At 40.9% G+C, this 144,179-nt stretch overlaps 3 protein-coding genes across 4 annotated transcripts in view; 1 reads left to right on the top strand and 2 right to left on the bottom strand.

The window, feature by feature from the left end:
• Window positions 1–430, top strand: part of LOC130283136 (olfactory receptor 5V1-like) — an 816-nt gene extending 386 nt beyond the window's left edge. The window contains exon 1 of the mRNA XM_056532327.1: window positions 1–430. This exon is cut by the window's left edge and continues 386 nt beyond it. Within this exon, the coding sequence (XP_056388302.1) occupies window positions 1–430 (430 nt within the window).
• A 41,485-nt stretch (window positions 431–41,915) lies between these two features.
• Window positions 41,916–133,190, bottom strand: LOC130282361 (proline-rich protein 2-like). Of its 2 annotated transcripts, none has more exons than XM_056530533.1 (7): window positions 133,148–133,190; window positions 54,280–54,501; window positions 50,984–51,205; window positions 46,987–47,076; window positions 44,192–44,451; window positions 43,395–43,533; window positions 41,916–42,006 (listed from the first exon to the last, which is right to left on the bottom strand). In XM_056530533.1, exons 2-7 carry the CDS (start codon window positions 54,341–54,343, stop codon window positions 41,999–42,001), a joined length of 783 nt encoding a protein of 260 aa, XP_056386508.1. In that variant the 5' UTR covers window positions 54,344–54,501; window positions 133,148–133,190; the 3' UTR covers window positions 41,916–41,998. The 2 variants fall into 2 exon arrangements, with proteins under 2 accessions (XP_056386508.1, XP_056386509.1); XM_056530534.1 differs by lacking the exon at window positions 133,148–133,190 and adding an exon at window positions 129,575–129,652.
• LOC130283135 (olfactory receptor 6C1-like) lies at window positions 125,939–128,043 on the bottom strand. The gene is made up of 3 exons (XM_056532326.1): window positions 127,929–128,043; window positions 126,959–127,033; window positions 125,939–126,765 (listed from the first exon to the last, which is right to left on the bottom strand). Exons 1-3 carry the CDS (start codon window positions 128,041–128,043, stop codon window positions 125,939–125,941), a joined length of 1,017 nt encoding a protein of 338 aa, XP_056388301.1.
• Window positions 133,191–144,179: the final 10,989 nt, after the last annotated feature.

Raw genomic sequence — 144,179 nt, 5'->3', positions numbered from 1 at the left:
TAATAGACTTAATCATTTCTTTTGTGACCTTACGGCTCTACTAAAAATGTCATGCTCTGCAACACACAATATAGAAACAATTACATATGTGGAAGGAGTATTTTTAGGCTTTGGTCCTTTTGTACTCACCTTGACCTCTTATGTTTTTATTATTAATACCATCTTAAAAATTAAATCTTCAGAAGGCAGATCAAAGGCCTTCTCTACCTGCTCTTCTCATCTCATGATTGTGATAATATTTTATGGTACGACATTAAGCATGTACATGCGACCTACGTCTACGTTTTCATTGGAGGTCAACAAGATGATCACTCTCATTTATGTAATGATTGTTCCTTTGACTAATCCTGTTATCTATAGTCTTAGGAATAGGGAACTCAATGAAGTTCTTAAATGGTATTTCAACAGATTTATATCCAGGGATATATGATAATATAAGCATTGTTGGCTTCATTTAACCATGGGGCCTTTGGCTTCCACTTACCCCATCTATTTAACAAGCTTTGAGAATGTATTCCCAAATTTATACCAATTTTGCCTGACTTCAGCCCTGGCAACAAGTAAGGCATATTTTGTGATTTTACTAGTCATTATGGTGTATAGGAGAACCTATTATAGGTCCACTCTACTGGCCAAAAGCTGTGGTCACAGCTGTCTTCTGCTTCTCCAGTTTGTTTCGGACAAGTGCAGTTGGCAGAACTTGACAGAACTGGAACTAAAACCTAAGAAAGCCAGAAGTGGATCCATACAAAAGGAGAAGTATAAGTCCTTCATTTACATTTTCTATTTCTTTTGAATTCACTTCTGGCTTTGGCTCAAAAACTACAGTGACATATTAAAAAAAAAATGCCAAGTGGACACTCAGTCTCAAGCATTTGTATTGACTTAATATACCAGTGATACTCACCCACCTTGAACAAATCCTGCATATAGAACTGAACATGTTACATGTTATAGATAGCAAACTAATTAGGGTCAGAGATTCATTTTAGATTACAATTGAAAAGTTCAAACCTGCAGAAATGTATTTCTGAAAAGTTCTGGAACATGTAACACAGTATATTGTAACAAACATAAGTTGTTTTATAGAAGTTTTTTTTTCTTTTTCCAAAACTGAGTTATTCCTCAGCAGGTGTGGTTAGTCAATGTAATGGGAGGTGGTGCCTCATGTTTAGGTAGTTCCAATAGCAATGCCCAAATATTAAAAATGAACATAATACTTACCCAGTTTGCTATAAGATGACCTTTATTTTTTACCTCAATACATACATGTATACAGGAATGAAACTGGAAGCACAAAGATTCAGCCTACAGCTGTTTCATGTTGTTCTGAGGATTTGTCAAGCATAATGTATAATTGTGTAATGTTCGGAACATCACCTGAAGTTATGAGTAATAAATTGGGTATGGTTATAATCGTACAGACCTATAGAAAAAAAGATAAAGTGTCATTTTTACCGAAAAGTGCACTAAATAGAAACAGAAGCCCAAAAGCCCTCAAATGTAGCAAAATGGTGTATTTTTGCCCTACAAGTATTTTTTTTCCCCACCATATATTTTGTGGTAAAATAAGTGATGTCATTACAAAGTACAATTGGTGGTGCAAAAAACAATCCTCACATGTGTCGCTGCCTCCCTAAGGGGAACTCCGGTGGGATTATTATTATTATTTATTTTTTTTTTTTTTCAAATCAACTGGTGCAAGAAAGTTACACAGATTTGTAAATTACTTCTATTTAAAAATCTTAACCCTTCCAGTACTTATCAGCTTCTGTATACTACAGATATACTACAGAGAAATTTGTGAAGTTCTTTCCAGCATGACAAAAGTGCTCTATGCGGACACCTCTGTCCATGTCAGGAACTGTCCAGAGCAGGAGAGGCTTTCTATGGGGATTTTCTTCTAATCTGGACAGTTCCTGACACGGACAGAGGTGTAAGCAGAGAGCGCTGTTTTATACAGCAGCTGATAAGTACTGGAAGGATTAAGATTTTTTAATAGAAATAATTTACAAATCTGTTTAACTTTCTGGCACCAGTTGATTTGAAAACATTTGTTTTCTACTTGTTCCTACTGGAGTTCCCCTTTAATGATAATTTTGTGTATACATATTCAAGTGTGTATTTGTAGTGTAAATCATGTCAAAATGTGCAATGAATAAAATGTCAACTTTCAGAAGATGCTATGTTGGATGCCTTTTCATAGTTTGAAGGGAATCTCCACTTTTGTAGATCATCAAATATAGATACCACAAGCTATTAACAAAAATACCTACTATTCAAAAGAGACGGTTCAGTATATTCACTGTCTACAGTTCTATATTGCTGCTAAATAAAAATGTTTTGGGAACTGTCCAGAGCAGCATATGTTTGCTACGGGGATTTTCTCCTACTCTGGATAGTTCTTAAAATGGACAGAGGTGTCAGCAGAGAGCACTGTGGTCATGATGTCAGCAAAGAGCTCTCTGTTCCAAAAAGAAAATAATTTCCTCTGTAGTATTCAGCAGCTAAGTACTGGAAAGATTAAATTTTTTAATAGAAGTAATTTACAAATCTGTTTAAAGGGGTACTCCGGTGAAAACCTCTTTTCTTTTAAATCAACTGGCTCCGGAAAGTTAAACAGATTTTTACATTACTTCTATTAAAAAATCTTAATCCTTCCTGTACTTATTAACTGCTGAATACTACAGAGGAAATGATTTTCTTGTTGGAATGCTCTCTGATGAAATTACGAGCACAGTGCTCTCTGCTGACGTTATTATAATAATAAAAATAAGTCTTTATTTATTTTGGTTCTTAGTGGGATTTGAACCCAAGACCCCAGCACTGCAAGGCAGCAGTGCTAGCCACCATGCTGCACTTTGCATACATTTGCTATGCACGGTTGCTATGCACGGTTGCTATGCACGGTTGCTAAAATGGACAAAGATCTCAGCAGAGAGCACTGTGCTCATGATGTCATCAGTGTTCCAAAAAGAAAGGAATTTCCTCTGTACCATTCAGCAGCTAATAAGTACTGGAAGGATTAAGATTTTTTTATAGAAGTATTTTACAAATATGTTTAACTTTCTGGCACCAGTTGATTTAAAATAAAAAAGGTTTCACCGGAGTACCCCTTTAACTTTCTGGCACCAGTTGATTAAAAAAAAAAGTTTTCAACTGGTAGCACCCATTTAAGCCGGTACATGTCCGGGATCGTCTGAAGTTTTCTAGAGAGCATTTGGATGATCCAGAAGAGTATTGGGAGAATGTCATATGGTCAGACGAAAACAAAGTATAACTTTTTTGTAAAAACTCAACTCGTCGTGTTTGGAGAACAAAGAATGCTGAGTTGCATTCAAAGAACACCATACCTACTGTGAAGCATGGAGGTGGAAACATTATGATTTGGGGCTGTTTTTCAGCAAACGGATGAGGATCCGTGTAAAGGAAAGAATAAATGGGGCCACGTATCATGAGATTTTGAGTGAAAACCTCCTTCAATCAGCAAGGGCATTTGTGAGGACTGATGCTGCCAGAATCCATAGGGTTAATGATTTCTAGCCCTGTTGTTATTTTGGTTGCTGGGACGACGCCTCTGTGCTTCTGGGTGTGGTTTAGGCATATATAAGGAGGCCTTTTCAGTGATTCTCTGCTTAAGATAGTTCTTAGTATCTTACCTAGCTATCGCTGTGTTCATTCTGTTTATTCTGGTTTTGTGACTTATGGCTTGGCTTTTGACTTCCCTTTGTTACTCTGTTACTGTACTACGTATATTTGTGTGTGCGTGTTTAGGTTTGTTTTCTGTTAGTGGTGTGCCTCCAGCCTTTCCCGACCTCTTGTCAGTTTTGTAGTTTGCTGTTTTGACTTTTGACTGTCCCCTTATTTAGGAAGGGACTGTCACCGTGGTTATGGACCTGTCGATTAGGGCAGGTACATATGTAGGCAGGGATAGGGGAACAGGCGAGATTAGTGTGCACTCCTTCCCTGCCCATACATGACAGCATTGAAGATGAAACCTGACAATGATCCCAAACACACCGCCCGGGCAATGAAGGAGTGGCTTCGTAAGAAGATTTTCAAGGTCCTGGAGTGGCCTAGCCAGTCTCCAGATCTCAACCCCATAGAAAACCTTCGGAGGGAGTTGAAAGTCCGTGTTGCCCAGCGAAAGCCCCAAAACATCACTGCTGTAGAGGAGATCTGCATGGAGGAATGAGCCAAAATACCAGCAACAGTGTGTGAAAACCTTGTGAAGACTTACAGAAATATATATATATATATATATATGGCAAAAAGGATGGAGGAGCACCGTGTTGCAGGATTCTAGATCCACGTGGGTGCCAGGCTTCGGGAACAGACCAATTCCCGCAAAATATAAAAGAAAGGTAGAAGCAGCACTCCGGCTTGTAGGTGAAACAATCACAAAGTTTTATTCATACATCTGTGTTCACCTACAAGCCGGAGTGCCGCTTCTACCTTTCTTTTATATATATATATATATATATATATATATATATATATATATATGTATGTGTATGTGTGTGTGTGTATATATATATATATATATATATATATATATATATATATATATACTGCTCAAAAAAATAAAGGGAACACTAAGATAACACATTCTAGATCTGAATGAATGAACTAATCGTATGAAATACTTCTTTACATAGTTGAATGTGCTGACAACAAAATCACACAAAAATTGTCAATGGAAATCAAATTTATCAACCCATGGAGGTCTGATAATGGAGTCACACTCAAAATCAAAATGGAAAACCACACTACAGGCTGATCCAACTTTGATATAATGTCCTCAAAACAAGTCAAAATGAGGCTCAGTAGTGTGTGTTCTCCACGTGACCGTATGACCTCCCTACAATGCCTGGGCATGCTCCTGATGAGGTGGCTCCTGGACAGTCTGTGATGCAACGTGGCATGGGTGCATGGAGGGAGACATGATGTCCCAGATGTGCTCGATTGGATTCAGGTCTGGGGAACGGACAGGCCAGTCCATAGCATCAATGCCTTCCTCTTGCAGGAACTGCTGACACACTCAAGTCACATGAGGTCTAGCATTGTCTTGCATTAGGAGGAACCCAGGGCCAACCGCACCAGCATATGGTTTCACAAGGGGTCTGAGGATCTCGTCTCGGTATCTAATGGCAGTCAGGCTACCTCTGGCAAACACATGGAGGGCTGTGCGGCATCCCAAAGAAATGCCACCCCACACCATTACTGACCCACCGCCAAACCGGTCATGCTGAAGGATGTTGCAGGCCACATAACGTTCTCCGCGGCATCTCCAGACGCGATCATGTCTGTCACATGTGCTCAGTGTGAATTTGCTTTCATCTGTGAAGAGCACAGGGCGCCAGTGGGAATTTGACAATCTTGGTGTTCTCTGGCAAATGCCAAATGTCCTGCACGCAGTGGCGGATCCAGGGGGGGGGGGGCAACGGGGCAATTGCCCCCCCCCCCCCGAGATTGCAGTATGCAGCACCCGCCCCACCACCTTGCATGGTGGAGCCGAAGCTGTAAGCTCCAGCTCCACCATTCACTAAACTTTCACACGCTGTGATTACAGCGTGTGAGCTGCGGGGACGCGATCCACTAGAGGCCGGCGCGATGACGTCACATCATCGCGCCGGCGCCCGGAGATCCTGTCCCCGCAGCCCGCATACTGTAAGTAATGAAGAGTATGCTCAGGGCCCAGGGGATTTTGGGAACTATATTGTACAGGAGGAGGGGGAGGGGGATTTAAAAACTTGGAAAAAGGGAATATTTAATGTGAGGGGCTACAGGGCAAAGCACAGGCGGCATTATATGGGAAGAGCACAGGGCAGGGGGCCCCCCTGTGCTGTGCCCCTCACATATAATGCCCCCTGTGCTGTGCCCCACACATATAATGCCCCCTGTGCTGTGCCCCTCACATATAATGCCCCCTGTGCTGTGTCCCACACATATAAATTATATGTGAGGGGCACAGCACAGGGGGCATTATATGTGAGGGGCACTGCACAGGAGGCATTATTTCATAAAATGCCCCCTGTGCTGTGCCCCTCACATATAATGCCCCCTGTGCTGTGCCCCACGCATATAAATTATATGTGTGGGGCACAGCACAGGGGGCATTATATGTGAGGGGCACAGCACAGGGTCCATTATATGTGAGGGGCACAGCACAGGAGGCATTATTTCATATAATGCCCCCTGTGCTGTGCTCCACACATATAATGCCACCTGTGCTGTGCCCCACACATATAATGCCCCGTGCTTTGCCCCACACATATAATGCCCCCTGTGCTGTGCCCATCACATATAATGCCCCATAATGTACCCCTCATATATAATGCCCCCATCATGCACCCCTCATATATAATGCCCCCATCATGCGCCCTTCACATATAATGCCCCCGTCATGCGCCCCTCACATATAATGCCCCCTGTGCTGTGCCCCTCACAAATAATGCTCCTGTCATGTGCCCCAAACATAAAATGCCCCCTGTGCTGTCCCCCTCACATATAATGCCCCCTGAGGGGACAGGATGGGGGCATTATATGTGAGGGGCACAGCACAGGGGGCATTATATGTGAGGGGCACAACACAGGGGGCATTATATGTGAGGGGCGCATAATGGGGGCATTATATGTGAGGGGCAAAAAACGGGGGCATTATATGTGAAGGGCACAGCACCGGGCAATATATGTGAGGGGCGCATGATGGGGGCATTATATATGAGGGGCAAAGAACAGGGGCATTAAATGTGAAGGGCACAGCCCGGGGCATTATATGTGAGGGGCGCATGATGGGGGCATTATATGTGAGGGGCAAAGAACGGGGGCATTATATGTGAAGGGCACAGCACAGGGGGCAATATATGTTAGGGGCACAGGACAGAGGGCATTATTATTATGTGAGGGGAACAGGATGGGTCATAATTATTATATGTAGGGGCACAAGATGGGGCATTATTACTATATGTGAAGGCACAGAGTGTTCTGCATTTCAGAAGTATTGTGTATATGATGAGGAATTTCTGGGGTGGTACGTTTTTTATGGGCCACAAAACATTTGGGTATTTTATTCAGAGGGTGCACTGCACAGCAAGTTTCTTTCACAGAGTGCAGTGTGTGGTAGTTTTAAATTTAGAGAACACAGTGTGTGGTAGTATTATATTCAGAGGGTACGGTGTGTGATAGTATTATTTACAGAGGGTACGGTGTGTGGCGGTATTATATTCAGAGGGTACAGTGTGTTGTATATTTAGGGGGTACAGTGTGTCAGAATTATATTCAGAGGGTGTGTGGCGGTACTGTATTAGAAGAATACAGTATTTGGCAGTATTATAATAATTATTGTTTTCATATAGAGGATCAAAATCCGCTGACATAGTGAGGAGACGTCTGGACATCAAGTTCTGCTGAGAGAAGATTTAGCTGAAACAATTCCTGGCGGTATGTACATCTGAATTAGATAAGGAAAGACTATAGAGAAGACGTCACCTATAGTCACTGATATCATTCTGTATCCTCCTGTGTGTGTCCCATCAGAGCTGGAGTTACTTGTAAGTTCTGCAGTAATTGATGGGTGAAACAACAACTCCCAGCATCCCCTCACCACTGCTTAGGTCATACTGGCAGCTGTAGTTTTAAATGGTAAAAACTTCTTTAGCACTTTCCCATTCTGCGGCAATTGGTATATTTGATAATTATTCTGACATGTGAACACGGCCTAAGAGTCTTAAACAAGGTTAGGACTGTATGATACATTTAATAATATTGTAAGTTCCGTGAGCAACATCTTGTTTTCTGTCCGCCAACACAAAATACTCTAATAGCGTCCCTCCCGAGACTCGACTCTGGATCCGCCCCTCCCTGCACGGTGTTGGGCTGTAAGGACAACTCCCACCTGTGGACATCGGGTCCTCATACCACTCTATCGGAGTTTGTTTCTGACTGTTTGAGTGGACACATGCACATTTGTGGCCTGCTTGAGGTCATTTTGCAGGGCTCGGGCAGTGATCCTCCTTGCACAAAGGTGGAGGTCCTGCTGCTTGGTTGTTGCCCTCCTACAGCCTCCTCCACATCTCCTGATGTACTGGCCTGTCCTGTCTCTGGGTAGCACCCCCTTGCTCTGAAGTCTACGCTGACAGACACAGCAAACCTTCTTGCCACAGCTCGCATTGATGTGCCATCCTGGATGAGCTGAACTACCTGAGCCACTTGTGTGGATTTTAGACTCCGTCTCGTGCTACCACTATAGTGAAAGCACCATCAGCATTTAAAAGTAACCAAAACATCAGCCAGGAAGCATAGGGACTGAGATGTGGTCTGTGGTCATCACCTGCAGAATCACTCCTTTATTGGGGGTGTCTTGCTAATTGCCTATAATTTCTACCTGTTGTCTGTTCCATTTGCACAACAGCATGTGAAATTGATTGTCAATCAGTGGAATCTTTTGTCCTCATATCAAAGGAGGAAGCTTTTGTCCTCATATCCTGTCCTCATATCTCATCCTCATATCCTGTCCTCATATCCCGTCCCTAAATCCTGTCCCCATATCCCCTCCTCATATCCCGACCCCAAATCCCATCCTCATATTCTGACCTCATATCTCGTCATTTATTCTTACATTTTTTATCTACTAGAAGCATGTACTGAAATATGTTATTGTTTTGTAATATATTCTCTACAGTATATATTGGGTTGTCTTTAGTTGTAGTTTGGGGTGTTTGTGTGTGTAGGGGTGGGGTTGCCATGGGATTGCCACAACAATGCAAAATTTATTTCATTATTACACATGTAGTTATTTCACAACTGTTATGGATGTGGACAAGTATGGGATATCTCACAGATATGGGTAGAGTTAATATGGACTTCGTTCGTTCTTGGGACGTGGTATAATATCATATTATATAGGATAATTCAGAGAATACATGGGAGGTATTTTAGTGATCTTATTAACATGTATTGTAATTTTGTGATAAATCTATCTATATATATATATATATATATATATATATATATATAAATATATATATATTTATATATATATATATATATATATATATATATATATATATATATATATATATATATATAAAACTCAATGTGTGTATGTGTATGTTCCAGCATCATGTCCTAGCATGAAACTTGGCACACATGTTACTTATATGTCAAAAACAAACATAGGATAGGTTATTTAACCCTTACTCACCCCCATTTGGCAGGTGCAGGGTTTTTGTTTAAAGTCCCATACAAGTCTATGGGAAATGAATGTTACTGTATAACTTCCAAACGGCTGGAGATATTTTGATAATACTTGGTCACATATTACTTATATGTCCACTTAAAATATAGGATAGTTAGTTTAACCCTTAACTACCCCCATTTGTGAGGGTCAGGGTTTTTGTTTAACCCCTTAACAACGCAGGACGTAAATGTACTTCCTGGTGAGCTGGTACTTAACACACCAGGACGTACATTTAAGTCCTCTGCATAATCGCGAGCATCGGAGCGATACTCGGGCCATGCGCGGCAGCTCCCGGCTCCTGATAGCAGCCAGGGACCCGCCCATATTGGCGGACACCCACGATCACGCGGATGTCCGCCATTAACCCCTCAGATGCCGTGATCAATTTAGATTACGGCATCTGCAGCATTGCAGTACTTTAAATGGAGGATCGGATCGCCCGCAGCGCTGCCTGCGGCGATCCGATCATCCTGCATGGTGGCCGGAGGTCCCCTCACCTTGCTCCGGCTGTCTCCCAGGGTCTTCTACTCTGGTCTGTGATCGAGCAGACCAGAGCAAAAGATGACCGATAATGCTGATCAGTGCTGTGTCCTATACATAACACTGAACAGTATTAGCAATCGAATGATTGCTATAAATAGTCCCCTATGGGGACTATTAAAGTGTAAAAATAAAAGTAAAAAATAAAAGTAAAAAAGAGGGAAAAACACCCTCCCCCAATAAAAACGTAAATTGTCCCATTTTCCCTATTTCACCCCCAAAAAGTGTAAAAGAAAATATTTTATATACATATTTGGTATCGTCGCGTGCATAAATATCCCAACTATTAAAGTAAAATGTTAATGATACCGTACGGTGAACGGCGTGAACGTAAAAAAAAAAAAGTCCAAAATAGCTGCTTTTTTTTTATAACATATTATTACAAAAAAAATGTATAAAAAAAAGTATTAAAAGTTTGATATAAGCAAATATGGTATCAGTAAAAAGTATGAGCCCTCATACCGCCGGTTATACGGAAAAATGAAAAAGTTATAGGTCTTCAAAATAGGGGGATTTTAAACATACTAATTTGGTTAAACAGATTGCGATTTTTTATAAGCGCAACAGTAATAGAAAAGTATATTATCATGGGTATCATTTTAATAGTATTGACCCAAAGAATAAACAACATGTGTCATTTTTACAGTAAATTGTACGGCGTGAAAACGAAACCTTCCAAAATTTGCGGTTTTCTTTTTAATTTCCCCACACTAATAGTATTTTTTTGGTTGTGCCATACATTTTATGATAAAGTGAGTGATGGCATTACAACGGACAACTGGTCGCGCAAAAAACAAGCCCTCATACTAGTCTGTGGATGAAAATATAAAAGAGTTATGATTTTTTGAAGGCGATGAGGAAAAAACGAAAATGTAAAAATAAAATTGTCTCAGTCCTTGGGCTGAGTCCTTAAGGGGTTAAAGTCCCATGATAATCAATGAGAAATGTATGTTCCCACATAACTTCAAAACGGCTGGAGATATTTCAATACCTGATACACATATTACAGTTTGGGATATGAGGAGAGGATAGGAGGTCGGGATAGGAGGTCGAGATAGGAGAAAGGGATATGAGGACGGGATAGGAGGACAGGATAGGAGGTCGGGATAGGAGGTCGAGATAAGAGGTCGAGAGGAGGTTGAGATAGGAGGTCGAGATAAGAGGACGGGATATGAGGAAGGGATAGGAGGTCGGGGTAGTAGGTCGGGGTAGGAGGTCGAGATAGGAGATGGAGATAGGAGGACGGCATATGAGGAAGGGATAGGAGGTCGAGATAGGAGGACGGGATATGAGGACGGGATAGGAGGTCGGAATAGGAGGTCGGGATAGGAGGTCGAGATAGGAGGACGGGATAGGAGGACAGGATAGGAGGAAAGGATAATAGGAAGGGATAGGAGGACGGGATAGAAGGAAGGGATAGGACGTCGGTATAGGAGGTCGGGATAGGAGGTCGGGATAGGAGGACGGGATAGGAGGACGGGATAGGAGGTCGGGATAGGAGGTCGGGATAGGAGATGGGATAGGAGGATGGGATAGGAGGACAGGATAGGAGGATGGGATAGGAGGATAGAATAGGAGGATGGGATAGGAGGATGGGATAGGAGGACAGGATAGGAGGTCAGGATAGGAGGACAGGATAGGAGGATGGGATAGGTGGTCGGGATAGAAGGACGGGATAGGAGGCCGGGATAGGAGGTCGGGATAGGAGGTCGGGATATGACAACAATATATGAGGATGGGATATGAAGTCAAAAGCTTCCTCCTTTGTTTATTTTCCTCCCCAACAAGGATTAGGAAGGAAAAACCGGGCAATGCCGGGTACTCAGCTAGTTATATATATATTTTTGCAGTGGTGTCATCTGATTTATATGTACCACAATTTGATTAAGCTAATGATTTATGTTATAATATTTAATTTATTTATAAAATATATTTTTATTATGTATCATGTATTCTTCCATTAGATATAGACATATAATACATTTTCATGTAATATGATTATAGAAATTATGGGGTTTAAGTGTGTATTAGGTGAAGGGGCGTTAGTATTCCCATTTCAACAAGTAATTTGGCTTTAATTCATCATGCACAGTGTATTAAATTGGGTTTTGTATGTAATGTCATATTCTTTATAGGTCCTTGGGTTATTTGCAATGTAACATTCTTATATATGGAGACAATGTCACCTTTCTTTTATATTGGGATCCATGCATATTATTGTGTACGAGCTCCCTCTAGTGTTTATTTTTATTTTTGCAGTTTAGTTTTTCATGGAATGAATTCTCCACGTGTGCATGCTCTGGTTTTCCGGTGCTGTCGGGGATTTTGGACGGCTGTCAGTAGGGCGGATACATGTCAATTGATGTGAAGTCTTTCTGCCCATATTGCCTTCCGGAAGTCCGGTGGTGTGGGGTACGCAGCATGTGCTGCCATTATGGAGGAGTCATATTCAAGGCAGCAACATGAACTTGTCCTTTTTTTTCTAATAAAGATCATTATATTGTCATTGTTGTAGTGTCAATGTTTTGTAGGGTAGGTATTATATTTTGATAGCATTTTGGTATAGCTGGATTGTAGGTTGATATATTTTCTATACTTGTTTATTTATTTTCATTTTATTTTTCAATATAATTATGGGGAGCCGTGTTGCCTGAACTTTCTGCACAGCATTTAGAGATATGCTTTACACCAGCCCGATATACATGGAAAACATTAGACTGGAGCTGACCCATTGACTTTCATAGGAAAGTGTGCAGGGAGGGGGGAGGATGAGCTCTGACCATCACCTATTAAAATGACCAGGACCCATTTTATGTACATACTGGTGATAAGGATGACCATTATGATTTTTATTACTGATCAATATATATATATATATATATATATATATATATATATATATATATATATTAAACATATATATATATATATATATATATATATATATATATATATGCTATCATGCGGCAGAAAAACATTATTTTCCTTATGAGACATATCAGCTTGCTATTTGCTTGTAACTAAGATGAAGAACTTGGGACGAGGCCAAACGATGCAAGATAAAGAAGAAGTTGGAAGTTAGAGACAAAACATCTGAAGAAACATAGACTGTGCAGAAGGATGGATACATCCAGAATTTTCTGGTAGAATAGGGAAATGACAAAATAAGTGACCTATGGTTAAGAAACAAACGAATGCTTAAAAAGCTAATTTATACAGACACAATACTCAAATAACCAATCAAAATATAACATGAGGATTTTGATGTGATAACTAACCTCCCCTTTTTTGTTAACGGTAAAAACCAAGGTAATTCTGTATAATAAACAGAACTCCTTGGGACAGCTCCTTAGCCAGTATGCTGAGAAGGAGACATATACCAACATTTTGTCTGGTGTTTATTTATTGTGTGTACACTCAGCAGTACCAGAAGCCAACCTTAATACTGGTATCACATTTTACTGTAATCCTGTCTGAGATAATAAACTGAAGAGTTATCTTTACAGATCTGGAAGTGTCAGCTTCTTATTAAGTTTTGTAACCAGAATGGAAACCAGAATGGAAACTAAACGATTTTAGGATTATTTTTCCTGTTGGGGATGGAGGGCATACCTGTACGCCCTTGTCCCGCTTCCCTTCTATGACGCACAATCAAGAGCTGAGTGTGGGTAATAGCAGGTTGGCACCCGTCAAATAGCCGCTAGGAACAGTGTTGTTTGAGTCACCCCGCTACAAAGACCAAAATTGCATATATTTGGTCAATTTGTATACCCTTAAAAATGTATCAAAAAGTCCAATAAAAAAAATGGTACAATTAAAAACTTCAGATCATGGAACAAAAAATTAGCTCTCATACAGCCCTATATGGAAAAATAAAATAGTTATAGGGGTCAAAAGAGGACAATTTTAAACATTTTAATTTTTGTACTAAAATTTTTAATTAAGTTATAATACAATCAAATTAAAACAAAATCAAACCTATATAAGTTGGGTATCATTTTAATCGTATGCACATACAGAATAAATATAAGGTGGCATTTTTACTGAAAAATGCACTGCATAGAATAGGTAGCCCCCAAAAGTTACAATTTGGTGGATATTTTTCAATTTTGCTTCACAATTTTTTTTCTTCTGGTTGCGCTGTAGATTTGGTGGTGAAATGATTGATGGTAAAGCAAAATTGAAAGTGTTATGATTTTTAGATGCTATATGGAGGAAAAAAAAGACAGACAAAAGTGCGCAGCAATGTGCGGTTATTCTGGTAGAATGGAGGAGCAATGTGGGGTATTCACAGTCTGCTCAGCTGGAAGTGCTGCACTGAGAGTGCAACACCTTTAGTAGCCTCTCGCCCGTTATCAGGGTGGTTAGCCGGGGTGCAGCCAGGAGCTCTCCCGTCCGGAGTAGGTCTCAGGTCGGTCAGGTAGAATGCACAAAGATTCACAACTGTGGGTATGAAAAAGGCTCCAATCGGCGCTTCTCCCGGGATTTCCAAAAATATCAGTGTAGCAAGGAACACTCGGATAATCGAGTGATGAAAGGACAATAAAATTTATTCACATAGTGCTTTTTTATGTGAATACATTTTATTGTCCTTTCATCACTCGATTATCCGATTGTTCCTTGCTACACTGATATTCCTGGAAATCCCGGGAGAAGCGCCGATTGGAGCCTTTTTCATACCCACAGTTGTGGATCTTTGTGCATGATTTTTAGATGGGGAGATTTCTGGCTCTCACAGACCTGTAACTTTACAGGTAACTTTAACCTATAACTTTAAGAGTCTCCTCTGTCCTCCACTTGTTACCTGTATTAATGGCACCAGTTTGAACTTGTTATCAGTATAAAAGACACCTGTCCACAATCTCAAACTGTCACACTCCAAACTCCACTATGGCCAAGACCAAAAAGCTGTCGAAGGACACCAGAAACAAAATTGTAGACCCACACCAGGCTGGGAAGACTGAATCTGCAATAGGCAAGCAGCTTGGTGTGAAATCAACTGTGGGAGCAATTATTAGAAAATGGAAGACATACAAGACAACTGATAATCTCCCTTGATCTGGGGCTCCATGCAAGATCTCATCTGGTGGTGTCAAAATGATCACAACGGTGAGCAAAAATCCCAGAACCACTTGGGGTGGGACCTAGTTAATGACCTGCAGAGAGCTGGGACCAAAGTAACAAAGGCTACCATCAGTAACACACTACGCCATAAGGGACTCAAATCATGCAGTGCCAGACGTGTCCCCCTGCTTAAGCCAGTGCATGTCTGGTCCCATCTTAAGTTTGCTAGAAAGCATTTAGATGATCCAGAATAGTATTGGGAGAATGCCATATGGCCACATGAAACCAAAGTAGAACTTTTTGGTAAAAACTTAACTTGTCATGTTTGGAGGGAAAAAGAATTCTGAGTTGCATCCAAATAACACCATACCTACTGTGAAGCATGGGGTTGGAAACATCATGCTTTGGGGCTGCTTTTCAGCAAAGAGACCAGGGCGACTGATCCGTGTAAAGAAAATAATTAATGGGGCTATGTATCGTGAGATTTTGAGTGAAAACCTCCTTCCATCAGCAAGGGCATTGAAGATGAAACGTGGCTGGGTCTTTCAGCATGACAGTGATCCCAAGCACACTGCCCGGGCAATAAAGGAGTGGCTTCATAAGAAGCATTTCAAGGTCCTGGAGTGGCCTAATGACAGCCCCAAAACATCACTGCTCCAGAGGAGATCTGCATTGAGGAATGGGCCAAAATACCAGCAACAGTGTGCGAAAACCTTTTGAAGACTTACACAAAACGTTTGACCCCTGTCACTGAAAATGGTATATAACAAAGTATTGAAATGAACTTTTGTTATGGACCAAATACTTATTTTCCACCATAATTTGCAAAAAAAATAATTTCTAAATCAGACAATGGGATTTTATGGATTTTTTTTTTTCATTATGTCTCTCATAGTTGAGGTATACCTATGATGAAAATTACAGGCCTCTCTCATCTTTGTAAGTGGGAGAACTTGCCCAATTAAATTAAATACTTTTTGCTTTACTGTATACTGTAGATAGTAAAATAGTAAATTTTAAAACAAATTGCTTAAATAGGCATTGTCAGATGCAAAAACATTTTATATGTTGTACATCTTGTCAAAACATTAACTTTTCTCAAATATTTCATCAGAAAATTGTATTTCCTTTTTGTAGAAATTATGGCTTATAAAATCATGGCTTTGTCCAAGCTGAAGCACAGGCATAGACAAAGTCCAGTAAGTGAAGGTGGGCTAGCACTCCTCTGTGCTCTCTCCTGTCTGATAGTACTCCTCTGTGCTCTCTCCTGTCTTATAGTACTCCTCTGTGCACTCCCCTGTCTGATAGTATTCATCTGTGCTCTCTCCTGTCTGATAGGCCTCCTCTGTGCTCCTTCTTGTCTGATAGCACTCCTTTGTGCTCTTTCCTGTCTGAAAAGACTCCTCTGTGCTCTCCTCTTTCTAATAGTACTCCCATGTGCTCTCTCCTGCCTGATAGGACTCCTCTGTGCTCTCTCCTGTATGATAGTACTCCTTTGTGCTCTCTCCGGTCTGATAGCACTCCTCTGTGTTATCTCAAGTCTGATAGTACTCCTCTGTGCTCTTTTCTGATTGATAGGATTCATCTGTGCTCTCTCCTGTCTGATAGCACTCCTCTGTGCTCTCTACTGTCCAATAGTACTCCTCTGTGCTCTCCCTTGTCTGATTGTACTTCTCTGTGCTCTCTCTTTTCTGAAAGTACTCCTCTGTGTTCTCTCCTTTCTAATAGGACTCATCTGTGCTCTCTCCTGTCTGATAGGACTCATCTGTGCTCTCTCCTGTATGATAGCACTTCTCTGTGTTCTCTCCTGTCTGATAGTGCTCCTCTGTGCTCTCCCCTGTCTAGTAGCACTCCTCTGTGCTCTATCCTGTCTGATAGTACTAATTTGTGCTCTCCTTCCTGTCTGATAGTACTCATCTGTGCTCTCTCCTGTCTGATAGGACTCCTCTGTGCTCTCTCCTGTCTGATAGCACTCCTCTGTGCTCTTTCCTGTCTGAAAAGACTCCTCTGTGCTCTCCCCTTTCTAATAGTAATCCCATGTGCTCTCTCCTGTCTGATAGGACTCCTTTGTGCTCTCTCCTGTCTGATAGCACTCCTCTGTGTTCTCTCAAGTCTGATAGTACTCCTATGTGCTCTATTCTGATTGATAGGACTCATCTGTGCTCTCTCCTTTCTGATAGTACTCTTCTGTGCTCTCTTCTGTCTGATAGGACTCCTCTGTGCTCTCTCCTGTCTGATAGCACTCTCTGTGCTCTTTCCTGTCTGAAAAGACTCCTCTGTTCGCTCCTCTTTCTAATAGTGCTCCCATGAGCTCTCTCCTGTCTGATAGGACTCCTCTGTGCTCTCTTCTGATTGATAGGACTCCTCTGTACTCTCTCCTGTCTGATTGCACTCCCCTGTGCTCTCCCCTGTCTAGTAGCACTCCTCTGTGCTCTCTCCTGTCTGATTGTACTTCTCTGTGCTCTCTCCTTTCTGAAAGTACTCCTCTGTGTTTTCTCCTTTCTTATAGGACTCCTCTGTGCTCTCTCCTGTCTTATAGGACTCATCTGTGCTCTCTCCTGTCTGATAGCACTTCTCTTTGTTCTCTCCTGTCTGATAGTACTCCTCTGTGCTCTCTTTCCTGTCTGATAGTACTCCCCTGTGCTCTCTCCTGTCCTATCACCCTTACATACTGGACTTTGGCCATGCCTGTGTTTCAGCTAGAACAAAGCCATTGTTAAAAAAAAAAAAAAAGGAAATAACATTTTCTTATGTAGTAGATCAGAAAGGTTAATGTTTTGCCAATATGTACAAGATATTGAAATTTGTTGTACATCTTGGCAAAATATGTATATTTTGCCATATAGGTATTTAAGGGATTTTTAAGAATTATTCCCAGGCATGTTCTTCATAGAAAAATACCATATTATTACCTTATTGCTGCCATTCTCACAGAGCTCCCTATCCACTTGCACAACACTTTCCAGATTGGGGTCCGTGAGTATAGTTGCCCATTCGGTGTGTCTGAGTGGCATCTCTATGGAATTTGGGGCATGGGAGTTGGAGAGTCAGGGCATCTCTATGGCCACTGATCACCAGAGCAGGCAACTGCATGTGCTAAACCTGATACTGAAAGTGCTGGGTAGTGGCACTAGGGGTTCAGTGAGGAGTCAGGTGTTAAATTCCTGTCTCTTAAGGGGTAAACTCCCTTTCTGCCTTTTAAAGGGCTAATGCAAACCCAAAACCATGAACAATGACAGTAAGTTGCAACTGTCAAGCTTTTACTACCCAGCTCCCCTCCTGCTCCTGCCCTTATAGCCAGCATCAGGTGCAACCACATGGGTCGCACCTAGCTGAGACCAGCCATGATATTATTTCATACAAAGTTAGATCAAAAGAATTCTGAGCAGAACAGAGGAAAAAGAAAGAGGAGGAGAAAGAAGAGGATAATAATAAATAATAGTAACAATAATAATAACAACACTAATAATAACACTAATAATAATAATCTTTAGCCTATTACTTTCTTAAGAGCTTTCTTTACATCCTTATTTCTAAGGCTATAGATAATAGGATTAAGCATTGGTATTACAGCAACATTTACCAGCGATATAACTTTACCATCACTTAGGAAATTCTTTGTTGGTGGTCTTAAATATAAAGAAAACAGAACCAAATATAATATAGTAACTATAGTAAGGTGGGAAGAGCATGTAGAAAAGGCTTTGAACCTTCCTTTTGAAGAACGAATGTTAATAATGTTTCTAACAATGAAAAAATAAGAAATCAAAGTTAGGAGAAAGCAAGGTATCCCCAACAAGACGGCTGCTGTAAATATAACTAGCTGGACTCTTGTGATGTCAGAACATGACAGCTGCAGCAGGGGCATCACATCGCAGTAGAAGTGATCAATTTCACAGGAGGAACAAAATTTTTGTACAGATAACAGGATAGTAATGGGCACAGTGAATAAATAAATAACTATCCAAGAAAAAAGAGATAATGCAACACATACATTATTATTCATGAGGAGCAAGTAGTGTAGGGGTCTACAAATAGCCACAAAGCGGTCATAAGCCATAACTGTCAACAGGAGATACTCAGTGCTTTGGAAGCTAAGTACAAAATGACATTGTGTTAGGCATTTAGAGGACGATATTCCTCTCCCAGTCATTATCATTGCCAGGAGTTTTGGTAAAGTCACTGAAGTATAGCATATATCCAAGAAAGAGAGGTTACTTAGAAAGAAATACATTGGAGTGTGCAAGTTTATATCCCTATAAATCAGAATCATTATCAGCATGTTTCCAGACTGACAGGAAAGATAAAGTACTAGAACGGAAATGCCCACAATGACATGAACCTCAGCGTCATGTGACAAGCCAAGCAATATAAATCTTCCCATGGTCTTGTTGCAGGTCTCCATTGAAGTAAAAATATTATCTAAATATTTAGAAAGAAGATAACCTTAGAGAATATATAATTACCAAAAGAAAAAGAAAAAAAAAACAGGCAAACGAATATGATATTGGACTTAACCTGATCAGTTTACCTGTGTCTTCAGAACCCTTGTAATGGATCTTGTGGGCAGTCCAAATTTTAAAGGGGATGGCTAAGAAAACTCAAGGTCCAAGCACTGAGACACCCTATGATCAGCATATCATCCACGGAATAATTTCAAGAAAAAGAAGAGGAGAAATGTCCAAAGTAAATTTTCCCTTTAAATGATTATTGAACTGTAACCATAATTATGAAGGGTTAAAAGGCTTATTGCATACCAATTTATACAGGTCTTCCTCAATCACAAATCTATATGAAGTAAATTCTTAAAGGGGTACTCCGCTGCTAGGCATCTTATCCACTTTCCAAAGGATAGGGGAGAACATGTCTAATAATGGGGATCCCACGTGGGGGTGCTGATAGTGATGGCGGGTTCTAGTTGGTTATCTGATGGCCTCACTGTCAGGGCTCTGATCAGAACCCCTACAATGAAATAGAGAGTTGCTGATTGATTAAAATTACAGTCAGAGGTCTGCTGCAATACCTTTGTGCAAGGTCTACCATGACTGTATTATCAGATCCCCAATCTGACAGTACACTGTAATACTATAGTATTGCAGTGTTCCGTGTAAGCAATAGAAAGATTGCTCATACAAGTCTCCTAGGGAGAGTAAAAAAAAAAAAAATTCAAACATACAAAAAATCCAACCCTTATCAAAATTAAAACAATTCTCTTTCCCATTTTTCAAATAAAACATCTAAAGTCTAAAAGTGTCAGAAATATCATTTCACATCAATTTTTTTTTTATTTCACACCACAAACATAAGTAAGGTCATTACAAAGTCAATCTAGTTCTGCAAAAAACAATCCTCATATGGCTCCGTAGATGGAAAATAAATTAATAAAATAAAAATAACAAAAATGAAAATGGTTTGTGTTATTTTCCGCAATTCCATTTACAACAAATGAGAAAATTAAATATAAGATACAGTACCTGGAAATTAACTGTAAGCCTGTAAAACACATTTTTCAGCTTGTATTAGTCTCCTTGTGTGAATTATCCAAATGTTATATGTTGACTATACTACATGTGTATGTATAAAACCCACAGTCCCACAGTTCCTGCATTAAGTAGCATGCTAAATAATAGCATATATAACCCATCTGCTCTGACTGGGTTTATGAATTGTACTGTATTAGTAGTTTGGTATATTGGGCACCTTATTAATATGTTAAGCTCAGATTGAACATAGAGAATAGGTCAGTGTAGTTGGGTTTTGTCTGTATAAAAATATTAAAATCACCTACATGCAAACAAGATTACATTAAAAAAATAAAATAACTATGCAAATGGCATCAGAATGGACTAGTCAAACCAAAACATTCCCATCCATATCATCCCAGTATTTTGTTTATCTAGATATGCCTTATTGTGGTAGTGGGTGTTTATATAAGCAAGACCATTCATAATGAATGTGTTATCCTCTGGGGAAAAAAAACTCTGTGCACTGTATATAATTAAAAAAGTAATATTTTTTACCTGGTAAAATTGGACCCTTGCGAGTCAAAGTGCTTAGTTTAATTGGCTGCAATTATTTTCAATTGAAAATTGGGTATTAATGTGTTTTTTTTGCGATTGTATATTTCAAATACCTACAAAAAGATCCTCCATGTTTTTATTTGTGTATGAATACATATATCTTTATTGCAATTGAAAAATAATTGACATAGACAAGATAAAAAACACACAAATTGGATGCAATATGGGCACTAGAGATGAACAAACTTTAAAAAGTTTGCCAGTTTTGCCAAACTTTTTCAAAATTGTCAGTTTGATTTGGCTCGGTTGGACACAAACTGGCAATTAAATAAGCCCCATCATATTTCTAACACCGCATAACAGCTGTGAAAGCCTCTATAGCACTGTATTCAAGTAGTTTCAAGTGTTTTTAAGGCTAAGGTATGGCAACTTGTGGTTACCCATGGGAACTAACAGCTTCTTGAATGGGCTGGGGGATTTTTAAAAGCTTATTCATGCTATCGGAAGCAGCAGTATTGCAAATATGGCACTATATATTCACAATTACGAATTTATTTATTTATTTTTTTGTTCACAGTACACATCACAGTGATCACTGATCATCCCTCCCTGCTCTTCGCATATGCGCATATTCGCAAATATTGAGCCCTCCCTTCTTTAATGGTATAGGGAACTAATGGGCTAGGACTAGTGCATTAACTGTGATTTTTGCCCCTTGAAATTAATAGGCCCTTTGAGGTCTATGGGATCTCACGGTATGTAAAACTGTAAGATAAGCAGGAGGGTCTTGGCAGTACAGTGGATGGGAGACCATGCAGTGGTTTGGGTCAACAGTGTTGTGGTTTAACTTTTTTTCTCGTGATTGACAAATGTAGGTCAATTGGTAATTAAGAAAGCCTTTGAACCATGGGAACTAGGTTAATGGGGTACCAAATATGGGTATTGGGGTTAATTGAAACTGGATGTAATGTGTAAGGCTGGGTATGAATAAATGAATGGGAGGTTAAGGAACCATGTGCCACCTACACCACCAAGTATTGATGTGATGCAAAGACCTCCACCTCGGCTCAGCACAAGCCATCAGTTCTCTGTCTAAGTGCTCTCTGATGACACCTGTCTCGGGAAACGGGGCATTTCCAGAGACAGGTGTCATCAGAGAGGACTTAGACAGAAAAGAACAACCTTAACTTCAGAAGCTCATAAGTACTGAAAGGATTAAGATTTTTTAATGGAAGTAGTTTACAAATCTGTTTCACTTTCTGGAGCCAGTTTATATATATAAAAAAAGTTTTTGCCTGGAATACCCCTTTAAGCATTAATAACTCTGGGATGCTTTTACTTTTCATTCTGATTCCGAGATTGTTTTTTCATGACATATTCTAGTTTAACATAGTGGTAAATTTTTGTTGATACTTGCATCATTTCTTGGTGAAAAATTCCAAAATTTGATGAAAAAAATAGAAAATTTTGCATTTGTCTAACTTTGAAGCTCTCTGCTTGTAAGGAAAACTGACATTCCAAATAAATTATATATTGATTCACATATACAATATGTCTACTTTATGTTGGCATCATAAAGTTGACATGTTTTTACTTTTGGAAGAAATCAGAGGTCTTCAAAGTTCAGCAGCAATTTTCCAATGTTTCACAAAATTTTCAAAATCGGAATTTTTCAGGGACCAGTTCAGTTTTTAAGTGGATTTGAAGGGCCTTCATATTAGAAATACCCCAAAAATGACCCTATTATAAAAACTGGAGCCCTCAAAGTATCCAAAATTACATTCAGTACGTATGTTAACCCTTTAGGCGTTTCACAGGAATAGCAGCAAAGTGAAGGAGAAAATTCAAAATCTTCATTTTTTACACTCGCATGTTCTTGTAAACCCAGTGTTTGAAATTTTAGAAGGGATAATAGGAGAAAAAGCACCACAAAATACAACATTTGTAACCCAATTTCTCTCGAGTAATGAAATACCTCATATGTGTATGTCAAGTTTTCGGCGGACGCAGTAGAGGGCTCAGAAGGGAAGGAGCAACAATGGGGTTTTGGAGAGTGAATTTTGCTGAAATGGTTTTTGGGGGCATGTCGCATTTAGGAAGCCCCTATGGTGCCAGAACAGAAGAAGATCCCACATGGAATACCATTTTGGAACCTACACCCCTCAAGGCACATAACAAGGGGTCCAGTGAGCCTTAACTCCCCACAGGTGTTTGACGACTTTTCGTTAAAGTCGGATGTGTAAATAAAAATAAATTTAAAAAAAATTCCCAAATTTACCATTTTTACAAAGGGTAATGGGAAAAAATGCCCCCCCAAAAATTTGTAACCCCATCTCTTATGAGTATGGAAATACCCCATGTTAGGACGTAAAATGCTCTGTGGGCAAACTACAATGCTCAGAAGAGAAGGAGTCACATTTGGCTTTTGGAAAGCAAATTTTGCTGAAATGTTTTTTTGGGGGGCATGTCGCATTTAGGAAGTCCCTATGGTGCCAGAACAGCAAAAAAAAAAAACATAGCATACTATTTTGGAAACTGCATCCCTTAAGGAACGCAACAAGGGGTACAGTGAGCCTTAACACCTCACAGGTGTTTGACGACTTTTTGTTAAAGTCTGATGTGTAATTGAAAATTTTTTTTTCACTAAAATGCAGTTTTTCCCCCAAAATTTTACATTTTTACAAGGGGTAATAGGAGAACATGACCCCCAAAATTTGTAACCCAATTTCTTCTGAGTATGGAAATACCCAATGTGTGGACATCAAGTGCTCTGCTGGCACACTACAATGCTCTGAAGAGAAGGAGCACCATTGAGCATTTGGAGGGGCAATGTGCGTTTACAAAGCCCCCCGTGGTGCCAGAACAGTGGATCCCACAACATGTTACCCCATTTTGGAAACTACACCCCTCACAGAATTTAATAAGGGGTGCAGTGAGTATTTACATCCCACTGGCATTTGACAGATCTTTGGAACAGTGGGATGTGCAAATGAAAAATTACATTTTTCCCCCGTCTTTCTCTTCCTGGGCCCAAGAACTGTCTAAAATACATAGGATGGAGGAGCTTATCGCTGACTCCAAAAACCAAGTGACAAAAGACCATCAAATCTGGGGCCCTTGGACTACATTTTTGTCTTCCAATGACTATAGGACCTCTTACATGACACCCTAGCCGCATCCTCAATTCTCTTGCGCCTTTCTCGAGTGTGTTGCCCTGCCCAGCATAGCCAGCACAGCTGCCCTGCAGGGGCCCTGCCCGCGTCTGTCGCCTCCTGAGGTATGTACTCCCTCTGACCTGCCCTGTCTCCCTCTACCTACCCCTCCCGTCCACCCCCTACTACTCACGCTCTCCTTATCTCTGTACCTTTCTCTCTTCTCTCTCCATCTCTCTTTTTCTCACATCCTCTGTTTCTCATGGGAACTATCAACCTATCCCCACATTTGTTAGTCACCAATTACTTCCTCAGGCTATAATTGGTAGTTTTGACTCCTCAATGTATGGCCTAGTATCCACGCAATGCTGATAGTGTTAACCCAAACTTGTTATACTCGGATATTGATATGTGTTATTCTGTCCCCTCATGCGGAGCTCTGCTAACACCAACTACCAATGCGTCAGCTGTTTATTGGTGACCTATGATACCTATATATGGTAGTCTCTCTTTTCCTTTGAATTTGATTTACATAAGTCCTGTATTTCACCATGCATATTCTTGTTACTTGATCCAATGGACTTGCTGGATAGGATACTGTTAATCCCAATTCTGTATGACTTTTAAAATTTAATAAACCTTACTGTTTAAAAAAAAAGAAAAATTACATTTTTCATTTTCACGGACCACTGTTCCAAAAATCTGTCAGACAACTGTGGGGCGTAAATGCTCACTGCACCCCCTATTACATTACAGGTGTGTAGTTTCCAAAATGGGGTCACATGTGGGGGGGGTCCATTATTTCGGCACTATGGGGGCTTTGTAAACACACATGGCCTTCAATTCTGGACAAATTTTCTCTCCAAAATCCCAATGGCACTCCTTCTCTTCTGAGCATTGTATTGCACCAGCAGAGCACTTTACATCCACATATGGGGTATGTATATACTCAGAAGAAATGGGGTTACAAATTTATTTTATTTTTTTCAATTTTCCCTTGTGAAAATGAAAAATTTAGGGTAACACCAGCATTTTTGGGGACATTTTTTAATTTTTTTTACATTTTCCCATCCAACTTTAATGAATATTCGTCAAACATGTGGGGTGTTAATGCTCACTATACCCCTTGTTACATTCCGTGAGGGGTGTAGTTTCCAAAATGGGGTCACATGTGGGTATTTATTATTTTGCGTTTATGTCAGAACTGCTGTAAAATCATCAATTTAGGCCTCAAATGTACATAGTGCGCTCTCACTCCTGAGCCATGTTGTGAACCCACAGAGCATTTTATGCCCACATATGGGGTATTTCTGTTCTCAGGAGAAATTGCGTTGCAAATTTTGGGGGTCTTTTTATTCCTTTTACCGCTTGTGAAAATAAAAAGTACATTGCAACACCAGCATGTTAGTGTAAAATTAAATTTTTTTTCACACTAACAGGCTGGTGTAGCCCCCAACTTTTCCTTTTCATAAGGGGTAAAAGGAGAAAAAAAAAACAACAATATTTGTAGTGCAATTTCTCCCGAGTACGGAAATACCCCATATGTGGCCCTAAATTGTTTCCTTAAAATACGACAGGGCTCCAAAGTGAGAGAGCACCATGTGCATTTGAGGACTACATTAGGGATTGCATAGTGGTGGACATAGGGGTATTGTACACCAGTGATTCTAAAACAGGGTGCCTCAAGCTGTTGCTAAACTCCCAGCATGCCTGGACAGTCAGTGGCTGTCCGGAAATGCTGGGAGTTGTTGTTTTGCAACAGCTGGAGGCTCCGTTTTGGAAACACTGCCATACAATACGTTTTTCATTTTTATTGGGGAGGAGCTTCAGTTAGTTTCTGTTACCTAACTCAGTATTTTCCAACCAGTGTGCCTCCAGCTGTTGTAAAACTACAACTCCCAGGATGTACTGATCGCCGAAGGGCATTCTGGCAGATTCAGCTGGAGGTACGCAACTACAGCTCCCAGCATGCCGAGACAGCTGTTTGCTGTTTGGGCATGCTGGGATTTGCAGTTTTGCAACATCTGGAGGGCTACAGTTTAGAGACCACTGCACGGTGATCTCAAAATTGTTGCAAAACTACAAATTCCAGCATGCCCAAACAGCTGTCTGGGCATGCTGGGAGTTGTAGTTTTGCCACATCTGGAGGGCTACAGTTTAGAGACCACTGTATAGTGGTCTCAGAATGTAACCCTCCAGATGTTGCTAGGCAACTCACCGGCTTCCATAAGATCCAAGGAGCCGCATCGCCATCCTCTTCTGCCGCCGATCACCGCCACCTTATGCCGAAGTGGATTTCGGCGCAGGTCCCTGTCGGTTTCCCTGTTCTGCCCCGGCCTATTGTGGGTGGGCAGAACGGGGAAACCGAAAGTTAACCCCCCACCCCCGATATGCTATTGGTCATCGCTTCAGGATGCCACCTCACTCCTATTTCTTCAGAGGGATCGTGGGTGTCCTGGACAACTGCGATCCCCTTATATTCCGGGTCACCGGGTCACCATAGACCCGGAATCGGCGCAAATCGCCGGTGTGAATTCATCGCCGACAAGGGGGGGTCTCATGACCGGAATTCCCGTGGGCGCATGGATACGCCCTGGGTCCTTAACGATCAAAAACCCAGGGCATATCCATACGCCCATGGTCTTTAAGGGGTTAAAACATTATTTGTCTAGAACAGCAGCAGGTGTGTACATTAGGCTGATCTTTCACAGTAACTAGGCCCTTAAAGGGGTACTCCACCCCTATACATCTTATCCCCTATACAAAGGATAGGGGATGAGATGTCTAACCCTGCAGCACCCACCTGTATCTGCTTCAGGCAGCGCTGGAGGTTCGTGCTCCTGACCACGATAACGGAAGATCGTGATGTCATGACTCCGCCCCCGTGTGATATTACACCCGCCCCCTCAATGCAAGTCTATGGGAGGGGGCGTGACAGCTGTCACGCTCCTATGACCTTGTAGAAGGCTTGAATAGTAAAGTAGCAATTTTTGCAGATGATACCAAACTCTGTAAAGCGGTAAACACAATAGAGAACAGGGCACTGTTACAAATGGATTTGGATAGGTTGGAGGCTTGGGCTGGAGAGTGGCAGATGAGGTTCAACACTGATAAATGTAAGGTAATGCACATGGGGTGGAAAAATCCGGGCTGGGATTATGTATTAAATGGGAGCACACTTGGGACGACTGATGTGGAAAAGGACTTGGGAGTTTTAGTTAACAGTAAATTTAGCTGTAGTGACCAGTGTCGGGCAGCTGCTGCCAAGGCAAATTGAATCATGGGATGAATCAATAGGGGCATAGATGCCCACGACAAGAAAATAATTCTACCACTGTACAAATCACTAGTCAGACTACTTTAGAATACTTTGTACAGTACTGGGCACCAGTGTACAAGAAAGATATAGTGGAGCTGGAGAGGGTTCAAAGATGGGCAACCAGGTGGGAGGACTACAGTACCCAGAAAGATTATCAGAATTAGGGTTATTTAGTTAAGAAAAAAGAAGGCTTAGGGGAGACCGAAAACTATGCATAAATATATCAGGGGATATATAGGGATCTCTCCCATGATCTATTTATACCCAGGACTGTATCTATAACAAGGGGGCATCCTCTACGTCTAGAGGAAAGAAGGTTTGTACACCAGCACAGACGGGGGGGGGGGGGGGGTTCTTTACTGTAAGAGCAGTGAGATTGTGGAATTCTCTCGGAGGAGGTGGTCATAGTGAACTCTGTAAAAGAATTTAAAAGGGGTCTGGATGCATTTTTGGAGAGTAAGAACATTGCTGGTTATGTATACTAGATTTATAGGGACAGAACGTTGATCCAGGGATTTATTCTGACTGCCAAATTCGAAGTCGGGAAGGAATTTTTACCTCTAGTATGAGTTTTTTTTGCCTTCCTGTGGATCAACTCAGTAGGGACTCATTTGGGTTATAAGTTAAACTTGATGGACTCTGGTCTTTTTTCAACCTTATGAACTATGTTACTATGTTACATCACAGAGGTGGATGGCTGCTGATAGGTGGCATGCTGCATGTGATTCAGGGTCATCCCGCCTTCCTGTGTTCCCTCCTTCCCAGCGTTCCTTGTCCCATGTCCTGACATGTGGAGCCGCCATCTTAGATGCCCTGGAGCCTGGACCGCAATAGGTGGAGTTTAATGAACCAATTTGGGTGATCGAACCGCGAGAATATTCAGATTCATTGGAAAGCAAAATTTTTCTTGAAATTCGTAATGAATTAAGATTCATCAGATTCTATTCGCTTATCCCTAGAAGATATGCTAAAAAGGCTAGAAATAAACATGCTCTTTTGAGGGTCAATCAGTCGCAATTTTTTCAAGATTAATCACCCTCCACCTTAACAAAAAGAAGAGTTCTGAAACCATTGACAGATTCGTTGCAAGCAAAAAAACATTATACAGATGGCTCTTCTCATTCAAATCCCAGATAGAACTCCAATGTAGTTGCCTTGTCAGAAAGCGAGAACAATTCCCCCATTTTCACTTAATAAAGAGGGTCTAAGAGTGTTGCTATGCAGTAGTCACTTCTTTACTTTAGGCTCGCAATATGCCTGTCACTGCGCATGCAAGAAAGCATGCAGCTAGCCATCCTTTCCCGCTTTTCTGAGGGCCCGGCTTGTTCCGCCACCATCCCATACTGCCATGTTGGTCATGGTCCTCCTTATCTTCAGTGTTGCCTTGCGAAGGGTCTTTGTCCCCAATTTCTTCCACAGAGTCCATCGCCAAATTCTCCTCCTCCTCAGGTCCATTTTCTCTACCTCCTCATCCAAATCCTCCTCATCAAGGAGAACATCCATGCTGCTGCCAGCCAGATGGGAACTCTCCTACATCCCTCCTTCCCAATCATCACCTTTAGCATTTTTTTTATAAAAGGAGTATTAGCAGAATAACATTACTAATTCTGCTATTCTCCTTACAAACCTGTTAGCCTCCTTAAAAGGCCAGAGAACGCAACAGGTGTCCTTGATTAGCTTCCAATCCTTCAGCTGAAGGTCACACTGCCTGGGAAAATCATAATTTATGTGAATAAGAAGTCTGTCACCACTTTGCGTTGCTGGACCAACATATGTAATGTGGAGTTCCAGTGCGTTTTTCCTATATACAACCTACACAGGGAGTAGCTTCTTCATCACTTGATCTTATTAGAGCAGCAGCCCGATGTCTGTTATGTTTCACAGGTATTCTTCCCCAACCTTGGCTATGCTCTTCTTCACTGACACTGACACTATTGTCCTGCTCTGAACACATCAGCTCCTCCTCAACTTGTCCCCACACCATGTCCAACACAACATTATCCTCAACATCAAACTCCTCTTCGTTCACACTATTCCTCTCTGCATAATCTTCTTGGGCTCCTTCCTCCCCCTCAGCATAACCAACATTCCTACCACCACCAGTCCTGCTAGTGCTACGCTTGGCCACTGACTCCACATCCATCACCTCGGTACCACGCTCCAAAGCTTGACTCTTCTCACACAACTTGTGGCTATTGCTATTCAGAAGAAGAGACGGGGGGGGGGGAGGTGTAAAGAAAGATAGAAAGAAACACAGCATCTAGGTTGAACATTTCCACCATGCCATGTGACTGTAGATGATAGGAATCACTGACAGGTGGCTCACTGTCATATTGTCAGACTCCTCAGAATTCTGATGACTCATTCAGTCCAGAAAATCTGTATCATCCTGTGAAACCACATAACCTCTGTCAGGCAGTGAAATCTTGGGACGGCTGACACGACTGCTTTTTTCCACCACCAAGCACCTGGCTGCTATTGCTGTTACCTGTACTGGTGCTGGTACTGGCACCTATATTACTTACTGGCAGAAGACATGGCACGGGTCTTCTGTCTCCTACCCTGTCCAACACTTCCTTTATCAAACATGATTGTAGAGGTTAGTTTTCTTACAAATGTGTGTGACTTGAAGGATTTTTTGGGGGGCTTTTTTGATATAAAACAACTAAGAAGATGTAACGTGTTTCAGTAAACCACAATTAAACGGAAAAACTGTACTAACAGAAGGGTCAGTGTTTTTATCAGGTTGATGCGTCCACTACTATGTGGTTGAAGGCGCTGTGCTGCATTTAGGGTGCTTTGTGTATGTATTGTTAGACTTGATGGTCATCCATTGACACTGTCTGCTAAATTCCAAAAGAGCAAATCCAAAAATGGACATGTAGGTATTAATGTCTGTCCCAAAAAAAATGTATGTAGCACTTTCGGGAACAGGCATCCCTTGGTACAATGGGTTCATGTTTCTTAGACTTCCAGATGTATTAAGGAGTTATTTTGCCAGCAAAAATAAACATTTCCTTTATAGAAACTGCTGTAAATCTATAATATAATACCAATAAAATACCTTCACATTCCTCACCCATTAATTTATTACATTTTCACCCACACACAAATCTATCTATCTATCTATCTATCTATATATATATATATATATATATGTGAAAGTAGAGGAAGTTTCCGGCTCTATCCCTGGTCTGGATCCCAAGCAAGGAGAGGGTGTGGACCTCACCCAGAATAATGGAAATAAAGAAAGCGAACTCCAGCTCAGCTCAGGTAAGTGCGGCTTTATTCACATCAACGAGGCAACAGGTACAGGGAATTATATATATATATAAAAGCCAAAAAAGTATTGCAGCACTACTCAGCCTCAATGTGTGGGTGCCAGCGTCCAAAAAACTTCTTGACCAAAAGTCCTAAGTTTAAATTGACAACACAACTATATACAAAGCCAACAGACAAAAATACACTGCTACACTTCAATAGCCACCACCCTAGGAGTATGATAAAATCATTGCCCTACAGCCAAATGCTGAGGGCAAGAAGGGTGGTGGATAATGAAGATGCTCTAAAACAATCTCTTGAAACCATGACAAATAATTTCCTGGTGAGAGGATACCCAAGGAGGGTGGTGGATCAGCATAGACAGACGGTGGAGACTCTAGATAGAGAATCTACATTCTTGAAAAAACCAAGAATTGAGAACAAATGTATTCCCTTTACCTCTACCTATCATGACATGAGTGGACAGATTGCAAAAATATTGAAGAAACATTGGTTTATATTGAGAAACAGCTTCAAGGAGATTGATGAATTTTCAGTTGGTCCACTCATGTCCTATAGGAGAGGTCAGAACATCAAGGACAAATTGGTTAAAACAGAAGTCATACCGGAGAAAAAAACAGGGCAGACATTTTTGACTCCTAGGAGGATGGGATCATACCCTTGCCTGTCCTGTATAAATTGTAATCAGATGATGAAAGGATCTACATTTATACATCCAGTAACCCAACAAGTACATACATGTAGGTATTTCCTCACGTGTGACTCTACATGGGTCATATATATTCTTATGTGCCCATGCAAGAAGTTATACGTGGGACAGACCACATGGAGCTTAAAAGTTAGAATTAACAATCACAGGTATAGCATAAGGAAAGGTAAAGTTGATTTACCAGTTTCTAAACATTTTATTGAGTGTAAACATTCCGAGAAGGACTTGAAATTTATGGCGATTGACTTTGTACCAGCACCAACAAGAGGGGCTGATAGACTGGCATTATTGAAAAGGAGAGAAATGTGGTGGATTCATAAGTTGGATTCACTAAGACCAAAGGGCTTAAATGTAGATTTTAACATTATTTAAAATATGGCAGAGAGTGCATAACCAGAGGTGCCACATAGAGTTTTGACTCTGAATCCTAAGGCGGTTACACACAGTTTTGGATAGGGTACTATGTATAATGTGAATATTATTTTTACAATTTTTTCTGTTTGTCTATTCTTATAGATTTAATTCAAGATGAAACATCAAGGAGAAGACATTACCTGCTCTGTGTAGATCATCTGTATGGCGTTATTCTAGAGATCAATAAACTTCAAGAGTTATGTTTAGAATATGTGCCTTTCTTGAATATAATACGGTATTATAGAATTTGAATTGGTTCAGTGTGCATGCATGTCGGTTCCCCTCTCCAACAGTTTGATGTGCAATTGAGAGAGAGTCCCCCTATACAGTTGGTGGGTGACTCTGTCTCAATACACATTTATTTTCTTTATTTCTTTATTTTTTCCAAATCTCTTTCCTTTTTTATTTCCTTTTTTTATACTTTGTCTTTTTATTATTTCTTTTTTATTTATATACCATCAATGGACAACCCAGACCACATTGAGTGTGACTGATGCTGCTATGATAGCAGAGAAGCTCCAATCAAGATGTAGGTGGGTAGACGGAGACATGTTGGGACCCTACAATCCCAATGTCACTGTCCCCTGGTGACAGACATCCCTTTGGAGATCAGAGATGACTCTGAGGGATGAAAGTCCTACATAAGAGGAGCGGTTCTGAGATGTAAATGTAAGGTGTGTCTGGGTATAAAATTGTCCTAAAAAAGAAGGGATCCTTATAAATAAGGAGTGATATTTATTTTTAAACTATTTTTTCATTTTTTTTATTTATTTATCTTGCTTTATGTATTTTTTTTATTATAAAAATTTAATTTTTAAATTTTTATTTATTTTTTTATTTATTTTTTTATTTTTATTTTTTTGTATTTTTTTTATTTATTAATTTTTTTATATATATATTCTTTATTTTCTTTATCCAATACCCTTGTTGGTTAACGAACTGACCTTCATGCACTATTTATATAGATTCGGTTAATAATAAGTATACATCACAAGCCTTTATGGAATAACTGGTATTCAGGTCTGGCATATATCTTTATAATATCCGCCGCGCCTGTTTTCTGCTTTACACCAGGGCTGATCAGCACAGGTGGTAACCAGGACAACGGGTGACGGTTTCAGTGCAGTAGTATGCGGAAGTGATCACATGACCCAGGGTTAGTCACGTGACTTGTTCGCGCGACAGCTCTAGACTGGGACCGCTTCCTGCACAGGCGCAGTGGTGTTTTTACCCACGCCACTGGACGCCATTAAACAAGTACAGAGCGGGTAAGAGTCAAACTCCCCTTTTCATTATATTATATATGTATAATTATATCATACAGCTGCTATGTATCAACATAATGTTAGTGGAGCATTCAATTTCGAGCGCTGCTATGTTTTAAAACACTTATATGCACTAATATGCACTAATTTGCACTTTAATATATGAAATATGCACTGAAGATCTATGATATATACACAATGGAAGATGTATGTACACACTGTTTATAAAATTTTAATGTTTTTATGTAATGAGCACTTAATTGAAATTTGTATGATGTTTAATGCACATGGGTATTTAAACCCCCTACTGATGTGTGACACTAAGCTTGAAAATGGCTCCATAGGAGCAGAAACGTTGCTTGTACTGATGTGACAGGAATAAATCAACACTCTTTTCACCGTTCTTTGGAGTGCTGCGTTATTGTTGGATCTTATATATATATATATATATATATATATATATATATATATTACTGAATTTACCTATCTTGAAACAAACCCTGGCTAATGTGTTATAAGAATTTCATAAAGCTGCAAAAACCATACGACTTTCACATTTTGCACATGGCTGCCTGATAATGACCATTTAACCTACATGATCATATATCTTCCCCTTGAAATGGCCACTTCACAAAAAGATAGCCACAGCGTTATGGTGATCTGACAACATAGCCATTTAACCCCAAAACAAGCACACATCCTTTCTAAGCATGTCCATTACTTTCCAGCAGTTAAGTACTAAAATCACCTTATGGTGGGTAACCCCTTTAAAAGAAGACAAGTTCAGGCCAATGCAATCCAGACAAACATGGTACTGAACTTTTGGATGTTTCAGAACAACAATCTTGGCAATTACAGCACAAAAGCAAAAGGCACAAAAGCTTAGCAGTTACTTTCACACTACAGCATTAACCAATTGGGCTCAAGGGGATGCAGTCCATGGGTCTCTGATGAGGAGACCCTCTCTTGAGCCTTGTTTCCTTTCTTTTTTTTTTTTTTTCCGACTCTTTGCATCTGTAAATTTTAATTACCTGGATGCTGCTGACCTTGCACAGGAGGGGGCCTTCTCGCTCCAGAACCATGTCATACACAAATAAAATCAGGTAACTTTAAGAGCAACAGCAAGGGCTTCTGGTATGAGATATGCCACACGCAGGCACATCTTCTTTGTTGTGGCGCACCTTTAAAAGGGGTATTCCTGCCCTAAGACATCTGTCTGATCACAGGAGTCCCACCGCTGGGGACCCCCACAATCTTGCATGCAGCACTCACCTGTGGGAGTTGCACGCAGCACTGCAGCCTCAGAGTCTGCCGGGTCACGACTACGGGGCAGGAGTATCGGGATGTCATGACTCCGCCCCCATGTGACATCACAATACTCCAGGCCCGTAGTCGTGACCTGGCAGACTCGGTGGCTGCAGCACTGCGTGCAGCTCCTGCAGGTGGGTGCTGCATACAAGATTGCGGGGGTCCTTTGCGTACGGGATAAGATGTCTAAGGGCCAGAGTAACCCTTTAAAGGAGTTCTGTAGTGAAAAATAACTTATCCCCTTTTCAAAGGATAGGGTATAAGTAATAGATTGCTGGGTGTCTGAGCACTGGGATCCCCTGCAATCTCCTGAATGGGGCCCCAGGAGTTTGCTGGAAAGGGGCGAGCCCTGGCTAATGGGCATGCGCTTGAGAAGGGCGGGTGATGGGCGGTTTATATGCGGCGTACAGAAGACGAAGGCGGGAAACTTTACCTCACGGCTGTAATCGGTGCAAGCTCTGTGAGGTGGCACTACACACTCACTGTATCGGATCCTATAGGAAATGCATAGCCATCTATGCTGACGTCATATGTCTGAACGGTCCAAGTGCTTGTGCCGGCACCTGCATTATATGGAATTGCTGCACAGTGTGAATGAGCCCGTATGTTCTTCAGTCATAAAGGCATTGCTGAGAGACCAGCGCCCAGGAGAGCTCAACTTTTACATTTGAATTGTAGATACTGTGAAAGGCCAGGCAAAAGTACACTTTGGCTGGTTTTGTACACAAATACTTTTTTAAGCATACTGTAGCGCATTTTTCTCCCCTCATATGTATACCACATACGTACATCTAAGTGGTGTACTATTTTGTTCCTGTTAAAGTCTCAAGGGCCTATATACTGTGAAAGGACGGGCAAAAGTACACACCGGCAGGTGTTGTCCACAAATACTTTTTTAAGCATACTGTAACGCATTTTCCTCCCCTCATAAGTGCATACCACATACGTACATCTAAGTGGTGTACTATTTTGTTCCCGTAAAGCCTTAAGGGCCTAGATACTGTGAAAGGCCAGGCAAAAGTACACATCGTCTGGTGTTGTACACAAATACTTTTTTAAGCAAAGTGGAGCATATTGTACTCCCTTCACATACGCACTAAGTATGTCATGCAAAGAAGTGCCAGCACGTGCACAGGGGAGTGGCAGAGGCCTAAATTCATCAGGCAGAGGTCGCAGCAGACTAGAAGCGAGGGGCAGCAGGAGTCGCAGCGAGAAACTGTATCAGCTAGCGGTTGTGTCTCGACCAGCAATCCATCTGCCATCATGGATTGGTTAACACGGTCATCCACTTCATCACAAGTGACATCTGACACCCCCAGTCAAAACAACCCTCAGTTGCCATGGCCCAGGAGCAATCCCTGTCTTCCCATTGCCTCTGTCCTATGCTGTTCCCTCTCCCACAGAAATATCTTATGCTGTGGGTTCAACTACACTATTTAGTGAGTACAATCTAGAGGACAGTCAGAAGCTACTGCTAAGCCACTATTTGTTCTCCTCATGCTACCACAAACTCCAGGCTGTGTCATTCAACCATTATGTGGTCTCCTCATGCTGCTGCCAACTCCAGGCTGTGTCATTCAGCCACTGTATGATCTCCTCATACTGCTGCCACCTCCACGCTATGTCATTCAGCCACTATATGGTCTCCTCATGCTTCCGCTACCTCCAGGCTTTCTCATTCAGCCACTAAATGCTGCTGCCAACTTTAGGCTGTGTCATTCAGCCACTATAAGTTCTCCTTATGCTGCCGCCACCTCCACGCTGTGTCATTCAGCCACTATATGGTCTCCTCATGCTATTGCCACCTGCAGGATATGGCAGGATATGACATTTAGCCACTATATGTTCTCATCATGCTGCCGCAAACTCCAGGCTGTGTCATTCAGCCACTATATGCTGCCGCCAACTTTAGGCTGTGTCATTCAGCCACTTTATGGTCACCTCATGCTTTTGCCACCTGCAGGATATGACATTTAGCCACTATATGCTCTCATCATGCTGCCACAAACTCCAGACTGTGTCATTCAGCCACTATATGCTGCCGCCAACTCTAGGCTGTGTCATTCAGCCACTATGTGGTCTCCTCTTGCTGCCACCAACTCCAGACTGTGTCACTCAGCCACGTTATGCTGCCGCCAACTCCAGGCTGTATCATTCAGCCACTATGTGGTCTCCCCATGCTGCTGCCAATTCCAGGTTGAGTCATTCAGCCACTATATGGTCTCCTCATACTGATGCCACCTCCAGACTCATTCATTGTGCCACTCTGCAAGTCATCTAATAGCGACAGTCATTCTAATAGCGACACCTCTGATCTGCACATCATACTGAATAACAGTATTATTTCACTAACCCAGCACACACCCTATGTGTTTTGCAGCAAAGTGTTCTACACCCCTATTGAGGCTTTCTGTAGGCCAGAAATAGCCATTTTTAATAGCGATTCACCACAAATTAAATCACTCCTCTCTACTAATAATCAACTTAAATCTTTTGCACAAATAAAAAAGGATTTTGATATCATGGATAAGTCGAAGTCTTGGTATATGAAGCAGTAAGGGGTATGAGTAATCACCAATTTCTTGCTATAACTTTTATTTCATTTTATTGATTTTATTGCATTCAATAGGGAACAGAAGAGTTTGACTGGCACAATATATAAATTGTTAGTACAAGGATTCACTTTACCCTTTATAGATAAGGTAAAAAAGAAATGGAACTAAGAAATAGGTAGTTTAAATGAAGACTCCTGGCAATGTATATTTAAGAATGTGGAACACTGTACCTCCAAGCTGAAAGTTATTATAATATGCTCTCCGCAGACTATTATCCTGGGGAAAATGAACACGGGGGAAAAATATAATATTTTGATACTTAAAGGGGTACAACGGTGGAATATTTTTTTTTAAATCAACTGTTGCCAGATTTGTAAATTACTTCTATTAAAAAATCTTTACCCTTCCAGTACTCTTTAGCAGCTGTATGCTACAGAGGAAATTATTTTCTTTTTGAATTTCTTTTTGTCTTGTCCACAGTGCTCTCTGCTTACACCTGATACCAGTATCAGGAATTGCCCAGAGCAGCATAGGTTTGCTATGGGGATTTTATCCTGCTCTGGGCAGTGTGGACAAGACAAAAAAAGAAATTCAAAAAGAAAAAAATTTCCTCTGTAGCATTCAGCTGCTAAAAAGTATTGAAAGGGTAAAGATTTTTTAATAGAAGTAATTTACAAATCTGTTTAACTTTCTGAAGCCAGTTGACATAAAAAAAAATTTTTTGTTTTCCACCCGAGTACCCCTTTTTTCTCAAGATTAATGATATTAAGGAATCGGTATAACCTGGTGCTCCAGATGTTGCGGTTTAGATTAATATGGCTAATAAAATCAAGTCATATGAAAAATGGAGAAGAAAAAAGATAAAGATTTCAATAAATCCTGGGCATTATGGGTTAATAAATAATTAATAAGTTCTTTGGATGTGGGCAAGAAAAGACCTCGGTTATGTGTTTTTTTTTTTCCCTTATTGATGGGCAATAGGGGTTTGGAAGGGTGGGCTGATTTTGTTATATGTATGAATTGCTGAGGATATTGTTATTATTGTGTTGGAAAAAAGACAAAAATAAAAAGCAAAAAAAAAGTAAAAAATGCTAAAAGAAGAGTTAATAAAAGTTAATGAACCCCGTCCCTAATAAAAGTTTGAATCACCCTCTTTTCCCATTTTTTAAATAAAATAATGCAATGAAAAATAAACATAATCACTTGTGGCCGTGTGTGTAAATGTCCGAACAATTAAAATATAAGGTCAGTTAAACCGCATGGTCGATGGCGTACACGTAAGAAAAATACAAAAGTCCAAAATTAGGCATTTTTGGTCACTTCATATACCATAAAAAAGCCCTATCAAAATAAAAAATGGAACCAATAAGAACTGCAGATTAGGGCGCAAAAAAGTGAGCCCTCCTATAGCCCTGTATGTGAAAAAATTTAAAAATTATTGGGGTCAGAAGATGACAACATACTAATTTTGGTGCATGTAGTTATAACTTTTTTAATGCAGTAAAATAAAATAAAAGCAATATAAATTGGTTATATATTACATGGACATGCAGAATAAAGATAAGGTGTCATTTTTACTAAATAGTGCCCTGCGTAGAAATGGAGGCCCCCAAAAGTTACAAAATGGCGTGTGTATTTTTTTTTTTCAATTTCACCCCACACATATATATTTTTTTGTTTTGCTCTAGATCTTGTTATGAAATGATTGATGTCATTACAAAGTACAGTTGGTGATGCAAGAAACAAGCCATTATATGAGTCCGTAGGTGGAAAATTGAAAGCGTTATGATCTTTAGGGGGGGGGGGAGAAGGGGAGAAGTAAAAAACAAAAGTGTAAAAATGAAAATTGGCTCGGTCCTTAACCCCTTAACCCCTTAATGACCAAGGATGTACCGGTACGTCCTTGGTCCTGCTCTCCTGATATAACGCGTCATATCACGGTGGGCCCGGCGTCATAGTGAAGCCGGGACCCGCCTCTAATAGCGCGCAGCGCCGATCGCGGCTAAAAGTGAAAGTTGCCGGCTAGCTCAGTCGGGCTGTTCGGGATAGCGGCGGCTAATCACGGCATCCCGAACAGCTTACAGGACAGCGGGAGGGCCCCTACCTGCCTCCTCGCTGTCCGATCGCCGAATGACTGCTCAGTGCCTGAGATCCAGGCATGAGCAGTCATGCGGCAGAATCGTTGATCACTGGTTTCTTATGAGAAACCAGTGATCAATGATGAAGATCAGTGTGTGCAGTGTTATAGGTCCCTATGGGACCTATAACACTGCAAAAAAAAAGAAAAAAAAAAAGTGAATAAAGATCATTTAACTCCTCTCCTTTTAAAAGTTTGAATCACCCCCCTTTTCCAATAAAAAAAAAAACACAGTGTAAATAAAAATAAACAGATATGGTATCAACGCGTGCGGAAATGTCCGAATTATAAAAATATATCATTAATTAAACCGCTCGGTCAATGGCGTGCACGCAAAAAAATTCCAAATTCCAAAATAGTGCATTTTTGGTCACTTTTTATATCATTTAAAAATGAATAAAAAGCAATCAATAAGTCCTATCAATGCAAAAATGGTACCGTTAAAAACTTCAGATCACGGCGCAAAAAAATGAGCCCTCATACCGCACCATACACGGAAAAATAAAAAAGTTATAGGGGTCAGAAGATGACAATTTTAAACGTATTAATTTTCCTGCATGTAGTTATGATTTTTTCCAGAAGTCCGACAAAATCAAACCTATATAAGTAGGGTATCATTTTAATCATATGGACCTACAGAATACATATCAGGTGTCATTTTTACCGAAAAATGTACTACGTAGAAACGGAAGCCCCCAAAAGTTACAAAACGTATAAATTTTCCTGCATGGAGTTATGATTTTTTCCAGAAGTCCGACAAAATCAAACCTATATAAGTAGGGTATCATTTTAATTGTATTGACTTACAGAATAAAGATAAGGTGCCATTTTTACAGAAAAATGTACTACGTAGAAACGGAAGCCCCCAAAAGTTACGTTTTTTCAATTTTGTCGCACAATGATTTTTTTCCGTTTCACCGTACATTTTTGGGCAAAATGACTGACATCATTACAAAGTAGAATTGGTGGCTCAAAAAATAAGCCATCATATGGATTTTTAGGTGCAAAATTGAAAGAGTTATGATTTTTTAAAGGCAAGGAGCAAAAATCGGAAATGCAAAAACGGAAAAACCCCCGGTCCTTAAGGGGTTAAGGATGTAGGGCGTACCTGTACGCCCTGAGTCCGCTCCCTTTCTATAACGTGGGGCCACAACGCGTTATAATGGGTCGGGATTAACAGCGTGCGACACTGCTCGCAGTGCCGTGTGCTATTAACCCTTTAGACATGGCGCTCAAAGTTGATCACTGCGTCTAAAGTGAAAGTAAAGTACTGCCAGTTAGCTCAATGGGCTGTTCGGGACCGCCGTGGGGAAATCGCAGCATCCCAAACAGCTGGAGGACACAAGGAGAATCCCCAACTGCCTCCTGCATGTCCAATTGCCGAATGACTGCTCAGTGCCAGAGATCCAGGCATGAGCAGTAAAGTGGCAGGATCATTGATCAATGTTATCCTATGTGATAACAATGATCAATGTAAAAGATCAGTGTGTGCAGTGTTATAGCCCCCTATGGTATATCACACCCCTTGATAAAGCCTTAGCGAAAACGCGTTCGGAGTGAGGTGAGGTATTGTATGCAGGGTATATGGTGGGCTGGTCTGTTTACTCTTACTTGTGACCTTTTTTCCCTTCCATCTTTTACCTTTGTATGTATAACCTACATTGTATCAGCTGCTATTGCGCCTTTTACATCTCTTTGGACATAATTTCCATTTGTGATTCTGCTGTATATTTCCTTCTATTATCATGTAGGCTGGTAACCTCTACCAGGCACCTTATGCGATATCCTCATCTCTCTTTTCTGTATGTGTAACCATCTTCTCACCTAAGTTGTTTTAATTTGTTTCACTGTTTTGAGCATTTCTGTAATAAAGATTTATACTTTTATGACCAATTTCTTGGCCTCTAGTTTCGGTGTTTATGGTTAAATGGCCTATGGAGATAGTGCCCTAAACTTGTCTATGTGTTGGCAAATAACATTGCAAGATCATTTAACCCCTTTCCTAATAAAAGTTTGAATCACCCCCCTTTTCCCATAAAAAAAAAACTGTGTCAATAAAAATAAACATATGTGGTATCGCCACGTGCAAAAATGTCCAAATGATAAAAATATATTGCTATTTAAATCACACGGTCAATGGCTTACGCGCAAAAAAATTCTGAAGTCCAAAATAGCGGATTTTGGTCACTTTTTATATCATGAAAAAAAATTATAAAAAGCGATTAAAGAGTCCGATCAATACAAAAATTGTACTGCTAAAAATTAGCTCTCATACCGCCCCATAATCAGAGAAATAAAAAAGTTATAGGGGTCAGAAGATGACAATTTAAAAAGTATACATTTTCCTGCATGTAGCTATGATTTTTTCCAGAAGTACGACAAAATCAAACCTATATAAGTAGGGTATCATTTTAATCCTATGGACCTAAAGAATAAAGAGGAAGTGTAATTTATACCGAAAAATGTACTGCGTAGAAACGGATGCCCCCAAAATTACAAAATGGCATTTTTTCTTTAATTTTGCAACACAATGATTTATTTTTCCGTTTTACCGTAGAATTTTGGATAAGATGACTGATGACATTAAAAAATAGTGGTGGCACAAAAAATAAGCCATCATGTGGATTTTTAGGTGCAATATTGAAATAATTATGATTTTTTTAAAGGTAAGGAGAAAAAAACTAAAGTTCAAAAACAGAAAAACTCTGAGACCTTAAGGGGTTAAGGTCAAAATGGGCTGAGTCCTTAAAGGGTTAATCCATGTGATTATACACTGGACGAATGCCTTCCCAAAGTTGCGAGTACCATACCTTGCAATTCATATTCTCAGCTCATTGTCAAGAAATCCAATGTGGAACTTACTCATACATAAAAAATAAAAATCCACAAAAACATGTTTTTTTAATTGCATTTATTTGCAGGCTATGCTAATTTTTGCAATTGCATTTATAAAGGTACTATCATTTTTTTGTAATCTCTGTAGTTGTTGTAATCAGCCTTCTGCAAAAAAAAAAGATAAGTAGAGAAACAATTAAATAAAAAAATTATATAGATTTGTTAGAAAAATATTGACAAATTAACACCAACAAATAAAATGTTAGAAATTTTCAGACTAACAAATTCCAGACAGAAATTGTGCTTTGCAACAAGATTAGTTTACAAAAAACAGCAATTAGGTCAATTTAAAACCAGCACAGTACAGCAGCATTTTTGGTCCATATTGCAGCCACTAGTCTCCGCTCAACTGCAACTCTGTTGACCCGAACTTACTATACACAATGGCCCTGCTTTGCTATTGTAAACCCGACAGGTTTTGACTGGCTGTGCGCCAGATTCTGGCACTTTGAGCCAGAAATTCTGTCTGCGCCAGAATCTGTGCTAGAATTGAAAAAAAAACTGACTAACTCTCCATTTTACTTAGAAAACCCGAAAAAAAGAGGCCATCAGGGAAACGGGCGTGGTCACCAAAAAGGGTCTGTGTCCCCCGACATTTTCACAATAACCCAACATATTTACTAAGGTTTCCATAGAAAATGTGGTTGATTTGAGCTGAGGAAAACCCTACAGATCAGAGCATGTGTAAAAAAAAAAGCAAAATGTAGGGAAAAGTTCAAAATGTTGGGGAACCTTAGTAAATACCGTGGGGAAAAAAATGTATGGAATTAAAACCCACAAAGAAAACTCCACTCTTAGTAAATCAGGGCCAACATGTAAAAATACAGACACATTTTCACAGCCATGTAAATAAGAAACATGTGACTTATTTATTAGTGATGAGCGGCATATGCCATATTCGAATTTGCGATATTTTGTGAATATATAGACGAATATTCGCCCTATATTCGCAAAATTCGCACATTCAATATATTTGCGGTTATTTTTGCATGCGCGCATAACTATCAACCTATCTATTTATATTGTCTATCTATCCATCTATCTATCTCCTAATATTCTTGGTCTATACAGAAGTGATAATGGGTCTATGACATTTTTCATTTTGAATATTGTCATGTCATATTCGCGAAAATCATCACTATCTACAAGATGACAAGAAGGGCCCTGTACACTCAGGATAAGCAGGGCTCTGTGCAGTGAGGCTCTATAACATGCCCCTGACAGCAGGATGATAGACAAGCCAGGAGCCTGCACAGAGCCCTGCTTGTCCTGCCGTCACTTCCTGTATTTGGACTCCTCACAGAGACACACACAGGCAATAGCTGCAGGGACAGCATTTTTTCACCCAAAAATATCCAAATTTTTTAATCAATGTATATTACAAATATACTTATAATAGTATTATCTACATTATGTCAAACGTTTTTGTTAACGACAGTTACACCTTAAAGTGACATATGTCAGATTATAGAGGAATAAGAAGCATAACTTACTGTGTTTTTTGTGTCCTGCCTGGTTTGGTTTAGAGGGTCGGGTTGCATCACTCTGATGTGTGTGGGCTTCTACATGTGGAGCTCCTGTAGGACGACTCACATCACCTTTCAGATGTCGCTTTGGTCTAGGTTTAGAACCCTAAAATAAATGTCAGCAGAGATTTCTGTAGCGGAAAATATCCACAGCAATCATGTTCATATAAAATTATTTACATCTAAGAATACATCATTTAGTGCTCTTATAACAGACTAATTTGTTTTTTAATATAGTGTCTTACAGATTTATACATTTTTGGAAAGCTGGGAGACCACCAATATTGTTGCTCTCACACCCTTTTTTTATTTTTATTTTATTTTTGTAGACATTTTTTGTATCTGTAAAAAAATTTGCTTGGTTTTGTGAAATGCCACAGACAATTTTTTTTTAAAGAAATTGTATTGAAATATTTTTTTTTACATATTTACAGCTGATTTATTAACTTTTTTTTTACTTAAGATCAGCTGAAAATAAATAATTGAACAAATATTTTTTTCATTTATGTATATACTAATGGACTATTTTTCATCGACAACAATGGAAGATATTATTATAAGAACCAATTTTTGTTAAAAACAGCCAATTTTTACTGTGTGAGAAAATAGCTTCTTACTGCTCCTACATAGGATGTCACTTTACTATGTAGCAATTAAAACGAGAAATATTTGCAAATGAAAAAATATCCTAAAAATGTAACAGAAGCCCTATGGCTAACAAACACCTTTATTAATGATTATTTATGAATTATTGCTGAGTTTACCTGTCCAGGATTTCCCCCTGCTGAACCCTTAGAAGGTGGCTTGCCAGAGGATGGTGGACTCCGAGAAGGTTTAGGGACATTGGGTGGTGGAGCACTGCCAGATTTGGATGGTGTTGGAGCCTGTCTGTGATGCCTTTTATGACCCTCAAAACCATCTGGACCATGTGGTCTGGAAGAATTATCACGTGGGGGTAATCCTGTTACATTGTGATGATCAAATGGTTCCCCAGTGGGAGGTGGATGGTTTGGATCAAAAGGACCTATCATAAACACGTAATACAGTATTACATAATGCGAATGCTTGTTGTAGATCCCATTCTGTAACTATAACTGGCATCTTATGGTATATACAAAATAAACAGGAGATAAAAGGCTAGGCAAGAAAGTCTAAACTATAACTGCATGCTTATGATATTCTAATGTTGTTAAAATATGTGAACACAAACAAACAAAATGGGAACTATGTCTAAAATGTTACCGTATATACTCGAGTATAAGCCGACCCGAATATAAGTTGAGGCCCCTAATTTCACCCCAAAAACCCAGGAAAAGTTATTGACTCGACTAAAAGCCTAGGGTGGGAAATACATCATCCCCCCTGTCATCATCCAGACCCTCGTCATTAACACCCTCATCATCATCACCTGTCATCATCCCCCCCCTTCATCATTACCCTGTCATCATCCCCCCTTCATCATTACCCTGTCATCATCCTCCCTTCATCATTACCCTGTCATCATCCCCCCCTTCATCATCCCCCTTCATCATTACCCTGTCATCATCCCCCCTTCATCATCCCCCCTTCATCATTACCCTGCCATCATCCCACACCACCCCCTTCATCCTCACCGCTTGTCAATGTCTGATTTAACAGTGGTCTTCAACCTGCGGGCCTCCAGATGTTCCAAAACTACAACTCCCAGCATGCCCGGACAGCCATCGGCTGTCCGAGCATGCTGGGAGTTGTAGTTTTGAAACATCTGGAGGTCCGCAGGTTGAAGACCACTGCCCGGGCCTTCGTCATCATCCAGCCCCCCTCCCCCCTTTAGTTTTGTACTCACCTCCGCTCGGTGGGACGTTCGGGTGAGCTGGTCCAGGCCATCTGTGTTGCAGGACCGTCCGGTGGGGAGGGATAGTCGTTCCGGGCTGTCCATCTTCACCAGGTGGGCCTCTTCTCCGTGCTTCGCGCCCGGCCCCAGACTAATGACGTTGCCTTGACGACTACGCACAGGGACGTTCATGAGCAACGTCCCTGTGCGTCGTCGTCAAGGCAACATTATTATTCCGGGGCCGGGCGCTAAGCACAGAGAAGAGGCCCACCCGGTGAAGATGGACAGCCCGGAACGACTATCCCTCCCCACCGGACGGTCCTGCAGCACAGATGGCTCGTACCAGCTTACCCGAACGTCCCGCCGAGCGGAGGTGAGTACAAAACTAAAGGGGGGAGGGGGGGCTGGATGATGACGAAGGCCCGGGCAGTGGTCTTCAACCTGCGGACCTCCAGATGTTTCAAAACTACAACTCCCAGCATGCCCAGACAGCCGATGGCTGTCCGGGCTTGCTGGGAGTTGTACTTTTGAAACATCTTGAGGTCCGCAGGTTGAAGACCACTGAGGGCGGAGAGTTCACTCGAGTATAAGCCGAGGGGGGTGATTTCAGCATGAAAAATCGTGCTGAAAAACTCGGCTTATACTCGAGTATATACGGTAATCACAAAAGGGCAAATCTAAAAGGTAATCTTCATGCAGACAATTCATCAAGTATTCGTCCACCCTGGGCAAAACAAATTTCACTGCCATTTAGTGTAATCCCTATGCCCAGGCAGGGTGGTCCCCCTAATATGGGCAGTCCCCCACACAGGAACCTATCCATCCCTAAAATTCCCCACTACTAAGGGGAGAGCACCACTGTGTTAGGTACCTTCTAGGTAGGGTTACTGAATGTGAGAGGTATTGCCAGCAGCCTCAATAGCATTGTTCTTTGTGATGTTTATTGATCTAGGCTATGAGGCAGAGTGGATATGTGCATTTTTTTCTATTACTCCCGTATACTGTCTGTGACATCTGCATCACTGAGAATATTGTTTAATTGTTCAAGATATAATATTATCTACAGTTCCTTAGTAGTTATCATTTGTTAATTTCTCATATGAGCTGACTAACTAGGTTTCACATATCTGTATCTGTACAACATTTGATCTGAGTTTAGAAGGCATATCCTCAATATCAGGAGGAAACAGCTGGTGATACCTTTCTCTTTTGGTAATGCCACCTAGGGCATAACACCCAGTGGAGGTACCCCCTTGGTAGTAAGGCATTTTAGGGACAGAAAGGTTTCTATATGGGACCTCCCTTATAAGAGCTACATAGGAGTTACTCCAAATTATGCACTTGGGCCACAGTTTATGCTCCAGTGCCATCATTTTAATAGGAGTACAGAATGTGTTTGGACTATAGACAGGATATCTAGCTGGTGTGTTTTAGATAAAATAAGCAAAATAAAATAAAATGTGGCAAATAAAATAAGCAACAGCGTGTGGTAATCTAACCACTAGCTATGTAACTCTTTTTGTTCCAGGTTGGGAGAATTTATGTCGTTTTTGATATTTACACAACATTTGTGATGATTTTTACATTTTTACTTCTGTGGTTTTTGTGGACTCGGCAAACCTGTCCTCATGTTGACTGTGACTTTATATGTGAATATTGTTTTTAAATGTTTGTCTACATTGCTACAATAAAATAAACAAACATACAGTTTATGTAACTCAAAGAATTAAAAGATCTGAAAAACACCTTCTGGTTGAGGTGGTCTGGAAGAATTGTCACGTGGTGGTAGTCCTGTTATATTGGGTAACGGACGTGAAGGCCCTGGACCAAATGGACCTATTACAAGGAACAAGTTTTTAAAATGTCATACAGTATATCACAATATATAAGAAACTCATATTTTTCCAAACAATGCGTGTTTTGGGGAAACTGCAGCTTTAATAGACAAAAAAAATATACATTTAAATTGGGAAGACACAATTACAAATTTGCATTGTAAATAAAATGTGGCAAATAAAATAAGCAACAAATAATGAAAGACACCTGCAGGTAATAGTATAAATAGTATAACTTACAAAGCAAATGTTTATATTATACAATAGGATATTCAGACAGCTCAGTACTCTGGAGTCATCTGATACCATATGAGCTCCCCACCTGTCCTTATCCAAAAGGCATACAGACTTACAGCATGGCCTCATATCCTACTATACGGACTGTATTATACAAGAGTTGTGGAACTAATGGTAGTTTACAATATATCTGTATTTAAAGTCAGAGAAGCTAAATGTATATTATAGGCAGATTATATTCTAATATTGTTAAAGGGTAGCTCCCACCATCCTATTTTTTATTTTTTTGCTAGCCCGTTCTCCCCCCCCCCCCCCCGCTACGGCACTAGCCCGTTCCCTCCTCCCCCCCACCCTGCATACCCCGTTCCCTCATTACACTTGCAGTTACTGCAGAGTCCGGCAGCGGGCGTGCAGGGACAGCGGCGGAAACGAGGCGACGGCGGCGATGTGCGGGAGGAGTGGCCTCCCAGCCAGTGGCCGGGGAGCCAATGCGCTCGCTCCCGCCTGTCTGATTGACAGGCAGGGAGCGCGTGCAGCCTAACTGAAAAAGGACTGATTGCCACTCCAAAATCAGTCTTTTTTCAGTGGCCGGTTATTAAATGTAAATTAAACCTTTTTAATGAAAAAAATAAATAATAAAAGTATATTAGAGATATGTTGTAGTACATAAGTACTACAACATATCAAAAAATAAAGTTGGTGACAGTGCCCATTTAAAAGACAGGAAATTCTTCTGTACTTCAAAGGAGCAGCACTATTTTCACAGTGTAAAACCAATAGCAAAAGTCATCCATAAAATAGGAATTAAATGAGTCTGTATTTTACATTTTTAATGTGCACAATGAAAGTCTATGTAAAACTGGTTATCAGTGCACACACTGCTTTAAAAATCTTCTGTAATTCCAATGTTGGAACAACAATTTTTTTTAAGCAGTAAGTGCACAGATTACCACTTTTCCATGAAAATCGACACAAAAAAAATTAGCTAAATTTTTACACTGTGTGAACCAAGCCTTATTTCTATTTTACGTATTTGACACATACTGCCCTGCTACTTAGGTGCTCCACACCAGGCACTAAACTACCACCTATGTCAGCTTCAGTGCTCCACTGATCCTCCGATGGGGCATAGCAGCAGGTCGCCAGACTGGAGGCCGATGGGGGCAGTGTGTCGGGGGGCACCTACCTACTACTATTTTTGGGGGCATAAAAGAAAAGGGGATCTACAACTACATGGGGGCACAGAGGGGGCCTACAACTATATATGGAGACATAGAGGAGAAAGGGGCCGACAACTATATGAGAGCACAGAGGGGTCCTGTACCTATATATAGAGACTGCTGTATGGGTGCCTACAACTATATATGCTATACACAGTATAATAAGCCCGCAAGCAGGGGTCAAGTTCTGGAAAAAAAAAAAGTGCAGGAACTCCGTTCCCATGCATTTCTGAAGGACTTGAGCCCTGCCCACCACTATATATAAAGCAAAAAGAAAAATAGCCAGCACAACAACCTAATACACGGGTGCACACTGCTGTGGCAGATACAGAGTATACAAAATAGAAGATTGCAGCAGCACACATTGGTCAAAAAATTGAGGCTCTTAGCGCACTTTTTTGATCAAAAACGTGTCCCCCATCCACCACGGGGAGGTGGCCTCATTTAGGATGGGACCCTAACACACATTCTGAGCCTAACACTCAGATTTACTACACAGGGCGAATGGCACCCTCTTTCTCACAGGTGGTGTTTTAAATTGTATATGGATCCAGCATGTCACCCAGTCAGAGGCTATATGCCCAGCAGAGGTGAGTTGGTATCTGAGTGTTAGGCTCAGAATGTGTGCTAGGGTCCCATCCTAAATGAGGCCACCTCCCCGTGGGGGATGGGGGACACGTTTTTGATTAAAAAAGTGCGCTAAGAGCCTAAATTTTTTGACCAATGTGTGCTGCTGCAATCTTCTTTTTTGTATTCTATATATATATATATATATATATATATATATATATATATATATACAGAATGGGGTCCTACAACTACAGATAACCCCAGCATGTTTTTGCTATCTCAGTGTCCCATTATTGCTCTAGGAAATATGGTCAGCCTTTTTTAAGCTATATGCACCAAGGACTGTTTTAGAAAGTTTTGATAAATGAGGCACAATTTTTATAAAAAATGTCAGAGCTTTGCCCAGAGCAACCAACCAGAGCTTTCATATTAACTGAGCTGTGATTGTATGCTACGGACAAATCTCTCCAGTTTTTTGTCTCTTACTGATTGAGAAATTTGCGCCTATGTGTTCATACATTGGTAAATTGGAGGTCGCCTGAGGCCCCATGAACTCAAGCCTGGGGTTCTGAATATGTTGTCAGTCTCGTCACCACTCCCCCAACCCCCACCCAAAAAAAATATATATATATATATATATATATATATATACCGTATTTTTCGCCGTATAAGACGCACTTTTTTTCCCCTGGGGGGGGGGGGGGAGTTGGTGCGTCTTATAAGGCGAATATCGCGGCGGTCCGGGACCCGCAGCTAATACAGGTCCTCGGTGATGCCCTGTATTAACCCTTCAGACGCGGCGATCAAAGCTGACCGCCGCGTCTGAAGCGAAAGTGACACTAACCCCCTGCATGGCCGGCGCTCTCCTTCGACGTCATCACATCATCACGCACGCTTTCCCGTCTTCCAATAGGAGCGGCGTGTGTAGCGACGTGATGACGGTGACGTGATGATGGCGACGGAGAGAAGACGTCCGGAGCGTCGGGGACACCACGGGGATGCGGCAACAGCGATGGAGCGACATCCAGGGCAGCGGTGACGAGCGGTTACGGGTCTGGAGCGGCTGTCCGGGCATGCTGGGAGTTGTAGTTTTGCAACATCTGGAGGTCTGCAGGTTGAAGATCACTGTCGGGTTCAGAATCTTTTTTTTCTAGATTTTGCACCTTTAAAATTGTGTGCGTCTTATATGCCGGTGCGTCCTATAGGGCTAATATATAAATAAATATATAAATATATATATATATATATATATATATATATATATATATATATATAAAATTGTATATATGAAATATATATTATGATATTGAAGTTTAATGCTATTCTTTTTTCCTTCTTCTTCGTTTTCTTATTTCCCTTATGTAATGGAGCTAGGGAGCAGCTATTAGGAATAGGAATGGGTAGACAAAACTGGAGCTCTATGAACACAATGGCCCTCATTTACTTAGAAAATCGGGTTGTAAGTCTATCTTGCTTTCTTACCCGACTGCTTTTTTCCCCTGATATTCATTATTATGTCGCATCCTGTTTGTCGCACGTGGGTTTTGTTGGTTTATGTTTCCAACTCCTCTGAGTTGTCGGGAAAAAATCCACAACAATTCAACAAATTCGGGTTGGAAACCTTTATAAATACGTGGGAAAGCTCAGAAATGTCGGGTTACGCCCCTTTTTCGGGTTTGGGAGAATCCACATCGGGTCCGTCGGGAAAAAATGTCGCATCATGTCGCAGACTGGCGCACGATGTCTCCGACATGGCGCAGACAAAGATGAGCCAAAAATACCCGACAAAACAAGTCGGGTTTACAATAGTAAATGAGGGCCATTGTTTTTTATATAGTTGTCTATTTTGTTATATAAGAAAAAAAAAAAAAAAGAAAAAACCTTTTGGAGGAGGTGGTGGACCTCCAGGTCTCGGGCCCTTGGGTGGTCTTCCAACTTCTCTGCGGTGTCTAGGATGCCCATTTAAACCTTCTGGAGGAGGTGGTCTTGAAGAATCATCATGTGGGGGTGATCCAGTTTCACTGTGGTCATCAGCTGGATGGACATCGCCTGAGGGTGGTGGAAGTGAAGGTTCAGGACCACGTGGACCTCCAGGGGCTTTACCTGTTTCAAGCAACACTTATTGAATATAGAAACTTTTATATACATAAAAAGAATGTACATAGTAAAGGAGGAGAGGATATTTAATTGAAGAAAAACTACCACAAGAGGACATAGTTTTATATTAGGGCAAAGGTTGAAAAGGAAAATGAGGACGTTTTACTTTACTGATGCATGGAATAGCCTTCCTGCAGAAGTGGTCACTGCAAATACAATGAAGGAGTTTAAGCATGCATGGGATAGGCATAAGGCTATCCTTCATATAAGATAGGGCAAGGGACTGTTCAAAGTATTCAGGATATTGAGCAGACTAGATGGGCCGAATAGTTCTTATCTGCTGACACATTCTATGTTTCTATAGAAAATTTTACACAGGTCAAAAGTAAGTGCACAATGGGGGGAATTTATTAAGACCGGTGTTTCACACACCCATCTTAACACGACTATGGATGTGTATACACGTTCAGGGGGGATGCACGTTCTCGCACCTGGACAAGTATACACGTCCAAGGTTGTCATGGGTACTACCCAGTGCAACCACAAGATCGCCACAGAGACTCGGCTGTAACACACAGCCGGGACCCGGCCCCACTGCAAGGACCAAAGTAAATTCTGTCCCGGCAGTTTAACCCTTACAGCCACGGTCAGAAGTGACCGCGGGCTGTAAGTGTTTTGACAGAGGGAGGGATCTTTCTCTGTCTTCCCTGCAGCAATCTGCAGTGCGATCGCGGGGTGCTGTGTATAATCCCCGGTGGGAGGGGGCTTGCCGCATTGTTAGGACCAAAGTAAACCTGTCCTGGCATTTTAATCCTTACAGCCGTGGTCGGGAGCTATCATGAGCTGTAAGGAGTTTGACAGAGGGAGGGGGCTCCCACTGTCTCTCTCCTGTAGCACCCCACAATGATTGCAGGGTGCTGCTAGTTACCTAAGCAGCCGGGGGTCTTCCAAGGACCCCCAGGTCTGCCCCGGTTATTGCAAGAGACACGTCCTGATATGCTGCCTGCCAGTGTAAAACTAAGTATTATAAGTATACTAAGTATTCCAAAGCTCCATTAATTTCTGAGACTGCTACAGTATACATTGGCATCCCTTTTTTGACATGACAATGGACACATATACTGCAGAAATGCAGTATGAATGGGGACTATCACCACACCCCCTCCCCAACAAAATAAACCATTTTTTTCAAGATATTTTTTTTTTTAATGCCTAGTGATGGATATATTGGCCATATAGAAGTATCCATTAGGATCTTTAACTGTCACAGACAGATGCACGTCACTGCTAGTAGACCAAGGACCGATCAGAGCAGTCCCTGGTCCAGCCAATACACTTGTAGGGGTGTGGTATTGTTCTGACAGCTCTGATCCTTTGCAGGCATGGAGTGGGGTCTATAATTCATATAATAATGCCCTGAAAGCCAAAGTGGGCTCCTCACCTTCTTGGTCCTACCAGGCGGTTAGGCAACCAGATATGGCCTAAGTAGAGGTACTGCCCTTCCCCGGATGAACAGCATGATAAAATATGGGTACATTTCCTCCATTTCAAAAGCGACTTACCAAAATGATGTCCCACAAATAAATTTGTGGAAAAAAAAGCTAATTGCAATTTTACCACTGAATTTGAAACAATTCTAGACACACAATAAGGGCTCAACGTACTCACTTTTGCCATAGGTGAATACTTTAGGGGGTGTAGTTTCGAAAATGGAATCACTTCTGGGGGTGCGGTATTGTTCTGACAGCTAGAATGCTTTGCAAGATGAAGTGCGGCCTATAATTTGTTTAATGAAATCCTGAATGCCAAATGGGGCTCCTCTCATTTTGGGTCCCACCATGTGGCCACGCAACCAAATATGGCCTTTGAGGGGTTATTACTGAACACGGGACAAACAGCGTAGTAAAATATGGGGCACATTTCCTACTTTTCAGATGCAATGTACAAAAAATATGTCCCACAAATGATGCATTTGTGGGAAAAAAAAGCTAATTAACATTTTTCCACTGACTTCATAACCATTCCAGCCACACAAAAAGTTTCCAAAATGGGGTCATATGTGGGGTTTCTGTATGGTTTTGGTTGCTAAAACCCTTATAATCCAACTCAATAAAATATAGGGTGCATTTTTTCAGAAGCGATGTACAAAAACACTGATGTAATAATTCCTACAAAAAAACTACAGTGTTAAAATACTCACTGTACCCCCAAGTGAATACCTTGGGGGGTCTAGTATTTAAAATGGGGTCACTTGGGGGGGGGTCCTATGTTCTACCACCATCACATTTCTGCAAACCTTGCATAGCACATAAAAAAAAGATGTATTTTTCACATTTTCTAAATTTTTTAAATTTCAAGTAAAATTGTTAGGCTTCTAATTCATTTAAAATGTTAATTAAAAAAAAGAAATGCTTTCAAAATAAAGTATAAATCTGAAAGTATAAGTTTCATAAACTATTTGGTATGAATATATGCAAACTATTAGTGTTAAAATAGCAAAAAAGCTCTTTATTTTTTTTAAATGTCATGGTTTTTTGCATTGTAAAAAAAACCTACAAATGATATCAGCTTACTTTTACTATGTACATGAAGGACAACTTGTGACAAAAATGTCGGAATTATCGCGATTATCATATTGATAAAGTCAGACATCCCCAATTTGAAAAAGCAGGCCTGGTCTTTAAGGGGTTAAAGTGGTACTGTCATTAAAAACAACTTTTAACATTTTAATCAGAAAAAAAGGGGTTGATCAACAGTTGGGGATCGCACCATATCTAACTACTGAGACCCGCTGTGATTTTTAGTTCTTAGCCTGGGAAGCGGATGGCATTGCGCTCTCCTCTCTGGCCGTCCAAGAGATCTGTATATTTCTCTGCATAGATGCAATGTGGCTTCATACTATCAAGCCCAATGGGTTCAAGTCATTGAGATAGAGATTCTTTACACATAACTCTACAGTGTATGAACCCCTGTTGACACAGTTTAATGGAGAACAAATCAATCTTCATTTTCAATATTTGCCTTAAGAGAAGAACATCTATTCATACATTCTACAATTCTACAGTCAAAACAATTCTTACCAGGCTTGCCAGCTGGACCAGCAAGTGCTTGAACCACTAGGGCTAGGACGATGAGGTACTTCATGTCTGATGAATTCTTGGCTCTCTTTCCTAAAGAGAAGGAACAGAGCTGTCTGTGATGAGAACAGACACTCTCCCTGTATTTAAGGTCCTTCTTCAGCCCCTCCCCTTGTAAAGAAGGCTTTCCACTTTATAGAAACAGGTGAGGAGGACAGCATGAGTCTGCAAAAATAAATAAATGTAAAGAACAAATGGTCATGTGAGTGTAAATATGATATTGCCTAGTAATGTAAGCTGAAACAACATTACACCATTCATGTTCACTGCAGCATCTACGTGGCAAGGCATTGTATTGCAAATTCATGGAAATCAGAATTGTATGGTTTTTTTTTTCTGTCAGGTGATCTATAACATCACCACACATGATCATTTTGTTCAAACCATTGTACAATTATTCCTTTTAAATGTATTTCAGAAAGAAGTTGCATACTGTTTTATTATACTCTTATTTCAGTATATAAGCTGCATATGGTATGGTCAATATTTTTGATTAATATTACATAATGTATGTTTCCCCTGTAGAAGTACACATGCGGCACATTCATTGGTGTAGGGATACGTTGGTTGTTTATGTTTAGAATGAGAACATGGATAGTGACAAATTGCCATGCGACTATGCTGGCTATGATAGTGAGATGTCACAATACCTTATCAGAATTGGGGTTATTTAGTTTAGAAAAAAGAAGGCTTAGGGGAGACCTAATAACTATGTATAAATATATCAGGGGACCGTACAGAGATCTCTCCCATGATCTATTTATACCCAGGACTGTATCTATAACAAGGGGGCATCCTCTACGTCTAGAGGAAAGAAGGTTTCTACACCAGCACAGACGAGGGTTCTTTACTGTAAGAGCAGCAAGACTGTGGAATTCTCTGTCTGAGGAGGTGGTCATGGTGAACTCTGTAAAAGAGTACAAAACGGGTCTGGATGCATTTTTGGAGAGTAATAACATCGCTGGTTATGTATACTAGATTTATAGGGACAGAACGTTGATCCAGAGATCTATTCTGATTGCCATATTTGGAGTCAGGAAGGAATTTTTACCTCTAGTTTGAGGGTTTTTTGCCTTCCTGTGGATCAACTCAGTAGGGACTCATTAGGGTTATAGGTTGAACTATATGGACTCTGGTCTTTTTTCAACCTTATGAACTATGTTACTATGTTTTTATGTTACATAGGGCATTACAGCTTGTTGAATATGGGGCTATGAAGCTGCAAACTGGAAAGAGTGACCATGCTGACCCCTTTCTACAGTAAAGCAATTGCAAATATTTCTTCTAGCAATAGGGTCAGACTTTGTGGTCCCAACCACATCAAATACTACAGAATATGAAGTTACTGCTTATTAGATGTGCTCAGGTATAACATTTTTACTAGTTACGTCTACTAAGTTTTCAAAGGAGCTTTCAATCCTTTCCCACTCCGTGTCATAATTTCCCTTGCAAATATATTAAAATATATATTTGGTTTTCCAGGGAAGCATGGATAGATATCACTACTCTATATTCTTTAAAGTGAAAGTCCTGTTCAAGGTGCAAACATCTGTGCTGATTGATTTCTTCTATACTTCTAGGTGATAAGTGTCCCCAAGTGCAGTCACAAAAATCATCAAGAGCTACAAAGAAACTGGCTCACATGCAGACTTCCCCAGGAAAAGAAGACCAAGAGTCACCTCTGCTGCGGAGGATAAGTTCATCTGAGTCACCAGTCTCAGAAATCGCAGGTTAACAGCAGCTCAGATTAGAGACCAGGTCAATGCCACACAGAGTTCTAGCAGCAGACACATCTCTAGAACAATTGTTAAGAGGAGACTGTGTGAATCAGGCTTTCATGGTAGAATATCTGCTAGGAAACCACTGCTAAGGACAGGCAACAAGCAGAAGAGACTTGTTTGGGCTAAAGATCACAAGAAATTGACATTAGACCAGTGGAAATCTGTGCTTTGGTCTGATGAGTCCAAATTTGAGATCTTTGGTTCCAACCACAGTGTTTTTGTGCGATGCAGAAAAGGTGAACGGATGGACTCTACATGCCTGGGTCCCACCGTGAAGCATGGAGGAGGAGGTGTGATGTGTGGGGGTGCTTTGCTGGTGACACTGTTGGGGATTTATTCAAAATTGAAGGCATACTGAACCAGCATGGCTACCGCAGCATCTTGCAGCAGCATGCTATTTCATCCGATTTGCGTTTAGTTGGACCATCATTTATTATTCAACAGGACAATAACTCCAAATGCACCTCCAGGCTGTGTAAGGGCTATTTGACCATGAAGGAAAGTGATGGGGTGCTGCGCCAGATGACCTGGCCTCCACAGTCACCAGACCTGAACCCAATGAAGGCAAAAGTGCCAACAAGTGCTAAAAATCTCTGGGAACTCCTTCAAGACTGTTGGAAGACCATTTCAGGTGACTACCTTAAAGCTCATCGAGAGAATGCCAAGAGTGTGTAAAGCAGTAATCAAAGCAAAAGGTGGCTACTTTGAAGAACCTAGAATATGACATATTTTCAGTTGTTTCACACTTTTTTGTTATGTCTATAATTCCACATGTGTTAATTCATAGTTTTGATGCCCTCAGTGTGAATAGTGTGAATTTACAATTTTCATTGTCATGAAAATAAAGAAAACCCTTTGAATGAGAAGGTGTGTCCAAACTTTTGGTCTGTACTGTATATGTATATATATATATATATATATATATATATATATATATATATATATATATTAAACGTTGTGTGAATGCAGTGATAACATATGTAAGTGATTACAATACTAAAACTAAAAAGATGTGTTTATTGGGGAAAACTGTATCATTGAAAGCTGGCTTTAGTACCCTTTTCGGCATCCTCGATACTTGAGATACGATTGATCATGGATGCATAGAGGTTCCGTATGGCATCCTGCAGCACATTTCCCAACAGATTTTGCCAAAGTTGCTTTGCCATAAATTCTCAATTGGCCATAAATCTCGTAACCGGGCCAGCGGGGGAAACCTTCCTGGAAAAACCCTTGCTCTGTGTTGGTGAGCATTATTTTGCAGAAAAATGCCAGTTGGAAGCCCTATTATTAGAGCCAACACATGTGACTTTAGGAAGTCACTCCTCAGCAAAGGAAGGATTAAACCACTCACGACAAGGCTTCCATACTCTATCCCAACTGTAGTGGAATTCCAGAAAGAACCTGCATTCATCACTAAAAATGATACAGTTCCAGTCCATAGCAGTACAGGTTTCCTACTCATGGAACCACTGCAAACAAAGGTAACAGTGGATGCAGTCAATAGCTGGTCACATGGTGGGCACCGTGACACCACATTTTCTTCTGCTAAGCTCCTAGAAATAGTCTTGGATGAGACAGGGGTGAGGGTTGACTGGATGGTGAATAAAGAAACTGTGGAAGCTGCTTGTGCTTATTGGCAGATATGTCTGGGCTGTCTGGAGCCTGTTAGTTCTGTGTGCATGCCCTCATGTAACCACTGCTCTCCATACCTGCTAACAGCTTGGTAAGAATGGCCTAGATCATGGAAAATTCTTTGAAACAACAATGCTGCTTCTCTCAGTCCAATGTTGCATCCCCTCTCAAGGTCTGTCAACTGTGCAAAATGTCTTTGAGTGTGTCATAGAGGTATATCCAGCAGTCAACAATCACTCACCATGAGGAACACTACCCAAAAGTAATCTCTGAGAGCCATTTTTAAGGGCAATGCTTTCTTGTGGCAAGACCCAGTGTCTAATATTTACTAATGCAGCCTCCCAACACATAGGGAACTCCTGTCAGGAACTTCAGCTGTTCCATATATTGAACAGAGGCCTCTTTCTGTGGGGAAGGAGCTGCTCTCTGTATCAGGAAACTGCTGCAGCAACCAACTTTTGCACCAAATAGCACAATAGTAAATGCAACCATACCATGTTAGACTGCAGATAACCATGAATTCTGAAAAATAACAATGGCCGCACATGTAAAATAAAAGTTGGATAAATGGCTATTTCAGCCAACCATAATTAATAAATTATAACAGAGGGAGGAAGCAAAAAAGGGGGAACTTTTCCACTTCATGTACCTTGTGTGCCCTGCCCCTCCTCTATGGCTATCTGCACAATAGTCAGGAGACCGGGGGTGGGCCTCAGAAACTGGGCAGAGTTAAAGGAATGTGACTGTACACCCCAGTATACCCCTCACCCTTTGGCATGTCTCCTCCCCCTTGTGGGCCATTCAGCACTGCAGGAATGGGTCTGTGTGACTTACCGATACAGCTACTGGCTGCAAGGAAGAGGCAGCAACTAGTTTAGGGGTCCGGTCACAGCTTTGACCCTTGTGACCCCCTATTACTATGCCTCTGATAAATGCAACATTTCAAATTGATTTTATGCACCAGATCTACACCCAGAAGTACAGTAACATAGTAACATAATTCATAAGGTTGAAAAAAGACCAGAGTCCATCAAGTTCAACCCATAACCCTAATGAGTCCCCACTGAGTTAATCCAGAGGAAGGCAAAAAAAAACTCATACTAGAGGTAAAAATTCCTTCCCGACTCCAAATATGGCATCAGAATAAATCCCTGGATCAAGGTTCTGTCCATATAAATCTAATATACATAACCAGTAATGTTATTATTCTCCAAAAATGCATCCAGACCCGTTTTAAATTCTTTTACAGAGTTCCCCATGACCACCTCCTCCGGGAGAGAATTCCACAATCTCACTGCTCTTACAGTAAAGAACCCTCGTCTGTGCTGGTGTAGAAACCTACTTTCCTCTAGACGTAGAGGATGCCCCCTTGTTACAGATACAGTCCTGGGTATGAATAGATCATGGGAAAGATCTCTGTACGGTCCCCTGATATATTTATACATAGTTATTAGGTCTCCCCTAAGCCTTCGTTTTTCTAAACTAAATAACACTAATTCTGATAATCTTTCTGAGTACTGTAGTCCTCCCATTCCCCGTATTACCTTGGTTGCCCGTCTTTGAACCCTCTCCAGCTCCACTGTATCTTTCTTGTACACTGGTGCCCCGAACTGTGCACAGTATTCTATGTGTGGTCTGACTAATGATTTGTACAGCGGTAGAATTATTTCCTTGTCGTGGGCATCTATGCCCCTATTGATGCACCCCATAATTTTATTTGCCTTGGCAGCAGCTGCCCGACACTGGTCACTACAGCTACATTTACTATTAACTAAAACTCCCAAGTCCTTTTCCACATCAGTCGTCCCTAGTGTGCTCCCATTTAATACATAGTTCCAGCCAGGATTTTTCCTCCCCATGTGCATTACCTTACATTTATCAGTGTTGAACCTCATCTGCCATTTCCCAGCCCAAACCTCCAACCTATCCAGATCCATTTGTAACAGTGCCCTGTCCTCTATTGTGTTTAGCACTTTACAGAGTTTAGTATCATCTGCAAAGATTGCTACTTTACTACTCAACCCCTCTACAAGGTCATTAATGAATATATTAAATAGGACAGGACCCAATACTGACCCCTGTGGTACCCCACTAGTAACAGTCACCCAGTCAGAATAAGTACCATTAATAACCACCCTCTGTTTCCTATCACTGAGCCAGTTACTTACCCACTTACACACATTGTCCCCCAGCCCCATCCTTCTCATTTTATGCACCAGCCATTTATGTGGAACCGTATCAAATGCCTTGGAAAAATCCAGATATACGACATCCAGCGATTGCCCCTGGTCCAGTCTGGAGCTCACCTCCTCGTAGAAGCTGATCAGGTTAATTTGACAGGACCGATCCCTCATAAATCCATGCTGATATGGAGTCATACATTTATTTGTATCATGATATTCCAAAATAGCATCTCTTAGAAAACCCTCAAACAATTTACATACAACAGAGGTTAAACTAACAGGCCTATAATTTCCGGGGTCACCTTTTGTCCAATTTTTAAATATTGGCACCACTTTTGCCATGCGCCAGTCCTGGGGAACAGTCCCTGTTACTATAGTCCATGAATATTAAAAATAGAGGTCTGTCTATTACACTACATAATTTCTTTAGAACACGGGGGTGAATGCCATCTGGACCTGGTGATTTGTCTATTTTGAATTTTCGTAGGCGGCACTGTACTTCTTCCTGGGTTAGACAGGTGACCTGTAATGGGGAGTTTACCTTATCACACTGTATTTCACCTGGCATTTCATTTTCCTCGGTGAATACAGTGGAGAAGGATTTGTTTAATATATTTGCTTTTTCCTGATCACCGTTTATAATTTCTTCTTTATCATGTTTTAAAGGGCCTACACTTTCATTTTTGACCTTTTTGCTATTTATATAGTTAAAAACATTTTGGGGTTAGTTTTACTCTCTTTGGCAATGAGTCTTTCTGTCTCTATTTTTGCGGCTTTTATCTGTTTTTTACATATTTTACATTTTTCTCTATAGCTTTTTAATGCTTCTTCACTGCCTTCCTCTTTTAGTAGTTTAAATGCTTCATTTTTGTTATTTATTGCCCCCTTAACATTATTATTCATCCATATTGGTTTTCTTTTATTTCTGACCCTTTTATTCCCATAAGGTATATACATCTTACAGTGAGAGTTTAAGATATCTTTAAAGGTCTCCCATTTAGTGTCAGCATTCTTGTTTTTGAGGACATTACCCCATTTCATATTGTTAAGGGCTTCTCTGAGTTGATCAAACTTTGCCTTCCTAAAGTTCATTGTTTTTGTGGCCCCTCGAGAGATTCCCTTATTGAAGAACAAGTTATAACGTATTATATTATGATCACTATTTCCTAGGTGTCCTTCTACCTGCACATTAGTTACTCTGTCAGTAGTGCAAGTAATTTTATTTTACTGTTGACTCTGACCTTTCCCAGCATTTCATGCGGTCAGTGACATTATGTCATAACTCACATGGTATCCAGGAGGCGTGGCAATGCTGCAGTAGTTGTGTGTATAGTTTACTATTATTATTACATTGTAAATCCCTTTAACCCTACTATCTGCCTACCCACCTCAGCATTGCTATGCCCCCCAACCCCCCCCCCCCCCCCCGGAGACCATGTGGCATATGACATATTGTCTCTGGCTGCATGAAATTCTGGGAAAGCACAGAGAAAACAATAAAATTTAAAAGACTTGCATTACAGAACTTTTGGGTGTGGGTCCTGTATATGAAAAGGGGACAAATCGGCGCATGGAGGTAATAGAAGCATATCACACAGTATTATAATCACAGAGAAGCGATATCGTGCACTCACCGCATAGTTCGCGTATTCAATCCTGGAGGCTAAGGGTCCGGGAGACGTCCATGGATGTATTTGAAGCGCTCGGAAACAACACCAGCCGTTTCCCACGGTAATCCCATAACAGGGATTACCGTGTGAAACGGCTGGTGTTGCCTCCGAGCGCTTCTAACACAGTTATGGATGTCTCCGGACCCTGAGCCTCCAGGATTGAATACAGGAACTACGTGGTGAGTGCACGATATTGCTTCTCTGTGATTTTACTATTGGTTACTATACACTAGATTCGTTGCACCCCGCAGGCGTCTCTCTTCATTGACGATACAGAGGATTGCGGCCCGTGTTACATATATATACAAGCGGACACAGTATTAGTGGCCTTCCATATAATGGTGTGCCTCTTCCCTTTCTTCTCCATTAGATTATTTGACACAGTATTATAACTTGGCATCATGGGCTCAAAAGACAAAGAAAACAAATCCTGAAATACCCCTTTAACTCTCTTTATCATTATAAATAGAAGAACTTGATTCATCCTAATTGACACACAGGCAAAAAAAATGCCTAAACTAAATATTAAGACAAAACTCAATTTCCCATATCTATAACAGAAATTCTTAACATGATTGTTATCCTCTTCACTTACCTCCATACCAAGTATCTTTGGACGGGTTGAAATCAAATTGCTATGCCTACTGTCAAAGTGCCATTACCTGCGGTTTCCCCCCTCTGGGCAACCCCTTACCTCATCCTTAGGTACCCCAGAAACCCAGATTACCCTGGTTGGGAATCATTTATATGTAGCCTCAGTATTTTTAAAATGTAAAGGAAACTGTATGAGTTAAAGAAAGTTCAATAATGACAAAATTCTTCCATTATTCTTTCAATGCCAAACACTCATCCAACAAGTAAATAAAGTCTATACAGTTGGTCACCTACAGTCATTTCTAAGAATCACCAAAAGCTGAGAACTAACTCAGGAAATGACTGAAAGTCATGTGAGATTTTGTTAGGGGTTAAGACTGTGAATATGTGTTTTGTACCTGTCATGCTATTGTTAGATCTCAGTTTTCATACCTAAAGCCATTGTGTGTAGAACTCCATAGGGCTTATATGAGAACACACCCAGTCTTTCTATATAAAAATAATGATTTTTTTTTTTTTTTTAACAATTGGAGATGGCTGTCTACAAGATTATGTTATGTGCTATGAATGGGCTATTTTTAGTAAACATTATCCCTCTCAGTTATTATTTTATTATTCTGTTTTCTGAGGGTTCATTACAGCGTTCTACATAGTTTAATGTTTAGGATTACACCCTATATATGTATTCTTCCCACGATCAGGATTACAGTATGTGCGGTTTCATCTACTGTGTGCACTGAATGATCTTCCTGGCTCTTTCACATTAAAGCTAGGAAATGTTTTAACTATGATAAAGGTGTGGATTTCTCATAGTACTATTTAAGATTTTCAAGAGGTTATTTGAAGGCTATGGATACATTTAACCTCATAGATTTTTTTTATTGTATTGCTTGTACTTTTACAAATAAAACAGATTTGCAATTGGTTTTTATTAAAGCAAATATATCCAAACTAAGAAAACTAATTCACAATTTTACAAAAAAATTCTGACTCATCTGAACACGAATTGTTTGTAAATTGCATCAGAAGAACCTGTCAAGGACTGCTATTATACTTGCTAAGCAGCGAGGCATACATTGTGCAGTGAATGTGTACTCTGGTAAGTGGCGTTATTTGCTTCTAACCTAGTATTTGCTTCTAACCTGGTGAGCGCCACAGATCTTTTTCTTCCAGTGAAATATTGCTATGAATGGATTGTTGACTTTTTGCTGAGCACTAAGGGTGTATATTGAAGTTTTTAGGACAGATTGGTAATTGCCAATGCAAAAGTCTGCAAACTGCTATTTACTATAATATCTATAATATACTACTGTATACTGTTACATATATATCAGAAATGATTAGCAGATTGTAAAACTGCAATCATATGCCATAAGGTGGATGTTCTTTTAAGTAACAGTATAATTTTGTAGTCCTGGTTGTCACTGTTACCCCCCTCAGCCCCTATAGCTATGCTAGTGCTCACAAAGAATTCCCCAGAGTGTATCTGTAGTATCAAGTGAGTCTTCTATGGCCGATAGCACCCAGCTCTCTATGGGTCACATGGTTGCTGCTTTCCCTGCTGGGGAGGAGAGGTAAAGTGTACCTGTCTTTAACAAAAACTTTTCATATAATGTAAAAATTACCATTATATGTATATTTGTAATATAGATTGGTTAAAAAAATGTGTATATATATCCCTACAGCTATTGTCTGTGTCTCTGTGAGGAGACCAAATACAGGAAGTGTGGGTGGACAAGAAGAGGTCTGTGCACTGAGAACAATCAGGGCTCTGTGCACTGGGAACAAGCAGGGCTCTGTACACTGAGGACAAGCAGGGCTCTGTACACTGAGGACAAGCAGGGCTATGTGCACTGGGGACAATCAGGGCTCTGTACACTGGGGACAAGCAGGGCTCTGTGCACTGGCGACAAGCAGAGCTCTGTGTATTGAGGACAAGCAGGGCTCTGAACACTGGGGACAAGCAGGGCTCTGTACACTGAGGACAAGCAGAGCTCTGTGCACTGGGGACAATCAGGGCTCTGTACACTGGGGACAAGCTGGTCTCTGTGCACTGAGAATGAGCAGGGCTCTGTGCACTGAGGACTAGCAGGGCTCTGTACACTGAGGACAAGTAGGGTTCTGTACACTGGGGACAAGCAGGGCTCTGTACACTGAGGACAAGCTGGGCTATGTGCACTGAGGATGAGCAGGGCTCTGTACACTGAGGACAATCAGGGCTCTGTGCACTGAGGACAATCAGGGCTCTGTGCACTGGGGACAAGCTGGGCTATGTGCACTGAGGATGAGCAGGGCTCTGTGCACTGAGGACAAGCAGGGATCTCTGCACTGAGGACAATCAGGGCTCTGTGCACTGGTGATAATCAGGGCTCTGTGCACTGGTGACAATCAGGGCTCTGTACACTGGTGACAATCAGGGCTCTGTGCACTGGTGACAATCAGGGCTCTGTACACTGATGGCAAGCATGGCTCTGTACACTGAGGACAAGTAGGGCTCTGTACACTGAGGAAAAGCAGGGCTCTGTACACCATGGATAAGCAGGGCTCTGTACACTGGGGACAAGCAGAGCTCTGTGCACTGGGGACAAGTAGGGCTCTGTGCACTGGCAACAAGCAGGGCTCTGTGTACTGAGGACAAGCAGGGCTCTGTGTACTGAGGACAAGCAGGGCTCTGTACACTGAGGACAAGTAGGGTTCTGTACACTGGTGACAATCAGGGCTCTGTGCACTGGTGACATTCAGGGCTCTCTGCACTGGTGACAATCAGGGCTCTGTGCACTGGTGACAATCAGGGCTCTGTAAACTGGGGACAAGCAGGGCTCTGTACACTGGGGACAAGCAGGGCTCTGTACACTGGGGACAAGCTGGTCTCTGTGCACTGAGAATGAGCAGGGCTCTGTGCACTGAGGACTAGCAGGGCTCTGTACACTGAGGACAAGTAGGGTTCTGTACACTGGGGACAAGCAGGGCTCTGTACACTGAGGACAAGCTGGGCTATGTGCACTGAGGATGAGCAGGGCTCTGTACACTGAGGACAATCAGGGCTCTGTGCACTGAGGACAATCAGGGCTCTGTGCACTGGGGACAAGCTGGGCTATATGCACTGAGGATGAGCAGGGCTCTGTGCACTGAGGACAAGCAGGGATCTCTGCACTGAGGACAATCAGGGCTCTGTGCACTGGTGATAATCAGGGCTCTGTGCACTGGTGACAATCAGGGCTCTGTACACTGGTGACAATCAGGGCTCTGTGCACTGGTGACAATCAGGGCTCTGTACACTGATGGCAAGCATGGCTCTGTACACTGAGGACAAGTAGGGCTCTGTACACTGAGGAAAAGCAGGGCTCTGTACACCATGGATAAGCAGGGCTCTGTACACTGGGGACAAGCAGAGCTCTGTGCACTGGGGACAAGTAGGGCTCTGTGCACTGGCAACAAGCAGGGCTCTGTGTACTGAGGACAAGCAGGGCTCTGTGTACTGAGGACAAGCAGGGCTCTGTACACTGAGGACAAGTAGGGTTCTGTACACTGGTGACAATCAGGGCTCTGTGCACTGGTGACATTCAGGGCTCTCTGCACTGGTGACAATCAGGGCTCTGTGCACTGGTGACAATCAGGGCTCTGTAAACTGGGGACAAGCAGGGCTCTGTACACTGGGGACAAGCAGGGCTCTGTACACTGAGGACAAGCAGGGCTCTGTACGCTGAGGACAAGTAGGGCTCTGTACACTGAGTACAAGTAGGGCTCTTTGCACTGGGGATAATAAGGGCTCTGTACACTGGGGACAAGCAGGGCTCTGTGCACTGGCGACAAGCAGGGCTCTGTGTATTGAGGACAAGCAGGGCTCTGTACACTGGGGACAAGCTGGGCTATGTGCACTGAGGATGAGCAGGGCTCTGTGCACTTAGGACAATCAGGGCTCTGTGCACTGAGGACAATCAGGGCTCTGTGCACTGGGGACAAGCTGGGCTATGTGCACTGAGGATGAGAAGGGCTCTGTGCACTAAGGACTAGCAGGGCTCTGTGCACTGGTGACAATCAGGGCTCTGCGCACTGGTGACAATCAGGGTTCTGTGCACTGGTGACAATCAGGGCTCTGTACACTGGGGGCAAGCATGGCTCTGTACACTGAGGACAAGTAGGGCTCTGTACACTGAGGAAAAGCAGGGCTCTGTACACCATGGACAAGCAGGGCCCTGTACACTGGGGACAAGCAGAGCTCTGTGCACTGGCGACAAGCAGGGCTCTGTACACTGAGGACAAGCAGGGCTCTTTGTACTGAGGACAAGCAGGGCTCTGTACACTGAGGACAATCAGGGCTCTGTGCACTGAGGACAATCAGGGCTCTGTGCACTGGGGACAATCTGGGCTCTGTGCACTGGGGACAAGCAGGGCTCTGTACACCATGGACAAGCAGGGCTCTGTACACTGGGGACAAGCAGGGCTCTGTGAACTGGGGACACGCAGGGCTCTGTACACTGAGGGCAAGCAGGCCTATATGCACTGAGGACAAGCAGGGCTCTGTACACTGGGGACAAGTAGGGCTCTGTGTACTGAGGACAAGCAGGACTCTGTACACTGAGGACAAGTAGGGTTCTGTACACTGGTGACAATCAGGGCTCTGTGCACTGGTGACAATCAAGGCAATGTGCACTGGTGACAATCAGGGCTCTGTGCTCTGGTGACAATCAGGGTTCTGTACACTGGGACAAGCAGGGCTCTGTACACTGGGGACACGCAGGGCTCTGCACACTGAGGACAAGCAGGGCTCTGTACACTGGGGACAAGCAGGGCTCTGTACACTGAGGACAAGTTGGCTATGTGCACTGAGGATGAGCAGGGCCCTGTGCACTGAGGACAATCAGGGCTCTGTGCACTGAGGACAATCAGGGCTCTGTGCACTGGGGACAAGCTGGGCTATGTGCACTGAGGATGAGAAGGGCACTGTGCACTGTGGACAAGCAGGCCTCTGTGCACTGGTGACAATCAGGGCTCGGCACACTGGTAACAATCAGGGCTCTGTGCACTGGTGACAATCAGGGCTCTGTACACTGAGGAAAAGCAGGGCTCTTTACACCATGGACAAGCAGGGCCCTGTACACTGGGGACAAGCAGAGCTCTGTGCACTGGGGACAAGTAGGGCTCTGTGCACTGGCGACAAGCAGGGCTCTGTGTACTGAGGACAAGCAGGGCTCTGTACACTGAGGACAATCAGGGCTCTGTGCACTGAGGACAATCAGGGCTCTCTGCAGTGGGGTCAATAAGGGCTCTGTGCACTGGGGACAAGCAGGGCTCTGTACACCATGAAAAAGCAGGGCTTTGTACATTGAGGACAAGCAGAGCTCTGTGCATTGGGGACAATCAGGGCTTTGTACACTGAGGACAAGCAGGGCTATATGCACTGAGGACAAGCAGGGCTCCGTACACTGGGAACAAGCAGGGCTCTGTGCACTGTGGACAAGCAGGGCTTTGTGCACTGAGGACAAGCAGGACTCTATACACTGAGGACAATCAGAGCTCTGTGCATTGGGGACAATCATGGCTCTGCACACTGGGGACAAACAGGCCTATATGCACTGAGGACAAGCAGGACTCTATACACTGGGGACAAACAGGGCTCTGTACACTGGGGACAAGCAGGGCTCTGTACACTGAGGACAAGCAGGACTCTGTACACTGAGGACAATCAGAGCTCTGTGCATTGAGGACAATCAGGGCTCTGTACACTGAGGACAAGCAGGGCTCTGTGCACTAAGGACAAACAGGGTTCGGTGCACTGGGGACAATCAGGGCTCTGTACTCTGAGGACAATCAGAGCTCTGTGCATTGGGGACAATCAGGGCTCTGTACACTGGGGGACAAACAGGGCTCTGTGCACTGAGGACAAACAGGGCTCTGTACACTGAGGACAAGCAGGGCTATATGCACTGAGGACAAGCAGGGCTCGGTGCACTGGGGAAAATCAGGGCTCTGTACACTGGGGACAAGCAGGGCTCTGTACACTGAGGACAAGCAGGGCTCTGCTCTCAGATGGGTTCTCAAGATGGGTTGCCAGGGAAGAACAGGGACCTACCCGTCCTTCCCGCTGATCAGTAATTGCTTAAGCAGCCCTTAGCAATTGAGCACCAAAAACATAGATCAATGTAATGCAATAGCATTTCATTAATCTATGTAAGCCATCTAATGATGGCTTATGATAGGCCCCTGGGGGAGGGGGGGGGGGGTAATGTTAAAACTACAGCTCATGGTTTAAAAATAAAAAAGTTATAGGGGTCAGAACATGGCATTAACCTTTTTTTTCCCCCTCAAGTTTTCAATATATTTTTACTTTAAAACGAAACAAAAATTACCCAAGTTTGGTATCATTGAAGTCATACTGACCAATACAATAAAGATGGCATGTCAGATTTACCGTATGGTGAACCCTGAAAAAATTATTGCCCCACAAATTTGTGCAATTCCATTTTTTTTTTACATTTTGCCATATATATATATATATATATATATATATTTTTTTTTTTTTTTTTATGGCTTTGTAATACATTATGTGATAAAATAAAGTATCAATTAAATGTACAATTTGTCCCTTAACTCCTTAAATGGGCACTCTCATTAAAACTAATTTTTGCTATTGCACTCCGGAGGCTGCATTCACACTACGGAATTCTCGCGGCTGAATTCCGCAAGCAGAGATTCCGCCTGGCGGCCGCCGCCGAGGATACTTCGGCGCTAGGGCCGCGGGGCACTGAGCCATCACCATTGACGGCTATGGTCCGCTCGGGAATTCTGCACAAAGAATGAACATGTTCTTTCTTTGCGAGGAGCACTTTCCGCTGTGTGAACGGGTCTTGCGGAAACCCGTACACACTAATTCCGCCCGGAAATCCCGCAGCAATTCCGTAATGTACCCTTATGGTAAATGAAAAATATTTGTAATATACTTTGTTTAAAAAAATGATGTTTTCTATGTTTTATTTGTGCTTAAAAAAGCTGAAGAACACATTTTCCCCCAACTCATACACAGACTTTGGACCAAAGCCCAAACACAGGAAGTGCCGCCTGAAGTGCTGAGGTGGGGGGGTGACCAATCAACAGCATATGGACCTGAACACGGAAGCCCGCACACAGCGTCCGGAACAATAAACTTCCGGACGCTGGGGAGTGGAGCTTCCGACACAGGGCAGTGGAGTATTCCTTTAATACCATGCCAGTGATCTGTGTAAAAGATCAGTGTATGTAATGTTATAGGCTCCTATGGGAACTATAACATTGAAAAAAAAAAAGTTAAAAAAAAGTGTTAACATTTAACCCCTTCCCTAATAAAAGTTTGAATCACCCCCTTTTTCCCATAAAAAAAATAAAACAGTGTAAATAAAAATCAACACATGTGGTATCGCCGTGTGCATAAATGTCCGAACTAGAAAAAGATATTGTTAATTAAACCGCACGGTCAATGGCGTACACGTAAAAGAATTCCAAAGTCCAAAAAAGCGTATTTTTGATTAATTTTCAGACCATTAAAAAATGTATAAAAAGTGATCAAAAAGTCCGATCAAAACAAAAATGGTACCGATAAAAACTTCAGATCACAGCACAAAAAATGAGCCCTAATACCGCCCTGTACATGGAAATAAAATAAAAAAAAGTTATAGGGGTCAGAAAAGGACATTTTTAAACGTATAAATTTATCCAGGAGTACGACAAAATTAAACCTATATAAGTAGGGTACCATTTTAACCGTATGGAGCTACAGAATAATGTGTCATTTTTACCAAAATATGCGCTGCGTAGAAACGGAAGCCCCCAAAGGTTACAAAAGAGCTTTTTTTCTTCGATTTTGTTGCACAATTATTTTTTTTTCTGTTTCGCCGTGGATTTTTGGGTAACATGACTAATGTCACTGCAAAGTAGAATTGGTGACGCAAAATATAAGCCATAATATGGATTTTTAGGTGGAAAATTGAAAGTGTTCTGATTTTTAAAAGGTAAGGAGGAAAAAATGAAAATGCAAAAACTGAAAAACCCTGCGTTCTTAAGGGGTTAAGTAAGAAACCCTAACATTTTCAGTGGTAAAATAAAAAAGTTATGAAAGTGAGGAGCAAAAAAACATGAGCCTAAAAAGAAAAAAAAATTCTTGGTCATGAAGGGGTAAAGGACGTGTTAGCCCCACCACCAGTGATGGCTTACCAGCAGAGTGATGACAAGGAAGCAGCTCTTCCCTGGCAGCAAAAAACAAACAAACAAACAAAAAAATAAATAAAAAATTTGCGTGCATTACTTCAGTCACTAAGTTTCTATCCTGGCAAGCATGATTGTTGAGGAGGCACCAGAGATTTGTTTTACACTTTTTTGTTATTTAGATTTAATAGGGAAGGCTTATACGGTTTATAAGGAGGGGCAACACTCAACTCTGCTTTGATAAGCAGTTTTAGCAGTCAAAGGCAGCTTGTCCAGCAATTAAATGTGATTTGCAAGACATTATTCATTGCATGTACCTTATGATCCTTTCCAGGCACAGCAGACAGTTTTGAGTCAGCAAAAGGGCAGTCAACTGCAGTAAGTAAGCATTGCTGCTGGCAGTTTACCGTAGGGCAGTGCAGGTTCGGGTTGGACTGTTGTTATCGGCACAAATGTTCCAGTTGTGGAGGAGTGCATAGCTTGTCCAGCTGCTTTAGAAAAGGACAGAGGCCTGGATTCTGAGTAGAAGAGACAAGACCCCAGTAAGAACATATAGGATGTTCCTTTATCTAAGGGCCTATCCATATACACAGGCTGCTTTTCTATTATTTCATGAGTTTAGGGACTGTTTTAGTATCCTTAGCATGTTACCATTTCAGGAGGAGACAATGTGCAATTAGCCCTTTGGCTTTGTGCATCAGTCAGATGTTACAAAAAAGCTTTTTAAGAAACTGGTAGCCTTACATATGGTGGGCCCACACCCAAATCGCCCATACAAGGTTTTTACATTTACCCTCTGGGTTTGGTTCTGAAAAAAGAACATAAGCAATTCCGTCTCATTCCCCACTTGTCTTACCATGAAGGTGAGTCAGTGAATAATGGCATTAAATCTAAGTAGTGTATACATTGTTATACATTGTTAGATAAAACATTGATCTGGGTGTGAAAATATGGTTGGAGTGCATTGTTGGCAGAAACAGACATAGAGTCATCTTTGTACACCCAGATAGGTTTTATTTGCTAGGTTGTTGGTAGTGTCAGTATTTTGTTGACCACTGTCTTCAGATGGTTTGCTCTTGTGCGCCCTGTTTGAGACATTTAGCACCTTCCTTAAATAAGTAATGTGCAGGGAGTCCTTGTGGATCTGGGCAGGTCACAAGTGTGTTCTTTGCACATCATGAAGAGAGTGGCAGATAATTTTTGTTTCCCCTGGATCCAGACAAGACAGAGTCCAGTCACATTGGTTAAGTTTTTGATTGTGGATGGGGGATTATGATTGACACGGCACTCATGGAATGCCGCTTTATGGAGGACATCATTCAGGACTTGAGGTAGATGGTAGCTAGGGCTTTTCAAGTTAAGAAGCTCATTATTAAAGTGCTGCAATCTCTCTTAGAGTGTGCAATGTTAAATTGCCTGTCATGTCCATGTGGATAATGACCCGGTAGTGATCTTCTGCAGGCGTTTGTCTATAGCTATGGCTAGTGCACATTTCCCTAGTATTTTTTCTTGCTTATCAGTGATTTTGAAGGAAGACTTGCTCTTAAGTGCTGAAGAGCAATGACTTTACTTCTCATTTGTTCAGCATCCAAGTGGCAATGGAAGCAACTAGTTGGGGTTTGAGTTTGAAGGTAATGAGATGGATAAAAGGTGAGAGTCGGAACATTTTAGTTTATGTGTGTTCTGTCATTTGCTGTGATTTATGGTGTTACTGGTATGGGCTAACTGTTGTTTGGCAGCTTGGGCATTTGAAGTTTTATTTTTAGGGTTTTTTGTGCTTTTTTGCATTCTCAGGGCCTGGTTTGAAATTTGGGGCACTCCTTTGTGCATTGAGGTAGTGTTAGAGATGAAGTGTTGACCAGTAAGAAAACTGTTGTCCTTTCTCAGATCAGAAGTCCAGGTCAGATGGTAAGGAGCACAAAGCTTAATGTGGAGTTCTTTGCTGCTGGTAATACACTATTCTGCGTGATTAGATCAGGCTCCAGAAATATTTGTTGTGCATGTCGTCAGCAATGACATGGGCATTAACTCCTAAAAGAATTGTTGAGGGAAATTAAATTGGATTGACTTAGGTTGTGGGTGACTTTTCCCAACCTGACAATTGTGTGCTCAGATGTCGTGGCCTGCAGAGTTTGGAAACAACGAGTGGCATTAACTGGGCTTGTGCAAAACTGAATACAGTGTTAGGCAGATTTGTAGCCAGAAATAGCAGCATTGTGGTTAAGCACAGGGATTTGAATGGGGGCAAATAGTGATTTATGGAGGGCAAATGGGGTTCTCAACATCATTGGCTTGGGAATTTGGACCTTAGTGATTAAGGAAGGAATTGAGAGAGCCCTGTGTAACCATATATAAGGAGTCATACATGGTCATCATTACATGGGAATTCAGGCATGATTTAGGCTTGATTGTGGATGTCTATTTCCCATGGTACTGATGGGCTTGGGTTTGAAACTCAGCAAAATGTGCAACTTCCTGCAGGCAGGGTCCCCATGGGGTTGGCGACTCTGTCCCATATTGTGGTCCTCTATCCAGGTGCAGTATGGCAGAGGGCATTGGCCAGAGACTGGGGTGAAACTATTTTGGTAAGCGATTATGACCTTCAAGCACTCTGTATTCTGGATAAGTGTTAATTGTAAATTATTATTTAATGGTGGATATCTAATGTTGTTTTGCAGTATTGCAAGTTATATAGTTACATGTGACTACTGTGTTGATCCAGAGAAAGTCAAAAATCCCCCATGAGGCTTATACCAATTGCCCCATGACAAAGGAAAGCAGGCTTACCAACTCCAATACAGCAATCAGAATAAATTCCTGGATAAACATTCTATCTCCTTAAATCTAGTATTCAAAACTTATAATATATTTTTTCCAGAAAAACATCCAGGCTCCCCTTGAACTTGTTTATTGAGTCAGACGTCATAACATCATGTGGCAGTGAGTTCCATAGTATTACTGCTCTTAGAGTAAAAAATCCCCCTCTTTGTAACATCTTCTTTCCTCTAAACATAGGCTAGTAACCATGACAAGGGGACACCCTCTAGGTATAAAAAGATCACTGGAAAGATCTCTGTACTGTCCATTCAAATATTTGCACATTGTGATCAGATCGCCCCTAATATGTTTTTTTCTGCAAACTAAATAACCCCAAGATTGATAACCTGTCTTGGTCCTGTAATCCTCCCATACCATTAATTACCTTGTTGCCCTCCTCTGCCCCTTCTCCAGTTCAGTCACATCTTTCCTATATACAGGTGCCCAAGATACTCCACAATGTGGTCTGACTAGTAATCTATACAGAGGCAAAACGATGTTCTTCTCACAAGCCTGTATGCCTCTCTCGATACATGCCATGACTTTATTAGCCTTGGCAGCAGCTGCCTGGCACTGATGACTAAAGTTGAGCTTAATGTCCACCAGTACCTCCAAGTCCTTTTCGGTAGAAGTATTGCCTAATATTTTACTATTTAGCACATAATATTTTACTATTTAGCACATAATTGTACTTTTAGTTTTTACGACCCAAGTGCATACAGTAATCTTATACTTGCTATATCTGTGCCCAAGTCTCCAGCTTCCTCAGATCCCTCTGTAATATTATGTTATCCTCCTCTGTGGTAATCACCTTACCCAGTTAAGTGTCATATGCAAATATAGAAATTCTACTCTGTCATCCCTCTAAAAGGTCATTAATATACACATTGACAAGAAGCGGACCCAGTACTGGTTGTAATAATCCTGGGTGTGGAGTTTTTAAGTGGGGTTAATGTAGTGGGTGGTCCAGAGGCCCACACATAATCTACTGTTCAAAGGTCTTGGAGTTATTTTTGACTGAAGTTCCTGGAATTTGAAATAAGCTTACAATAAAACAACTTGAATAAGTAGAAAGTTAGATTTCCTTTTTCTAACACGATAAAAATGATGATGCAATTTGTGAGACTGCAAAATACATTAGATACTTTGAGAACTAGCTCATAAAAAACTATGAGTAAAGGTCATGTGATTTTTGGGTAAGAAGGTTAAGATGTGGTTGGTTGGTTGATGTTCTGTATTGGAATAAGTAGGTTTTCAAGCCCAGTCATTATGTTATTGTTTATAGTACTGAAGAGAACCTTCTGCGTCATACAAAAATGTAGTGCAACCAGTTTTGCTGGAAAAAGACTATTGGTGGGCGCCTCTGTGTGATATTGGATTAAGGAGATTTTTCTAAAAAAAAAAACAAAACGTGTAGATCTGCCTTTTTTTTTTTTTGTAGTCCCATGGCAACTGTAGAGGTTTCCAGTCACAGCATTTGACATGGATGAAACTCTACGTCAGCACTCACAGCAGTATCGGTACAGTGAGTGAAATGTCATCATTGTTTCTATGGAACAAAAAACTCACATGATTATGTGTCCTGTATAGAGTGTAACTAAGAAGAGGCAGTACTCTAGTTAAAGTTATTTTTTTCCAATCTATCTATCGATCTATCTATCTATGGTATGTGTTTTTTTTATATATTGTGATATATTGTATCTGCATTTAGCAATATTATTTATTTATATATCTATGCATTTATTTTATACATACAGGATATCCTGTATGTCCACCCCTCACATTATATATACAGTATCTCCCATAAGTGAGTCCACCCCTCACATTATATACAATATCTCCCATAAGTGAGTCCACCCCTCACATTACATATACAATATCTGACATAGGTGAACAGAACAAAAGAGGAGAACAGAGGAAAGGGCACACTGCATTTACACATTAGTCACCATCGGACCGAACCGTTTCAGTTAAAACAGCAGAAATCCTGGGTCCAACCAATAATGATACCTGCGGGGGGGGGGGGCACATACTAAGATAAAGTATCCAACAATAACACCATAACAAGAATATACATCCACTCACCACTCAGAAGGTATCTAGACGTTCAAAAGTCCAGAATCACGGGGTAATGAATGCAGATGCTTAAGATCGCTCAAAGGCAACGCCGGCCGTTTCACACGTCCAGCCTCCTCTGAGGCCGAAAGAAGTATGCACTGACGTAGCCATGGTTTAGACATTAAAGGAGTACTCTGAAGCAGACTACTCCTGCTCCGTCCTGCCCGGGCTGTAAAAAAATGAAAATAAACCATCACTCGCCTTCCTGGGTTCCCGCAGAGGCCACTACAGTTGATCGGTCCTCCGGTCCATCTTCTTCATACTTCCGTGTGAACGAAGGATCACATGGCGCTCAGCCTATTATGGGCCGGAAGTATGAAGAAGATGGACCGGAGGACCGATCAGCTGTAGTGGTCCTCCGCGGGAACCCAGGAAGGTGAGTGATGGTTTATTTTATTTTTTTTGCAACCCGGGCAGGACCGAGCAGGATTAGTCTGCTCCAGAGTATTCCTTTAATGGCTGTGTGTTAAGTTATTTTAAGAGGACACAATATTAACCCCTTAAGGACCAAGGACGTACCGGTACGTCCTTGGTCCTGCTCTCCTGATATAACGCAGGGTTACACAGTAACCCCGTGTCATATCACGGCAGGCCCGGCGTCATAGTGAAGCCGGGACCCGCCTCAAATAGCGTGCAGCGCCGATTGTGGCGCCGCGCGCTGTTAACCCTTTAGCCACGCTCAGAGCTGAGCCGCGCGGCTAAAAGCGAAACCGAAAGTGGACGGCTAGCTCAGTCGGGTTGTTCGGGATAGCCGCGGCTAATTGCGGCATCCCGAACCGCTGACAGGACAGCGGGAGGGCCCCTACCTGCCTCTTCGCTGTCCGATCGCCGAATGACTGCTCAGTGCCTGAGATCCAGGCATGAGCAGTCATGCGGCAGAATCGTTGATCACTGGTTTCTTATGAGAAACCAGTGATCAATGTTGAAGATCAGTGTGTGCAGTGTTATAGGTCCCTATGGGACCTATAACACTGCAAAAAAAAGTGAAAAAAAAAGTGAATAAAGATCATTTAACTCCCCTATTAAAAGTTTGAATCACCCCCCTTTTCCAATAAAAAAAAAAAACACAGTGTAAATAAAAATAAAAATAAACATATATGGTATCACCGCATGTGGAAATGTCCGAATTATAAAAATATATCATTAATTAAACCGCTCGGTCAATGGCGTGCGCGCAAAAAAATTCCAAAGTCCAAAATAGTGCATTTTTGGTCACTTTTTATATCATTTTGCCCCATACACGGAAAAATAAAAAGTTATAGGGGTCAGAAGATGACAATTTTAAACGTATTAATTTTCCTGCATGTAGTTATGATTTTTTCCAGAAGTCCGACAAAATCAAACCTATATAAGTAGGGTATCATTTTAATCGTATGGACCTACAGAATAAAGATAAGGTGTCATATTTACCGAAAAATGTACTACGTAGAAACGGAAGCCCCCAAAAGTTACAAAACGGCGTTTGTTTTTTTTTCAATTTTGTCGCACAATGATTTTCTTTTTCCGTTTTACCGTAGATTTTTGGGCAAAATGACTGACGTCATTACAAAGTAGAATTGGTGGCGCAAAAAATAAGCCATCATATGGATTTTTAGGTGCAAAATTGAAAGAGTTATGATTTTTTAAAGGCAAGGAGCAAAAAACGAAAATGCAAAAACAGAAAACCCCCCGGTCCTTAAGGGGTTAAACAGTGTTACACATGCTTTGCAATCACTACTTTACATTGTAGAAGAGTGTCATTTCTTCAGCGTTGTATCGTGAAAACATAACAAAATATTTACAAAAATGTGAGGAGCATACTTTCTTATGTGAGATATTGTATCTAGTAAGCTATTGCTGTTAATCTTTATTAATTCATATATGTTCTACAAAGAATGCCAGATGTTTATACAAGGAAAAAAGTTCTATTTGTAAAATAAGGGGTCAGTGGCTTCCAGTCAGCATGGAGTGGGGTATTCCCACCTTCAGTGCCATGCTGATTATGATCTACATGTGGACCCTGTAGGTGTGGACCCTGTAGCTATAGGTTCAGTTGGTGCTAGTCTACTCCATTGCTCCAACAGAGAGAAGTGTTTCGAGCTGATATCAATGGGTGTGTTGACTGGTGTGTGACATGGGAGATATGCTAAGATATGAGCCCTGTTGAAAGCATGTGTAACAGAGGCACCCCTCCAGCTCGGGACCACCACAGAAAGAATGAGAGACACAGGCTAAGCTACAGTACAGGTCGCGGGGCCCTCAGGCTTAAGTGGTGCTGAGGATTATCAGACAGAGCGAGTGAGGACTCTCCCCACATGTATCACTTGATATGGCCGTGTACTGGCGTGTCAATGTGTAAGGAGAGTAAAATAGGGCGTCCTCTAACTGTGAAAGAACTCAGATGGACTGACAGGTGCCTAGAAATGTTTTACTTGGGTTTAGCCATTTGATGCTTTATTTGTAGGAACTGTCACATGTTGTGTTTTATAATTGAATTGCGTTGAATGGGTATTATTCTTTTCTTGCTGCAGTATCTATGTCTCTTTTAGATGCCATGACGCATCACCATTAAGTAGTTACCAGGGACTAGCACAGGGAGCCCTCTAAGTGATTGTTAATGGGAGTGAGACCTTGAGACCATTCCCTGGGCAAACCCCTATACTTAAATGAAAACAGGCTGGTTTGCCAAGCAGTGCATTTTGTGCTACTGGAGTTTAAGCAGTGAGAGAAAGATGCCTTCTGGAGCAGCCAGCCTACATATGGGAATGGACGAGGACCCTGTAGCTATGGGGGAAGTTGGCACTAGGACCCTGTAGCTATGGGGGCAGTTGGTGCTCCATTGCTCCAACAAAGTTGGATACAAAATGGGTGTGTTCTCTTGTGTGTGTAACATGGGAAATATGCTAAGCTTAACCCCTTAAGGACCAAGCCCATTTTCACCTTAAAGGAGTACTCCGCCCGTAGACATCTTATCCCCTATCCAAAGGATAGGGGATAGGATGTCAGATCGCCGCAGTCCCGCTGCTGGGGACCACGGAGATCCCCGCTGCGGCACCGCGCTATCATTACAGCACAGAGCGAGTTCGCTCTGTGCGTAATGACGTGCGATACAGGGGCCGGAGCAGCGTGACGTCATGGTTCCGCCCCTTGTGACATCACGGCCCGTCCCCTTAATGCAAGTCTATGGCAGGGGGCGTGAAGACCGCCACGCCGCCTCCAATAGCTCCAGCCCCTGTATTGCCCGTCATTACAAGCAGAGCGAACTCACTCTGTGCTGTAATGATAGCGCAGTGGCGCAGCGGGGATCCCAGGGGTCCCCAGCAGCGGGACCACAGCGATCTGACATCTTATCCCCTATTGTTTGGATAGGGGATAAGATGTCTAGGGGCGGAGTACCCCTTTAAGGACCAGGCCAATTTTATTTTTGCATTTTCGTTTTTTCTTCCTCACCTTCTAAAATCCATAACTCCTTTATATTTCCATCTACAGACCCATATAAGGGCTTGTTTTTTGCGTGACCAATTGTACTCTGTAATGAAACCTCTAATTTGACCATAAAATGTACGACAAACCGCCCAAAAAAAAATTAGGGAGGAAATTTTTATGAAAACCACAATTTTGCGCATTTTGGAGGGTTTTGTTTTCACACTATACACTTTACTGTAAAAATGACATGTGTTCTTTATTCTGTGGGTAAATACAATTAAAATGATACCCATGGCTAGATACTTTTATATTTTTGCACCGCTTAAAAAATTCTAAAACTTTATGTACAAAATCAGTAATCTAAAATCGTCCTTTTTTGACCACCTATAACTTTTTCATTTTTTCATATATAGGGCGGTATGAGGGCTCATTTTTTGCGCCGTCATCTGTACTTTGTATCGATACCACATTTGCATATATAAAATTTTAGATCATTTTTATAAATTTTTTTAAAATAAAATGTGACAAAAAAAGCTTCATTTTTTGACTTTTTAAATTTTTTACGTTTACGCCATTCACCGTATGGGATAATTAACATTATATTTTGATAGTACGGTCATTTATGCATGCGGCAATACCAAACATGTTTATTAAAAAAACTTTTTTACGCTTTTTGGGGGTAAAATGGGAAAAACTGAGAATTTTCTTTTTTAATTGGGGGAGGGGATTTTTCCCTTTTTTTTACTTTTTATTTTTAAATTTTTCTACTTTTATTTTACACTTTTTATGTCCCCATAGGGGACTATCTATAGCAATCCTTTGATTGCTAATACTGTTTAGTGCTATGTATAGGACACAGCACTGATCAGTATTATCGGTCATCTTCTGCTCCGGTCTGCTCGATCGCAAACCTGAGCAGAAGACCCTGGGAGACGGCCAGAGCCAGGTGAGGGGACCTCCATCCGCCATGCTGGATGATCAGATCCCCGCGGCAGCGCTGCGGGCGATCCGATCATCCATTCAAAGTACCGCACTGGTGCAGATGCCGTGATCTGTATTGATCACGGCATCTGAGGGGTCAATGGCGGACATCAATGTGATCGCGGATGTCGGCCATTATGGGTGGGTCCCCGGCTGCTAGTATGCCATGTATGACGCAAGCACCGTTCCGTTGCTCGCGGTCATACACAGGACGTAAATGTATGTCCTGGTGCGGGAAGTCCCGCCAAACCAGGACGTATATTTATGTCCATGGTCGTTAAGGAGTTAAAGCCCTGTCTAAAGCATGTTATTGGTGGATTGTGATGTAAGAGAAAGATGTCTGCTGGTGCACCAGAGAGTGTGCCAGACTATTTGTGCAATGGAAAGAAATGTGTCACACAATTTCAAATAGTGAGAGGGCCGGGGTAGTGATGAGAGCTACTCAGTTATTTGGAGAGAGTAGCCAGTGAGGTATAGCTGTGGTCAAAGATCTCCTTTAGAAGGGTATAGGGGAGTACCATCCATGCTATCAAAGCCAGCTCAGTAGGTGGTACTGAAACAGACAGAGACTGAATAGTGTTAGTACTAAAGGGGCCATCTAAGGTAGGTTTAGAGACTATGTTATAGGATGTCCTTGGTGCTGGGGCCTAGTACTGGCACTGAGACATTGACTCCTGGCTTAAGGGTCACAGTAGAGAGTATCACTGGGCCATTGGCACAGGATATGGAGAGCAAGTGTAAAGACTGTGCCACACAGAACTGAAAATCACCAATATAATTATAAATGCCATTTAAGTGTATGTTTTTGAGTGCAAACTTCTGAGCATCATAAATCTGTACCGTGCTGCTTGAACCCTTTAGAATGTTCTATATTTATGCAAACATTTGTCCTAAAACATCAGATTTCCTAAAGTTGTAAAAGTAGATAAAGATGACAAAAGCAAACAAAATGAGTAAAAAATATTAGACTTGGTCATTTACTTATTAGGGAAAATGATCCAATATCACAAGTGCCAAATGTATGTGAAGGATTAACAGATACTCTGGTGCATTCATCAATGGGATAAAATTTAAAGAACTGGGATCTAGCAAAGTCTGATCTTCACAAGACATTTGGAAAAGTGTTTTATGGCAAGAATAAAGGAGATATCCGAGAACTTCAGAAGAAGAGTTGCTGATGGTCAAAAGTCTGGTAAAGGTTAAAAAAAAAAAAAAAAAACTTTTAGGGTCTATTCACATGTCCATCATGCTTCTGAAGAAACACCCCCAGCCTCCAGGAGGATTGCCAGAACAGTGAGTACAGTAAAATATTGATCAAAAGTTGTTTTTTTACATATTATTCTGCATAGGGGTCTAAGGGCTCATTACTACACTGAATTCTTAGATGTAAAAAATAAACAGCATTCATTTAGATAAACAACTGAATATAATGTCAACACAAGATTGATAGATAATTGATGGCAAATGATAACAGATACCGTAAATAATAAATGAATAATCCCTGGCCCCACATGGTTATTATTTATCATCACTTCACTATCTATTCATCTTTTGTTGGTATACATTCAGTTGGTTATTTATTTATTTATTTATTTATTTGCTGTTTATTTATTTTCATGTCTCTGGGTTTGTTAAGCTTAAAACTCTACTTTTATATATTTTGGACTCATTAAAATATAAGTACAACATGCATGCACTCATTATTGGAACATATTCTACTGTAGCTACTTTGAATCTTCAGTGAGCTGATAAGTGTAGTATTGGCTAAAGAATGTTATCTTTTGAAAATATACATGTAAATACCAGTGTACTGTATGAGACATTTGTGTTTATTGATGAACATTATCCTCTCTTTGCAACAGGTCCTGAATCTTTGGAAAAGATTATGGGAAAATGTGATGGTAAAATGTATAGAGCAATCAAATCTGGCCATTTAGCCTAATAATACATTTACACTTCCTATTTCCTAGAGAAAACATTTCAGAATAACATTTTGGCTCTTATACCTGCCCGAATGGAAACTAGCGACAAGAGGACTTCTAGAGGTGGTGGGATTTAGCGGTGCTGGTCAGAAGTAGACACGTCAGGTAGGTAAAAGGATTATATTTATTTAAAAAATGCAACGCGTTTCACCGCAGGTGCGACTTCATCAGGCCTGATGAAGCCGCACCTGCGGTGAAACGCGTTGCATTTTTAAAATAAATATCATAATTTTACCTACCTGACGTGTAAGGGCATTCTCCATTTTACCTTTTGGACCCTGTACCTGCGGTATCACGCTATGGAGCGCTCTCTCTTGTTTTCGAATGGAAACTAGATTTACTAGAACTAAAACGTCAATGTATCATGGAAATGGGGTTAGAAAAACATCAACCACATGGACTTGCTGAGGGCTAACTGATTTCCCTTTGTCTACCCTTAAGGCTACCAAATAATTATATAATTGTCCTAACAAACACCTTTTACTGCTAACACAAATGGTGATCGTCACTTCTTTTACCAAAAATTACTTCTTACTCAAAAAGCTCTAAAGTTTTGGTCACTCTGTGTGTGACTTCTCTCCTGTTCCTGCATGTTGTTAGAGGAATTTTGTCCGTAGCAGCAGAGAGACCAAGATGGACCACAGGAATACAGGGTGGAGCTTATCAGCAAAAGTCCTAGACTGTGTGAATGTAAGCTACACCTGTCTGTTGCCTCCAAAAGGTCCATACTATGCCTGGAAGGTGTATCAGAATTTCCCTTTTTCCTTGATCACTCATAAATGTCTGGGTAGCTGTTCCTTGTGTAGCTTACCTAAGATGATCCCTTATGTAGCTTGTCATCTTAATTATCAGCAGCAGTTCACTGCATATAATAGGCCTGATTTTATGATGTAACGTACCCTTTGTTGTATTCCTGTTTCCCCTTTTGGTTCCTTCTCATTAACAGGAGCAACAGTTCACTGCTTAGACCAGGGCTGCCTTTGTAATGTAACCTTGCCTACTGTGATGCTATTGCTGTGATTCTTCCCATATCACCTTCCAAACCCAGGGTATAAACGACCCCCCCCCCCCCACACACACACACACACACACACACATTTTCCATCAGTAACTCATTTCCCAGCATAGTGCCAGCAGTTCATTACAGTTGTTGAAATTTGTTGTAATTCGACCTCTTTTACATTACCTGGTGATATAAAATTTCCTTTACTTCCTGTTTAGTTATATTTGCCTTTATCATCATTTAATTATGTCCTTATGGGGCCACCAGTATCCCCCCACCAACAAACAAAAAAATCAAACAAACCAAAAGTGTAATCTACATGTCACGATCTGATCAAGCAGCTCCCACAGGTTCCCTGCCTTTTCTTTAATGCAAATATCTTCCAAATAGGCTGCATTTATACATGATTGGTCAATGGTTCATGGATCGCTGCTTTTCTGATGAAGTCCTCTAGCCCTATATCAGATTTAGACCCAGGAAACCGGTGCAATTTATCAACATAATTTACTGACCATGCTGACCATGCATGCTTGTGAGCTTTTTTTTTTTTTTTTGTCTTCTGTGGCAAATTTTTGTTATTTTAATCTTCATTCTGGTTTATTTTGTTTTAATGTCAACCACATTCCTACGACAAATATTATTTTATCCATGACTATATTATATCATGTGTGTTCTTTGTTATGAAAACAATTATATATGTATAGCATAATCTTCCCACATATCTCGTACAAGCATACTTGAACTGTTTCTACATTTTGATTTTCTATCCAGACTGCATATTTTCAAGTAGTTTCCAAATAATTTTCTACATGCCCCAGACAAGAAGCTGTTATGCTTATAAATATCTTTATATATTTGCTGAAGTTACTAAGCATGTCTAGATTGGGTAATTTGGGGTTTTGTTCTATGATCTTTAAATAAATGTATGAAATGTCCTTTCCTCTCCCCCTTTGAAATGTAATAGTTAAATAAATACATAAAGTATTTTGAGACTATGTAGGCAGTCCTCAGAAAAGGTGGTGTTCTTGGCTGCTCTACCTCCCAACAATGTAACATTAATAAGATGCCAGGGATGAATTACCAGGATCCTAGATGCAGTCAACAGATTCAGTTTATCTTATCATGGCACAGCTACAAGATTAAATATAGAGTATAATCTTGTGTTATGTGATAATCTATGTTATGCTCAGTAGAACAATGGGGAATCTAAATTCTAGCATTATTTATCAGCTATTTTGCATTCGCCATAAAATAAAGTTTCAAATCTGGAACACCAGAACAAAACAAACAAACAAAAAAAAAAAAACTCATTGTAAAATTCCTGTTATACCACCTGGGAATGTATTAACAATAGACAAATGAGTGTTCTCATTCCCCTTGTTTTGGGGGCTTTTCTCTACATATTCAAGAAGAAAGAAAATCCAGCTCACAAGGGATTAGTCCAAAAGTGTGAAAAATGTATTGAAGCATTCAAATATAGAAAACAATACAATAGATCATTAAATAATGACTGACATGTTTTGGATGATGTGTCCTTAGTCATAGTCATAACTATGACTAAGTACACATTGTCCAAAATGTGTACGATATTTTTTAAGGATCTTTTGTATTGTTTTTTTTAATGTTTGTATGCTTCAATACATTTTTAACATTTTGAACTATTTTCTTGTGAGCTGGATCTTCTTTCTTCTTGAATTTTTGCATGTTGTGCTCCGGCTATCAAGGCTCCAAGGTGGGGATACATGAATCAAGTGCAGGTGTAGTGAGGTGAAGTATTGTTTTGTCTTTCTTTGTTTTCTCTACACACTCTTGCAGTACCCAATCATTGTTGGAACTTTCTGACTGTAGGGTCACACACTATTGACAAGGGGAAGGTACATTTTTTGACGAAGGACATGGCACATAAAATGAATTATTTAAAGGGGAACACAAGAATTTACTAAAACAGAAAGGGTCAACAGTGCTAAAATATAGGAGGAAAATACTTTCATTTAACATGCCAGAGCAGTTGCATTGATGATTTGACAATTTGCAAATGCTTCTGTGACGTCTGTCTGTAGCCGAACATGAAGAGTTAAATGACTCTAGTTGGGCTGGAGCTGCATGGAGCTCATCTGTTTCGTCTGGGTGTGGTTCTCAGCTCTGCTACCTATCAGGAAGGTTTATCCCTGATCACCTGCCTATATAAGCTAGAAGTAGTGATCATTACATTGCCTGTGAAAGGATATTTCTTAGCTGACACCTCTTACTTACTTGATACCTGCTTGTTTATTGATCTATGGCTTTTCCCTTGACTCTTCTCTTGCTCAGCTTTCCTGTACTCTGCTATTTCCTGGTACCGTCCTCAGCTAGACTGACATTGATTTGACCGTGTGTGTTAGTGTATCTCTCTTAGTTTTTGTGCCTTCAGCTGTTTCCGACAACTACTGTTTTTGTATTTTATTATTTTGACAATGCTGCCCCAGCACTTAGCAGGCAGGGTTTGTCATCATGGTTGTCAAACCGTCATTTAGGGTGGATAGGCAATAGATAGGGACAGTGGCTGTGGGTGAGTTAGGGCTTCACTGTTCTCTGCCCATATGTGACAGCTTCCTCTGAGGTTGTACAGATATTCTGCCAATTCTATTCTGAACTGTCAAAAACTAAAGTTACACATGATATGCAATCTCTGCATACTGAAGAAGGTAGTTCCTCCTTGTGAGACAGATATCGGCTAGAAGATCCCATTACTGTGAAAGAAGTCCGGCTTCAACAATATGGCAAATATAAAGATCCTAGGAACTGATCATTTAGTCACGATATACTACCTACTTTATTGGTTTGTATATAAGGATGCGTTCTCTATGGGTTACGCTTTTATTTTTATGAAACAATAATGGTTCTGCCAAGATCAATGATCCTCCCAGTATTTCAGACCTTTCTGCCAATCTCTCTCCTTATGGTGGATACGATGTTTCATGCCAAATTATTTGCAGATGTGATTACTTGGTTAAATAAGAGTTATTCTGACCAACCCAGCTTTTCTGCAGATAGAATGTACTGCCATTAAGTTATGTCAATCTCAATCTCCAAAAATCCCTGGCAATAAAACATTCCTCTCCTGAGAGGTGACTAAGTTGTTTGAAGCAAGTACCAGGAAAAAAAAACAGAAGAACGGACTTGGAGGCGCTGCACAGAGGGTTGTCACAAAATGGATAAACTCAAGCCAGCACAAGACAATAAATATTTTATTTTTGACCATATGGATGGCGCATTTCGGCACACATACATTGCCTTCCTAAGGTCAAAATATACAATGCACTTCTCATGGATGGTAGGATGTGAGAGTGCTGGTGGGGATCCTTTGTATATGCAGCACTGGTGAGCTCTGTATTTCACCTAGGTGGTAGAGGGTCACACTAAAGCTGATATACACTACAAGAGAGCACCTCCTGTTTTCTCTCCCAATATTGTCTAAGGTGTTTGTAGTGTTCATTGATAAAATCTGGTCTGTCTTGGAGAAAACAAATTATGGCACTTTCCCTCTAGAGCAGTTGTGATAGAACCCCTAGCTGATAAGTTAAGATACTCACATGACATTTGTGAAACTGTTACAAAATATACAGAATCTGTAAGCATTGTCATTTACTCACATTCCCAAAGCTCAGTGAGTGTTTACTGAGCAGTGAGGCATAGAGGATTATAAGGAGGAGGGGTGATCTGCTGGGACACAGACAGATTTTTTTTCATGTCTCTTCTAATTTAAAATACATAATTATATCAATACAAAACATATAAGAAAATGATTTTCATATATATATATATATATATATATATATATATATATATATATAGTCCTCCATAGACAGAAACCAAAGACAGGCGCAGCACTCCAAAAACAGTGTGATTTAATATCTCATGTCAGCATTTCAATGTTTCAACTCCTCCTGGAGCCATTTTCAAGCATAGTGATATACAAACACCACAGGACTTTTATGCCCCAAACAATTAATTAGTGCAGATCAATTCGTAAAGTGCCAATTACATAAACATCATATAAAAATATGAACAGTGCATTACATAATTATATAGAACATAGTGCATCAGTGTAAATAAAGTGCTATAGTGCATACAGTGCATGGAAATGATATATAATATTAAAATACAGCTTGAAAATACATCTCAAGATCTGATTGCATATAATAGTGTAATCATAAACACCTGCGCATATAATAAACATCATAAAATAGTACATACTGCATAGTAGGAAGGAAACATCCACCTGCTCCTTACAATGGCGCCGTAAGCGTGGGCTACTAACTATTGCGCCTGCGTAAACAGGCTGTGGATACTTCCGCATACACGCTCGCGGTCATGTGACTCACCCGCTGACGTGATCCGCTACCCCGGCAACGGCCAACGCTATATGCGAGGCAGTATACGGAGACAGCCGGAGCACGATTGCAGGCGACAATCCAGGCCGCGAGCTGTGCATACATAGAAGAGAAGAAAGCAAAGACGCAGGTATCAACTGAGAAGAGGGCACAACAGGACCATAGATTCAGATGCCTCAACATGGGGGGTACAGGGCGCATAACAAAATGGAGGAAGAATTGAAGCAAGAGATTAAGAAAAACACAATAAAGCAAATAATAATAAAAATAAAAAATGAGTAGAAAATAAAAAATAAAAATAAAGAAATATAATAAATTAAAATATAACACATTGTTTCTTTTTTCACAGTTATGTTTTCATTATTTTTGTATAATATTGATAGGGTTACACCTTGTTGAGCCAGGGATAGATAACTATCTATATAGATAACTATCCAGGGATAGATAAGTTAGCTATCCCTGGCTCGACAAGGTGTAACCTTTAACCTATCTGCAGGGCCCTTGCGGTATGTAGGCTCGCTTCAGAGAATGAATAAAATAAGCAGTAAAAATTAAGACCATATACTAATGTGGTTCACCTCTATAGTCATATTAATTGCAATGTATATGAAATAAACATTTATACATTCTGTGATGATCCTGCAACAGAAAAAATAATAATATACCCTGTAATTAAAAAATGTCCTGTAACAAAGGGTAATGTAGCAAAAAATATCCTGTAAAAAAGTTGTAGCAGAAATGTCCTGCAGAACAAAGTCCAGATCTTTAGAAAGAAATATAATATTAGTAAGTCCAATAGAAATGTAAACTAGTCCAAGATATGTCCTGTAAATAAATCCAATTTGATTTATAAATCCTGTAAGGGTGTAAATCTCTTAAAACACTGCTGTTGTGTCTGTCAATCAAATTGTTTCAATGTAGTTGATCAAGTGATACAATTTATGCAGTATGATTCAAGCCAAGCAGAACCTATGTAGTATATCTATGTTGGTAAGAGTCCTGTTAAAGGAGAAGTTTCGGCACACTGTGCCACTCACCGCCCTTTAGTGGAATTGATGATTCTCCGGGATGGTAACCGTCTGGCTGGAGGTGGCGACACCTGATGTCAGGGTTTAGCCCCTTCTTACAGCCTAGAATCGCTGCCCGCCGGTGGTTGCCGTGGATGTCGTAGATGTTCACTCCGATATACAGGTAAATGGTGCCCTGTAGAAGCGGCAAGTAGCATCAGCGTCGTGTAATGGAATCAGTCAGCTGATTGCAGGTCAGCTAACCTCGGATGTATAGAGTCCCAATATGCCTCGGAGGTTTCAAATCCACTTAGCGGGAGATTCAAGATAGTGCAGGGTCTGGTCGTGATTTTATGATTCACGTTCTGGATTCAATGAATTGTGAAGGTCTGCTGGTAGTTGTAGTCCTTAATCTGATATATATATAGACAGTCCTTTAGATCTGAATGTGACCAGTATATTGTCTTTATAGCGATGTTGGAAGCAGGATACAAAATATTTAGATAATAAAATAAAATAAATGCAGGATAAAAATATAGCCGCAGGAGAACCGCAGACTAAGTATGAACTTGCAGCAATCCTAAACGCGTTTCGGGGTACCCGTAGGTAATATCCTGACCCCTTCCTCAGTGGTGCATACAAGAAACTCAATGCCTGTGAGATTACAATGGTCTGGATCCATAGGATCCGTTGTTCATAATGGGAAAACAAGAAGTCTATCGAGTTAGGGCCAGTATTCACAATGTGAACACTGACTTTAAATGGTGACTAATGGTTTGTATATATTTGTCAAATAGACACATCACTCTTGAATTATTACAAACTATCTAGCGAAAAAATACTTAGTAGAGACAGGAGATATCTATATATGTAAAAAGTCAAATGAAAATAATAAGTGTATGTATAAGGAAAAAAATGCAATGATAATAATAATTATAAATAATAATAATAAAATAAAAAAATAAAAATAAAATAAAAATAAATGAATATAATAAAATAAAAATAAAAGAATAAATAAATAAATACATTAGATTACAACTGAGACAGGAGAAGAGGGAAGACCTAAGATTAGGATGATTACCACCAGATATCCATTACACACTCATTTGTGAGTGGAACACCGAGGACTGATCTTTTTTACATTGTTTCTATTTTTCTCCCTATCCATTGAGTGAAGGAAATCAGTTAACCTCGTGTTCCTTAGTGTGAGCTCCACTAAATGTACGTACTGGTGACGTGGTACTTAACGCACCAGGACGTACATTTATGTCCTAAGCATAACCGCGGGCATCGGAGCGATGCCCGGATCATGCACAGCAGGTCCCTGTTGTTGATCGCAGCCACGGACCCGCCGGTTATGGCGGACACCTGTGATTCCGAGGATGTGGATGCGGATGGGGACTATTATAGTGTAAAAATAAAAGTAAAAAAAGTAAAAAATAAAAGTAAAAAAAATTTGAAAAACCCCCTCCCCAATAAAAACGTAAATTGTCCCATTTTCCCTATTTCACCCCCAAAAAGTGTTAAAAAAATATTTTATATACATATTTGGTATCGCCGCGTGCGTAAATATCTGAAATATTAAAATAAAATGTTAATGATACCGTACGGTGAACGGCGTGAGCGTACAAAAAAAAAATCCAAAAAAGCTGCTTTTTTATAACATTTTATTCCCAAAAAAATTTATAAAAAAGGTATTCAAAGTTTTATATAAGCAAATATGGTATCAATAAAAAGTACAGATCATGGCACAAAAAATTAGCCCTCCTACCTAATTTCCCCACACAAATAGTATTTTTTATGGATGCGCCATACATTTTATGGTAAAGTGAGTGATGGCATTACAACGGACAACTGGTCACACAAAAAACAAGCCCTCATACTAGTCTGTGGATGAATATTTAAAAGAGTTATGATTTTTTGAAGGCGAGGAGGAAAAAACGAAAACATAAAAATAAAATTCTGTGTCCTTAAGGTCCAAATGGGCTGCGTTAAGGACGCAGACAATTTTAATTTTACGTTTTCGTTTTTTCCTCCTCGCCTTCAAAAAATCATAACTCTTTTATATTTTCATCCACAGACTAGTATGAGGGCTTTTTTTTGTGCGACCAGTTGTCCGTTGTAATGCTATCACTCACTTTACCATAAAATGTATGGCGCAACCAAAAAAATACTATTTGTGTGGTGAAATTATAAAGAAAACCGCAATTTTGTTGATTTTGGAAGGTTTCTTTTTCATGCCGTACAATGTACGGTAAAGATGTGTTCTTTATTCTTTGGGTCAATACAATTAAAATGATACCCATGATAACATACTTTTCTATTACTGTTGCGCTTAATAAAAATCGCAAACTTTTTAACCAAATTAGTACATTTAAAATCCCCCTATTTTGAAGACCTATAACTTTTTAATTTTTCCGTATAAGCGGCAGTATGGGGGCTCATTTTTTGCTCCGTGATCTCTACTTTTTATTGATACCATATTTTCTTATATAGAACTTTTAATCCATTTTTTTATAAATTTTTTTGGGAATAAAATGTTCTAAAAAAGCATCTATTTTGGCCTTTTTTATTTTTACGTTCACGCCGTTCACTATACGGTATCATTAACATTTTATTTTAATAGATCAGATATTTATGCACTCAGCGATACCAAATATGTATATAAAATATTTTTTTAACACTTTTTGGAGGTGAAATAGGGAAAATGGGACAATTTATGTTTTTATTGGGGGAGGGGGGTTTTCACATTTATTTTACTTTTTTTACTTTTATTTTTACACTTTAATAGTCCCCATAGGGGACTATTTACAGCAATCATTCGATTGCTAATACTGTTCAGTGATATGTATAGGACATAGCACTGATCAGCATTATCGGTCATCTTCTGCTCTGGTCTGCGGGAAGGCAGATCAGAGCAGAAGACGCCGGGGAGGCAGCGGAGGCAGGTGTGGGGACCTCCGGCTGCAATGCTGGATGATCGGATCACCCCGGTAGCGCTTCGGGCGATCCGATCATCCATTTTAATGACCGCGATGCTGCAGATGCTGTGATCTGTATTGATCACGGCATCTGAGGGGTTAACGGTGGACATCCGTGGGATCACGGATGTCCGCCATTACGGGCCGGTCCCTGGCTGTAATAAGCAGCCGGGACCTGCCGCGCATGATCCGTGCATCGCTCCGATGCTCGCGGTTATGCTTAGGACGTAAATGTACGCCCTGGTGCGTTAAGTACCAGCTCACCAGGACGTACATTTACATCCTGCGTCGTTAAGGGGTTAATGTATTGGTATTTTCTATGCACTTGTTACTGTTGCTATGAACCTTGTTGTTAGGGGAGTATGCAAAGGTGAACCAGGTGACTTATCCGGCAAATGGGATCCATCTAAATTGCTCCCTTAAATGGCACAACCAGAGTTCAGAGTTCAGTTCTCTGCTGAGGTACATTTGAGAGAAGTGTGGAGTCTGTCTGTGAGGGGATTCTGAAGGAGGCCTGAGGCCTTGTCCAGCAACCATGCATCTACTTCCAGTTAACCTCAATACCAAGGTGATAGTAAAAGCCTTGCGGTAAGCACTACAGTCCGGGGATCAATTCAAGTCAAGTTAGTCAAGTCCAAGTCACTAAAGTCTAGCGTGGGCTGCATAAAAGTCAAGTCAGTCATATACAGCACAATCAACTATAAGTCCCAGCAAGTCGATAAGCTTCCCAAAGTTCACCCTGCATCTTCTTCATGCTAATCTGAGCTGTAACGGATTGTACCATCTTCCCAACCTCAGTAAAGCAAGCCAGTTATCCGTAACCTTGCGTCAGAGTGATTATTTACCCCGTGTCTAGCTCAGAAGATTGGGAATCAGTGGCGTAGAATACCCCTATGTCCACCCCTATGCAATCCCTAATTTAGTCCTCAAATGCGCATGGAGCTCTCTCACTTCAGAGCCCTGTCGTATTTCAAGGAAACAGTTTAGGGCCACATATGGGGTATCTCCGTACTCGGGAGAAATTGCACTACAAATTTTGGGGGGCTTTTTCTCCTTTTACCCCTTTTGAAAAGGAAAAGTTGGGGTCTACATCAGCCTGTTAGTGAAAAAAAAAATGTTTACACTAACATGCTGGTGTTGCCCTTTACTTTTTATTTTTATTATATTTATTATATTTTCACAAGAGGTAAAAGGAAAAAAAGACCCCCAAAATTTGTAACGCAATTTCTCCTGAGTATGAAAATACCCAAAATGTGGGCGTAAAATGCTCGGCGGGCGCACAACAAGGCTCAGGAGTGAGAGCGCATTATGTACATTTGAGGCCTAAATTGGTGATTTGCACAGGGGTGGCTAATTTTACAGCGGTTCTGACATAAACGCAAAAAAATAAATACCGACATGTGACCGCATTTTGGAAACTACAACCCTCACGGAATGTAACAAGGGGTATAGTGAGCCTTAACACAAATTTTCGTTAAAGTTGGATGGGAAAATGAAAAAAAAAATTTTTTTTCACTAAAATGCTGGTGTTACCCTAAATTTTTCATTTTCACAAGGGAAAATAGGAAAAAAGCCCTATTGAGCAAGACCATACCCCATATGTGGATGCTCTGCTGGCGAACTACAATAGTGCCATTGGGATTTTGAAGAGAAAATGTGTCCGGAATTGAAGGCCACGTGTGTTTACAAAGCCCACATAGTACCAGAACAATGGATCCCCCAACATGTGACCATTTTGGAAACTACACCCCTCACGTAATGTAATAAGGGGTACAGTGAGCAGATTTTGTGTCTGACAGATTTTTGGAACAGTGGTCCGTGAAAATGAAAAATTTAATTTTTCATTTGCTCAGCCCACTGTTCCAAAGATCTGTCAAATGCCAGTGGGGTGTAAATGCTCACTGCACCCCTTATTAAATTCTGTGAGGGGTATAGTTTCCAAAATAGGGTCACATGTGGGGGGGTCCACTGTTCTGGCACCACGGGGGGCTTTGTAAACGCACATGGCCACTGACTTCCATTCCAAACAAATTCACTCTTCAAAAGCTCAATGGTGCTCCTCCTCTTCTGAGCATTGTAGTTCGACCGCAGGGCACTTGACGTCCACACATGGGGTATTTCCATACTCAGAAGAAATGGTGTTACAAATTTTGGAGGTAATTTTCTCGTATTACCCCTTGTAAAAATGTAAAATTTGGGGGAAAACCAGCATTTTAGTGAATTTTTTTTTTTCATTTACACATCCAACTTTAACAAAAAGTCGTGAAATACCTGTGAGGTGTTAAGGCTCACTGTACCCCTTGCTACATTCCTTGAAGGGTGTAGATTCCAAAATAGTATGTCATGTGGGTATTTTTGCGGTTCTGGCACCATAGGGCCTTCCTAAATGCGATATTCCCCCAAAAAACCATTTCAGCAAAATTTGCTTTCCAAAAGCCAAATGTGACTCCTTCTCTTCTGAGCATTGTAGTTCGCCCGCAGAACATTTTATGTCCTAACATGGGGTATTTCCATACTCAGAAGAGATGGGGTTACAAATTTTGGGGGGCATTTTCTCCCATTACCCTTTATAAAATGGAAAATTTTGTGGGGGAAAAACTGCACTTTAGTGAAAAAAAAAGTTTTTTCATTTACACATCCGACTTTAACGAAAAGTTGTCAAACACCTGTGGGGTATTATGGCTCACTGGACCCCTTGTTACGTTCCTTGAGGGGTGTAGTTTCCAAAATGGTATGTGGGGGTTTTCTGCTGTTCTGGCACCATAGGGGCTTCCTAAATGTGACATGCCCCCCAAAAAACATTTCAGAAAAACTCACTCTCCAAAATCCCACTGTTGCTCCTTCCCTTCAGAGCCCTCTACTGCGCCCGCCGAACACTTGACATACACATATGAGGTATTTCCTTACTCGAAAGAAATTGAGTTACAAATTTTGAGAGGATTTTTCTCCTTTTACCAATTGTAAAAATGCAAAAACTGGGTCCACAAGAACATGCGAGTGTATAAAATGAAGATTTAGAATTTTCTCCTTCACTTTGCTCCGATTCCCAGCGGTGGGACCCCCTGAATGTCATTTTGAATACTTTGAGGGATGCAGTTTTTATAAAGGGGTCATTTGTGGGGTATTTCTAATAAGAAAGCCCTTCAAATCCACTTCAAACCTGAACTGGTCCATGAAAAATTCAGATTTAGAAAATGTTGTGAAAAATTGGAAAATTGCTGCTGAACTTTGAAGCCCTCTGATGTCTTCCAAAAGTAAAAACATGTCAACTTTATGATGCAAACATAAAGTAGACATATTGTATATGTGAATCAATATATAATTTATTTGGAATGTCTATTTTCCTTACAAGCAGAGAGCTTCAAAGTTAGAAAAATGCAAAATTTTCTATTTTTTCATTTTGGAATTTTTCACCAAGAAATGATGCAAGTATCGACAAAATTTTACCAGTAACATAAAGTAGAATATGTCACGAAAAAACAATCTTGGAATCAGAATGAAAGGTAGAAGCATTCCAGAGTTATTAATGCTTAAAGTGAAAGTGGTCAGATGTGCAAAAAACGCTCTGGTCCTACAGTGAAAAATGGCCTGGTCCTTAAGGGGTTAATTACATTGCAAAACAACAACAAATTTTTTTTTTGATGAACCTACATCAGATTTGACATAACATAACTAGATCTGGGGTCAGGTTACGGCTTGTGGAACAAAACCTTATTAGTGTTCTATTTCAGCCCGATCCCATGGGTCCATGGGCATTCACTGTAGCTCTGCATGCCTTTGCTTTCAAGCTTAGTATTTTTACTGTTGGAAAAAGGATTTGACATGTTCCATAGGATTTCAAACATAATGGCCCTCATTTACTTAGAAAATCGGGTTGTAAGTCTATCTTGCTTTCTTACCCGACTGCTTTTTTCCCCTGGTATTTATTATTATGTCGCATCCTGTTTGTCGCACGTGGGTTTTGTTGGTTTTGGTTTCCAATTCCTCTGAGTTGTCGAGTTGGAAACCTTTATAAATACGTGGGAAAGCTCAGAAATGTCGGGTTACGCCCTTTTTTTGGGTTTGGGAGAATCCACATCGGGTCCGTCGGGAAAAAATGTCGCATTGTGTCGCAGACTGGCGCACGATGTCTGCGACATGTCGCAGACAAAGATGCGCCAGAAAAACCCGACAAAACAAGTCGGGTTTAGAATAGTAAATGAGGGCCAATGTTTCTAGAGAAGAACACCTCTGTACACATGGAGCTAAACAAAGTCTGTACTGAACCACATAGAGGCAGTGAGACTCCATACTAGGGAGCTGAATAACCTCTATGACTGTGTTACAAATTGTGCACTGGTTATGCCGTTAGTTAAATCCACGATTTAAATCATTCAATAATAAATAGATCAATCTGCATTATTAATATGTACATCAATATGAAAATAAAATCCATTTATATATTCTAGAAATTAAAAGATTCTCACCAGGTTTGCAAGCTGGACCAGCAAGAGATTGAACCACTAGAGCTAGGAAGATAAGGTACTTATAAGGTACTTACATGTTTGCTGAGTAGAGATGCCATGGATAACAACAGCATGTTACTCTGTATTTAAGGTTCTTCCTAACCCCCTCCCATTGTAAGTAGATATTTCTCAATCGAACATCTTTGGAAAGACCTGAAAATAGCTTTCACCAACAGTACCCATCCAACGTGACAGAGCTTAAAGGGGTACTCTGCCGCCCATATCTTATCCCCTATCCAATGGATAGGAGATAAGATGATAGATCACGGGGGTCCTGCCGCTGGGGACCCCCGCAATCTCCGGGCCGGCACCCCTGTCATTCGGGTCACGGAGCGAACTCCGCTTAATGCCCGATGACTGGCGATGCAGGCTGCCACGCCTGCTCCATTCAAGTCTATGGGAGGAGGCGTGATGGCTCTGAACTAGCCATCATGCCCCCTTCCATAGACATGAATGGAGAGGGCATGACGTCCCGAACGTGGAAGCTGCAAGCTTCCATGTTCCGGATGCCTCAGTTACCGGAACGGTGATCGCGGGGGTCCCAGCGGTGGGACCCCCGTAATGTAACAGCTTATCCCCTATCCTGTGTGCGGCGGAGTACCCCTTTAAGTGATAGGAAATCCAGATGTACAAATCTTGACATAATTCCAAAGAAGACTGGAAGCTGTAATTGCTACCAGAGGTGCTTCAACTAAGTACTGAACAAAGGGTTTGGTCAGTCAAACAGTTTGGTCTCTCAAAATCTATTTGCGGGCTGCAGCCGCAATTCACTTATTAGTGGCATGTAGTTACATGCCTTATGAATCACTGAGCACATAATAGAGAGACCAATTGTTGGGTTTTTAAGATTAGGCACAGTAATAAAAGTTACGTTTTACTTTCAATTATTTAGTGGATGGAAAACTTAGGGTACTAGTGACCACGCCAGTGGTCAGGTGTAAATAAAAGTGTATATAATTTACCCTCCATCCATAGGTCCTTTTGTGCTAATATGAATACTTATGTCAACACAATGGCCCTCATTTACTAAGAAAATCGGGTTGTAAGTCTATGTTGCTTTCTTACCCGACTGCTTTTTTCCCCTGGTATTTATTATTATGTCGCATCCTGTTTGTCGCACGTGGGTTTTGTAGGTTTTGGTTTCCAACTCCTCTGAGCTGTCGGGAAAAAATCCACAACAATTCAACAAATTCGGGTTGGAAACCTTAATAAATACGTGGGAAAGCTCAGAAATGTTGGGTAACGCCCCTTTTTCGGGTTTGGGAGAATCCACATCGGGTCCGTCGGGAAAAAATGTTGCATAGTGTCGCAGACTGGCGCACGATGTCTGCGACATGGCGCAGACAAAGATGCGCCAAAAAAACCCGACAAAAGAGGTCGGGTTTAGAATAGTAAATGAGGGCCAATATTTTAGTCTTTCCTTTTTAATAGATTTGCTTTAAACGCTTACTTTAAACGTTTCGTCCTTAACAAAATAAAATCTGAAAAAGCAAAATGGCCTTAACATTTTCTGAATGCACTGTACCACTAGGTAACAGTGCTGAAAAAGGAAGAAAAACAAAAATTTTGTGACAATGATACAAATGGAAAAGGTACCAATGAGATAAAAGCCATCAAGCCTCCTCTTTAGGCTAAGTTTCCCCTTGTTTTTTTTTTTCTGGCAGTTTTTGGAAAACTGCCACTGCAGTTTTTGGAAAACTGCCACTGCAGTTTTTGCGCCAAAGTGGATCCATAAGGGAGCAAAAGTGTAAGTCCTTCTTGTATATATCCTATTCCCTTTGAATACATTCTGGCTTTGGCTCAAAAACTGCAATGGCAGTTTTCCAAAAACTGCCAAGAAAGAAGCCAAGTGGAAACTTAGCCTTAATGTGTTGTGCGGCCTCCTCCCTTAAGGTTGTCCAAGTAAGATGTAAAAGTCTCTCCAGAGCCACTAGATCAAAATACCCTCAATTTAGCCGGGTATTGTACAATAAAATGAACTTGCACTAAAGCCATGCAATGTTTTGCCACCTATAGTCACCACTATAGTACATGAACTTATGAATGGAATTACTGAACACTATTGCTAAATAGGAAACGCACCAATGTGAATTGTGTTCTGAACTTATTAATGGAATGACTGAACACTATTGCTAAATAGGAAACACGCCAATGTGAATTGCACTTTAACATTGCTATGGTATATGCTGTTGTCCCGGCAATTGTCAATGCATTGTGAGCATGGATTGTGTTCTGAGTTTATGAAGTGAACACTGCTGCTACATAAAATAACACACACTGATGTGATCTATAAATGTACTATTGCATAATAAAATACCAGTGAGGAGAACAATTAATAGGACTGTGATAAAGGACTATAGGCGAATGTAACGGGCCACGGCAGGTGGTGGATCCTCTAGGCCTGTGTGGATGATGATGTGAGCCGTGTCAGGGAGCGGATTCTAAGGTGCCGCTGGTTTTCACCAGAGCCCGCTGCAAAGCAGGATGGTCTTGCTGTGGCAGGCGGCACCCAGGTCGCTACCCCTGGCATGACCCGTCCACACAGGTAGCTGGGCGATAGCGTGGCACAGAAGGAGATTGGCAGGACATGGCAAGATGGCAGTAGGAATGGACAGGTAACACAGGTGCAGGGTAGGTAATCTAGCAAGGAACAGCATGTCCTGTGCCCCTAACATATAATGCCACCTGTACTGTGCCCCTCACATATAATGCCCCCTGTCCTCCACCTCACATATAATGCCCCCTGTCCTGCCCCCTCACATATAATTCCCCCTGTCCTGCCCCTCAGGGGGCATTATATGTGAGGGGCACAGGACATGGGGCATTTTATGTGAAGGGTACAGGACAGGGGGTATTATATGTGAGGGGCACATGACAGGGGGCAGTACATATATGAGTGGCACATGTCAGGAGGCCTTATATGTGAGGGGAAAATGACAGGGTTGGCATTATAGGTGAAGAGCAAATGTCAGGCGGCCATTATATATGAGGGGCACATGACAAGGGGCCATTATATGTGAGGGGCAGATGACAGGGTTGTATTATATGTGAGGGGTACGTGACAGGGGGCATTATAAGTGAGGGGCAAATGTCAAGGGGGCATTATATGTAGGGGGCACATGACAGGGGAGCCACCCAGTCATGTGCCCGCCACATATAATGCCCACTTGACATTTGCCCCTCAATTAAAATGGCCCCTGTCATGTGCCCCTCACATATAATGGCTCCCTGATATCTGCCCCTGACTTACACATAAAAGGGCACATTATAAGTCAGGGGCACATAACAGGGAGTCATTATATGTGGCAGGCACATGACCCCTAACATATAATACCCCCCTGTCACCTGTCCCTCATGTATAATGGCCCTTTGTCATGTGCCACATCATATAGGGGAGGTTGCATGGGGGCAGATACACATAAATAGGCCATTATATATGATGTGGCACATGACAAAGGGTCATTATATGTGAGGGGCAGATGACAGGGGGGTATTATATGTTAGGGGTCACATATAATGACCCCCTGTTATGTGCCCCTAACTTATAATGTGCCCCCCCCGTTTTAATAATTCTCCTGTACCATATACAACTCCAGCTCTGTCTGGCTCTGCAGCTTTCCCCTCCGCAGTGTCACCCTTCTCACATGCTGTTCCATTCTTGCAGAGTGTGAGCTGCGGGGACATGATCTCCAGGAGCCGCGGTGGATGGTGTCCCCGCGGCGCTCACTTTGCAAAAATGGAACAGCGTGCGAGAAGGGTGAGGGATTGGTGGAGCGGAAGCTGGATTGGTGGAGCGGGAGCCATAGTGCGGGGAGGAAGAGGTTTGGGGGAATTTTCAGGCCGATCCGCCACTGCTTCTGTCCCTGATAACAGACGTGCCTGCGCACCGCGGCATGCACATCTGTTACCAGCAACCCCCGGTCTGTTAAAGGGCCTGCCCTACGGTACTGTAATCAATAAAGTAGGTGTCCCACCGGCGCGCTGCCACTGGCAAACAGCAGCCTGGTTGCGCGGCTACTGTTTGCCAGCACAGACACAGCAGGGAGTTCATACATTCGGGCAGGGGCAGACACAGACAGCATAGGGCCCCTGTGCAAAGAACATACCTGCCCCCCCTCCCCATACATCAATTGTTCATTTTTCGAAATCGCGGTAAAAAACGCACCATTTTTGCAGCAATTTTTCCCAAAAATTGTTCTTGTAATGTGACCTGTAGGTGACCTGTGGACACTGGAGCAGGGAAAGTGACCCCAGTGGGCTGCTACCCCCCAGCCCCAGGTGTACTGCTAGTGAGAAAAGAGGCAGGACAGAGGACATAACTTACCCTCACAGCCGCTGTGCTCCTGGGAGGCCTGTCAGCTCTCAGCCTCTGTCCACTTCCTGTGCTGGGGTGGAGCCATGAATCAGATACCTTCATCCCTGCTCCCTAATGATACCGGAGCAGCGCAGGGATTGTTAAAAAAAAAATAGAGCTCGTCTGAGTGGGGATCGGGACAACTGTCCTGGATCCTCACCAGCTGCACCTCTCTCTCAAGGGGGCCCTTGGCCAGTGCCTGAGGGCCCATGTGTAGTGGCGGGCCCCTGTGCAGCTGAACATGCTGCACATGTGATTTGTCTGCCCCTGCATTCGGGGCACCAGCGGTTCACATTCGGGGCAGGTGCCCCGAAAGTTTTTACGTAGTGACGCCTCTGCCAACAAGTGATTTCACCAGATTTCCAGTCAAGTTGTGGAGAATGATGTTGAAGCCAAGGAAGACCAAGAAGAAGCTCCGATGTACAATGTGGTAGCACATAAAACTCAATTTTTTACTTATGCAAATTTCCTACTTGCATGACGAGGGGTTCAGTGCAAAATTGCACCTTACAGTTCAAATTTTGTCCATTAACAGAAGAGATGTAGAAGGGCTTGGCAAGACGAGACACTGAAAGATGGTGTTTATGGACCTGGGAGGCACTAATGAAGTTACCAGCGGAACCGGAGTCCAAAAGAGCAGAAGCGATGAAAGACGTCTTGGCAGAGGAAAATACTTGAACCGGGGTGGTCAAGCAAGGAGAGGTAATATTAACATCTAGGGAAGCCACTCCTACTGGTCCAAGTTGAGAGCATTCTCCCAGATGCGGAGGAGGTATAGAACAGTCTCTAACCCCTCAAGGACTCAGGGTTTTCAGTTTTTGCACTTTCGTTTTTTCCTCCTTACCTTTTAAAAATCATAACCCTTTCAATTTTCCACCTAAAAATCCATATTATGGCTTATTTTTTGCGTCGCCAATTCTACTTTGCAGTGACATTATTCATTTTACCCAAAAATGCACGGCGAAACGGAAAAAAAAATCATTGTGCGACAAAATCGAAGAAAAAATGCCACTTTGTAACTTTTGGGGGCTTCCGTTTCTACGCAGTGCATATTTCGCTAAAAATTACACCTCATCATTATTCTGTAGGTCCATACGGTTAAAATGATACCCTACTTATATAGGTTTGATTTTGTCGCACTTCTGGAAAAAATCATAACTACATGCAGGAAAATGTATACGTTTAAAATGTCATCTTCTGACCCCTATAACTTTTTTAATTTTCCACGTAAAGGGCGGTATGAGGACTAATTTTTTGCGCCGTGATCTGAAGTTTTTATCGGTATTATTTTTGTTTTGATCGGACTTTTTGATCACTTTTTATTAATTTTTTAATGGTATAAAAAGTGACCAAAAATGCGCTTTTTTGACTTTTGAATTTTTTTGTGCGTACGCCATTGACCGTACGGTTTAATTAATGATATATTTTTATAGTTCGGACATTTACGCACGCGGAGATACCACATATGTTTATTTTTATTTTTTTTACACTGTTTTATTTTTTTTTATGGGAAAAGGGGGGTGATTCAAACTTTTATTAGGGAAGGGGTTAAATGAGCTTTATTAACACTTTTTTTTTACATTTTTTTTTGCAGTATTATAGGTCCCATAGGGAACTATAACACTGCACACACTTATCTTTTACACAGATCACAGGCGTGTATTACACGCCTGTGATCAGTGTTATCGGCGCTTTACTGCTCCTGCCTGGATCTCAGGTACGGAGCAGTCATTCGCCGATCGGACATCGAGGAGGCAGGTAAGGGCCCTCCTGGTGTCCTGCCAGCTGTTCGGGATGCCGCAATTTCACCGCGGCGGTCCCGAACAGCCCGACTGAGCAGCCGGGTCACTTTCACTTTCGCTTTGGAAGTGGCGGTCAGCTTTGTATGTCTTCCATTTTCTAATAATTGCCCCCACAGTTGATTTATTCACACCAAGCTGCATGCCTATTGCAGATTCAGTCTTCCCAGCTTGGTGCAGGTTTACAATTTTGTTTCTGATGTCCTTCGACAGCTCTTTGGTCTTGGCCATAGTGGAGTTTGAAGTGTAACTACTTGAGGTTGTGAACAGGTGTTTATACTGATAACAAGTTCAAACAGGACCATTTATACAGGTAACAATTGGAGGACAGAGGGGACTCTTAAAGAAGAAGTTACAGGTCTGTAAGAGCCAGAAATCTGATGTCTGAGTACATTGCACATGCGAAGTGCACTCAGACATTGTGGCTGCTCCGAGATGTCAGAGTGCACTCGCCGATTCGCAGGCCCCCTGTGTGGCTGTTCATAGAGGCAGATTGTTGCTGCAAGCAGGCCAGGGGCAAGACGGGGGAACGGGGGATGCATTAGCTGTAGGCACAAAATGGGTTGGGTTACCGGCGGATCTGCAGGGTAAAATACGCTGCAGATCCATTATGTGTGACCCTACCCTAAATCAGATTTACCCTAAAACAGAACAGATGCAGAAAGCTCTCTGCTGCTTTACTATAATTCATATATCTATGTGTGGTCTTACTCTACCTGTATTGTTTACTGCTTAGTTTCCCTCCGAGAGATCTTCACCTACTATCTCTAAAATAGCTGCTGGAGCTATGTGTATAGGCTTTATTGCTGCATTGATAATACCCCTATACTGTCCCGGATTGGCTGGAAGAGCTGTTTGCAAGGCATTACGTCAAACCAACCTTTTAGCAAAGTTCTGACAGAATTCGGGTTCCACAGGTTTGTTTCGCTCATGTCTAATTTTTTTGACTTTGGAATTTTTTTGCGCGTACGCCATTGACCGTACGGTTTAATTAATGATATTACTGCCCCGGATTGGCTGGAAGAGCTGTTTGCAAGGCATTACGTCAAACCAACCTTTTAGCAAAGTTCTGACCGAATTCAGGTTCCAAAGGTTTGTTTCGCTCATGTCTAATTTTTTTGACTTTGGAATTTTTTGGCGCGTACGCCATTGACCGTACGGTTTAATTAATGATATATTTTTATAGTTCGGACATTTACGCACGCGGCGATACCACATATGTTTATTTTTATTTTTTTTACACTGTTTTATTTTTTATAGGTTTGTTTCGCTCATGTCTAATTATAAGTGATTTACATGCAACTAGACAAACATGACTGTGAGCTGAGAAGTGAAGCATTTAAACATGCACTTCTCCTGATTTGTTCTAGTAATTGGTGAGGGTCTTAATACTCAGACCCTGACCAATCAAAAATTTGGATGTGTCTCTGTTTTGGTAAATGACAGGGACACTTTTTAATGTGTAAGGAAATTTAAGAGTTCAGAAAAGTTTAATCAGTTTACCCTGTATCAGATCTTCAAATAATTGAATAGAGCCTTTTAGGTCATCTTCACTAAACTACAATACATCATTAAAAGCTTGAGAACTATCTCAGGGAATGAATCATACTACTTTTAGGTAAAACTGTAATTATACTTTTTTTTACTATTACTATTTTTAGATCATCTCAGTTTTCATACCTTACTATGATGTCATTGTTTGTATGTGAATTCCTTGGGGCTTAAAACAAGAATACACCCAGCCTTGCTGTAAAAAACCATGATTTCTTTCAATAGGAAAACATTATCCCTCTCAGTTACTATTCAGTTTTTTTATTGTCTTAGTGTCTGATTACAGCATTACGCCCTATATAACTATTCTTCTTAGCATCAGGATTACAGTATGTGCGGTTTCACTGAATAGACAGCCTGGGGCTCTTTCATGTTGGAGTTTGTGAAATGTATGGATTTCTAGTTGGACTGCGCAAAATTATCAAGAGACTGACAACTAGAGTTGAGCATGCTGAGTCCCCCGAACTTCGGGGGGTTTGCAGCTCAACAAACTCTCAAACATTGCCAGGTTCACATTATGCCTTTTTAGCATGCCTTTTTATAAAAATAAAAAAATAAAACATTTATAAATGTATAACGTGACCCTTTCTGCCATTGTCTTCCCAAATAGGGAGCCTCCAACTGTTGCTTGACAACTCCTTTCATTCTCAGACTGCTTTTGGCTGGAAATGATAGGAGTTGTAGTTAAGCAATAGCTTATGGTTTATGGGTGCTCTCCCCAGGAAGATCGCCCTAAATGTATTAAACTATTTTACGTGTTTTTCTTTTCTTCTTATTTCAGATACGTGTATGTAGAGAACTACGTCAGATTCAAGGACTACGTCGATAACCAGTGGGTTTTATTTAAATTTCTTTATTCAAATAAAAGGGTTAATGAGGGCTTATTTCTTTGTAATAAAATGTTTTAAAACTTGTGTCTTGTTTTTTTTTTTTTTTTTTATTTAATGCTAAGTAGTGGAAGCTGTTTCATAGACAAAATCCATTACTAAGCCGGGACTTAGTACAAGCCCCAAATACAGCTAGTGCTACTCCGCAATAATTACCCCAGTGCCCACCACCACAGGGGTGCCGAGAAGAGATGGTACCAACAGGTCTGGTGCATTAAAATGGCCCTCCTGGGCAGTAACAGGCTGGTGTTATTTAGGCTGGGTAGGGCTAGTAACAATGGTCCTCACCCACCCTGGTAACATCAGGCTGTTGCTGCTTGGTCCATATCTGACTGATACTGAAAATAAGGGAACCCTATGCTTTTTCTTTTTCATAAATATATAAATAAATAAAAAAGTTTGTGGTTCCCTGTATTTTCAGTATTGGTACTAACCAAGCAGCAACAGCCTGAAGTTACCAGGGTAGGTGAGGACTATTGTTACTGGTCCTCCCCAACCTAAATAATGTCCCAGCACCTCTTTGGCAGTGTGTATGGGGGTAATAATTGGAGGTTAGCGTTAGCTGTTTTTAGGGCTAACGCTAAGTCCAGGCTTAGTACTAAGGCGGCTTCAAATAATAAGCCTGTAAAGTAGATTTTAAAAAAATAACACAAAAGTTTTAAAATGTTTTATTACAAAGAAATCACTCCCCCACAAGCCCTTGTAAACCCTTTTATATAAAAAAAAAAGGATACACATATCTGAATTGAGCTGAATCAAGAAAAAAAAGCACAAAAATAGGTTAGTACATATAGGGTACTCAATGGCCTCATTTACTAAAGGATAACCAACGCCTTTTCTCGGTTATTGCGCCTAAAATTTGGTCTCATCCCGCTTGCAACCAAATCTGCCACTTAAATTTAGGCGCACAACCTACATTTTCTTAAACACTCCGAGATTTTTTTTTTACCTGCAAAATGGGGGGTTTTTACTCGAAAAGGGGCATGAACCCGACAAAAACAGAAAAAACACTCGGAGTGTGAAGAAAACTCACAGGAAACCCTGTGAGTTTTGCTTCACAGAAAGCCGACAGCTCTGAGCTGTCGGTAAATTCCTCAAAGCGGAGTGAATCCTGCTACCCCCAGCATGGAACAGGGTCTGTTCCATGTTGAGGGTGGTAGTAGAGGGGCTGAGGGATTGATCGCACCGGGTCTCACTTCTGAGACCCGATCCGATCAGATGTTATTAAGCAGGGGAGCGGGCGGCATGTTCCGATCCCCTGCAATGTACAGTAAACACCAGAAGCCCTGAATGGCCGGGACCGAGGAGCCAACCAGTGGACTGGTGGGGAATTTAAAAATGAAAGTTTACAGTACATTGCAGGGGATCGGAACATGACGCCCGCTCCCCTGCTTAATAACATCTGATCGGATCGGGTCTCAGAAGTGAGACCTGGTGCGATCAATCCCTCAGCCCCTGTACTACTACCCCCAACAAGGAACAGACCCTGTTCCATGATGGGGGGTAGTAGTACAAGCACTAATGTAGTCAGAATTTGCAAAGACGTTTCTGTCGCACAGAATACATTTTGTGCGACAGAAAAAAAAACTGCAACAGAAAGAAAGGTAAATTGGGCGACAGATTAGTAAATCACAAGGAAAAAAAAGACGAGCACACTGAAAAAAAAAAACCTAACCGACACTCCTGTCTTTGTAAATGAGGGCCAATGTGTTCCCCACAATGTGTTCAGAGGCAGTAATTAAGATGAATGTCAGGGGGGGGGGGGGGGGCACAGAGCAGGGAGTGTAGTGAGATAACACAATGTATAAGATAACGTGTGGTGAGGGGCAGGGAGAACACAGAGCAGGGGGGGGGAGGTGACTGGCTGTTATATGAGAGGCATGTGCAGGCTTGTAGCTCACAGTACTGAACTTCCGGTGGAAGGACCAGAGCCCTTTCAGCATTAGTCCTAAAAGCTGTACACTTACTATGAAAAGCATAGGATGCTGCTTGCAGACCAGGCATGGAAGAGTGACCCCTAGTGGCCAAAAGTATAAAATGAAAAAACTGGTATAAATATTAATATTTTTTAATGAAGATATATTACAATATGTCTTCATTAATGATTATGAACAACATATTAAAAGTTTTTGTTGATGACAGGTACACTTTAAATGTACAATGCATTCAGAATGTTTTCTTTCACTTTTTTCACATTTTGTCATGTTATGGCCTTGTGCTAAAATAAAATAAAATCAAGTTTTTCCTCATCATTTTGCACTTAATGCCCCATAATGACAAAGTGAAAACAGAATGTTAGATATCTAAGAAAAAATGTAAATGTTGCAGTGACATAAGTATTCAGACCCTTTAATCAGTACTTAGTTGAAGCCCCTTTGGCAGTGATTAGAGTCTCTGGTCTTCTTGAATATCATACACTGCACACCTGGATTTGGGGAGTTTCTTGCCATTGTTCCCTTCAGATCCTCTCAAGTTTTTTAAGGTTGGATGGGAACCATCAGAGAAGGCTATTTTCAGGTCTTTCCAGAAGAGTTTGATTGAGTTTAGGTGGGGGCTTTGGGTGGGCTGATTAAGAACAGTTTTCTATAAGTCCCTCCTGGATTGTCTTGGATGTGTGCTTAGGGTCATTGTCTTGTTGGAAGGTCAACCTTTGGCCAAGTCCAAGGTCCAGAGCACTCAGGATAAGATTTTCATTAAGAATGTCTCTTCTTTTAGCTTTCCCTTAAAGGAAAACGGTCACCCGTTCACCCGCACTTTAACCCGATGCACAGGGTTATAGTGCGGGTGAACAAGAGAACGATGCGGGATCTCAGACTGCTATACCTACCTGCAGTCCAGAGCCCCGACTCCCCTAAAGGTCCCCTTCTTCCAGTGCCGACTTGCGCTTTGAGGTGGGCGCACCAGCAAGATTTAAACATTCATAAACACTGGTCATGTGAGCGCTCGTGCCTACTTATGTTGTTAACATTGTATATAGAAACTGTTTACTGTTTTTAGGTATACACTGTTTACTTATCTGAAACCAAGAAGGTTGCAGACCACATTATCAAAGGTTTAAACTATGTAAGGCTATGTTCATACATAAACATCTGAGAAAATGGACCTAAGGCTGAGAAAATAGACCAAAATTAAGCAAATGCTAAAACTTAAAAAAAAAATACTGCTTTTTGCTTTTGATTCTATGTTTTAGTTGTTTACAGCTTTAAAAAAAGAAACATTTTCAGCCTTAAGTTCAGGTATTATGCAAAAATGGCTCAGAAATGTTTGCCTTTTTATAGCCCTTTTTTTAAAGACAAGAAATAATGACCAAAAAAAGGCACTTTATTTGGCTATTAATGGCTGAAAAAGAATTTAGCAAAATGTAACTTCTGTAAAAATTATAGAGGTAATGTTAAAGGGGTACTCCAGTAGAATTTTTTTTTTTAAATCAACCGGTGCATTATACAGCAGCTGATAAGTAATGGAAGGATTAACAGTCTGAAGATCAAGGTGAGTGATCTTTAACTGTGGCCCCCTAGAAGGCTCTCCAGATGTTGCAGCACTACAACTTCCAGCATGCCTGGACAGTCTGGGCATGCTGGGAGTTGTAGTTTTGCAACATCTGAAGGGCCACAGTTTGGAGACCACTATACAGTGGTCTCCAAACTGTAGCCCTCCAGATGTTTCAAAACTACAATTCTCAGCATGTCCAGACTCTCCAGGCATGCTGGGCATTGTAGTTCTGCAACATCTGGCACTTCAGATGTTGTCACACTACAACTCCCAGCATACCTGGACAGTCTAGGCATGCTGGGTTTTCTAGCTTTGAAACATCTGTAGGGACACAGTTTGGAGACCACTACACAGTGGTCTCCAAACTGTGACCTTCCAGCTGTTGCATAACTACAACTCTCAGCATGCACTGACAGACCATCCATGCTGGGAGTTGTAGTTTTACAACAGCTGGAGACACACTGATGGGGAAACACTGAGTTAGGGTCTGTTACCTAACTCAGTGTTTCCCAACCCTTGTGCCTCCAGCTGTTGCAAAACTTCAACTCCCAGCATAAACTGACAGACCATGCATCCTGGGAGTTGTACTTTTGCAACAGCTGGAGGTACACTGGTGCGGGAACACATAGTTAGGTAACAGACCCTAACTCAGTGTTTCCCCATCAGTGTGTCTCCAGCTGTTATAAAACTACAACTCCCAGCATGGATGGTCTGTCACTGCATGCTGGGAGTTGTAGTTTTGCAACAGCTAGAGGTTTGTTTCCCCCCCCTCCCCAATGTGAATGTACAGGGTACATTCACACGGGCAGGGGTTTACAGTGAGTTTCCGCTGCAGCTCAAACTCCCAGCGGGCAACTCGCTGTGAACTCCGCCCATGTGAAAGTACCCTAAAAACACTACACTAACATAAAATAATGAGTAAAACACTACATATACACATACCCCTACAAAGTTACCCCCAAAAGCCCCTCCCCCACCCAATAAAATTGAAAAACGACTCATACGGCACTGTATTCTAAATGGAGCCTCCAGCTGTTGCAAAACAACAACTCCCAGCATAGCCAGAAAGCAATTGACTGTCCAGGCATGCTGAGAGTTTTGCAACAGCTGGAGGCACCCTGTTTGAGAAACACTGCCCTGTGTTATTTTTTGGTGGGGGAGGTCCCTATGCAAATCTTTAATTTAGGCCTCAAATGCGCACAGCGCTCTCTAACTCCTGAGCCCTGTCATATTTCAGGGCAACAGTTTAGTGCTAAATATGGGGTATTTCCGTACTCGGGAGAAATTGCACTACAAATTTTGGGGGATTTTTCTCCTTTTACCCCTTACGGGTAAAATACGGAAGTACCCTATATGTACGGAAATACCCCATATAGTTAGTACGGTTGAAAAAAGACATACGTCCATGTGGACATAAAGTGCTCTGCGGGTGCACTATAGAGCTAAGGAGTGAGAGCGCACCATGTACATTTGAGGCCTAAACTGGTGATTTGCACAGGGGTGGCTGCTGGTTACAGCGGTTCTGACATAAACGCAAAAAAAAAAAAAAAAGATTTTTGGTCCGTGGAAATTTTATTTTTCATTTGCACAGCAGCCCACTGTTCCAAAGATCAGTCAAATGCCAGTGGGGTGTAAAAGTTCACTGCACCCATTGTTACGTTTTTTGAGGGGTGTCGTTTCCGAAGTGGGGTCACATGTGGGGGGGGTCCATTGTTCTGGCACCATGGGGGCTTTGTAAACGCACATGGCCCCCAACTTCTATTCCAACCAAATACTCTCTCCAAAATCCCATTGTTGCTCCTTCCCTTCTGAGCATTGTAGTTCACCCACAGAGCACTTTACAACCACATATGAGATATTTCATTACTCAAGAGAAATGGGGTTACGAATATCGAGGGGACATTTTCACCGAATACCCCTTGTAAAAATGAAAAATGTGGGGTAACACCAGCATCTTAGTGGGAAAGAAAAATCTAATTTTTCATTTTCACGTCCAAATTTATAGAAAATTCGTCAAACACCTGTGTGGTGTTAAGGCTCACTCTACCCCTTGTTATGTTCCTTGAGGGGTGTAGTTTCCCAAGTAGTGTGCCATGTGGGGTGTTTTTTGCTGTTCTACCACCATGGGCACACATGCCCCCCAAAAACCATTTCAGCAAAATTCGCTCTCCAAAATCCCATTTTCGCTCCTTCCCTTCTGAGCCCTCTAGTGCACCCACAAAGCACTTTACATCCACAAATGAGGTATTTCCTTACTCGAGAGAAATTGGGTTACGCATTTTGGGGGGCTTTTTCTCCTTTTATCTCTTGTAAAAATTAAAAAAGTTGGGGTAACATCTGCATTTTAGTGAAAAAATATATTTTTTTAAATTTTTATGTCCAACTTTATTGAAAATTCGTCAAACACCTGTAGGGTGTTAAGGCTCACTGTACACTTGTTACATTTCCTGAGGGGTTTGGTTTCCCAAATAGTGTGCAGTGGGGTGTTTTATGCTGTTCTGGCACCATGGAGGCTTCCTAAATGAGACATGGCCCCCAAAAACCATTTCAGCAAAATTTGCTTTCCAAAAGCCCATTGTCGCTCCTTCCCTTCTGAGCCCTCTACTGCACCCACAAAGCACTTTACATCCACATATGAGGTATTTCTTTACTCGAGAGAAATTGGGTTACGAATTTTGGGGGGCTTTTTCTCCTTTTATTCCTTGTAAAAATAAAAAAATATGGCTCTACAAGAACATGTTAGGGTAAAAAATGAAGATTTAGAATTTTCGCGTCCACTTTGCTGCTATTCCTGTGAAACACCTAAAGGGTTAAAAGAAACTTTCTGAATATCATTTTGAATATGTCTTGGGGTGCAGTTTTCATAATGGGTGCATTATGGGGTATTTCTAACATAAAGACCCTCAAATTAACTTCAAAACTGAACTAGTCCCTGAAAAATTCAGATTTTGAAATTTACGTGAAAAAATGGAAACTTGCTGCTAAACTTTGAAGCCCTCTAATGTCTTCAAAAAGTAAAAACCTGTCAACTTTATGAAGCAAACATAAAGTAGACATTTTGTATATGTTAATCAATTCATAATTTATTTGGTATGTCCACTTTCCTTACAAGCAGAGAGCTTCAAAGTTAGAAAAAAATGCTAATATGGAATTAAAAGGGTACTCTGGTGGAAAACATTTTTTTTTTTAAATGAAAGGGTGCCAGAAAGTTAAAAAGATTTGAAAGTTACTTCTATTCAAAATGTTTAATCCTTCCAGTACTTATCAGCTGCTGTATGCTCCATATGACATTTATTTTCTTTTTGAATTTATTTTCTGACCACAGTGCTCTCTGCTGACACCTCTGTCCATCTTAGGAACTGTCCAGAGCAGGAGAAAATCCCCATAGCAAACCTATCCTGCTCTGGACAGTTCCTGTAATGGACAAATGTGTCAGTAGAGAGCACTGTGATAAGACTGAAAAGAAATTTTAAAAAAAGAACTCCCTGTGGAGCATACAACAGCTGATAACTACTGGAAGGATTAAGATTTTTTAATAGAAGTAATTTACAAATCTGTTTAACTTTCTGGCACCAGTTAATAAAACATTTTTAAAAATTCCACTGGAGTACCCCGGCATACATAGATAAAGAGATTAAAGATTTACAAAAATAAAAGACTAATAAAAAAAAATAGAACAATAAGAGAAAAACACAACACAATGTATTTATTTTTTTATATTGGGGAAAAAATTGCCACTTTTTATTTATACTTTGTACACAGGACATGTTGTCATGACTGGGATGAATGCTGACATGAAATATAATCCATGCCAAATGCTATGCTTAGAAACCAAGACAATGGTCAGGGAATACAATACACAGTCAGGGGCTTTCTAGGATTTACAATGCTTTGTAGGATATCACAGTTTTGTGGAAAGCTATTCACCGGTCATGACTGTCTTGCAAAACTGGTTGTAATACATTGTTGTATAACTCTGAAGTGATTACAAACATTCTATAAACAATACGACTGAACTTGGAAACCTACTTACTCTATTTATAGATTACCAACAATCCATGTCTTTACTGCCTTACCTTAAAAGGGTACTCTGCCCCTAGACATCTTATCCCCAATCCAAAGGATAGGGGATAAGATGTCAAATCTCAGCTGCGGCACCCCATACATCCAATGCACAGAGCGAACTTCGCTCCGTGCCGGATGACAGGTGATGCGGGCAGAGGCTTGTGACGTCACGGTCACACCCCATTCGTGATGTCACGGCCATGCCCCTCAATGCAAATCTATGGGAGGGAGTGTGGCGGCTTAACTATAGGGAGTGAAGAGGTAACAGTTACAACCAGGCCTCTTGCAGCAGAGTCACTGCAGAACAAGCCCATAAAAGCAGCGGGTGTACCTGAATTTCAATATAAATACACATTAAGGGTAGGGTCACACATGCCATATTTTGCTGCATATTTGCTGCTGCGTTTTCTCTTACCCATTGAAGTCCATTGGTAGCAAAATATTTAATAATACGCATCAGCAAATATGCAGAAAAATACAGCACGTGTGACCGTACCCTAAAAGTGTTTATAGTGAATGTGGAATATCCATTTTAGGCCAGTTACTGTAAGTGTATTTTCTGGGTTTAATAAAAAAAAAAAATACTAACTCTCCACTTTTCTCAGAAAATGCGAAAAAGAGATGTGGCCTCCGGGGGAAAGGGGAAATGTCTCTGAAAAAGAGTTTTGGTCCCGACAGTTTTGTAAAAAGCCTACTATTTTACTTATGTTAACACATAAAATATGGTGCGGAGGCTGTGTTAAACTCTAGAATCGTGGTTGAGTGGATTCCAGTGCCTTTACTGTTGTACTCAATCTGATGCATCTCAAGTTTCAGTTCTGACATGTCCTTACAGAGTGGCTCAATTGCCTGAGACAATATTTGCTTTATGAATGAACAGGAGAACACGTGTTCATTTGAAGCTGTGGCCCCTTCCTCACTAGCATCTTCTAATTAAAGGCGGCTCAGTCCCACAGCTTGAAGATCGGCAGGGGTTTAGTATTTTGCGCCAAAGTCTTTTTCAGGAACTTTTGTGAAGTACCCACTATGAGCATGCTGTAATGAAGAGGCTGGTATAGCACTGATGTTGTTTAGATCATTAAGAAAGAAACATACCTTCAACAGTGGAGTGCAGGAGGGGTGGAGGTGGCTGGAAGAGCTTCACACAGCCTTTCTAGGTGGTGGATATTCAGACACCTTCTCGCTGAGGTATGCCACCTCCTAAGCAATGTGAGCTGCAGCAGAAGTTTGGCAAAGGAACACAGTCACAATACAAAGTAGAGTTCCAGTTGGCAGTTATGATTTTAGAAACGTTAAAGCTCAGATTTCAGCTTGTGCGGTTTCAGCTTGTGCAGTCTTGTGAGTCAAGATGGCACCTATGGGCTTTGGGAGGCAGTTTCTGGTATTGCCCTAACTGTCTTGTCCCCCTCCCAAGCCATTGGAGACCCCTAACTTACCCAATATGTGTCTGGTTCTTGAGTCAGTGCTACTGACACACTGAGGAACGAGCAGCAGGAGTCAGCAGGGAGCTGAGTCCAGAAGATGACGTGCAGAGCTGTGTCTGCACCACTCCAGCAACACTGCAACGCAGGTGCATTGTGGTTTATTTTGATTGATATGTTCATGCCTGGCAATGACATATACACGTGACATATGTCTTTTGCTCATAGTATACTTCAGGGACCCTCCCATTGGGTCATTTGTTCCCACTAGGGGGCTAGTGTAGAGTAAGATTATAATCCTCCACCATGTTTTGTATATGTTTTTAAGTGGTTTTAAATATTTGCGCTAAAATATGTGTTTACAATAAAGATTGCACTTTGTGCTTAATTTTCTGTGGTGTGTGTCATTACATAGTGGCGAGCTTTTCTTCTTTTCCACTCAACATGTTCTATGTGTTTGTTACATCTGTGTCCCATTAAGCCCGTGATGTCCTCATCGACCATACCACTGGACAAAAACCAGATTCAAAGGCCACCATGTCCACCTTGTTCCTGCCTGCACTGTATTCTGCACCAACTTCCAAAACCATTCCTACTTATAATGAGACAGTATCAGTAAGGCTATCAGTTTCTTCACTATCTGTGAACAACCGCCAGATTTGGCAATGGTTCCCTAGAGTATCTGACCTTTCTAGAAACTGTAACTTCAGAATAAGCTTGAATTAGTCTATTGACACTTCGTATAAAAGCTGATTTAACTTCTGCGTTCCTTAGACTGTATAACAAGGGATTTAGGATAGGAACCACTAATGTGTTAAGAAGAGATACTGATTTTGTGTTATGGAAATTATCTGGTGGTAGCAAATAGACAAAAAACAAAGACATAAAAAGTGTTATAATAACACTAAGGTGGGAAGAACAGGTGGAAAAAGCTTTGAATCTCCCTTTGGCAGTCTGAATCTTAAAAATTTCCAAAATGATAAAAACATATGATATAAATATGAGAAAGAAGCAGGGAACTGCTATGCAGGCAGCTTCAATGCGTAAAAAATGTTCTACTTCTAAGTGGTCACCACACAACAACTTTAACAAAGGTTCTAGATCACAAAAGAGATGGTTGACAACATGTTTGCTACAGAATGGAAAATGAGATATCATACTTATGGCCGGTATAGGATCTAAAAAGCTCAGGAGACAAGTCCCAGCAACTAGCAAAGCTGTCACCTTATTGTTCAAGACACAATGGTAGTGCAGCGGGTTACAGATGGCCACATAGCGGTCAAAAGACATTACTGTTAATATGAGAATTTCATTACTTTGAAGAGCAATAAAAATATACATCTGTGACAAGCAATATGCATAGGATATCCCTTGTGTGCCCAGGAATGTCAGAAGGAACTTGGGAAAGATAAGTGATGTGAAGCAAATATCTATCAAGGACAAGTTACATAAGAAAAAATACATAGGGTTATGGAGTTGAATATCAGCATAAATGATAAGGATGAGGATTATGTTCTCAACAAGGCAGAAAACATATAAAGCGAAAAATACAAAGAATAGGAGAATTTGTAGGTGCGGATATTCATAGAATCCCAGTAAGATGAATCCATCATCTATTGACCTATTTATCATCTGGTTCCAAATCATAAAAAATAGCAACAATGTATCAAACTTTTCTGGATCGATATCCTCTCATGAAATGTGATGTAGCATCAGACTGAGTATCTGTTACAGTCCTGCAATAGCAAATGTTATTTTTAAAATAAATGGACTGTTATGGACCTAAATTATAACTCTTGGTTACATGGTGAAAATAGATTTTATACATCATATAGTAATGTATAAATTATGCATTGTAAAGGTAGGAAAAAATAATTATGTCTTAAAATGTTTTTGAATAGTTTTATGTCAAAACTAAATTTCACACAGCCATCGTAGGTTGTTTAAATACAGTTCTCTTGATGTACAGTTGTACAGTATTTTTTCTAACTATTTATTTATTTTTAAAATACATTTATTGTGGTAGCGGGGTGTGAAGAGGGCAGATGTTATAACCCTAGGGGCAGATGGCATACTGCTGGATCCTGGGCTAAGTATGGGTGAAATAAAGACTCCGACACCCACTTACAGACAACGGTAGCTTTACTGAGGGTAGACAGTTGGTAAAGTCTATACAGCTCAGCCAGGGCCCATGGAGGTGACCAGTGAGGCAGAGACCTTAAGGGCTTTCTGGGACTTGTAGTAGGACTGGACAATGGAATGCAGACCATGCTGACTTGACAAATGACAGGGACTGACTTGACTTGACTCATAAAGCTGTGACTTTAACTTACTTGAAATGATGGTGGCTGCAGGACTTGACTTTGAGGTCTCCAACACTCTGGACACACACACTAGACACTACTGTACCGGACCTCAGCTTAACAGAAGAGCAAAGCTCAAAGAGAGAGAAGCTAGCTCCACCAAGTAGCTTTGGGGATACTGAAGGAGGCTGCCTGACAGAACAGCAGGAGCACAGGATAAAGCCTCCCATACTGGGCCACCTCATAATAACTCATGACAGATAAACATGGCTTACATTATTCATATACAAGGGATGTCTTTTTATTACTACATTTCATATTATAGATTTGCTTCCTGTTTTTTTTTAGTTTATTAATATTGTTTCTATCTAAATTTAAATAAACATAAACATATTAATAATCATAAAAATTAAACGTAAAGTTTTCTCAGTTACAATAGATGCAATAAGAGAAAAATGATATGTATGTACAATAAACAGTAAAATACCAAAAGGATAAATAAGAGAAATTAAACAGAAATAATAAACGAACCACTGAGACTATGTTTACTTATTTATAAAAAAAAAAATCACTAATTAAATACATGTATAACCTATGGAAAGAAAGAGAAGACAAAAAATGTAAGGAAAACATAAATAAATAAATAAAAAAGAAACGTAGCAGTATGAGGATAATAAGTCATTAGAATATAATGTTAATTTACTCCTACCCTGATGTCCTGGTACCTAATGCAGCGGGACGTACATTTAGGTCCTATAAATGAAGTGAACACTTGAACTGTGCGCGCACATGTTTTGTTTGGTTCTCACATGTAACATCTCACTAAAAGAATGGTCCAAGATAATGGTTTCAGAATATGCTTTTTTTTTTTTTTTTTTTTTTTATTATGACATGTAGAAAAAATTTTCATGAAACATGGACTCTGATCCCCAAATACTAAAAAGAGACCAGTCATGATGAATGGAGTGAGATATTTACTCAAATACTGTATTGTTACCAGGAAGACCTGAATTACTCATAGCTACAGATGAACAAATTAATAACAAATTGTATTTGGTCCAATTTTCACAAAACAAACAAAGAAAAAATAATTGAATTCATTGGAATTTTGATCTGTATACTGTACCTAGTCAGGGATTTTTGTCTTTGACAGGAGTCCCTGCTAATGTATAAACAATTGGAGGACAACTTCTGAATCTGACAGTCAGAATGGCCAATTCAGACCCCCCAAAAAACTCTTTAGAACAGTGTTTTCCAAACACTGTGTCTCCAGCTGTTGCAAAACTACAACTCCCAGCATGCCCAGACAGCCTTTGGCTGTCCGGGCATGCTGGTAGTTGTACTTTTGCAGCAGCTGGAGACACACTGTTTGCAAAACACTGCCTTAGAAGATTCACTCTTCTCTACTTATTACTAAACTTTAAGGACATTACTCGAGTAAAATAATATGCACACACATATTGTTATTTTTACTACTTACTTTTATATAATCAAATATATATTTTTGTTTTGCTGTGTGAATTTAAGTTGCTGCAAAGTCAAGTCATGTACTCTGACAAAGCAAAAAGTAGAATAAAAATATGCTCCAAAAACTATGCACACCCACGTGATAAAAAATATTAAGGAACATCACACCTTAAAACACTTAAAAAGATCATAAAGAGCCTACCTACAAGATGAGAGGACCGGTGTTGGTCACTCTCTGGACAACCCGTACAAAGTAGTGATTAACGGCAGGGGCCATGTTCAAATTTGCGATATTTTGCAAATATATTGACAAATATCCGTCCTATGTTTGCAAAATTCGCATATCACTATATTCATTCACTTATTTTTCCATACGAGAATACACATGGAACATTTGCATAAACATTTGCATAAAAATTTGCATGTGAAAAAAAACTAAAAAAATGAATATTCGCCATTATGAATATTCGTGCTCAACACTAGTACAAAGTACATAACAATATAAATTATGGCTACATCCTCTGGTATGAACACAATTCCTGTAAAGCATTACACTGTAGTGTTCCCTATTATATAATAAAGTGCCAAAAAGTTGAAGAAACCATATACAAGAGAACATAGGAAAAAAAGGTGGTTAATATAAAGCTAAATAATGAAACAAATGCAAAAATGAAAACAATTAAGCAGAAACCAGAGGAAAAGAGAGGAATCAGAGAGAAAAAGAATAGCAAGGATAAATGAGCATAGTAAAGGTATGGGGTCCATTAAGGCCCCACGCGTTCCGTTGCAGAGCAACTTCCTCAGAGGTGTTGTTCTTTTTGCTGACATGGCATGTACTGTATCTTTACTGTAAAAATAAGGAGAAAATGTGTTGATGCTACAAAGGCTGTGAGGTTTGAATAATAAATGTGAAGTGTGCGGAGCACACCCACCTCCTTGTCCTGATTGGCATATACTGTAAAAAAAAAAAGTTAAATAAAAAATGGTCCTGATTTATCAATCTATCTGAGACAGAAACTGAAGGGATTTTCCCAAGTAACCAATCACAGCTTATGTTTTATATCTTCAGGAGCTCTGGTAAAATGAGAGCCGAGCCGTGATTGGTTGCTATGGGCAAAGTTTTCGTCTCAGACATATGTGAATAAGAGTACAGTCCTCAAGTCCTATCTAAATGGGATATTAGGGTATCAAACGAAGTAATAGAATACAGAGTGAGAAAGAAAGAAATAGAATAGATCGTTGGATATTAAAAATACTAGAAATTTTTAATGACTAAAAAATAATAATTAATAATGCACTCAAATGGATGAATAGTACTAGTATAATATAAGAAGTGGCTCTAAGTGGCTCTCAGACAGATTGATAAATCAGAGCCAATGTGTTTTTACAGTCTGCACCTTGCTTGCACTTTGATATGTTTTGGCCTGGAAATCTTTTAGTTTCTTCTATCGAGTAATAGAAAACATCTGCCTACATCTATTTAAAAATGAAAACCCTAAGCACAGCACAAAAAAGCACTAATAAAACCCAACCTAAAAACTGAACACGAATGCATCCTAAGAGTTAAATCATTCCATGTATAAAACCTACTGTATGGATTGAGTAAAGAAAATGCTATGTTGAAAATTAAAAATTCAGTTGGATTTTCTTCTAACTTCTGATAAAAATTACAGAAAATGATATTGTGAACAACCCTGTTGGCAGAATAGGTAACACCAGTAAATCCAGCACAGAACTATACTTTATAAATATTCTCAGCCCTTAGGGAACAAGTCATTCTCATGTGATTTACATTATCAATGGTAGTTATTAACGTCTCCATTGTAACTTAAATGAACAATGTCAGAATCGAAAAACTTTTTTATATGTTATACATCTTTGCAATATATCAACCTTTCTAATACACATTATAAAGAAATGTTATCTTGTTTTTATAGAAATCGTGGCTTATAAAAAAGACCACTAGGGGTCCACATACCATTCAGAACATAATCCTGTCCGATTGCAGCATCATGTTTTTCCCAGCTGAAGCACAGGATGTGAGAAAGTCCAGGAAGTGAGGTTGGGACAGGCACTTCTCTGTGCTCACTCCTGTCCTGTCATACTAAAGAATGATCAGTGTGCAGTGATTAAACAAAGAGACCCAGCACTGTAGACTCAGGGATAAAGTAAGTGCATGGTGAGGGCAGGCTCAGTGCTTGCCTCTGATGCCCCTTCCTGATTAGTGGATGCCAGAATGAGTGAGCAGAACAGAGTCAAATACAGAAGCTGGACACATAAAAAAAAACATGTAAAGCATCTGCATGACTTAGTGAGTAACATATAAAAGCAATATTTTTTTTCTGTGATATGACAGGTAGGCTTCAGTTTGTGGAAGTAAAGGTGAATTAGATGAAAATATACCATGACTTTAGTTTGCTTCTTCTGATGTGTTATATCATGAAAGTCTGTGCTTTCAAATATTCATAACATTTTTTTAAATAAAATAAACGAGCAGACTTAAGGTCCAATGCACATTTCAAGATTCACTGCATTTTTATGTACCATATATACTGAGTATAAGCTGACCCGAATATTAGCCGAGGCCCCTAATTTCACCCCAAAAACCTGGAATAAACATATTGACTCGAGTATAAGCCTAGGGTGGGAAATATATCATCCCCCCTGTCATCATCCCGACCCCCTCTGGCATCATCCTGACCCCCCCACAGCCCCCTGTCATTATCCAGACCCCCCTAATCCCCTGTCATCATCCAGACCCCCTTCATCATCATAAAGACCCCCCTCTCTTGTTCTCTACTCACCTCCCCAGTTGTAGCTCTGTCGGTCCTTCCCTAGCAGCCATGCTATTACCTATGGAGGCGCTTGTACTACCTTCGGGGGTTGTTACTATTTACAAGGGGACTATTTCACCCCATAGGGGGGCTACTTCTATCTACAGGAGGGGACTACTACTACCTGTGGGGGCTGTTGCTTCCTTTAGAGGGCCTGTTACTACCTACAGGGGTGATACTATTGTGGTGTCCCAGTACCGCATTCTATACGGTACTTGTTTATTTATGGGTCCCCATAGCCAGAGTCCCTGGGACGTAGGGATTCCTATTAATCCAGTCTACCCCTAGTCGCCTCTATTCTAGTATATAATTAGTAATTTATGCATAGATTAATGTAAATAGCATAAAATATGTAAATAAATGGTTAATTACTTGTTTCTATGGCGTCGCAGGGCCTTTGGGTCATGTGATGCGTTCCAAGCCTCAATCTGGATGCGTTCCAGGCCTCACTTTGATATGTCTAGCCTCGTTTTGGTATTATTATGTGTATAGGAAGTCAAATGATCACCCAGAAGCCTTTGTGACGGTGAGTGACAGCTGACCTTGGACCTATCAAATTAGGCTCCGCCCCCTTGTCCATATAAGGGACGCGGCAGCCATTTTAGTTCTCTCGCTCATGTGCTCTTGATGAGAGAAGACCTGTACAGCAGTAATCGCAGTGAGTTAGGCCTGAGCCTTGCGGCAACGGCTGAACAATTATAGTTATAGAGTGTATCAATCCGCAAACACTCTGCAGGACTACCAGACCTAATCTACCTCTAAATCCGGACGGATCCACGCACCAATTACCTTGATTCTATTAACCTGCAAAAGACGCAAGGTCCACAGCAACTGTCAGTCATTGAAGTCTATACAAGTGTATTACAGAGACTGTTACTGTATTCTGAATGTACCGCAAGTTCAAGAGTAAAGTTTACTTCAGTTCAAGTTTAACTCTAGTGTGGACCTTCAGTCATTATCTGCATAGGCCTGTTGTTTCTGGGAAGGGCGGCGATAGGCCGAAGCTATACCTCAATAATACCAGCCCTCACCCTGGCGTCACAAGTGACAGGGTTAAAATTAACCCCTCATATACCGTTACCATACCACCACTACCATACGGGGTGTATGGTAGTGGTGGTATGGTAACGGTATATGAGGGCTACCACACTATTATCTACAGGGAGGCTACTACTATCTACAGAAGGGCTGTTACTACCTTTGTGTCAGGTTACTACTAGCTACAAGGGGCTACTACTACCTACAGGGGGTTGTAACTACAAACAGGGGGGCTACTACTACCTACAGGGGGCCACTACTATCTACAGAAGGATTGTCATTACCTGCAGGAAGGCTACTGCTATCTACAGGGGGCTGCTACAACCTACAGAGTGGCTACTATTATCTGCCATGAGGCTACTACTATCTACAGGAGGGCTACTACTATCTAAAGTGTGGCTGTTACTTCCTAAGCGGGGCTACTACTATCTACAGGGGGCTTACATTATCTACAGGGTGCTACTACTATCTACAGGGGACTGCTCCTACCTATGGAGAGGCTTTTACTACCTATGGGGGTTTCTACTATCTACAAGGAGGCTATTACACCCTAAAGGGGGGCTACTACTATATACAGGGAGGCTGTTACTACCTACAAGGGGAGGCAACTATCAACAGGGATGCTGTTACTACCTACAGGGGGTTATTACTACCTACAGGAGGGCTACTACTATCTTAGGGGAGGCTGTTGCTAGCTAAAGGGAGGGCTGTTACTGCTATCTACAAGGCATCTGCTACAACCTATGGGGGGCTGTTGCTACTTTCAAAAAGTGCTACTACTATCTACAATGGGCTGCTACCACCTACAGGGAGCTACTAATATCTACAGCAAGGCTTTTACTACCTAAAGGGGACTCTACTACTACCTTGGGGGGGGTCCACAATTTACAGGGGTTGTCATTAGCTGCAGGGGGGCTACTACTATCTACAGGGTAAGGGGACTGCTACAACCTATGGAGGGGCTGTTACTACCTACAGGGGGTCTGCTATTATCTACAAGGGGACTATTACACCGTTCAGGGGGGACTACTACTATCTCAGGGGAGGCTGTTGCTACCTACAGGAGGGCTACTATTATCTACAGGGGGTTGCTACCACCTATGGGGGGCTGTCGCTTTCTACATAGGTATCTATCCAAGAAGAAAGAAATACGCAAAACAGTGCACACCCATAATGTCCATATATCAAAAAAATCTTTATTCACACATATATTCCACATAAGTAAGCAGACAGTACAGTTAAGAACACTTAAAAAGGCCAACAACGGCCATCCATGTTCTTAACTGTACTGTCTGCTTTCTTATGTGGAATATATGTGTGAATAAAGATTTTTTTGATATATGGACATTATGGGTGTGCACTGTTTTGCATATTTCTTTCTTCTTGGATAAATATGTTGTACTTGATACGTATAGCAGCACCCCTTCTTGAGTAAATGGTGCTGAGCCCACTCACACTCTAGTGTTCAAAGCTTTCTACATAGGGGCTGCTACTATCTACAGGGGGCTGTTACAGCTTACAAATATGGCTACTACTATTTATAATGGGCTGCTACTACCTACAGGGGGCTACTACTATCTACAGGAAGGCAGTTACTGCCTACAGGGCGGCTACTAATATCTACAAAGGGCTGCTACTACCTATGGGGAGGCTCTTACTACCTATAGGGGGCTGCTTCTATCAACAGGTAGAGCTGTTACTACCTAAAGGGGGGCTACTACTATCTACAGGGGGATTTTACTGCTTCTACATGGCATTGAATGATAATTTAGTCATTATGATTTTCTGGACCATTGCTTGAGAAATTTTTCTCTAATTGAATTTTAATTAATTAAATACCCCTGTCATAGGGCATTATGCCTCCAATACATAAATTAGCACCTTTTTCACGAATTGTTAGCTGGTAATGTCTCACTCACAGTTGAGGTATAGTAGTAATGTGCAATCTGGAGTGTTTTCTATGCTATATACGTAAGCAAAGCAAATATATCTTTTGCCCTGATAATTTGATGCAATGTATCAGTGTAGGTAAAATGTGTTAGCCTAGTGTGAAAGCTTCTTAGGTGTACATGGAATATTTCTCATTTCTCATCCAATCATTTTCAATGGGAAACCACACCATAGTTCTAGTTTTATGTGTATACAGTATAGCCTCAGTGTATCCTCCTCCTGTAGGCAATGTGCTGTTTCTGGTCAACCATTAGCATTGTTACAATATCTAGATATCATAAATTAGGAAAGTATTATACAGTGTGTATTATACAGTGTGAAGTGGGCACAGTCACAAAAATAACATACAAATTATAACTTTATAATATATAAAACTGGCATTCAAAGTCGTTCCAAAGATGGGAACATATGGCAGAAGTATAAAGAAGGAAAACCTTTGGAAAAGTTTCCATCATTGTTTTAGGCCAATTTTATATCCGCTTCTGGCATTCTGCTTTTTTATACCATTGTACAGGGATGAAATACAAATAGGTGTTTCAGTTTTGTCTTCCATAGATTTTAATACATTTATTTTTGTGTTTATTTGTCAGCTATACACCATTCTGTCTTTTTATTTTATTTTTTTATTGAAATTGTCATAAAACATACAAAGAGAAGGCAAATAGCTCAGAAAAAGACCAATAACAAGAGGTCCCATTAGTAATACAACATAACCGGAGCTACAAACACAGCACACATTTTCAAAATAATTTTGCCTTATTTGCACCATGACCAACAATTTTGTAAAAGAGATGCGTTCCCTCTGAAAAATGGCTGTGGAATAAATTGTGCCAAATTTTCAAAAGTCTGTGACCTCAGAGATGGTGTAGACTCAGCAAGCAGTATAAACTGCGACTGATTCACTTTAAAAAATCTTAGACTTCTTAGTCTTACTAAAATTACGCAAGCTTCTTAAATATGTCCCCCAGGGAATAAGACTGGATGTCGGATGGGAGTTGTGAAATCAAAGGGTTAAAGATAAATGCCAGCAGTTTGTATGGTGTGGATGATAACTAGATATGATATGCCTTTTAGGGCCCATACAAATAATAAATCTATAAAAAAAAACTCAATGTAAGGTGTGTATGGATAAATGTGTGTATGTTCAAGCATGATTTCCAAATGGCTGGAGATATTTAGAAACTCTGTACACATGTTACTTATATGTCAGCTAAAAATATAGTAAAAATATAGTAGAGTTAAATTAAGCCTAATGCACCCACTTATGTGAGGATGTGTTTTTCTCTGAAGTCCTATACAAATCTATGGGACTGCAATCTTATTGCTTTTTATTCAAGCATTTTATAATACAGGTTTTAACGCAGCACATGTTTCGGCACAATGGCCTTTATCAACTGCATTGTGCTGGAACGCATGCTGCATTAATACCTGTATTATAATATACTTGAATAAAAAGAAATAAGATCAGCTTGGAAGCTACGCCTCCCAAAGACGTGCCCCTCCAAAAAGATAAGTCCCTTCTATTTTTGCCCTTTTTTTTTTTTTTGGGCTCGATGCCAAAAACACCATTTTGTTTGATACATTTACATCACAGGTCCAGGACAGGATACGAGGAACGGATATGAGTTCAAGATATAAGAATGGGATGTGAGGACAGGATATGAGGTTAAGATATGAGGACATGATAGGAAGTTAGGATATAAGGTTAAAATATGAGATCGGGACACGAGAATGGGATATGAGGATGAGACATAAGGACAGAATATGAGGTAGCTATATGAGGGGTAATATTCGGTAGAGATATGAGAACAGTCTATAAGGTCCGAATAGTAGGTCGGGATATGAGAGCCGGATACAAGGACAAGATAGGAGGTCAGTAAAAGAGGATGGGATATAAGGACAAGATGTGAGGTCAGGATATAAAGATGGGATATAAGGACAGGATATGAGGATGGGAAATGAGGATAAGAGTGTCCTTATATGTTGATTTTCCTCTCCCACAAGGTTAAGTTAGGAAGAATGGGCAAAGCTGGGAATTATGATAATTGAAGGGGTTATCCAGCAGGAGGGTTTTTCCGGACTTAGGGAGTTAACAGCATTTAAAAAAAAAAAAAAACTTTTACTTACCTCCAGTGCTCTTTCGGTGGCTCCGATGACCCAATCTGCTCCTGAGATGCGCTTCTCTTCAACTCAGAAATTGTGATGCCCATGCCCAGAGTGACATCAGGGCCAAGAGTGTCCCACTGCCCCATATCCAATCACTGGTCACAGTGATGTCCTGCCTCAGCCAGTGATTGACTAAGGGGCAGTGTGAATCTCTGAGCCCCAGCATTGCGATTTCTGAGCAGAAGAGGAGCAAAGCTGAGGACCGGAGTGAGTGAGGGGAAGAATGTAAGGGAATATATATATATATATATATATATATATATATATATATATTTTTTTTTTTTTTTTTATGCTGTTTTTTAACTCCTGAGTGCTGGAAAAAAAAACTCCAGCTAGATAACCCTTTTAATAAATTATGATCGTAGATTCCATCGTATAAATAATAGCAATTTATAGTAACTGGCTCAGCTGAATAAATAAATAATAGACATTACAAATAATAGAGGATAGTAAAGGCTGGAGAGAGACATCAGCACATCACCAGCAAAAAGGTCAATGTGATGGTCAGTAAAAGTGCTGCATGAACAGCTCCATGACATGAATTGGGGGGGGGGGGGGGGGTCAACTCTGAGCGGTACCATTGTTTAGCAGAAAGGGGAAGGTAAGCGATCCTTAGGTAAAATCTTTCCATGAGGGGCAAGTATACAGAGCCATAATAGCTGTAATAAGAAGGGAGAGTTAAAATAAGTTCAAAACCGCTCTGAGATAGCCCCAATAAAAAATGTAAAGGTTTTGATCGCTTTTACAAAACAGATATTAAATCATGAGACTTCTAGAACTGTGTTTCTCAAGCTCAGTCCTAAAGTATACCCAACAGGTCATGTTTTTTAGGCTTTCCTTTGTCTTTCACAGATCATATAATTATGGCCAGTAAATCAGGCATCACCACACATAAATCACTTGTGAAAGACTTAGAAAATCCTGAAAACATGACATGTTGGGGGTACTTGAGGACCATGCGTAGGAAACATTGTTCTAGGAGAATAGATTTCATTATCACCCAGGGCATTATGGATATAGAATTGACTGGTGTTTGCCGATACCAACTATAGTCCCGACGTTTCAGACTTTCTGAAGCAAGTAAGCTGGTTTCTTTTTCATATTTGTTATATTTCCCCTTTTTTTTCTAGACTTGAGACTTAAAGATAAAAGTCCACCATGTCTGTTGATCATATTGGCCTTTCCAAGACATCTGTGAAAAGCTTCTTTTACTTCAGAGTTTCTCAAGCTGTACAATAAAGGATTCAGAATTTGGATCATAACTGTATTTAGAACAGACACTGGTTTTGTGTTATGAGAATTATTTTTACTGGGCTGTTTCAAGTAGACTAAAAACAAGGTCAAGTAGAGTATCGTAATGACAATGAGGTGGGATGAACATGTCGAAAAAGCTTTATGCTTCCCACTAGAAGATGGTATTTTGGAGATGACCTTGATTATTAAAATATAGGATATACCTGTGAAAACAAAGGAAAATACAACTATACTTCCACCTTCCATAACTATTAAAGTTTCCACTTTAGAGGTATCACCATGGGCCATCTCCAACAAGGGTACTAGGTCGCAGAACAAATGGTCAATAACACGAGACTTAAGAAAGGGAAAATGTGACATAATGTTAATAATCGGAGCAGGATCTAGAAGGCTTATTAGCCAAGTTAAAGCCACAAGTAAAATACAGTTTTTCTTATTTAAGATATAACTGTAGTGAAAAGGGTTACAGATTGCTACATAGCGATCATAGGACATCACTGTTAGTATCAGAAGCTCTGCAGATTGCAAAGCAATAAAAATATACACTTGTACCATACATTGTAAGAAGGATATTCTTCTTATGTCAACAAAAGTGAATAGGAATTTAGGAATGATTAATGAGGTTAAAGAGATATCTATAAAAGATAAGTTACATAGGAAGAAATACATAGGTTTATGTAAATGGGTATCTAGGTAAATGATAACAATCAATATTACATTCTCCAAAACACTAAGGATATATAAAAGTAGAAAGATGAGAAATAGGGGAATTCTTAGGTGTGGATATTCATAGAAACCCAAAAGAATAAATCCTTCATCTTCTGTTACATTGAGAAGCATCCTTGTGAATAGAAGATAAACTCAGTAAGAAAAAGAAAGCATTTCCAGTGCTTTGGAGATTATCTTAAAAATGAAATATAGAACTGAGCTAATCAAGATAAGTAAATATAAGCGCAATATTATATAATCTAAATAATCACACTGTCACCACACCACAGTTCAGTACAGCTCCACAACTCTGCATCCATGGCAGTTTTTTTCTTTTTCTCTGGATCAGGGCCTTTTCTCCATCAACAGCCTCCTGAGGTCTTTGTGTGGCCTTATCCAACCTTGTTCCTTCCTTATAGATAAGGAAATAAGCGCTCCATAGAGTAGTATTGTTTCAGCCCAAGAGCGAGATTGGTATATAAAAAATTAGCTGCTCACCCTGGGTGGTTGTGTAGTCACATACACAACAATGGTACCAGTATACAAGAAAGGTCGTCTGCTGCCCTCTGGAAGATGAACGGCAATGGAAATTTGGCTTTAGGATAAACCGGCTCAACGGCACTGATCGACCAGACAGGTGAATGGATAAAAGGGATTTATTGGCCAGAATGCAACGTGTTTCACTGCGCACGCAGATGCCTGAGGAAACTGCTCATGCGCAGCAAAACGTGTTGCATTCTGGTCAATAAATCCCTTTTATCAATTCACCTGTCTGGTTGGTCAGTGCCATTGAGCCGGTTTATCCCGAAGCCATTGTTCCTTCCTTGTCTCTTTGTGCCTAAACTTGTTGTCTTCACTGTAGGACTTTCCAAAATCTCCAAAAATCTACCTTAATTCTGTCTACAGTATATCTGGGATCACCCCTGGTATTTATAACTATCTCTGACTGCCTTTTCAGTATTAAGCTGTTTTTTCCCAAGCAACCTTGCCCCTTAAGCCACCTTATTCTACCAAATGGTATCCTCTGCCTGTGGGAAACATTTTGACAGATCATACCCCAGGATTGGTGTGGATTACAACCATGGCCTACTTCCTTTGCTTCTGCTCTTGCTTGCAGTGAACACTCCTTGCTGCATCTGCTGCTTCAAACCCTGGTTTGCTCTTCCATTGCGCTTTTCAGTTCCCACAGACCTCTGCACACTCATAAGTACCCTCCAATACTATTAGATCTTCAGTTCTGATTGATCTTGGCATCAGATAATGGCACAAGAGACTCATGTGCCATCATATTTCATCCCGTATGTGTGCCCTGCGACAGCCTTAAAGGGGTTATTCAGATAAAAACTTTTTTTTATATATCAACTGGCTCCAGAAAGATAAACAGATTTGTAAATTACTTCTATTAAAAAATCTTAATCCTTTCAGTACTTATGAGCTTCTGAAGTGAAGGTTGTTCTTTTCGGTCTAAGTCCTCTCTGATGACACGTGTCTCAGGAAATGCCCAGTTTAGAAGCAAATCCCCATAGCAAACCTCTTCTAAACTGGGCGTCATCATAGAGAACTTAGACAGAAAAGAACAACCTTAACTTCAGAAGCTCATAAGTACTGAAAGGATTACTATTTTTTAATAGAAGTAATTTACAAATCTGTTTAACTTTTTGGTGCCAGTTGATACATAAAAAAAAGTTTTTTCCTGGAATACCCCTTTAACCTTTCTGACACAGGGTACTCATCCTAGAAGACAAAGCCCCACAGAAGGAACTGCTCTTAATCTTAAACCCTGCTCTCCTTCTGTTTTGGTGTCGGAAACCCCATATGTGCAAGTGCTGGCTATACCAGCTGCTCTGCGAGCTGAGAGATCAGGATTCCCTGGTTTTGTCAGTTAAAGAAGTCCAGTAAGGCTGTAATACAGCTAAAGCTTTGCTGCTATAAAGGAACTCACTGGTGGGACTTATTCATTTCCTTCTGTTCTGCAAGCAGCCATCCATACAGTTGCTCTTGACACAAGATCTTTTCTCTTACTTTATACTCTTCTGATTGTGTAGAGAACAGAATTGTCTATACACCTGCTGTTCTACTACACTCTCCAATTGGAGAAAATTCATACAACAGAGAAGCTTGTCCAACCTATCTGCAACTGAAAAGCTGCTGTATTTTTTTGCCATGTATACAATACCTGTTACTGTGTATAAGAGAGCTTTCCATGTGAACCAGCTATACCTCCAGTCCCACTTATAATGACACCTCAATATAGTCCTTCTGTGAGCTACAGTGTGAATATGAGCTAGTGAACCACAAAACTTTTTTACTACCTTTCATCTGTCGCCCAGGAATCCCTACCATCCACTGTGAAGCAGATATTCATCAAATCTTCTAGGTGACGGCTAACCTGACCGCATCATAATTGAAAGGGCACAGAGACCCCCTAGAGCGGAACCCAAGACCAAGAAAATCCCAAAAGATGGGATCTAAAGACTCTTAGGGGGATTTCATAAAAACCTGTCTAGATGATGAGTGGTGCAGTTACCCATAGCAGCCAATCAGATTACTTCTTTCTTTTTTCAGAGGCCATTTTAAATATAAAAGAAGTGATCTAATTGGTTGCTATGGACAACTTCACCACTCTTCCTCTTCTCAGGTTTTAATAAACTTCTACCTTAAACTTTAGAATCAAAGAAGCCATCTTTAATAGAGAGCACATGTTTGAGGGGCACAACATCATCCTATTTAACTTACCAAATGCTGCTTCCAAAAAGGCCTCACTGATGCACTGCACCATAGAAATATCCAACAGAAGTGGATCTTTCCATATGGCAACGACCTATGACCTATGACAGCGTCAAATGCACTATTAGATCCAAAGAAGATGTGAGACCCCTATTGGAGAAATTGAACATCCTTAAAGGGGTACTCCACCCCTAGACATCTTATCCCCTATCCAAAGGATAAGGGATAAGATGTCTGATCGCGGGGATTCTGCCGCTGAGGACCCCCGCAATCTTTCCTTCAGCACTAGCCTGTCATTAGCTGCACGGAGCGATAGGGATAAGATGTCTAGGGGTGGAGTACCCTTTTAAGATCAGCTGCAGGGCTGGTCAGTGATTCAAACCCTTCACCATTTACTTGTCATTCCTATACCCTATCCATGGGAAACTGCACTTTGCTAAATTTTTATCCAAATCCTTTACTCAGACTTATGGATTTTGCTTCTTAACTGAATTTTTTGTTTCTTGCTTTCTACTGCTTTTTTGTCATACTTTTACATGTTAAGATTCCTGGTTCCTTATAATTATAATCAACTCCTTATAGAATAATTGCTCTCTGTTACAAAGTAAAGGATAATATACGGTAGTTTTACGTCAATACTCTCCTCTGTACTTTTTTCATGGTAGCTGACCACTATTTGATCACTCAGACTTGTAAATCTAAACCCAAATTTTTAACACAAAAGTAAAACATAAAACTGTCCTCCTCTAGATTTCTTGACATCAATGCTATTGCCTCTCTACTCCAACAACTAGCTACCTGTTTCCCAGTTTCTCTCTGTCCAACATGATGGTCAGGATTAGCAGCTACAGCCTGTCCTCCCCTTATCTAATAATATGTAGAGGCTGAGGAGATGTAGGTGCACATCACTGTAGCTGACTATACTCATTCAGGTTCTCCCCCTGTATCGCAGTCCACACTGTTTTATTACTAACCCCTTCCCGACCCATGACATACATGTTCGTCATGACCTGGAAGGTTTTCCCGACATATGACTTACATGTATGTCATGCAGATACCGGCCGCTACTCTCGGCATCCCGCCACGCCCAGTAAGATGGTGGCTATGACTGATAGCCAGCCATCTTGCCTCGGGACCTAGAGGGGTTTCTCCCCCCCCCCCCTCACAGTGATCGCTCCTATCAGCGAGTCAAATCTGACTAGCTGATGGCAGTGTTTTGCACCGAAAAATCCTGAGCAGCGCAGTGTTTGTGTCCCGATCATGAGGATCGAGACACACACACTGCTCTGCTAGGAGATCTCAGTGTCCCTTACCTGTCCCCCTTCCCCCGGTGTCCCTTACCCATCCCCAGCTGCCATGTTTATATATCTATATATATGTATATAATATACATATATATATATATATATATATATATATATATATAATGCAGGCAGCGCACCGCAGCTTGTATCCAAAAGGAAAGTGAGTTTATTCCATGATGTGATAGAGACTACGTTTCTCCAGCCTCACGCTGGCTTTCTCAAGCACCCCTTTTCCCTTCTTGCCATATTTTTGTTGGATGTGCTGTTTCTATTGCAATTTTAAATATTTATATATATATATATATATATATATATAGAGAGAGAGAGAGAGAGAGAGAGAGAGAGAGAGAGAGAGAGAGAGAGACACACACACATATATATTCAAAATTTTACTGTTCCCCGAAAAAAATTGATTTTGAACTTTTGTAGAAAATTTTAAAAAATGCTCACAATAATATAAGCCTTCTAATGCCGTAAAAGAGTAAAAGCATGTTTAACAAATGATGCCAGCATAAAGTGGACATGTTGTAGCTAAATTTATTTGGCATGACTATTTCTCTTACAAAGAGAGAGTTTCAAACATAGAGAAATGAAAAATTTTCAAATTTTTCACAATATTTTAGAGTTTTTCACTAAATTGCTTCATGTATCAACAAAAATTTACCACTAATATAAAGTACAATTTGTCTCTGAAATACTATCTCTTAATCACTTTGCCAGGTAAAAGCAGTTAAAAGTTATTACCACTTAAAGATACACATGTCAGATTTGAAAAAATGGACTTGGTCATGAAGGTCAAAACTAGCTGGGTCATGAAGGGGTTAACAATTAAATCTTGGTAAGGGGTGTTAAAAATGCAAGCTATGCTAGCACACTAATACCAATAAAACAGGAAAGCTTACCCTTTCTTCCAGTTTTATTAAATACAATGGCTCCAAGGCAGTAATCATCCAACAGAGATGTATGTACAGAAAAAAACACATTAATATTATATAAAGTATATTAAAATAAAAAATACATTGCTCTAGGAACCCCAAAAGACATGGAGATGAGTATCCTGTAAAAAAAAAAAATGGGATTATTTGTTAGATTTAAATTCCTAGGATAACATGTCCACTCTCGTAATCTAAAAGACTCACCTTTTCAATGATGCCCTTATTCAACTGCCTTGTCCTTTTGGTGAAGGTGTTATTGTCATATCTAAAGATTTTATTAGCTGAGACCCTTTTATTAGCTGAGACCCTGACCCATCTCTAGATATAGCTAGGACAAGTGTGCTGTTGTGCCCTTCACTCATTGGCTCCCCACTTGATCCAGCTTGTTGCAGGAGATTGGCTTCATAGGATTACAAAACAGTAGGTCAGATTGAGTGGCAAGCAGAGGAGTGAAGTGCACTCCTGGCACCTTATAAGTTTTTACCTTCAGGATTCTTAAGACCAATGCATTCATAGAACAATTTTATGGCCAGACAGATATTTCCAGACAGAATTGTGCATTTTCTGAAAATATAAGCCTTCTAGGGTAGAATTGTTTTACTATTTTATTTACTGATGAAACAAAGCTATTTTACCTGTGATTTTGCACAATATTGTAGGAAACCTAAAACATTCTGCTCAAATTAACATCAGAATCAACCATCTATGTAAAAAAAAAAAAAATCCTTGTCATGTGTAAGTCTTCAAACATCAGATGTCTCATAATTTGGGAGAACAATATTTGGAATTCAATAGTAATTATATTAAAAAAAAAATTATAACATTAATCTAGTTAATGCATTGGTTAAAGAGCAATGCAGAAGAAAAGTAGAACCCACATTACCAGTGCATTAGAATGTTTTCCATCTCTTTTCTTAGAGATGTAGGAAGTGTCATATATCTATGCAAAATGGAAGGCGACAAAAGAACTGCAGCTGTTTATACTGTTTGTTTTTTAGGCCTAAGGGAATGAAAAATCCTCAGATGTTTTGTTCAAGTTAACTTTAACATATTGTTTAACAGAAGTCTGTACTTACAATTATATTTACAAAAGTTACTGAACTATCAAACACTTTTTTTTACATAGATAGATAGATAGATAAATATATATGGCCCCTATTTTGACTTTTTACAGTACCTTCTTAACAGTGCCAACTAGAAAAATGCCAGTGACTGCAGTACCCCATCATACTGACTACTAAAGTGTCCCAATAACAGTGACCACATAGAGTCCAAATGCCACCATATTAGTGGTAGCCCGAGGGCCTTCATGAATTGTAAGGAATAAAGATAAGATTTCTTACGGCAATGTATTTAAATGTCCTTCCTCTATCTTGTGCCATGATCAATTCATACTTTTCACAGCAGGGAAGTGTGGTACAGAAAAAAAAAATGAAACTGCCAACCCTGCTAAGCAGTTAAATGGGCACTGTTGTTTCAACTGTTGTTTTCCTCTATTTGATAGGTTATGTGATTTCTGACATATTCTTACTCATTTTATTAACAACAAATGACTTCTTTCCACAAAAAAATCTATAAAGTCTTGATCGCTAGGTGCCCTCATCACTTTAATCTCCTGTCAGCTGTCTGTTGTAAGGGGAATTCTGTCTCTAGTAAATACATGAATTTTCACAGTAACATAAGATGTCATACTTACCAGATAAGGGACTGCATTAGGGCCTTGCAAATGTAGTAGGGAATGTTTTGGCAGGGTCATCTGTGAATTTAGCTGCAGAATCGGGGAACACGTGATGTGGCTAATAATGGTGACAAACCATTGGTGTGGCATGTCAGTTGTAAAAATAAAGGTGATCCAGCTTGTCTCCATACAAGGAGTTGACTTGACCTCCCCCCCCTTTAAACCCTTCAATGGGCACTTTCAGATACAAAAGTTTCTTTTATGTTATACATCGTGGCAAAACACTAATCTAGTATCTAATATACTTCATATGAAAATTTGATTTTGTTTTTATAGAAACTGTGGCTTGTAAAATGATGGCTTTGTCCAAGCTGAAGCACAGGCATGGACTGTGCTCTCTCCTGTCTGATAGTAGTCCTCTGTGCTCTCTACTGTCTGATAGGACTCCTCTGTGCTCTCTCCTGTCTGATAGCACTCCTCTGTGCTCTCTCCTGTCTGATAGCACTCCTCTGTGCTCTCTCCTGTCTGATAGTACTCCTCTGTGCTCTCTCCTGTCTGATAGTACTCCTCTGTGCTCTCTCTCCTGTCTGATAGTACTCCTCTGTGTTCTCTCCTGTCTGATAGCACTCCCCTGTGCTCTCCCCTGTCTAATAGTACTCCTCTGTGCTCTCTTCTGTCTGATCAGGGATACAGATGTGGGAGATGGGAATCCTGGCAGGGATTCCCTGTTTCTTCCAGAAAGCAAGGTTACGGCACTTAGAGCGCTACATCGGCGGCGGGATGACACAGGAGTCAGATGAAGTTTGGTGTACAACTTTTTATTAATTTCTTAAAAAGTAGTCATTCACAGGACAACGCGTTTCTGAGGGGCTCCCTCCTTCCTCAGGTCCGAGTTACAGTTCATAGAAACAGTGCACAATATATACAATTTTTTTTAAAATACATTATTGTATTAAACTTTTGAATTTTGGCGGGTCTTGCTGCTATTGGAGACTGAGTGTGACGTCAGCATTCGGGGTGATTTGTTATGTATAGGAGTGAATGAGCTTGGTTCTATAACTATATGATTTTTTGTCTATTGAAACACAAATATAAGCAGGAAGGTCCTGGCCACAGAGTGGATGGGAGACCCTTGTGACGGTTTTAATCCCGGGACTAATAAACACAGGAACAATATCAAAAAGAAATTTCTACTCCACAGCAACTCCAGACACTGCACCGAACGGCACCCTGGTGAAGAAAACCTGTTCACCATCTGCCCCATTGATCATATCCCAAACCACATATACAACAGATTTGAAACCCTCACCAGAAGAGAAATGTTGTGGATTTTCCGCCTTGCAACATTACAATCCGCTAACCGAACCCATCTGTTACCACAGGGATGTGGCACCTTCCACCAACTACCAAGGCTGGTAATAAATAATAATAATTACAATATAAAAAACAACAATAATTAACACCAATAAAATAAGAATGGCTACTACCAATAACCCTTGTTGTAAAACAACAATTTTTGCAACAATCAAGTTACTACAAAAATAACCCCTATGAAAACACTTCATGCCAATGCTCAATTTTCTCCACTCTACATTTTTCCCTTATGAAGCATTACAAGTACTTTTTACCCAATGGTTTGCTGCCATCTACTGGTGAACTGTACAGGGTGGGCCATTTATATGGATACACCTTAATAAAATGGGAATGGTTGGTGATATTAACTTCGTGTTTGTGGCACATTAGTATATGTGAGGGGGGAAACTTTTCAAGATGGGTGGTGACCATGGCGGCCATTTTGAAGTCAGCAATTTTGAATCCAACTTTTGTTTTTTCAATAGGAAGAGGATCATCTGACACATCAAACTTATTGGGAATTTCACAAGAAAAACAATGATGTGCTTGATTTTAACATTACTTTATTCTTTCATAGTTTTTTTTACAAGTTTCTGACCACTTATAAAATGTGTTCAATGTGCTGCCCATTGTGTTGGATGGTCAATGCAACCCTCTTCTCACTCTCTTCACACACTGATAGCAACACCGCAGGAGAAATGCTAGCACAGGCTTCCAGTATCCATAGTTTCAGGTGCTGCACATCTCATATCTTCACAGCATAGACAATTGCCTTCAGTTGACCCCAAAGATAAAAGTCTAAAGGGGTCAGATCGGGACACCTTGGGGGCCATTCAACTGGCCCACAAGGACCAATCCACTTTCCAGGAAACTGTTCATCTAATGCTTGGACCTGACACCCATAATGTGGTGGTGCACCATCTTGCTGGAAAAACTCAGGGAACGTGCCAGCTTCAGTGCATAATGAGGGAAACACATCTTCATGTAGCATATTCGTCTATCCAGTGGCCTTGAGGTTAACATTGATGAAGAATGGTCCCACTATCTTTGTACCCCATATACCACACCATACCATCAATTATTGTGTTCCAACAGTCTTGGAGGGATCTATCCAATGTGGGTTAGTGTCAGACCAATAGCGGTGGTTTTGTTTGTTAACTTCACCATTCACATAAAAGTTTGCCTCATCACTGAACAAAATCTTCTGCGTAAACTGAAGGCCCTGGTCCAATTTTTGTTTTGCCCATTCTGCAGCGCCTGAAACTACAGATACTGGAAGCCTGTGCTAGCATTTCTCCTGCGATGTTGCTATCAGTGTGTGAAGAGTGGGAGAAGAGGGTTGCATTGACAATCCAACACAATGGGCAGCACATTGAACACATTTTTTAAGTGGTCAGAAACTTGTAAATAACTCATGAAAGAATAAAGTTACGTTAAAACCAAGAACATCATTGTTTTTCTTGTGAAATTCCCAATAAGTTTGATGTGTCACATGACCCTCTTTCTATTGAAAAAACAAAAGTTGGATTCAAAATGGCCAACTTCAAAATGGTCGCCATGGTCACCACCCATCTTGAAAAGTTTCCCCCCTTACATATACTAATGTTTCACAAACAGAAAGTTAATATCACCAACCATTCCCATTTTATTAAGGTGTATCCATATAAATGGCCCACCCTGTATTTACAATTCATTCATTCAATCATTTGTACCTTACACCTTACATTCTATTCCAATCAACCTATTAACCCAGTTTCCACGGTTGAAACACAAAGTCAATCACCAATTGAAATTTTGATATATCAGCTTCAAGCCACAGGTTTAGGTCTCCAAATTCATTAGTATTACAGCGGTAGGAGGGAACCTTGTACTCAGATAGTGTTATAAAACTTCACTTTTAATATAGCCATTAAAAACAACAAAACAACCAAAAATAGCTCACTCGTGCACATAAATTAATATAACGGACCGCCACCAATTAATGTAGATATAGCTTGTTACTGCATGAATATCCACTTATGGACAGTCCTTTAATTTATTCTTGGAGTACTGTCAGGAATATTTCATTGTAGGGCTCTTGTCCCCAGCTATTTGTCCATTTCGGGGGTGGTAAAGTGCCTCTGGTATATTCGCACAAAATCCCTCGGCCACAAAAGTGCAGATGTGTAGTCAATCAGTGCTATCATACTATATTCTCCTTACAGTAGATAAAGTGCTTAATAGTTCAAAGTTCATCAAGGTGATCAGTGCATTTCATTCCATAGGACTCTCCATTATCATAATCCTTGCAGCAACACCTGGATATTGCACTTCACACAGCAGCATTTCATTATTGCACTCATCACTGTTAGCAACAACACTTTTATGTCCCACTGGACTCTAGATTAACACTCGTTAGCAGCATCTGAGAATTGCACTTAGTATAGCAGCATGTAGACATTGCACTTATCCATAATTCAGTACACCTTCAGAACAGCAGTCCCACTGGACTCTAAATTAACACATTCTTGTTAGCAGCCTCTGAGAATTGCACTTAGTATAGCAGCATATAGACATTGCACTTATCCATTAATCCTTCAGAACAGAAATAGTCTTCCTATAGCAGCTGGACAGTGAAACTAATCCTGTAGCAGAGTCTCCTGTCTGATAGCACTCCTCTGTGCTCTCTCCTGTCCTATACATCTTATGAAATATATTAGAAAGCTTAATGTTTTTCCAAGATGTACAACATTTAAAATGTTTTTAAATCTGACAGTGCCTATTTAAAGGGGTACTCCGGTGGGAAACCTTTTTTTTCCCCTAAATCAACTGGTGCCAGAAAGTTAAACAGATTTGTAAATGATATTTGTTCCGTACCTTGAAAGGAGCACCGCGTCTTATTGCCCATATGATGGAAGCCCACAAAAGACAATTGGATCATCTAAAATTCTCTGGGATAGAAAGAGTTAAACCCAAACCGGGGATAAGTTTGGATCAATACCTATTGCAAAGAGAAACATACTGGATCGTACAAACAGCAGCAGCAGGTCCTCTCGGTTCGAATGAAAAAGTAGATTATGCACCATGTTTTTAAATATTCAGTTTTTAATTTGCACATGTTTCTTTGTATATGCTTTCTTATACTGATGCACTTACAAAAATGGCGATGGTTAGCCAATGGTGAGACTCTAACGAGAACTCGCCAGGTGTGTCAGGTGAGGAGGGCGGTCCAGAGCGTCTGCGGTAGATATGGCCGGATGAAGCTCGTGTAACGAGTGAAACAGAGTCTGTTGCCTACTACTTACCCCCCCCTGCACGGGTCCCTCTCCCTTACTGCATTTCATGTTGTGAGTATGTATTATTTTTAAAGAGAAGACCGGTGAGTGCCGATGTTTTTCTATTCTCTACTGTATTGAAGATTTGAACTTTGCTACTACGTCAGAGCACCACCGCATCTTTATTGGTTTGTCCTAGTCATACGCCCGTCGTACAGTCCAGTTTAGCCAGTAGGAGCAGTGCCGAATATCACATCTTCGCTTTGCCTTTTGATTGTGAACTCCTTTATATTCAGAGCACGCTACCATGGCAGAAACCACGCCACAAAACATGGACATGGAATCAGACGGGATGTTGACTTACTTGGAAAACCTAATACTCACTGGGAGAGAGGATCCGGGGGGGGGGTATTTCCTGGAATGCAATACCAAGGATGACATCGAACTAATAGATGTGAAGTCCCTGGAGCATCGCATAACTAACCTACCCGAGAAGGAAATTAACATCTTCTGGACGATTAACTCGCTGCAGTCGTACGTCCATTGCGATAGGTCACCAATACGACTTAGAGCCTATAAAGTCCCGGCACAATTTAATGATGATCCCATTTTTATCAATATTTGGAAACAAGCTCACCATGAGCATTCTATGAAACTCCTACAGATTGTTCTGACGAGAAGTAGAATTGAACAGGATAAAATTAATGAAGATCTGGTTAAGGTGAAAAACGAATACACTAAAAGAGCCACAGATGAACAAAAAAGCTCTTTCTATTCTAAGTTACAATTGAAACTTACTGCATTACAAGAAGAAGTCAAGAACAAGAAGCGAGAGAAATTCTTACGTGATAAAACGGACTATGATCAAGATAATGAATTTTAATGGCACCAGAAGAAAAATGTACCTTATAGTGCGACTAGATCCTATTCACAAAGAAGATCATCACAACAACTTATCAAAAAATGCACAGAGAATGTGAATAAGGAGAAAACTTACAAGAAACAGCAAGAACAACATTCTAAAAATAAAAACGAAGCAGTCCCTTTAGAATTAATAAACATACAAGAAGAGGGAGATCAAAAAAATCTCAAGGATCCAAAGAAGAGAAAAACCATAGTTTAAACAGGACAGATACATGTATTGAATCCAATGTCATTAACCTCACGTCAGAGACTCTTGATCCAGCAATGGACACTCTCCTTTCTAAAGGTTTAAGTTATGGACTGGTTGAGAAATTTAACCCAGTCTCCTTTGAGATCGACTTAGCGCGATCTCTTAGAGACATCAACCTTTTCAAGTTTTTCCAAAATAAAAAAATATTTGAGCATGATCATTGTGAAGCAGATTTACCGGTAGAGACCAATAATTTAGGTTTTTTTTCGAAAAGAATGTACCCAAGTAGAAATAGAATGTTTAGAGATGTTAGCTAATGAATTCAGCGAACCGAATAATGAATATGGGTCAAAAGCTGTTTGTTTTTCTAAAGGAAAGAGATCCAGGTTTAGCCCCCCGATTTTCCCGGGGAGTAGCCTGGATCTATTCCAGAATGCAGTAATGCAAGACGTGAAGTCTATAATATACAAAGAAGCCCCACAGAATTTATCGGCAGTTGAAACTATAGCACTTAATACTTTGAAAAATAGGGAGGGTTTACAGGTGATTCGAGCCGACAAAGGTGGGGCAGTGGTTGTAATGTATAAGTCTATGTATATAGCCAAAGCCGAAAGGCAGCTTCAGGATACCGCCACCTACACCATGTTAAAATCTGACCCCACAAGTAAAATCCTCTCTAAATTAACTTATTTTCTCCACTCAGCAGTCGAGAAGGGTACTTTATCTAAAAAGAATGCAGAACGTCTGATTCCAGATACACCTAAGCCAGCTACCTGGTATCATTTACCTAAAGTTCATAAGGGACAGATCCCCCCCCAGGACGACCCATCGTCTCGGGGGTGGGATCTGTCACTGAACACCTTTCTCATTATTTGGAATGGCTATTGAGCCCAATGCTGAAAGTCATACCTGCATACATAAAGGATACTCTGCATCTTTTACAGATGATGGAAGATTTGAATTGGGAGAGGGAGTGGAAGCTGTGTTCAATAGATGTTGTCAGCCTGTACACCCGTATACCACATGATACGGGTGTACAGGCTGTCAAGGAAGGACTAATAAGGTCCAATAAGTCCAAGAGTTTATAGGGTTCATAATTGATGCACTTTCTTTTGTACTAACTAACAGTAAATTTATGTTTGGAGATAGTTGGTATAGACAGGACACTGGGACCCCGATGGGTACCCCGGTGTCCTGTACATACGCAAACCTCTTTTTGGCAGAATTTGAGAGGCAGTATATTTACTCCTCCACGAATTCATATATCGGACATTTGAAATTTTATGCCCGCTATGTGGACGACATACTAATAGCTTGGGCAGGGACTGACAGCTTTGTTAGACATCTAAACGAAGTGAATACAATGAATCTTGCCTTCACATCTCAATTCGGAGGATCATCCATCGAATTTTTAGATGTGAAGTTGATAATTAATGATAATAGGATTGTGAGAGAAGGATATAGAAAAGATATGTCCAGGAACACCCTTCTTCACTATCACAGCTCCCACCCAGCATCAGTGAAGAAGGGTATTCCCTATGGACAATTTATTCGTCCGAGACGGAATAATGCACAAGATGAGACATTTAACAAACAAGCCGATGATTTACAAAAAAGACTCATAGAAAGACAGTATCCAATACAATTAATAAAAGAAGGTAGAAAAAGAACAACAGAAATGCAACGAGTTAATCTATTAAAGAATAAAAATAAGAATAAGACACACACATTAGAACAGAAACGTTTCACCTTCACCTTCCAGAATACACCCCTGAATAGAACTATAGAACAGGCAGTTAGACGTAATTGGCATATAATAGAAAGTGATGCAGAATTGAAAGAAGTAGCTAGTAAAAAAACATTGATTTCATACAGAAAGAACAAAACTATAGGTGACATTTTGAAAAAAACAAGTAAGAACAAAGAAAAATACAGAGAATACATGGCTAGAGAAGTGTACCCCGAAAGGGAATTTCACATGTAAGTCATGTAATTTCTGTAAATATAATGCAGAGTTAAAAACTATGAGATTGGGTGCAATTACGCACACAGTAACCGATCATATTACTTGTAGAACTAAATTTGTCGTATATGTCATTTATTGCCCCTGTGGGTTCTACTATTTAGGCAAAACTATAAGACAATTATGTGCTCAGATAAGGGAACATTTATATTCGTTCCGTACCTTGAAAGGAGCACCGCGTCTTATTGCCCATATGATGGAAGCCCACAAAGGACAATTGGATCATCTAAAATTCTCTGGGATAAAAAGAGTTAAACCCAAACCGGGGATAAGTTTGGATCAATACCTATTGCAAAGAGAATCATACTGGATCGTACAAACAGCAGCAGCAGGTCCTCTCGGTTTGAATGAAAAAGTAGATTATGCACCATGTTTTTAAATATTCAGTTTTTAATTTGCACATGTTTCTTTGTATATGCTTTCTTATATTGATGCACTTACAAAAATGGCGATGGTTAGCCAATGGTGAGACTCCAACGAGAACTCGCCAGGTGTGTCAGGTGAGGAGGGCGGTCCAGAGCGTCTGCGATTGGCCGCCCACCTGTATAAGAAGCAGCACAGAATTCCAGGTAGATATGGCCGGATGAAGCTCGTGTAACGAGTGAAACAGAGTCTGTTGCCTACTACTTACCCCCCCCCCCCCCCTGCACGGGTCCCTCTCCCTTACTGCATTTCATGTTGTGAGTATGTATTAATAAAGAAGCCTTTTTAAAGAGAAGACCGGTGAGTGCCGATGTTTTTCTATTCTCTACTGTATTGAAGATTTGAACTTTGCTACTACGTCAGAGCACCACCACATCTTTATTGGTTTGTCCTAGTCATACGCCCGTCGTACAGTCCAGTTTAGCCAGTAGGAGCAGTGCCGAATATCACATCTTCGCTTTGCAGATTTGTAAATTACTTCTGTTAATAAATATGAATCCTTTCAGTACTTATCAGTTGCTATATACTACAGAGAAAGTTCTTTTCTTTTGAATTTTTTTTCTGTCTGACCACAATGCTCTCTGCTGACACCTCTGTCCATGCCAGGAACTGTCAGGAGCAGGAGAGGTTTGCTATGGGGATTTTCTTCTACTTACGACAGTTCCTGACATGGACAGGTGTCAGCAGAGAGCCCAGTGGTCAGACAGAAAAGAAAAACTTAAAGGGTAGCTCCCACCATCACTTTTTTTTTCTTTTCTGTCCCTGCCTATTACCAATCTATCTCTAACCCCCTCCCTGCCTTTAATTTTTTTTTTTTTTACAAACAAATTAAAAATGCTTTTTTGTCTGCCTGGTAGTGTGCTCACTACCAGGCAGACTTCCCCAGCAGGCACCACGTCACTGATGCCTGCTGGGGCCGGCACTTCCGCCCGTAGTTCACTTATACAGGGTGCCTCCAGCTTTTTCCCCACTGCAACTCCCAGCTTGCCCTGACATCTATTGGCTGTCAAGGCATGCTGGGAGTTGTAGTGGGGAAACAACTGGAGGCACCCTGTATAGGTGAACACCGGAGCACATCACCCGCCAAGCAGCCCGCAATCCCCCCCGCCCCCGGCCCCGTCTCGCCACTCAACTCACTCCCCCTCCCCCTTAGTTCACCCAGAGTACTCCCTCCACGCAGCCCGCAACCCCCCCCCCCCCCGGGCCCCGCCGCTCTGTTCAACCCACTACCCCTCAGTTCACCTATACAGTGTCCCTCCAGGCTTCCCCACTAAAACTCCCAGGGCATGCTGGGAGTTGTAGTGGGGGAACTGGAGGCATACTGTATAGGTGAACAGTATACATAATACAGTGAACATAATACTTTACCTTGTCCCCGAGCCTGCGCGCGTCTTCTTCCTTCAAAGCGCTCGCTCCCGCTTTTCTGATTGACAGGTGGGAGCGAGCACAGCAGTGATTGAATTTCGACTCGTTGCCAGGATTCAACGAGTCGAAATTCAGTGGTGACGTCACTGCTGAATGCATCCGGCCACTAGGAGGGCGACCCCTAGTGGCCGAATTTAAAAGTGATTTTAAACTGTTTTAAAATCACTTTTTTTAATTAAACTATATTAGAGATATGTTGTAGTACTGAAGTACTACAACATATCAATTTTTTGTTTTCATGACAGTGCCCATTTAACTTCTTCTGTAGTATACAGCAGCTGATAAGTACTGGAAGGATTAAGATTTTTTAATAGAAGTGATTTACAAATCTGTTTAACCCCTTAATGACCCAGCCCATTTTCACCTTAAGGACCCAAGGATTTTTTGCACATCCGACCACTGTCACTTTAAGCATTAAGAACTCTGGCATGCTTTTACTTATGAATTTGATTTTGAGATAGTTTTTTCGAGACATATTTTACTTTAACATAGTGGTAAATTTCTGTCGATACTTGCATTATTTCTTGGTGAAAAATTAGAAAATTTCATGAAAAATTAGAAAATTTTGCATCATAAAGTTTACATGTTTTTACTTTTGGAAGACATCACCGCCGGTTCCCCGACTCTGCCCTGACTACAGTGGGTGGCCATAGCAGTGGAACGGAACTTTAACCCCCCCCGCCCCCGAGCTGCTGTTGGTCGGTCGCTTCTGACTGACCAATAGCAGGGATAGGAGGGGTGTGACCACCTCAATCCTACCACCTCAATCCTGTCCCTTCAGGGGGATCGGGGGTGTCTTGGAAACCCCAGATCGGCCCTTATTTTCCAGGTCATCGGAGAACCGTATGACCCGGAATCGCAGATCGCCAGTCTGAATTGACTGGCAACTTGCGGCGTGTCTCAGGAACCCCCAGGTGTTTGCACGGGGTGCCTGCTGAATGATTTCAGCAGGCATTTTGGTCCGGTCCCCACCCAGTGAGCAGTGGGGACCGAAATTCCCACGGGCGTACAGGTATGCCCTGGATCCTTCAGTACCAGGGAGCCAGGTTGTACCTGTACACCCTGTGTCCTTAAGTGGTTAATTTTCTTGAGCCAGTTGATATAA

This window comes from Hyla sarda, chromosome 7 (genome assembly GCF_029499605.1).
Source record: "Hyla sarda isolate aHylSar1 chromosome 7, aHylSar1.hap1, whole genome shotgun sequence".
NCBI lineage: Eukaryota > Metazoa > Chordata > Amphibia > Anura > Hylidae > Hyla > Hyla sarda.
Note: the sequence above shows the minus strand (reverse complement) of the source record. Positions and strands in the feature narration are given on the sequence as shown.

Excerpts from the sequence above, each read along its gene's own strand:
- LOC130282361 (XM_056530533.1), bottom strand. The coding sequence starts at position 54,343 with ATGAAGTACCTCATCGTCCTAGCCCTAGTGGTTCAAGCACTTGCTGGT. Across the intron at positions 51,206-54,279 it reads TGGTCCAGCTGGCAAGCCTG|GTAAAGCCCCTGGAGGTCCA; the intron begins GTAAGAATTGTT and ends TGCTTGAAACAG. Across the intron at positions 47,077-50,983 it reads TCCACCACCTCCTCCAAAAG|GTCCATTTGGTCCAGGGCCT; the intron begins GTTTTTTCTTTT and ends TCCTTGTAATAG.
- LOC130283135 (XM_056532326.1), bottom strand. The coding sequence starts at position 128,043 with ATGAGTGTGCAGAGGTCTGTGGGAACTGAAAAGCGCAATGGAAGAGCA. Across the intron at positions 127,034-127,928 it reads CAAGAGCAGAAGCAAAGGAA|ATAATCTCCAAAGCACTGGA; the intron begins GTAGGCCATGGT and ends TTCATTTTTAAG. Across the intron at positions 126,766-126,958 it reads TCACAAGGATGCTTCTCAAT|ATATCTCTTTAACCTCATTA; the intron begins GTAACAGAAGAT and ends TATCTTTTATAG.